The 144,179-nt window shown below is 38.6% G+C and overlaps 1 protein-coding gene across 4 annotated transcripts; it reads right to left on the minus strand.

The window, feature by feature from the left end:
- Positions 1–13,755: 13,755 nt before the first annotated feature.
- On the minus strand, positions 13,756–77,692 carry TAB3 (TGF-beta activated kinase 1 (MAP3K7) binding protein 3). Of its 4 annotated transcripts, XM_012756917.2 has the most exons (11): positions 77,551–77,692; positions 58,694–58,796; positions 54,392–54,476; positions 54,020–54,144; positions 45,157–45,348; positions 39,991–41,440; positions 38,918–39,078; positions 32,278–32,371; positions 29,100–29,183; positions 22,448–22,549; positions 13,756–18,574 (listed from the first exon to the last, which is right to left on the minus strand). In XM_012756917.2, the coding sequence occupies exons 5-11, from the start codon at positions 45,256–45,258 to the stop codon at positions 18,426–18,428; spliced, it is 2,142 nt and encodes a 713-aa protein (XP_012612371.1). In that variant the 5' UTR covers positions 45,259–45,348; positions 54,020–54,144; positions 54,392–54,476; positions 58,694–58,796; positions 77,551–77,692; the 3' UTR covers positions 13,756–18,425. The 4 variants fall into 4 exon arrangements, with proteins under 4 accessions (XP_012612371.1, XP_012612372.1, XP_012612373.1 ...); XM_012756918.2 differs by lacking the exon at positions 54,020–54,144; XM_012756919.2 differs by lacking the exons at positions 54,020–54,144; positions 54,392–54,476.
- Between the last annotated feature and the right edge of the window lie 66,487 nt (positions 77,693–144,179).

Raw genomic sequence — 144,179 nt, forward strand, 5'->3', positions numbered from 1 at the left:
AAGTGTTCGTATCATGAAAGGGTGTTGAATTTTGTCAAAAGCTTTTTCTGCATCTATTGAAAGAATCATGTGGTCTTTGTTTTTGCTTCTGTTTATGTGGTGAATTGCATTTATAGATTTACGTATGTTGAACCATCCCTGCATCCCTGGGATGAAGCCCACTTAGTCGTGGTGAATTATTTTTTTGATAAGTGTTTGGATTCGGTTAACTAAGATTTTGTTGAAAATTTTTGCATCTATATTCATTAGGGATATTGGTCTGTAGTTTTCTTTTTTTGTTGCATCCTTTCCTGGTTTCGGTATCAGAGTAATATTCGCTTCATAAAAGGTGTCGGGGAGGTTTCCGTTCTTCTCGATGTTGTGGAATAGTTTCTGCAAGATAGGTACTAGTTCTTCTTTGTAAGTATGGTAAAATTCAGGTGTGAAGCCATCTGGACCGGGACTTTTCTTTTTAGGGAGATTTTTAATTGCTGTTTCTATTTCAGCTGTTGAGATTGGTCTGTTCAGGGACTCTATTTCTTTCTGGTTGAGCCTAGGGAGGCTGTGTGTTTCTAGAAATTTGTCCATTTCCTCCACATTTTCTAGTTTGTGTGCATAAAGATTTTTGTAGTATTCATAAATTGTATCTTGTATCTCTTTGGGATCAGTTGTGATATCTCCTTTTTTATTCCTGATGGAGCTTATTAGAGATTTCTCTTTTCTGCTTTTCGTTAGCTTAGCCAATGGTGTGTCAACTTTATTTTTTCAAAGAACCAACTTTTTGTTTTATTAATCTCCTGAATAGCTTCCCTGTTTTCAATTTCATTTAGTTTTTATTTGATCTTGTTGATTTCACTTCTTCTGCTGGGTTTGGGGTTGGTCTGTTCTTCTTTTTCCAGCTCTTTGAGTCGTTTCATTAGCTTGTCTATTTGTGATCTTCTTGTCTTTTGGTTATAGGCATTTATGGAGATAAACTTTCCTCTCAGAACTGCTTTAGCTGTGTCCCAGAGGAGTTGATAACTTGTCTCTCCATTGTCGTTTTCTTCATAGAATTTGTTTATTTCCGTCTTGATTTCTTCATTTATGAAGTAATCATTTAGTAGGAGGTTGTTTAATTTCCACGTTTTTGTGTAGAAATGTGAGTTTCTGTTAGGGTTGATTTCTAGTTTTATTCCACTATGATCTGAGAAGGTGCATGGTATGATTTCTATTTTTTTAAATTTCGTGAGATTTTCTTTGTGTCCTAGGATATGGTCAATCTTAGAGAATGTCCCGTGAGCTGATGAGAAGAACCTATATTCAGTGGATTTTGGGTAGAATGTTCTGTAAATGTCAGTCAGACCCAATTGTTCTAGAGTTTTGTTTAAGTCCATTATTTCTTTATTAATTTTCTGTTTGGAGGATCTGTCTCGTGCCGTCAGTGGGGTGTTGAAATCTCTGGTGATTATGGAGTTGCTATTAATCCATTTGCTTAGCTCCAGTAAGGTTTGCTTTATGAATCTGGGTGCACCTAAGTTAGGTGCATATATATTTAAAATTGTTATCTCTTCTTGTTGGACTGTGCCCTTCACCATTATATAATGACCCTCTTTGTCTTTTACTACTTTTGTTGGTTTAAAAACTAAATCATCTGAAATTAGAACTGCCACACCAGCCTTCTTTTGGCTTCTATTTGCTTGGAATATTGATCTCCACCCTTTAATTTTTAGTCTATATGCTTCCTTGCAGGTTAGATGTGTTTCCTGAAGACAGCATATACTTGGCTTGTATTTTCTTATCCATTCAGCCAGCCTATGTCTCTTGAGTGGAGAGTTTAAGCCATTCACATTTGTTGAGAGAACTGATAGGTAAGGTAGATTACTGATCATTCTGTTGGGTTGGATGTTGTTGCTATGATTTCTGTCTTGAGCCATTGTAATATCTGGCCTTTAATATCTTTGGGTTTTGGTTGTTTTTATATTTGTGGGTTATTATTATGATGTTCTGTGCATAACGCTGTTTTAAGTACTTCTTGTAGGACTGGTCTTGTCTTGGTGAATTCTCTGAGTCTTTGCTTGTCTGAGAATGTTTTTATTTCTCCTTCATATACGAAGCTTAGTTTTGCAGGGAATAATATTCTAGGCTGGGCATTGTTTTGTTTCAAAAGAGTGAGAATGGGGCCCCAGTCTCTCCTTGCTTGTAAGGTCTCATTAGAGAAGTCTGATGTTATTCGAATTGGCTTTCCCTTGTATGTTACTTGCTTCTTTTGTCTTACAGCTCTTAGAAGGGCCTCTTTAGTTGATACTTTCGTCAGTCTGATGACTGCATGTCGTGACGTCTTCCTGTTTGCATTGAATCTCCCAGGGGTCCTCTGAGCTTCTTGAACTTGTATATCAAGATTTTGAGCAAGGCCTGGAAATTTTCCTCTATTATATCTTCAAACAGCTTGTCCAAGCCTTGAGTGTTGTCTTCTTCCCCTTCTGGTAACCCTATGACCCTCACATTAGGTTTCTTCACATAATCCCACAGCTCTTGTAGGCTTTGCTCTTTTCTCTTGTTTCTCTGCTCTATTTCTGTGACTGATTTATTTAATTGGAGGGTGTTATCTTCAAGCTCTGAGATTCTTTCTTCTGTTTGATCTACCCTGTTCTTGCGACTTTCCACTGTATTTTGTAGTTCCTTGAATTGATTCTTCATTTTCAGGAGTTCGGTTACACTTTTCTTCATTGTGTCTATTTCTTTTCCCATATCCTGGAGGCTTTTTGTGGTTTCTTTGTGTTGGTTATTGAGTTGTTGTTGCAGCTCGGTGAGTATTCTTATGATCCACATACGAAATTCCTCTTCTGTCATATTGGTTGCCTGATTTTGGTTGGTGTCTGTTTCTAGGGGGCTGGTTCTCCTCTTTGGGGGTGTGTTTTCTGTTTGGTTCTTCATATTTCCTGAGTTCTTTCACTGATTTCTTCCCATGTCGATCAGTTGTTGTTTCTTTCCTTAAGTTATTGTTTGGGTATTCACACGCCTTGTTTAGTTTCTGAGGCGTTAGGTGGTATCTGTGGGTGAAATTGGACCACTCCCTGTATATTGAGTCAGTGGGTGCCGTGGAAAGGCTGTGCAAGATGCCGTCCCTGTCAGTAGGTGGCGTTTGCTTGGAGGAACAGGCTATGCTGTTGTTTTTGTGTCCTGTTATCAGCTCTTATTCTGGGCGGAGCTGGGTTGGGTAAGCCTGCCCTCAGGCCGTTAGCAGGGGTCAAAGTTCTGTTCTCTGCTTCCAGGGAAAGCTGTCAGGGCGGGGCTGGAATGGTCCCGCTCAGCCAGAAAATCTGGGTGTGGGGGTGGGGCTGTCTGAGACCCGCAGTCTGGAGCGGGCCTCGCTTCTTTCCACCCTCCCCAAGTCTGCAGCTACTCCTGGGCCTCTGCCATCAGGCCAGACCACAAGCCACCAGGCCTCCCCGGACTGTGATGCTGGCGGGGAGGTTCCCTGCACAGGAACGCCACCTGGGTTGGGCGCACAGCCTCCTCCTGGGAGGAGGGTTGCCCTCTGGGACGCCGATCCGCCCCTGGAGGCACACACACCTCAGTAGGCTGTTCATGTATAACCCTTCTGTGCCCCGGGCAATGCTAGCCCTCGGTGCAAGGGATCTGGTCTGCAGGTCCGACCTCTGGGTCCCAGAGTTCAAACTGTATCCCCACCAGGGAGAGGAGTTCTGGTCCCAATTCACCCACAGGGAGCCCAAGCTGAGTCTATGTCTCTCAGCCTCTGAGTCGGCACCGTTCTCCTGGGAACACCGTGCCAGCAGCACCTGGGAGGGCGGGCGGGCAGGGAGGTCACAGTCTGAGTTCCCCTGAGTCAGCTGTAGGGTCCCAAACGGGAAGGTCCCGTTCCCTGGAGGTGCCTCTGGCTGGTGGCTGTATTGTCTCTCTGGGCAGCCGCGGGTAGGGTCGGCGGAGGGTAGGAGGAGGCAATATGGCTCCTGGCACGCGGCTCGGGTCTGTGCACACGGAGGTGCCCAGAGGAAGTTGGGAACCCGGTGCCACGTCTGCTACAGGCTTACCGCTGGCTGGCGGCGGCGGTCTCTGGGCTGGTGTCCGCAGGTCTCTCCACCCGCTGGGGAGCCCACCAGCAGTCCCAAATGCAGGGGAGGGGAAACAGCAAATGCACCTACCCTTGCCGCTGGTCTCCGGGCTGCTCCGGTGGTCTCAGCCTCCAGTTCTCCTCCGCAGCCTCCTCCCGTGGAGTCTCCCGGGGTCTCAGGTACCCCTCCTTCCGGCCCTTGTCTGCTGTATGCTCGTCTTCTTGCTTCTTTCCTCTAATTTCTGCTAGAATCTGTCTTTTCTGCAGACACACTCTGTCTGGCGGTGTTATTCGTCCGCCATCTTGCTCCACCTCCCGGGAGTCCCAACACTCATTTTAAATTAAAGACCTCAATTGAATGTTACTTAGCAATTACATAAATCTGCATTGCACAATATTTGACAATTTAGGTGTCTAATATAACTTCTAAATTCTTAGTTCTTTAAAAGCCTAAGTTTATATATTTATAAATATATAATATATACATGTATATTCCACTTTGCTTTTCCTATTGTCTCTCCTTCTGTCCCCTAGCAATAAGAACATGTCTATATGTATATAATAAATATATAAGTGTGTATTAATCTCAATTTATTTTTACAAGTTAATTTAATACATAATTTGAGTAATTTATGCCCTGGATTTTGTTTCCTGGTAGATTAAGCTCATCATGTTATTGATTTGAAGCAGACTTTACCACTGCATTTTACTTCTGTATTAATTTGCCAGGATTATCATAACAAAGTAGCACCAACTGAGTGGCTTAAAATAACAAAAATTTGTTGTCTCACAGTTCTGTAATCTAGAAGTCTAAAATCGAGATGCCAGCAGGGCTAGGTTCCTTTTGAGACTCCAGATAGAACCATTCTTTGCCCCTTCCTGTCCTCTGGCCGTGGCTAGCAATCTCTGGTGTTCCTTGTCTTCCAGCTGCATCACTCTGATCTTTCCCTCTGCTATCTTCTCTCCAATATCTTTATTTTTTAAAACCACTTTATTGAGGTATGATTGATGTATAAAAATCTTGATGAGTTAGGGGATAAACACCCGTGAAGGTCATCAACCAATCTATCACCTCCAAAAGTTTCCTCCTGTCTCCTCTTTTTTAGTGGTAAAAACACTAACATAAGATCTTCTCTAATAGTAAATTTAAAGTATATAATACAGTATTGTTAGTTACAGGCACTATTCTGTATAGTAGATCCCAAGACCTTATTTATCTTGCATAACTGAAATTTCGTACCCTTTAACCATTACGTCCACGTTTCCTTGTTCCCCTTGCCCCTGGCAACCAACATTCTATTCTCTGCTTATATGAATTTGGCTATTTTAGATTACACATATAAGTGAAATTGTACAGTATTTTTCTTTCTGTGTCTGGCTTATTCTACTTAACATAATACTCTCCAGGTCCAACATAGGTTATTTTGTTGCCAAAGGCAGGATTTCCTTCTTTTAAGGCTGAATAGTAGTCTGTTGTATGTATATACCACAATTTCTTTATCCATTAATCCATCGATGGGCACTTAGGTGTTCCCATATCTTGGCTATTGGGGAAAAATGCTGTAATGCACATGGAAGTGTAGGTATCTCTTTGAGATTGTGATTTATGTTCATTTAGATACATACCCAGAACTGGAATTGCTAGATCATATGATAGTTTTATTTTTAATATTTTGAGGAAGCTCCATATTGTTTTCCATGCTGGTTGTGCCAATTTGCATTCCCACTGACCACGTACAGGAGTACCCTTTTCTTCATGTTCTTACCAACACTTATCTTTTATTTATCATAACCATCCTAACAGACGTGAGGTGATAATCTCATTGTGGTTTTGACTTGCATTTCCCTGAAGATTAGTGATGTTGAGCATTTTTTCATATATCTGTTGGTCATTTGTATGTTTTCTTTGGAGAAATGTTTATGCAGGTCCTTTGCCCATTTTTTATTCAGGTTGTTTTTTATGTTGTTGAGTTGTTTGAGTTCCTTATATATTTTGCATATGAACCCTTTAACAGATGTACGGTTGAAATGCAACTCATTTTTGTATGTTGATTTTGTATCTTGAAACTTTACTGAATTTGTTTATTCTAATAGTTTTTTTGGTGGAATCTGTAGGATTTCCTATAGATAAAATCAGATCATATCTGCAAACCCAGACAATTTTACTTCTTTTCAATCTGAATGCCTATTTCTTTCTTATGCTCAATTGCTCTGACTAGGACTTCCAATACTATTATGTTGAATAGAAGTGGTGAGAGTGAGTATGCTTATCTTATTCTTGATCTTAGAGGGAAAGTGTTCAGCTTATCCCCATTAAGTATGATGTTAGCTATGGGCTTGTCTTACATGGCCTTTATTGTGTTGAGGTGCATTACTTCTACACCTAATTTGTTCAGAGTTTTTATCATGAAAGGATGTTGAACTTTGTCAAATGCTTTTTCTGCATCTGTTGAGATAATCATAAAATTTTTGTCCTTCATTCTGTCAATGTGGTGTATCACACTTATAGATTTGCATATATTAAAGCCACCCTTGTATACCAGAGATAAATTCTAATTGATCATGGTGAATAATCCTTTTAATGTGCTGGGGTTTTTTGTTTTTGGGTTTTTTTGTTTTTGAGACAGTCTCACTCTGCTGCCCAGGCTGGAGTGCAGTGGCGTAATCATAGCTCACTGTAGCCTCAAATTCCTAGGCTCAGGTCATCCTCTCTCCAGCCTCAGCCTCCCAAGTAGCTAGGACTACAGGCACACACCACCACACCTGGCTAATTTTTTAAAATTTTTGTAGAGATCGGGTCTCACTATGTTGCCCAGGCTGCTCTCGAATTACTGGCCTTAAGCATCTTCCTGCCTTGGCCTCCCAAATTGCTAGGATTACAGGCGTAAGCCCCTATTCCCTGCCTTAATGTGCTGCTAAACATGGTTTACCAGTATTTTGTTGAGGATTTTTATACTTATGTTTATAAGGGATGTTGGCCTGTAATTTTCTTTTCTTGTAATGTCCTTGTCTGGCTTTAGTATCAGGGCAATGTTGGCCTCATAAAATGACTTTGGAAGTGATTTTCCCTCCTTAATTTTTTGGAAGATTTTGAAAAGGGTTAGTGTTAATTCTTTAAATGTTTGGTAGAATATAGAGCAAAACCATCAGGTCCTGGGATTTTCTTTCATGGGAGACTTTTTATTACTGATGCAATCTCCTTACTTTTAATTGGACTATTCATATTTTCTGTTTTTACTTGATAGCTTTGTTTATGGGAATTTATTTCTTCTAGATTATACAATTTGTTGGCATACAGTTGTTTATAATCTCTTACAATCCTTTGTATTTCTGAGGTATCAGTTGTAATGTCTCCACTTTCATTTATAATTTTATTTGACTCTTCTCTTAGCCTAGCTAAAGGTTTGTCAAGTTTATCTTTTCAAAAGACCAACTCTTAGTTTCATTGGTCTTTTCTATTATTTTTATAGTCTCTATAAATTGTTTTATGATCTCTATATTCTCTGGCCATTCAGTCCTCCTAGGCCTCTGGGCCTGTGATGGCAGAGGCTGCCTGGAAGATGTCTGAAATGCCTTTGAGGCCTTTATCACATTGTCTCAACTATTAGCACCTGGATCTCTTTTGGTTATGCTAATTGTTCTAGTAAAAAGAACCTATCAGGAGGCATCACACTACCTGACTTCAAAATATACTATAAAACTATACTAATCAAAACAGCATAGTACTCACATAAAAATAAACACATAGACCAATGAAACAGAATACAGAGCCCAGAAATAAATCCTCACCTTTACAATCAATTGATTTTTTTTTTAACAAAGGTGCCAAGAGTGTACAATGAGAAAAGGATAGTCTCTTCAATAAATAGTGTCAGGAAAATTGGATATCTACATGCAAAAGAATGAAATTAGACGTGTATCTCACTTCATATACAAAAATAAATTCGAAAAATGGATTAAAGATATAAACATAACATCTGAAAATGTAAACTTGAAGAAAATATAGGAGAAAAGCTCTGTAACATTGGTCTGGGTAATGACTTTTTGAATATCATCTCCAAAACACAGGTAACAAAAGCAAAATAGAAAAATGGGATTATATCAAACTAAAAACTGTCTGCACAGCCAAGAAAATAATCAGAGTAAAAAGATAACCTATGGAATGGGAGAAAATATTTGCAAACCATACATCTGATAAGGGGTTAGTATTCAAATATGTAAGGAACTTAAGCAACTCAATAGCAAGAAAACAAATAACTCTATTAAAAATGTGCCAAGGACCTGAATAGGCACTTTCAAAAGAAGACATATGGCCAACAGATATTAAGAAATACTGTTCAACATCACTAATCATAGAATGCAGATTAAAACCACAACGAGATATTGCCTCACAACTGTTAGAATGGCTATTATCAAGCCAATGAAAGATGGTAAATGCTGGTGAGGATATGGAGAAAAGGGAACTCTTGCATACTGTTTGTGGGAATGCAAATTAATACAACCATTACAGAAAACAGTATAGAGTTTCCTCAAAAAATTAAAAATAGAACTACAAATCTTAAGTATATATGCACCTAACACAGAAGCTCCCAGATTCGTAAAAGAAATCTACTAAACCTAAGGAAAGAAAGAAAGAACAACATAATAGGTGGGGACTTCAACACTCCACTGACAGAACTAGACAGATCAAGGAGGAAGATCAACAAAGAAACCTTGGACTTAAATGAGACTCTAGAACAAATGGAACTAAAAGACATTTACAGAACTTTCTACTCAAAAACTGAAGAATATACATTCTTCTCATAAGCCCATGGGACATTTTCCAAGACAGATCATGTGTTAGGCCACAAAACCGAGTCTCAGCAAATTTAGAAAAATCAAAATCATACCATGTATCTTCTCAGAAAAAAGAGGAGTAAAACTAGAAATCATTCCAAGAAGAACTCTCAAAACTACACAAATACACAGAAATTAAATAGCCTGTTGAAAGATCCTTGGGTTAATGACAAACTCAAGATGGAAACCAAAATTATTCAAATTGAATAACAAAGTGACATAAGCTTCCAAAAATCTATGGGATACAGCAAAAACAGGGCTAAGAGGGAAGTTCGTAGCACTAAATGCTTACATCAAAAAGATCACAAATTAAGAACCTAATGTCACAACTCAAGGAACTAGAAAAAGAACAAACCAAGCCCAAAGCCAGCAAAAGAAAAGAAATAATTAAGATCAGAGCAGAACTAAATGAAATGGAAACAAACAAAAAATACACAGCATTAATGAAATGAAAAGTTGATTCTTTGACAAGATAAACAAAATTGATAGACCACTAGCTAGATTAACCAGAAACTGAAGAGGAAGAGTTCAAATAAGCTCAATCAGAAATGAAAAAAAAGATGACAGCTGATACCACAGAAATACAAAATATCTGAGACTACTATGAAAACTTCTATGCATATGAACTAGAAAATCTAGAGCAAATGGACAAATTTTTGGAAACACACACCTCCCAAACTTAAATCAGGAAGAAATAGAAATCCTGAACAGACCAATGATGAGTAGTGAGATTGAAACAGTAGTAATTAAAAAACTCCCAACAACAACAGCAGCAGCCCAGGACCAGACGGATTCACAGCCAAATTCTATCAGATCTATAAAGAAGAACTTGGCCGGGCACGGTAGTTCACGCCTGTAATTCTAGCACTCTGGGAGGCAGAGGTGGGAGGATTGCTCAAGGTCAGGAGTTCGAAACCAACCTAAGCAAGAGCGAGACCCTATCCCTACTAAAAACAGAAAGAAATTAATTGGCCAACTAAAAATACATAGAAAAAATTACCCGGGCATGGTGGTGCATGCCTGTAGTCCCAGCTACTTGGGAGGCTGAGGCAGAAGGATTGCTTGAGCCGAGGAGTTTGAGGTTGCTGTGAGCTAGGCTGACGCCACCGCAGTCTGGCCTGGGCAACAGAGTGAGACTCTGTTTCAAAAAAACCCCCAGAAAACCTGGCATCTATCTTACTGAAACTGTTCCACAAAATCGAGAAGGAAGGAATCCTCTCAAACTCTTCTATGAAGCCAGTATCACCTTGATACCAAAGCCAGGAAAGGACACAACAAAAAAAGAAAACTACAGACCAATACCCCTCATGAACATAGATGCAAAAATCCTCAACAAAATATTAGCAAACTGAATCCAACAGCATATCAAAAAGATAATTCACTGTGATCAAGTGGGTTTCATGCCAGGAATACAAAGATGGTTCAACATACACAAATATATAAATGTGATTCACCACATAGATAGAATTAAACAAAAACCATATGATCATATTAATAGATGCAGAAAAAGCATTTGCTAAAATCCAGCATCACTCCATGAAAATCTTTTTAGTTTGAGATAATGTCTTTGCTAAAACCTCTTATTGAGGATTTACCTGAACTAAATCTGACTTTATTTTCTATGCCATTTTTGAGTCAAGTTATTTAGAAGAGGTTTTTAAATTTTCAGGTGGCCTGATTTGTTTTAGTGATCTTTAGTTTTAATGCCTTATAGTCAGAAAAATGTGGTCTGTATAGTTGTTTTTAGAAATTGAGGTTGTCTTAATTTTTTTTGGGGGGGGTAAATGTTTGGTGGACATTTTAAGGAATCTTTAGTTCTTGTGAGGTATAGTTTTATTATATGGAGATTTAAGGTGATTAGAATATTCAGTTTATCTATTTTGCATCTCCAAATCAGTTGTGTTCAAATTTTACACAAAGATTCAGGAGAATTCTGATGTTGCCTTTATTGTTTACCTTTGTAGGTAATATTTTTTTCAATCCTCTTGCCCCTATTTTTCTTATATATTTATTTGTTGCTTCTCTCCTAGCTGCTGTATGCTTTTTTTTCCTGGTATTCCTTTTTGCATCTCCTAGGTCTAGAATTCCCATTTATTATGTGTTAGCCCTTCATCTCCTTCACTTTCCTCTGAATTCTAGAATCTCTATTGGCTCAGTTTTCTGAAGTTCACTACCTGTATTTCAAAATTTAGTAAAACTTAGTTTTCATTTGAAAGTAACCTTTCCTGATCTAATTGTGCTTTTTAAAGAGATACATCATTGTAAATTGTTTGAAATATTAGTTTTGAGGCTAATCTCAGTGGCTAACACCTGTAATCTCAGCACTTTGGGAGGCCGAGACAGGAGGATTGCTTGAGGCCAGAGTTCTAGACCAGCCTGGGCAAGAGTGAGACCCTGTTTCTACAAAAAAATAGAAAAATTAGCTGGGTGCGGTGGCACACACCTGTAGTCCCAGCTACTTGGGAGCCTGAGGCAGGAGGATCACTTGAGCCCCCAGGAGTTTGAGGCTGTAGTGAACTGTGATGATGCCACTATACTTTAGCCTGGGTGATAGAGTGAGACCTCGTCCCCAAAATAAGTAAATATTTATTTTCTGTTCTGATTCTGTGGAATGAAATTCTTTTTTTCAGAGTGCTATATCTTCCCATGTGTTTGATTTTCAAAGAATTTTTAAGAATACCACATGGGTCATATTGCTCAAATCTTTTAACTACTTACAAAAAGGAAAGCAAAAGATTTTCTACTTTTGTTCTGTAGTTTTATTTTTCTTGCTTGGAAAGTACTTGATTAAAAGTATTGGAAAGATTGGGAAGTTCAGTGCTTTGCTAAACATTTGTTTTCAGACACTCAGAAAGCAGGTTAACAGAGGTGGTGTTTTAGGTGTTTATTGTAGGGCTGAAAACTGCTTTCTGGAATCCTCAGTCAGGTCAAGCAAGTTTTTCCTCTATGTTCATTGTGGCAGCTTAAAGTTACTTGGTGCCTTATGCCCCTTAACTAGGTGGCCAAACCATTCTGTAAGTGATTTCCTTATTCAGTGAACTATGGTGCCAAGTGAGCCAGAAAGCAAATGCTGCAATCTACATGTTTCCTGTCCAGCACACAGATCCTTCTATTTGCTCACTGCTCAGAGTTTGAAGGTCTTCATCGGATCAGTTGGGGAACCCTGTCAACTTGCTTTGCAGTTAATTTTCACTGGCGGCTGGAATTGTGGGCTAACAACATGGGTTGTTACTACCCTCTGCAGCTAATCCCCATCACTTCCTGTCATTTCTGTTGCTGAGAGAAGACTTCTGTTCTCCAACCCTTAAAAATGTTTTTGTTTTATACGTCAGTGGAATTTAGAAAGAGAAACTCAAATTGTAATCTTGAAATCTGAGTCCCCCTGCCATGTGTGACCATTTGATGTCAAATAGAGTGTATAGGGAATACAAGCTATTTTAATATGCTAATCCTCCCAACCCCAAATACCTTTCAGATAAAGATCTTTCTTGAATCATGCACACCCAAATCAGAATATTCTTAGTGATTTAAAGGAAAGCAGAATTGGGGGATGGAATTTAGAAATGGCTCTAAATGGTAGCAGTCTTGACCAAGGGAATGGAATTACCTAAAAACTGTCTCGGTTCCCCAGAGCAAATGCACAAATAAATCAGAAGAAAGCAAAGTAATGTATATCATAGTAATTAGCATTTTTGTTCCTAAACCACAATGCAAAGCTCTAGGAAGCTAGACTGCATTACTTGACTTTTCCTGCACTATATATTTCTTATCACTGTCATGTCATGAAAGGGTGGTCAAAAGTATACCCACACCAGTGTTCATGAGGGTAGGACAAGTGAGATGCTTTGACTGCTCTGAGAATCTGCAAAGTTTGTGAAATCTCACCCACATATTATATATCCTATTAATATCTTTGAAATGTCCATCATAAAACATTACCGGGTCAATGTCCTAGAAAAGGGCCAACAGGACAAAGTAAGGAAGACTTTGGAGGAATGCAGGTGGGAGATAATGGGCATCCCACACACAACAGTCCCCCAGTCTTATGGAAAACTGAGCTGGTCAATACCTAAAGAGGCTGGGCGCGGTGGCTCACGCCTGTAATCCTAGCACTCTGGGAGGCTGAGGCGGGTGAATTGCTGGAGGTCAGGAGTTTGAAACCAGCCTGAGCAAGAGTGAGACCTCATCTCTACTCAAAATAGAAAGAAAATTAATTGGCCAACTAATTTATATAGAAAAAATTAGCTGGGCATGGTGGCACATGCCTGTAGTCCCAGCTACTTGGGAGGCTGAGGCAGAAGGATCACTTGAGCCCAGGAGTTTGAGGTTGCTGTGAGCTAGGCTGATGCCATGGCACTCACTCTAGCCTGGGCAACAAAGCGAGACTCTGTCTCAAAATAAATAAATAAATAATAAATAAAGAGAAATCATTACACTGATAACGGGATTACAGGTAAATAGTACTCACAGATGTATCTCTATGAAAATGAGCACCATAGTGAACCATTATTGTGGTAACCAAACAGATTTGAAGTAATTTTCTATTTCTAAATAAATCATTTAAAAGGGACAACCCAGGGTATTTTAATAGTTGGGTCTTTGACATTGTGTGTATTATTTAACTGTTAGATGTGGTGTGGAGGGCAACTAAACAGTACATGAGGGAGTTTCCTTATAAAAAATATTCCAGTTAATAAATGACTAGGTTTCTGACAGAATGAGAATGCATAGGTAGATAGATAAAAGATTTAAAAGACATAAATCAATTTCAAGTATTCTGTTTAAACCCTAATTTGGATAAACTCATAAAAAGAAATCCATGAAACTATAAAAGAAATTTAACAATGGATATTAGACATTAAAAACATTAATTTGCAAGATGTGATGAGTATACTGTGTTTAGGTTAAGTTTATTTACAAATGAAATGTCTGGGATTTGTTTCAAAATAATCCAAGGGGTTGGGGAGGTGATGAGAATACAGGTAACAGTGCTTATACCCAGATAATTTTGGAAGTAAATGGGGATCATGTAACTTTTCTGTACTTGTGTATGTTTGCAGTTTTTCTTGTATTAAAAAATGTAGTAGAAATGACTTTGAATTTAAATGTGCTTAATCACTATAAGTTAATCTACTATAATTCATTTGTGGTGATTTCTGTGAAAAAGTTGGAAAGGTTTACTACAGACCCTAGCAAGATGAGTGTCAGAACCTGATTATTTGTCTTTGAAATGACAAAAGATTTTAAAAAAGAAAATCACCCATTCTTTTGTAAATACTATATTGAAGTGGAATGAAAAGTGTAAGTTCCTAACATATTTCAACTTTTATATAAGACCTGCTTTATACACTTTTATCAAAGTTTCAAATCAGAGTAATGAGCACTTGATACCCCAAATCTAACATTACTACATGTTCTAATAAAGACAAATGTGATGAATGATTAGGCTTGCGAGACAGTACATTTCAGTTCAGAAATATGAGTGTTGGAACTAGGACTAGTTTGATACTGTACATTATTTCCAACTACACAGAAAAGATGCAGAATTTAGTGTTTGCTTTTAGTTTATTAATTTATTTTGCAGGAACCTTTGACTTTCCGAATATGTACTGTTTGGAGGTACGATGCATGCATAGCCTTTTAAAATGCCTTTGTACAATCTCATCTCAAAATAATTTCATTCACAGCATACATGGAAATTTAAAAGAGACATGGTATTTACAAGATTTAATAAGTTTTTGCTGCTTTAATGAAGAAACTGATCAATTCTTATACAGTAGGGAAAGAAACATGGACACTGAGTGTCATTATAAATAAGATTTCAGAATTGTTCAGTCTCAAAGCAACTTTTAGTGGCTTTAGAAATTAAAATTGAGTCATTCTATTAATCTCTGAATGCCCAAGCCATGCAAAATCTATTTGTATTAAATATTTGGGGATGCAAATAATACAGGAAAAAAATGTCTGGTGAATGTGAAAATGTCATCAGAATTAACTTTTACATAGGAAAATACTGTTAATTCTTTCAAAAAGATACAGTAGTGGTGCAACACAGACAGTGCCCAATTTATTCTGATTTTTAAAAGTAACATTTCAATTGTTATTTTTCTTTCTCTACAGATATACAGAAACACTGTAACATGGACTCATTCAAGGTCTAATGATGGTACGATATTAAAGTAATTCAATTTTTAACTCTAAAGGGACATCTTCACATTCCAGCATACATCATTGATACTTTTAAAGGACAATTCTTCTATGCCTTATATTCTTGCTTTTTGTTTATACTGTCAGACATTACAATTACCTTTTTAAAGACTATATAAAATTGAGTTGCCACAGAAAGTTGGATATGAATCCTAGATAACTGTGACAAAGCAATAATAAAATTTAAAGAAACATTGATTTCTTTTAATAATTAAAAAGTACTAAAATTGAGACCAGCTCCTTAAAAATTAAACTGCTTATCACACTTCCCATTTCTTCTAGGGAAATAAACACAAATTAGCAACACTTTCCCCACCATCATTAATCTGCTCTAAAACTACATTTTTACAATGCATCTTTTGTTTGCTTAAAACCCCCTGCTACTACTCTCTCCCAAACAAGGTCAATATCAATTCAAAACACTTTACATTGCTTAGAAAGTTTCTGGCTCCTCTATTACCGCTTTAAGCTTTTAAGAACTACTCCAATATTTAAGGGGGCAATGTACTTTAACAGAATGGCAAACGTGCTTCTAAAAACCCAGTTTACAAAACAGTGAAATAATGTAAAATGTATAGTCAGGTCTATATGTTACAGATACAACAAATTAGTCGTGTTTTAAGAAAGAAAACCACCTACAAGAAACAAGTGCACCAGCTGATCCAAAGAGCATAGCCACCTTAGCAGCCAGGCATCATCCAATTTATATCCTACTACTCATGTGCCAATTGTCTGTGCATACCAATCTGACGAGGACATCCTTTTGAAAAGGCACCTTGAAAGTTGGGTGCATTCTTGTTCAAATTGGTCATAGGCAATTCAGTCTACATGTGGGACACAGTTAAACATATCAAATTTATCAGTGTCGAATAAGTTTGCCTATTTTTAAAACTGAATACAGCTGGTGTTGGCATATGGAACTTAATTAAAAATTAAGGTGTACAAATTTCCTTCAATTCAATCTCTTGTGTCTCATACCCCACCCTCTACACCTATCAAATACTATTTTCTCTTTTTTTCCTGGCAGGTGAAAACAATGATTGACTAGATATATCACCAAAGGATTGAAACCATGCATCTACTGTATGATAACAGCTTATTAACCTTGATGTATTTTCATGCAATAGTTTTTAAAGTCATCTACATGGTTTTAATAAAGCATCAGACTTTTCAGACATGCTACTTTCATTCTCAACTGACAACTGCCAAGTTAATTGCTGCTGCTTCAGCATATCACTATGAATACTGGTAAACCTTTTAGCTAGAACACCAAGCAGTATATATATTATTCCCCTAAATTGTAACTTAAAACCAAGTGGGGTTGACCATCACTAAAGAGATATGAAACCATACAAAGGCAAAGGCATATCACAGAACAGTAGGACGGCTAGACTGTTATTGGAGACTAACAGAGATCAGAGTTACAAAAACCTTTAAAGAATGCTGTTTTCAGGACCATGCTTTTAAGCCCATCTGCTTTCTCACCATTATTTTCACAGTTTTGCCACAGTTGTTACATGAGAGATGTTTTATCAGTGTAATTACATAACCACGCTTACTTTGGGAGACAAGTGGATGTATTTTCGGGAATTTTTCACATAGGAAAAAATGTTTTCAAAGCTGTAGGCAGAGTGTGAAATTACAACTTTGATGGAAAACTATGATGAGTTATTACGCCTTTGGTTTCATTATGCTATTAAGAGCAGCTTGTTTTTCCAGGTCTGCCAGAGATTACCACTAAATTAGAATACAATGACAACATGATGGGTGTATGTATACAGTGGGGCACCTGATAGGGGAGAGTGGGTACTTCTAAGATTATAACCTCAAGTAAATCCTTTAGGATGGGAAAACCTACCAACTTTATTGCTGTTTATATTCACTAAAATTAAGGGAGATTCCAAAATCCAATTCTGAGCTAAGAAGGAAATTCAACAACGGCAGAGACCTTAATTAAATGTGCTATTACTAATTTTCCAGTGATGCACCCTAATGAGTCACATGATTTTATATCTCTTTAGTTACCCACACCCTGAAATTGTTTCATAGATAAAGAGTGCTTTATTATTACCTGAACTGCCTGCACAAACTCAATATGAACTCTGAATACAGTTATATTAAAAGTTCTTTGTTTCAAAGTCCTCTGTATTCATCTTTCTCTTAGTATTTCTTGACTATTCTTCTCTTGCTTCCCAAATTATGCAGTGTGCAACTTTAATGGCCAACTGTAATTTCCCTCACATTGGTTTAGTAACATATGTGCAAATCTTTATTGAACAGCTAATATTATTTTTCAGCTAAATTAGAATTATGGCACAAAGTATTATCTGTGCTGTAAACATCATGAATCTATCACAAAATTGGAAGGAGGAAAAAGAAAAGGCCCTATGGACTGCAAACATTTCTTAAGAACCACAGCTGAGTTCAAGATTTCCAAATGGATTTTGGAATGGACTTGCATTTGGCATACATTCACTGTGCTACTGGCAAAGTGCAATTTTATGCGAATGTCATTTATAAAATCAAACGTCGTAAGGACTTCTTTGTTATTTTTAAAACCGATGGCGTAATAAAAGCATGCAGTAACTTAAAAAAAAATATATCTCTTACGTGGCATAAGTAGGTCTTAGTTACCAGTGTTGATATAGCTTGATGAATCACTGTACAAGCAAAAGGGATCTTATCACCTCTGATTGTACTTTCAAACAAAGGGCATGATATGCCTAATTCCTGACTGCTACAAATCACATTTTAAAACATATTGTTTATGTATGTGTGTTGGAAATTACCCCTGAAAAAAGCAGCAATTACAAAAACCCTTATTATTTTGCCTCCCCCCCCCCCCAAAAAAAAAGTCATATTCTGGGTGCTTTTTCCTGTCCTCTTTAAGTAGGAAGCAACGGGAAGAAGCACGGGGAGCCTTGGTTTTCCAGAGAGCTCTGACCAGGTAAGTCTGCTCTGGGCATTCACAGTTTGTCTGCATAAACTGTAACATTTCATACCATGATTCAAAGTTCTAGTTTAAAAAATAAGGGCCACTCAGCAGTAACTTTAACAATTGGGATTCCACAGAAGAGCTCTTGACTTCTCTGTGTACATTCTTTCAGGAGTGAATCCTTTCCCAGTTTCAAGTATCCCTTTCTATCTCTCACTCTGCAATGAGTTAAGAAAGGAAAAAAAGAAACCTCCCCATTTTTCCTTTCGTGAGCACAGCGGTCACAGTGCCATTTCCTCCTCCCCACTGTGCAATCAGAAATGAAAAGGCTGGGCAGATAAATAGATTCCCGAGGTTTCCTTTTCTTCTGGTGGTGCTCAACATTTCACTCTCAACCTGGTGCAGACTGTTCTGAATTCAAGTGTACCGTGGCATCTCACACTGCTCACAGCGATTTAGTGCCGGATGGTTGAGAAAGGTGCAGCTGTCACAATTCCATGGAGCCCCTTCATAGTCCTCATCTCGAGGTTGTGTCCGAGGACTCTGTTTGGAGCCAGTTAGATGCTCTGAGGGAAGTTAGGATTAAAGGGGAGAGAGAGAGAGAGAGAGAGAGAGAGGAAAAAAAAAAGATCAAATTCTTTCCAAGTGTAATCCAAACTGACATGAAAAAACTACAAAAAGCAAGGGAAGTAATTTCTCATCTTATTTAATGCGTAGGCCAATTAGTAAACATACCTACTGGAAATACATAATTGAACAAAGTTTATGATATATAATCTACTTTGCTCTAAAAAATTTATTTCTGCTATAAGAAGATGGATAAAAGTCCAGAATAGGCCGGGCGCGGTGGCTCACGCCTGTAATCCTAGCACTCTGGGAGGCCGAGGCGAGCGGATTGCTTGAGGTCAGGAGTTCAAAACCAGCCTAAGCAAGAGTGAGACCCCGTCTCTACTATAAATAGCAAGAAATTAATTGGCCAACTAATATATATAGAAACATTAGCCGGGCATGGTGGCGCATGCCTGTAGTTCCAGCTACTCGGGAGGCCAAGGCAGGAGAATTGCTTGAGCCCAGGAGTTCGAGGTTGCTGTGAGCTAGGCTGATGCCACGGCACTTACTCTAGCCTGGGCAACAAAGAGAGACTCTGTCTCAAAAAAAAAAAAAAAAAAAAGTCCAGAATAGATTGCCTTCCTAGTGCACTACCCATAGATAGTGGATAGTTATGCTTTATTTCGGCCACATGAAAAAAATGAGAAGTGTTTCCTAGTGTGTTAATAGTCTTCTCCATAAGTTTTCCCTGACTTCAGCTCACCTTGACTTCTCCTCTCTAGAGTACTATCCATACTTTAATAAACATCTGACTAAATGTGTGCCTTCTTCCATGAGACCTTAAACTCTACAATATGCATGTATTTTATACTAATGGTTCATAAATGGTAATGATAGTTCATAACAAAGCTTTCTCCAGAATAGTGAAAAGAGAAAGATAAAGACTCTACAAGTTTTTCATAAATCTAAATTCATTCAATTTAAGAGACTATCTTTATTCTCAGACACCTTCCTATCTTTTATGCCATTAAAATGTATTAGTTTATATATTAGTTTCAAAAAATGTCTATACCTAGCAATATAAAATGCTGGCAATCTTACCTTGGTCCCTGGGATTTTATAAAAAACTCAAAACTTAACTTGCACTCCTCTTAGGTCCTAATTCTCTCTGGCCTTGTGCTCAAAAAGACTCTTTGCTTCTACAGTTAATTTGTAAATCCTGCCTTTTAAGAACAGCCCCTGTTGAGAGTGGGGTCAATGAATAGAAGGCTAAAGACCTCCAGATGGAATTCACCCTGGAATCTGGGGCAAGGTCAGGAGGCTGGAATAATGCACCTATAAAACATTGGAAATGAGATTAAGATTTAAGGTAAGTAACCTTTCTAATAAGTAATAAAAGAAACTGAGATCTGGGAAAGCTTGTCAGTTACTATTTTGGGTTAAGCATACCTTCCACCAGAAATTAATCAGTTGGTTTATCAATTTGCCTTTATCATGACAAACAGCTAGTGTGAACATGCTCCAAGAGTTTTAGACCCTGAATCTTACCCCCAGGATGTTAAGGCTCAGCCTCACTCAAGAAGGTGATCTTAGCCTTACAATGTAACAAAATTAGTGGGTTCTTTAGCCTCTTCCTATGACTATAAACAGGAGATGGGCTTGTTTCTTTTGCTTCAACTGCTGCTTTTAACTGCTATCATCACTCACACCCTGTGTCTTTGGCTCATGACTCCAAAACACATAGGTTTAATACAGTTTTCTTTTTTGTCTCATACAGAGGAATAAAAGGCACCCTGTTAAAGCCTTTGATTAGAGGAAAAATGTTTATTATGCCATTTCCGTAAAAGGTCCTCTTTGCCTTTACCTTTTAAAAGAACAATATGCCTGAAAATTTATCACTTAAAAAGAAATCATATCTTATTGCTATTGGTTTTTAATTGGCTCTAAGCACTCAATTTTATTCTTTTCTAGAATAGGCAACTTTACTTCATGAAGCATTTACAGTGAGAAAATTGAAGATATTAAATTCTTATGTTGTTATATTCTATTTTCCATGTTAATTTCAAATGTAGTATTCAATTTTAGATTGTAGCAGTGCAAATACTTAATATGAACAGGTTTTTCAAATGCCCTTTTCTTAACCACATAAAGAACTGAAAAATGGCTTTTAACCTAACTAATCCAGGATACCTCAGGACTCTTAATTGTTTAGTACCATGACAATTTAATTTGGAATAATAAATCATGCAAGTTATTTACCAAAATATATATTTAAAAAACATATAAGTCAGAATTATTTTGGCCTCCCAAAAAGACATTGTTCATTTCATCAGAGAGAAGTGTTAAAATAGAAGCATCTAAAACCCAAAAGGCATTTTAGATGTCTGTTCTCATTTGATTTAAAGGTGTGCAACCTTTTCTTTTTTATGGTATATTTAAAAAGCTAAAATATTTCTGGCCTTGTGGAAAATAAAAAGAAACTCAAAAGAATATGCATATTTATACACAACTGAGCTAACTTTCTCCTTTAATATTATTTTTAAATGGATTCGTCATAATAGGCTAAATTTCCATTAATGTCAGTTTAATCAATATTGCTTATAGTATATAGTAATTATAAAGGCAATTGCTCAAAATGATGCAACTAAAAGTTTTATAAATTCTAAATATTTTCTACACAAGTTTCAAAGATAAATGAAAAATTTGCAGACAAGTGATTTTTCTAAAAAAAAAAAAAAGAAAGAAATATGCTAACAGTAAAGAAGGGTTTTTTTGTTTGTTTTTTGACCCAGAGCCATACCCAAGAAGCCTTGAGCTAGTGGACTCACTGTGACTGTTTTTTTTTTTTTTTAAACTGTATGAAGTACTTTCATGCTGATTTGTTCTTAGAGTGAGATTTTTCCACCTAGTTATACAATATTCTTTGCACATTAAGGGAAATTTATGAAATATCAAGTAGAATACTTGCACAAACTCAAACATATACAATATTTTTAGAAACCTCATTTCAACTGAATGGCAGGATAAAGTTCAAGCAGCATTAGAAAGCTTCAGTGGGAAGTTACAAAATCCAGAGCTTTCAAGTTATTTAATGATTTATTTGGCCTTGTTTTCTATATACTATTACCTTAGATCTGATCTATTAATAATATGGTGGCCATTGGCCACATGTAGTTACTAAACATTTAAAATGTAGCCCGTCCAAATTGAGATCTGATATAAGAGTAAAACATAGGCCAGGCATGGTGGCTCACGTCTGTAATCCTAGCACTCTGGAAAGCCGAGGTGGGAGAATCGCTCCAGGTCAGGAGTTCAAGACCAGCCTGAGCAACAACAAGACTCCGTCTCTACTAAAAATAGAAAGAAATTAGCTGGACAACTAAAAATATGTAGAAAAAATTAGCTGGGCATGGCACTGTGGCGCACGCCTGTAGTCCCAGCTACTCAGGAGGCTAAGGCAGAAGAATTGCTCGAGCCCAGGAGTTTGAGGTTGCTGTGAGCTAGGCTGATGCCAACAGCAGTCTAGCCTAGGCAACAGAGTGAGACTCTGTCTCAAAAAAAAAAAAAAAAGAGTAAAATATACAGCAGATTTTGAAGATTTAGTAAAGAAAAAAAAATGTAAAACACCTCACTAATAATTTTATATTAATTTCACACTGAAATATTTTATATATACTAGATTAAGATATATTAAATTTCATGTTTTCTTTTTTAGTGTGGCTACTAGAAAATTTTAAATTATATATGTGGATCACATTACATTTCTCTTGGACAGGACAGCCTTAGAAACCAGTATAGAGTAATGTTTTAAAGCAAAAATAAAGGTCTGGTTTTACTTATGATGTGTCTTTGGACGTTATGCACAAACTCTCAACACATTAAGTACAAACCATCCACAGCTGCTGCCTGGGTGTCATGGACGTCTGCCTGTACTTTGGAGGTCACGCTAATTCTTCGGGCTTTTCTCTCAATTGTGCAGGGGTCTGAGGAGTCTACAAAAGAAGGAAAGCCAGTAAGAAGTGATCCAGTCATTTGTTAGCAAGAGTAAACAGGCTCACAAGGATGCCTCATGCAACCCACACAGATGAGTGCATTTACCCTTCCTATTACTTCATGTTACCTTTAGTTCTCCTGTGAAGGCAAGTGCCGTGATTAATGCTGCTTTTTTACAACCTATACAGAGCAATGGCTCTTATGATTTTCTCCCCCCTCTCCATTTACTTGGAACAAATGCCGTATTTTACCAGTTTCCTACTTTTTAGTGGATTAGAGGTATAAACTCAGTGATAGCAATTAAATGTCAACATGAAAGCAAAATTTAAGAGATTATACTTTTGCAACTCTCTGATTAAATAACAGTTATTCAAAAATTATGGGCTAAAAATATACTCTCCATATAAGGCTATTATAATAATGATGAAACAAAACCACAGAATTTAATTAAAAAACAAGAGTGGTACTTGAAAAATCTGAACCAACTCAAAATGATACTATGTGCTGACAAACGTGTTCCCAAATTATTTCATGAATTCCAATTACTTAAGTGTGCAGAAGCCCAGGAGACACTTTGCAACATGAATAAGAACTGTCTGATTTATTGCTAGAATATTGTTTCTGTCAATTTATAGGTTATTAGTAAACAAACCTTTATTAAGTAAAAATGGCAGATTTCATATTATTTTCCCTTAAGAACCAAAGATAGATCTTGCATTTTCTAATCAGTTCTGAGTCCTCGATGCAGTCTCCTAGTACACCCCATCTGTAGATATCACTGCTCCAGAATCCTAAGCATAGTGCTTAGGCACTTAAAACACTCCACTATCAGAGTAAATGAAAGCAGAGTAAACATCTCCTTAGGCTCCAAAGAATAAGGTACAGTTCTTTCTTAGATCTGTAAAGTACAAAAGCATTACGTATCTCATCTCATTAACTTTTACAATAACCCTGTAAAATACATAAGTAGGTGTTTGGCTGGATCACCTCTCTGTGGTGCACAAATTGGATCTGAATAAGGTGAGGGGGCCAAGATAACCAGGACCAGTGCACAGGTCATGGGATGCCAAGGTCTGCACTTGCCACTGTATGAGTTACCAATGAGGGGGTGGGGAGACTTTCTGAGTCACCTGAAGAGAACTCACACACACTGTATTGCTTAACTACAAAGCCCAATCCGAAAAGGTTTCTCTGTCTCTTTCTCTCCCTGTCTTCTGTTTCTCTCTTTCATATACATATACACACATTCTTTCTCTAATTATCACACTTACTCAGATAAACTTCTATATTCCACTTGGGCTTCCGGAGTATACCAAATCTAACAGTTATTTGCATTTTCCTGTTTTGTTGTTGTTAATTTGAGTGGTACTGCAAGCCAATTTGTACTAAACTATATGTACTTTTAGAAAAGGCCAATGTACATTAAAACAAAATGAGAATCTGCAAGTGTTTAACAGACAACAAATTTGAATCCATAGAGAAAACTGAGTAGCTTTTATAAATCTGTGATGGAAAGGCTTAACAAAAAATTACAGAACTTAATTAAGTTCTATTGTTGATAACAGTATTATTTTATACTTTCACCAATAATATAATATGATTAAAGCTCAATTAAATTTCTAAAACAGAAATTCATTAGTAGTTAGGATGTTGTTTTAAATGGCTTTATGGTCTACTTTTTATTAAAACTGTATACATGTAGAGTATAAACTGCTTGGGGTAGAAGTCATGTCTTCCCTTTGTAGCATCAAGTGTCTACCTACATAAACTATATGTTAATGCAAGTCTTGCACAATTCCCAGCTGAGGAGGATACCAAATACATGGTGTTGGTCCCAAAGACAGAAGGCAGAATGACATTAACAACATTAATATCACCACTGCCAGAAAACCACAACTCTGATTATATGGGCTCCTGGCAGCAGATCCATCACATTTTCTTTTTTAATAATCTTTCATATATATATATATATATATATTTTTTTTCCTTTGCGAAGTGTCTGCTCACATATTTTGCCCTTTTGTACTGAGTTCTTTGTCTTTTTATTACTGCGTTGTAGAAGTTCTTTATATATTCTGGATACTAGTCCTTTATCAGATACATATTTTACAAATATTTTCTCCCAGTCTGTGGTTTCCTTCTCATTTTCTTAATAGTATCTCTTGATGAGCCAGAAGTGTTGAATTTTAGCCTTCATTAGCCTGTTTTTCCTTTTATTGCTTCCTGTGTCCTGTCTAAAAACCTTTATCTACACAGTTGCAAAGATACTCTGTTTTGTTCTGGAAGCTTTAACTTTTACATTTAGGTTTATGACCTATCTCAAATTTTTGTGTATGATGTGAGGCAGAGATCAAAATTTGTTTTTTCCCATATGGATATCCAGTTCTTCCAGCCTCACTTGTTGAAAAAGCTTTCCTTTTTTCTTTGAATGCTTTGGTGCTTCTGTCAAAAAGCAACTGACAGTGTGAGTTGTCTACATATGGGCTCCCTATTCTGTTCTAATGATTTATTTCTTTATTCTTATGCCAGTACCACACTGTGATCACTGTAGCTTTATAGTAAGTACTAAAGTTGGTTAGGGTAAGGCTTCTGACTTTGCTCTTTTTCAAGACTGTTTTGAATGTGTAGGTCTTTCTGCCTTTCCATAGGAATTTCAGAATCAGTTTGTTAATTAAAGAAAAAAAAATCTAATGGGGTTATAATTGGTATTGTGCTATATCTACATGTCAATTGTGGAATAATAGGCATCTTAAATTTAACCAGTGATGTATATGTCGAAAACTACAAAACACTACCAAAAGAAATTAAAGACAACCTAAGTAAATGGAGCAATATACCATGTTCATGATTGAATCGATATTAAGATGGTATTATAAATGGAATTATCTTTACATGGTTTTTGATGGTATTGTAAATGGAATATCTCTTAAATTTCATTTTCCAATTGTTTACTTGATATATTTCTAGTAGTTTTTCAGTATCTTTAGGAGTTTTTTTTGGTAAATAATTATCTATAGTGTATATAGTTTTAATTCTTCCTTTCCAATCTTTATGCATTTTTTTTTTTTTTTTGAGACAGAGTCTCACTCTGTTGCCCGGGCTAGAGTGCCGTGGTGTCGGCCTTGCTCACAGCAACTTCAAACTCCTGGGCTCAAGCGATCCTCCTGCCTCAGCCTCCCGTGTAGCTGGGACTACAGGTATGCGCCACCATGCCCGGCTAATTTTTTCTATATATTTTTAGATGGCAAATTAATTTCTTTCTATTTTTAGTAGAGACAGGGTCTCGCTCTTGCTCAGGCTGGTTTCAAACTCCTGACCTTGAGTGATCCACCCACCTCAGACTCCCAGAGTGCTAGGGTTACAGGTATGAGCCACCGCGCAGGCAATTTTTTTTTTTCTTGACTCACTGCATGGGCTAGGACCTCCAGGTACAATGTTGAATAAAAGTTGTGAGAATAGACATCCTTGCCTTATTCCCGATCTTAATGCATTCAGGATTTCATTATGTAATGATTATAGTTGAAGGTTTTTCATAGATGCCCTTTATGAGACTGACGGAGTTCCCTTCTTAATTTCTTAAAGGTTTTTTTTTTTACAAAACTACTACAATTTGTCAAATGTTTTCCCTGCATCTAGTAAAATGATCATATGGTTTTTCTTATTTACTTTGGTAATATGGCAAATTACATTGGTTGGCTTTTTATTTATTTTTTTTTTTACTCAGGCCTGGAAAATGGATGGTTGGCTTTTTAAATGTTATACCAACACTGCATTCCTGAGCTACACTCAACTTGGTCATGATGGAATCTTTTTTATATATTGTGAATATTAAGGATTTTTTTTTTTTGCTTTTATGTTCTTGAGGGATACTGAACTGTAATTTTGTTTTCCTTTGTGCAGGGTGGGTACATAATGTCTGTATCAGGTTTTGGAATCTATGCTAGTTCTACAAAAAGATGGGGTACAACACCAAGAGTGAACTCTGACATAAACCATGGACTTTAGGTAATTATGAAGTGTCAATGTAGATTCATCAATTGTAACAAATGTACCACTCTGATGTGGGATGTTGGTAATGGGGAAAGCTATGCATATGTGAGGGCAGAAGGTATATGGGAAATTTCCTCCCAATTTTGCTTTGAACCTAAAACTGATCTAAAAAATTAAAGTCTTTAGGAAAAAAAAAAAAAAGAACTATTGTAAAAAAAAAAAAAAAGGGAGAGGGGAAGCATTCTTTCCTCTATTTTCTCAAGGAGTTTGTGTAAGATTGGTATTCTTTTTTATTATTATTTTTTGTAGAGATGAGGTCTTGCTATGTTATATATGCTGGTCACCAACTCTTGGCCTCAAGCAATCCTCCTGCCTTAGCCTCCTAAAGCACTGGTATTACAGCCACAAGCCACTGCACCCAGCCAGTGTTTTCTCTTTCTTAAATATTTGGTAGAATTCACCTACCAACGAAACCATCTAGATATAGAGTTTTCTTTGTGGGAAAAATTATGATAATGAATTCAGTTTCTTTAAAAGATATGCACAGCTATTAACATTTGCTATTTCATCTTGTTTTCAGTTTGGGTAGGTTATATTTTCAAGAAATCTGTCCATTTTAGCTAAGGTGTCGAGCTTATCATTTTAATGGATAACCTATCTTTTACTTCTGATTGTGGTAATTTGTGTTCTCTTTTTTTCTAGATTAGTCTACCTTAGAGTTTATTGATTTTTATCTTTTCAAAGATCAAACTTTTGGCTTTAACTTTCTCTGTTATTTCTGTTTCCTATCTCCTTTGACTTATCTTTCTTTTCTTCTTATTTTGCTCTTTATTCACTAATTCTTAAAGTAGAATTTTAGGTCACTGCCCAAGAGAGATCTGGCTTTGTCCCCAGCTCCTGGGAGATAACTTCTAAAACCTCGGAATTTCCTGAGTAATAGCCATTTCTTTGTTATTTACATTGGGCCCCTCAGACCACACCTGACAGTTTATGTTAATGAGGTGGCTCATTAAGGACATATTGTCCACCATTTCTCATTAACCTGATCCTCTGTTCCCAGGGTAACAACTTTCCAATGCACTCCCAAATTCCTCCATGATAGTCCTTGAATCAATTAACTGAAGATCACCTACTGGATTACCAGGCAGAAAGAAGTTTAAAGACTCACCCAAAAGACTAAAGTGATACAGAACCCAGTGACTTTCAGCATGAAACTGCATATAATGTTGCCACAGTGCCAAATTTGGTACTTGGCAGTCCACTAAGATTTGTCTTTGTACCATCTTTAGAAATCAGTACACTATTTTAAACGCAGACCAGGTGAAACATCCACGGTAAAAGTAAACAATAAAAAGAACAGATACTGCAACCTATAAACAAAATTGTACTGAGCTTAAGTAATTACATCAGGCAACAATATTTAGAAAGAATTTCTACATGCCCTAATTCTGAGATTTTAAAATAAGGCATTCTCCACTATTCATGATCAATTTATCTTGAGTTGCTTAAAGCAAAAAGGACTAAAATATTAATAGTAAATGCATACAGTCTTGAGAATTATAAAACAACATAGGCTGTTAAGAAGAATGGAGCAGAAAATATTAAATTTAAATGTTGAGTCATTGAATGTAGATTAATTGAAAATAATTTAAGATAATGAAATGTCAATTAAACATTTGGTACATAAAAATGAGGAGAACAGATTTTATTTATATATATATTTTTTGAGATAGAATCTCACTTTGTTGCCCAGGCTAAAGTGAGTGCCATGGCATCAGCCTAGCTCACAGTAACCTCAAACTCCTGAGCTCAAGCAATCCTGCTGCCTCAGCCTCCTGAGTAGCTGGGACTACAGGCATGCACCACCATGCCCAGCTAATTTTTTCTCTATATATTAGTTAGCCAATTAATTTCTTTCTATTTATAGTAGAGACGGGGTCTCGCTCTTGCTCAGGCTGGTCTCAAACTCCTGACCTCAAGCAATCCGCTGCCTCGGCCTCCCAGAGTGCTAGGATTACAGGCGTGAGCCACTGTGCCTGGCCCATATTTTTAATATTAAATCATTTCTAGGTAACAATTATCTAAAAGTGATTCCTCCCAGACTGAGGTTATGTAGGATCTACTTTGCCCTTGTGAGAAAACACCTAGTTCCTATCCAATTATTATGCTTACCTTTTAAATACACAGGATTCTTTTGTTGCCTTAAAAATTATCTACCACAAACTTCCTATTTTAACAATAAAACTTTAAAATCCTCATTGTAAGAATTATCTTTTAGGGTTATAGTTTTCACAGTGCTAAGTAAATTTATGTTAACTAATACAGTGTTTCAACTTTTTTAAAAAATAAATTTTATATGTCCCATTTAATTACCTCTAACAATTGTAAGTTATTAATTGTAGTACTAAAGTTTGGAGACATTTCATTATTGCCACAGTAACATCAATATGGTAACATTATTTGTTTATGCTGAACAAGTTAATATCTCTAATGGGAATTTCTTCAGATATATATTTGAACTCCCAAAGGATTGTGATATATCTATCATTGCCTACTCACCTTTTTTAGATGGCTTGGGTGGTACAACTGGGCCAGGTTCTATGTTGTCATAAAAATTATTCATGGCTTTTGGGTCAAAGTTTCCTATAAAGGAAATAAAATCACCAGGCATTTAGAATTCTTTCTCATATTTGATTTTTTTAAAAGAAAATATGTAAATAAAACACGTAAAAAGGGAAAATGTTTTCCAGGGTTTCAAAACTTATTATATAATCCTATCCTACTCCCACTGTAAGTCTGTTTTATCATTGTGAGAAAAGACCCAAGAAGACCACCACACTACTGTATGTCTCCAATGTATTACCTAAAGGGATATTTCTCTAACTGTAAGGCTAGTTTCTTTAGGCAGGATTAAGCGTGTGGGACATTTGAGGAGGTAAATGAAGAAGAGAAATGAAAGGATGGCTGAACTGTTTTCTCTTTCTGCTTATTTTGATTTTAGGGAATGAACTATGACAAAGAAGACTTAAATAGTGAAAGCTTGCTTTCAGGTATTTCATTATTTACCTTCAATTTATCCATTATAATTTCAACTATGGAAAGAAGCCAAATACATATATTTCTAAAGATTAATCAAGTTATATTTTGAGATGTCTAAGCAACCTTCATAAAGGTGAAATAGCATCAGCAGTTCATGGATTCCTATTTTCAAGAAAAGGAGAATTTTTAATGTTAAATTAAATGTTGCCTACAGATTTATCAGTGATAAAAGATGATATGATACCAACTTCAGAACAGACAGAACAATTCCTAGGAATTTTGTCTTACCACAAAATTTTCACCTCTTAAAATGTTCACTCCCTGATTTGGTGTCCATATTTCAGCCAAGCCACATCTCCTGCTGTGACTCCTCCAAGGTTACTTTTGATCCAGTGCCAGTTTGGAGTCTTACCTTCACTTCTGTGAACCTATCACTGTGCTCTGCTTGTTCTAAACAATTCCAGTTAAACTTTATAACTGTACCCATAGTTATTTACAGAAGATGGTGTATAGTACTGACAGTTTAAATATATTGAATCTCTTGATTTTCAGACTTTTTTCCCCAATGAGTTTTCCTTACCAAAATCAACAATAAAGTTGGTTTTCATCAAATCATGTGCTGATTTGCATCTAGTCTAAAAAAGGTTTAGATTCCTTCACTAGCTTAAAAGTTTAGATTGGAAACTCAATATAAAGTTTTCTAAAGTGTGGAAGAGTAGAATTTAGTATAAAATGGATGCATTTGTGTTTCTTATGAAGAGATTTAGAAATGCTTAAGCGCCAAAAAGAGCTCATTATAAGTAAGGTCATTGCCAAATGCTGACCAAAATCACAGCTCTTTGCTTGTAAAACCTTAATAGTGGTTTCCCTTGCAGGTCCTATTACAAATGCTTTATTCATTTGAATATGCTGTTTTAAGACAATTTTCTGAAAACAACTGCTATGATAGCTAATAAAAGCCACAATGCTATTTGATATACTAATTAGATCTTTTTATGCTTTAAGAAGTTATTATATTTCTTTAATGCTTAAGTTACCACTGATGATCTAATTTCTCAATTCCATAGGCTTACTATAAATATCCTAACCAAATGTTTGAGATAGGGTTCCTTGTTTTGCTTCAAAGACCACACAAGTAAAAAACATTGATGCAATCTTCTAAAATGTAGTAATAGTTTGTAGAATTCCCACATTATGTATAGTAATTCTTTCATTGCTTGAAGCTAGTCGGCTAGAAAGTAACTAGGCTTATGAAAATAACTTTAAGGGTACCTGACTAGATTGCTCAATTTTCACATTCAAATTTGCTTCTATTGTTCAGATAATGCCATTATCTTTTGGGTTTATCTGCCTCCACTATTTAATGTTGCCTAAAAATGGCAATGGGATATTTAATTATATATTCTTAAAATACTGTAGAAGCTCTCTTAGCTGCCATAGTTAAGAAAAGGATGGGAAATGGAAGGCAGGAAGGCTGATTAACACACAAAATTGTTATGAAAAATTACATGTGTCAACTTTAATGTAACAACATATTTGAATATAGCAATACTTTAAAGTTAGACACAAGCCTTTTCTTTATGTGTCTGATGACTAAAATTCCATATTGTCTTCCTTACCATACCTATGATGACCTAAAGTAAGGGTTGGCAAACTTTTTATTTTAGACTTTGTGGACCTGTAATACAGTCTCCATGGAAAGCACACAACTGTGTTGTTGAAGCACAAAAGCAGCCATAGACAATATGTAAACAAATGGGGGTGGCTACTGTTCCACTAAAAGTTTGCTTTATAAAAATAGGCAGCAGGCCCTCCTTTGCTGAACCCTGATCTATAATTTTCTGTTTTGGTTTCTTTAGAATGGAGCAAGAAAGATACCTAAGAACACTTATAAAGCAATTTTAGTACAGAATCCTTTTAGATTTTTATAATTTTCTCCATTATCCTTTTTCAGTTCTTTTCACCCATATCTAATTCACAGTCTCTGACTTTTTAGTGATTTGGGGACATAATTGACTCTTGGTAAACAGATACAGACAATTTAACCCATGAAGCAATAAATAGTACATGGGACTACCAGAATATATCATACTAGTCAAGAGTGAGCAGCAGCTGTGGACATCAGCCAGTATATTTTCCAGAGAAAAAGAAAGACCATCCAAATCTGGTGAGTTGAGCAAATGAAAGTCCGTTAAGAGAGCTTCTACTGTAATATATATCTGTAAAAATCCAAAAAACTAAAACTACAATTATAGTTGAATGTTTTCATGTAACAGATAACATAAAAAATGGCATATGGTATTTATTTTAAAACCAATAAATCTGATATTCTGATTTGGGATTCCCATTTTTTACAGGTATTTTAGGTGACTATCACATAATACAATCTCTAAGTTTTAGAATTAAAACGCATCAATTTATAAAATATTCACAATAAATGACAAAAAGAATAAATACAAGGTAACAACATAGAACAGTCTAAATGGTGAGAACTTAATGATGAAACTGCCAAAGTAAAACTATTTTTTGATCCCCCAATTTGATCCATGACCATGGGGTAGGGGAATATTTTTTATTAGGATTGTAATCTTATAATGGAAAAAAACTGTCTTAAATCTATAAAACCAAAATTATTTCTATTTAAGTAGCTTAAAATACCACTTATTACTTATGGTTTACCAAATAATCAAATCTATACCTCTAGATTGAAGAAGGTCAACTTCTTTCAGTGTACAGTCAACATTTATCTGGAGTTGTCTGTTCATGCTTCTCAATCTTGTCATTTCCTCAGGCTAGTAAGAAAGGACCCAAAATAGCAATTGTGGGAAAGTCATTATCAAGCCCAACATTTAAGAACTGCGATTCATGTTAATTGTTTTGATTGGGTATTACCAGGAATACGGCTTTAGTCCATAAGGGGCATGTTTAAGAAGTCCTACGTGAATGTTTTTAAAGGAATAGTCAGGTAAAATGGGGACATCAAAATGGCCAGGCATAAACAAAATCTGAATATAAAGTGGCAGGTTACAATATTGAACTGTGTTCTATCATACAAGATACTATCATTTTAATCACAGAGCACTGAGAGTATTTTATTTCTATGTTTTCATGGTAAAGGAAACTGTAAGAATTAACCTTTTAAACAAGCAATGTCCATGATCTTAGTCTTATCCAGCCTAGTAAAAATTACAACAGTATGAATTTTAATTAGTGCTTATTAAGGATCAGGCACTGTGTCTACCAGAATTCTCTCATTCCTTCCTCTAAATAATTAAGTTAGGTACTAATATCATGCCCAACTTATAAATGAGGAAACTGAGGCATAGAGAGGTTATATAACTTTCCCACCAAAGTTATAAAGCTCGTAATTGGTAGAGTCAGGATTTATATAAAAGGCTTATATAAATTCATATAGAAAACTTTTTGTCTTTTCTCTAGATCAAAGGAAACAATCAATCTAGTACATGAAAATTTCAGAAACAAATGGACTCCTTTCTTCCTCCAACTTCATTTTTTTCTGCCTCAACCTTTCTAGACCAGCCCACTCCTTAGGCCTTTCAGGGGGCACATATGAGGCATTGAAATGTAAAGAGTCCTAATCTTCAGTTAAATAAAGCTTTTTGGAAGCCTTTACTTCCCATGCTATTGTTAATTTCTTTACTATTTATGTACATGTACAATAAAAGATGAAGTCAAGGCTTAGAATTTAGAGGTTGAAGTATTGAGGCTTTCAGTACACCCTAGGTATTAATTCAATTACTAGGGTGATTTTTAACTACATAAAGTGAAAAATGAAATATCTGCTACAATAGGAACACAGAACAAAATCCTGTTAAAAACATGTATTTTGCTAAAAGCTACATATGTTAATATAGGAGTGAAGAAAAATGAGCAGAAAGGATATCTTAATTCACAAAAATGCAAGATCTTATGCTGTTAGGAAGTACTATCAGGATAATTGAGAATATTCAAACAGATTTAAGGCTGCAAATTTGTTAAATTTTATAATTGTGTCTCAAAGTGAAGCTCAAATACTTAAATAGCTATAACGTTCATGTTAGGAAAGGTGGTGTTTATTCCAGTTTGCATTTTTATTATGAAATAAAATCCTTTTCCAATGGAAAAAATAACTTTGCCCACTGAATAAGCAGGTATCAAAAATTTAAGTATTTTTAAAGTATTTTTTAAAATGAAGTCAAAAAGTTTAAGTGATATAAAAGGCAGAATATAGTAAGAGTTATGATTCCTTAGAATGCTAGAGGAACAAAAAACTCATTTAGAAACTTTATTAGGATTTGCTTTTATTTTCTAATTCCTATGGGCAAAAACTATGTAACATTAATGTGTAAAATGCTTACTCTTTACCTACCAGGCAATATTAAAACAGCTTAAAACACATATTTGAGCATTTACATTAAAGATAATGTACTTAATATGAAGGGCTCCAAAGAGTGATGCTATCTATGTGAAAGAACCCATTCTTTTCTTTGTAGGAAAGTGAAGTACCTGAAGAGATTGATCCTTCTCATGTACATTGTGTGGAGGGAGGGTGAGAGATGATTCAGCCATGGTGGCCTGAATAGTGAAGCTTTAAGTATGAAAATATTATATTTTATAGTTAAGAGGCTATTGTACATTTGCTTATAACAAAAATTAAAATATACTCTCATCAACAGGCTCATTTCCAAAGACAGCAGAACCACTAAACTAAGGTTTATCAGTAAAATTCGTATGTACTTTTTTATAGCTTCTGATTAAATTGAGGGAAAAAGCCGTTTCTGAAAAGTTACTGCCATTTGTCAAAAGTACACTGTTTTCATAGAGGAGGGATTTCAAGATTGGCTGTGTATAATGTAGAATTGTTTCTAAGATAACAGGATGTTTGTATCTAATACTTCAAAATGAAAAATTCTAAGCAAATCCCAATTAGTCAGAACAGGAGGAATAGGGGGGTGGGTGGGGGAATAACTTGAGGAAGGGAGCAACTGGCAGCTCTCTGCTTATTAAAATCTTATTTATCATTCAAGGTAAAACTTAAATTTCCCCCTCTTCCATGAAAGTGTCTCATCTGTGAACTCCATAAGCAAAAAGCTGACATTTCTATCTCAGAACTCTCAAAGTACTTAATACTGGTCAACACTTTCGCTTTACTGTCTTACACTATCTTTTCTCTTTCATACACAAATACACGTAAGAATCACAGACAGATACATATCTCTTTTCACATATACAGCTCTTTAAGAGATGACATTTCCTGTAGCATTTAATACAATGCTTTGCAAACCACACATTGAAGGAAATGATGCCATCATTCATCTTGCACTTCTGTTCTTAGAATAAGGTTATTTCCCTGCTACTCCAAGTTTCTGCAATTGCACATATAGCTGGTCAAAAATGTGCATTTCAGTATCACTAGGCAGGCACCCTTCTACAAGTTTTTATATATATATTGCTTAATAAGAAATTAGTTTGCTTGAAAACTTGAAGGTAGCAATATGTGCTTAGTAGCAAAAAAGTCAATTTCCTATTGGGTATTCCTACATACAAGTGGAACCACAGTAAGGATAGTTGTGTACTGAGCATCTACTCTACACCAGGCATATTACATACACTGTCAAAACCATGGGCAAAAATTATGTAACATTAATGCATAAAATGCTTACTCCTTGCCTACCAGGCAATATTAAATCAGCTTAAAACACATAGTTGAACATTTACATTAAAAATAATGTAATGTTGTCTTTCCCTTGACAACAAGATTATAATGTTACTGCTATAATTTTATTTTTTAGATAGGAAAAATCAAAGGTACAGAAGTTAGATATAGTAAATGAATGCCAGAGCTGTTCTGACTCCCAAGCATCTGTGGGCATTCTTTCCCCTATGTCATGGTTCCTTAAATGAGCCCTGATGAACAAAAAGGGAATTCTGACTAAATGATTTATTTCTTGATTAATTTCCTAAATAGGTATACCTTTAGGTCATGTATGTTCTTAAAGTTAAAAGGAAATCAAAGTTTTGCAAAATGCTTCAGATTTTTGTATATAGCAAATTTCTCACTATTTCACAACCAACGTTTATAAGAATACTTACTATTTGTTGGGCATTGTATAAACTGCTTCACATATATTATCTTATATAATCCTAATAAAAATCCTATAAGATGGATACTCTACCACACACATTTTAGAGATAAGAAAACAAGCATAGAGAAAGTTACTTATCCAAGGATTCATGAGTGACACAAGTAGCAGAAGCAGGATTCAAATCTGCACCTAACTTGATAGTCCACTCACTGTCTTAACCACCATGTATATCTGGTTCCTCTGCTATCCACTCCCAATTGTCCTCCCTTTTACTCTAGGCCTGGCAGCGGAAATACATGGGAATCACACTGAAATATCTGCTCTCTCAGGTATTATAACCTGCATGAACTACCAATTTCTGAAGCTGGGAGATGGCTACATGGGGGTTCATTATACTATTATCTGCCTATTTTATATATCTTTGAAATTCTCTATAATAAAAAGTAAAAAGTAAACTATAGCTCAGGGCAGCAGTTTCACCAACTTCCATCTTCTTTCTTTTCTAGAGAAGACTCATCATCAATAAAAGCTGTGATCTAAAATCTGGAGTTTTTAAAAACACTAGCCCATGCTATATCAGACAGTTCTCTACTTCCAATAATAACAACAAAAAATCAAGAAGGCTTTATTTAGCAGGGATTATCACAAGGTAAGTAGTTGCTAAATAAAACTTTAATGGTTATTTTAAAGAAAATGACTTCTATGCCAAGAAAATTTGTTTATACTCTACAGGTACCTAAAGGATTCCAAAGTGCACAATCACGATGGCTGGATTCCCATATGAGTTACACCCTTCAATATTTTCCCCAATCAGAGGATTCAATTAAGATTTCTTTTTTTTTTTTTTGAGACAGAGTCTCGCTTTGTTGCCCAGGCTAGAGTAAGTGCCGTGGCGTCAGCCTAGCTCACAGCAACCTCAAACTCCTGGGCTCAAGCCATCCTACTGCCTCAGCCTCCCAAATAGCTGGGACTACAGGCATGCGCCACCATGCCCGGCTAATTTTTTCTATATATATTAGTTGGCCAATTAATTTATTTCTATTTATAGTAGAGACAGGGTCTCGCTCTTGCTCAGACTGGTTTAGAACTCCTGACCTCCAGCAATTCACCTGCCTCGGGCTCCCAGAGTGCTAGGATTATAGGCGTGAGCCACCGCGCCCGGCCTCAATTAAGATTTCAAATGGAAAAAATGAGCCAGATATTTGATTTACATCACCTTTTAAAGATAGCTTTGTGGCCAAGTGCAGTGGCTCACGCCTGTAATCCTAATACTCTGGGAGGCCGAGGCGGGAGGATCGCTCAAGGTCAGGAGTTCGAGACCAGCCTGAGCAAGAGTGAGACCACATCTCTACTAAAAATATAGAAAGAAATTAACTAGCCAACGAAAAATATATAGAAAAAAAAATTAGCCGGGCATGGTGGCACATGCCTGTAGTCCCAGCTACTCGGGAGGCTGAGGCAGGAGGATTGTTTGAGCCCACGAGTTTGAGGTTGCTGTGAGCTAAGCTGACGCCACAGCACTCTAGCCCAGGCGACAGAGTAAGACTCTGTCTCAAAAAAAAAAAAAAGATAGCTTTGTGATCTTTAAGTGTTTTAAGTAATTAAAATTATTCCTTCTTTCTTCTAATGCTGACTAAACTGAGAAATATAGACAATATTAGAAAAATTTCATTAAGTTATTGATATACCTGTTTCTCAAGAATGTCTTTCTCAAAAACTTCCACTGGTTCCCTGGTAACAGTAGAATAAAGTTTGAACACCTTGACGTTGCGTTCAAGGTCTAAGCCCTACTCTACCTAAGCTCATTAACCTCTGTTAACTCATCAGAAATCTCATGCGTAAGACAGGGAACTGTATTTAACTGGCTCCTAAAAGTCAGTCTCTGTCTTGACTTCAAGCCTTTGTTACCCCAGGTTCTTTTCCCATCTAAAATATGCCTTCCCCTTTCCTCTCTGCCTATTGTTTAGGGGAGTAATTCCTCACTCTTTTCCCCCTCTAATAACCTTACGAAAATTGGATGAAAGCTACAGCCCTGCTTCCTATATAAACATACATATGAAACTCTGCATATAATTTCAGGAAATTCACAGATCCAGAAACCCCAAGTAAAAACTTCTCTAGGAGGAAGTAGCTGCAGATATGCTGGTTATAAGAGGTTTGACATACATGCCCACTTCTCTAAACCTGTAAACTCTGAGAGAGAGATAACCCTGAGTTTAGAGAGGGTAGGAAAATGTGGAAAGGCTCCAATGGAAAAAGTAGAGGTTAAGTTGAGCCTTGGAGAACAGACAGGATTTATACACGCAGAGCTTTCAGAAGGGCATTCCAGCAGAAGGATAATGCAAGAGTGGAGAAGCGTGTTGAATCTATACAGAAACTAGTTGATATATGAGTTCTCTCCTTACCCGTGAGCATACATAGCACCTACCACCCTGTATTATAATTATCTGTTGATGTATCTATTTTTCTTACTGGTAGGTATTCACTAAGCATCTACAGTGTCACATTCAAAAACTGTATGCAAAAAAAAAAACTGCTTGAATAAATAAATGTTGAAAGGATTATACAAAGCTCGTGAAGTCATAAGATTTTAGGAAATGTGTTTCAAAATTTTCAGAGTAGTTTCAGATCATTAGAACTCATGTACATTAACCAACATGTTAAAATTTTATTATACAACACTTCATTAGAGCAGTTCCCTTTAGGACTGCTATCAGTCAATACTGTTATTTCAGTTTCTACAATTACTTACACTTAACAAAACTGCTCTGCTTTAAGATATTCTAGAGTCAACACTTTCCCAAAATTCATACTGATCTTGTTCTAACTCATTTGAATTAATGTACTTATAAAAATAATTTTAAATGTTTAAAAAATGTATATCATATGCTTAAAATAATAAATGAATACAGAGAATAACAATCTATAAAACTTTTGGTCAGGGTGTACTTTTCATTTCTATTTTGACAGAAAGCAATTTAAAATAAATGAGATGCTATACCTTGATTATAGCTATTGGTATCTGAAATTACTGATGAGCCTATGGAATTTGCACACATGAATAAATAAATAAAGCATCAAATTATTCTGACCAGAACTACTGAAGGCAAAAGTCCTTCAGCCATTGTTAAAAAACAAAAAAACAAAAAAAACCCTGTGAATTCTGCCAGGAACAGAACCTAAAAGAAAAACAAATGGCCTGGACAGCCAATGTCCCCACCTCCTATCAACACATCCTAACAGGTCACTTACCGTCGGGATAGCAGTGGTGCAGCTAACTCTTCTGAGCCGTCTCTGCATCAGATCATGCTCCATACCGTTAACTTCAGCCTTCAACCGCTCTAGCTCCTCTTTCTCAAGTTTCAATTGCTTTGCTAACCTCTCCATCCTTGCTCGCTGATGTAACAGCAAGGCTATGGCATTACAGATAAAGTCATTGCAGAGACTCAATACAGATAAAGTCATTGCAGAGAATAACACTGAATAAGTGACTGGAAAATTTCTATATGCATTGCTAATATATAGGAGACTCATCGAACTTGTGGTTGGCATTTACTCTCACGCCTTTCTAATGCTATTCTGCCTCCATATCTGCTTTAATTTAGCTCTTTTAACTGCTACCAAAGTGACATCACCTGTATATCCCACTGTTCTGTCATCAGTAGTTTCCCTAAGATTCTCTTTATACTTGTGTATGTGTTTTAAACAGGCTCAATACCAGACATACTGAATTACAATTATAATTATGCCCCTTCTTATATATTAAAAGAATACAAAATTCTCAGGTATCTTAAAATAATCTGAATAGACTTTTTAAAAAACTCTATTCTCCTTTATGTTTAATTTAGATCTATTACTAGCTAATCCAACAATGTTCTTCATTACTAATTCCACTTCTTATATTACTTATAAATAATATAAGTTTTGGGCTATCCTCTTTAGAAAAGATTCAATTCTTTTATTTGATAGTCTACCCTCCATGAATCTTTTTCCTACTTTGTAGTCTGTATTTTTGACAACACCCACTTCCCTTGTATTTTTCTCCCAATGAATGTTTTTTTCTCAAAAAAGTCTTATTAGGTCACTATCATCATGTCTGTACTTTCATACTTTGCACTCGATCTTAGCCAAAAGGCTGAGAAGCAATTTTTAAAACAATATCTGTAGGTGATTCTGAAGCCTTATTCTTAATAGCAGTGCCACTGTTCAAATTTAATAAATACTAAAACATTTAATTAAAATTAAACAGCTGATATATTCTATTTTGAATAGGAGATTGCCACCTCGCCACACAGATTAAATTTCATAAAAGGGTTGAAATTTACCTTGTGTATAGGCATAGTCATCTGATCCAGAACTAGAACTCCTCTGATATTTATGGCTTCCCTTTTCTCCTCCAGAGCCTGGTATCACTGAAATGGGCTGAATAGGTTCTGGTGCTGCAGAGCGCTCTTCTTGGTCCACTAAATTTAAAAGATTTTCAGTCGTTGCTCGGCCTACGGTAATTTTAAAAACTGTAGCTGGGTTTGGTATCACCCGAGGAGATGGCGACGGAGCACACGAAGGTCCAGTTGGCTGTGTATATGTAATATACACAGGATTAACACTAAAGGGAGGTTTGGGTTGACTAGATATCCCTCTTGAAGGAGAACTTGAAGGTGGTGTGGTGGCTGTGTACAGTGAGTGCTGATTCCGTGGAGACGGTTGATTACTGATGGGTGAAGGACTCCTAGTAATTGCTGTCCCAGGTCTTTGAGAAGGTTCAACTGTAATTTCTATCTTCTTCATGGAACCTTTGGGTAAGCTTGATGCTGTGTATGGGAGATAAGCTACTGAATGGCTTCCCTGTTTCTGATAGCTAGGAGGTCCTTGTTGATATGGATGGGGTGGAGTAGTTGAAGGACTAGGTGGCATAAAGATGTGGCCCAGCTGGGAAGGTTGCACTTGATGCTGTGGAGAGCTGAAGGGTGAAGGACATTGAGAAGGAGGTGGTGAATGGTATGCAGATTGAGGGATCTGCTGCTGTTTGGGAGAATACTGAGAAGGTTGATAGTTCTGTTGGTGCGGATAAACAGGTAAAGGACGTTGGCTGTAATGAGGCACTGGGCCCTGTGGCGAGGACTGCCATGGCGTATTCTGAGGAGTCTGTCTTCCTGATGAACTCTGAGATGTCTGTCTAATATAAATAGAACCAGGAGACCCATAGAGATTGCTTGGAATTTGCGGAAGAATTTGTAAAGCTCTTGGTACAGTCTGTCCAGAAGGGAGGTTCTGGGATACTGTAACAGTAATTGGATTTGTACTATACCGAGGTATGTGCATGTATGAAGGAGGTGGCGGCGGTGGTGGTGAAGGCCCTTGCATAGCGGATGGATTCATTCCTGTTTGCATGGAAGATGGCTGTTGAGGTGGCTGTGAAGGAGGAGTAGCTGCACTTCTATTCTGTTCATTCATAAAAAATGGATTGTAGTTGGGAGTAGCAGCCACAACAGCTGGAGCTGAGTGTGGTTCCTGAACTAAACATATCAGCTGTTTACCTGCTGTATGCTGTGGATCAATATGTCCATCACTTGAGCTGTGGACCAGTGTTCGACCACCATTAAGTTGAGCTCCATCTCCTGGGTGGTAGCTACTAGGAGAATGGATACCCAGGTTAATATGCAAAAGGCGATTTCTGTTCATCCTATTGTCATCTGGACTATGGTATTCCATATACAAGTATTTGCTACTCTCCTGTGAAAGGGCTCGGCAACAGGCTTCAAGATTGTTGTTATTCTAGGGGAGAAAAATAGTAAAAGTAATATTGGCAAAATTAACAAATCCTAATAGTGGGAGTCAGGCTTTGAGAGTTACATAAATACCACTGTCACAGAATAAAGAGTGGTATTTTAACCACAAAAGGCTTCATAGTCATCTATCCTGAAAAAATCCCAAACGATTCATATCATTTCACAAACATTTAGCTTACATTACTAGTACTACCACTACTGCTACTGCTACAGAAATGTAAAGTACCTACTAATGAACATTGTGACTCAACCCCAAGTTCTCTGACTCCAAATCCAGGACTCATTTTATACTTGTTGCATCTCAACAAATTAAAATGTTGGGCAAATCTTGGATTCACCACAATTGCTGCAATATATAAGTAATATCCATTATTAATATTTAAACTGATAAACATAAAAATAACCATGCTTTAGTTTTCAAAAGGCACTGAAACCACAAAAGGAGAAAAAAAAATTACAATAAAATTCCTAAGGAGTTAAAACAATAAAAATTCCAAAGCAGCCTTCACTTTTCTTTTACCCAAATTTATCCCTATATAACTTCAACTGTCTGCACCATTATGAAAGATTTAAGCAAAATAAAGAAATCAGGAAAAAAAAAAACACAAGTCCATATTTTGAACTATGACTCCATGACTTTGCTAGAGTTATGATAACTTAACAAAAACAACAAAAAAAAACCTGGTCTAGTCTGCCATAATGGTATTCATTCACACACCCTGTCTCAAAAGCTTTTACTAGCTGAAAGGTGGCTTGGTATACTTTCAAAATCACTGAGGGACTTGAATTTTTTGAGTTATACAAACCCACAAAGACAGTAATAGCAAACTGAAACTTTAGAAATTACAATTGACAGTAATTGATCTAACAAAAGGTTCTCTCTTTTTAAAATTTTAAGATATTATAAAGGAGTTTTCCCTTAAAACACAGAATTTTGAACTATTTTATTAGTGTAAAACACATTATTCACTGCTTTTGAAACAATCCATAAAGTTTCTCAATTACTGTAACTTTCTCTGTAGTTCATAAATTACCTACAGATACGCACATACATACATATTACTATATATTTATTTTAGGGAAAAGTACATTTTATATAAGAATGAAAGGAAACACTTCACTTCTGCTAAGAATCAAACAGAGTTAAACCTAAAACAGGACATACAATGTTGTAATTTTAGGAGAGCTTTTATTAGAGTTCATCTACTCCAACTCAATTCACATTTACAGATGAGGAAAGAGATGCCTGGGAAGTTACATGGCTTGACAACAGGTACTTAACTAGTTAACTAGAGAGCCAGTTCTAGATTCTTTGTCTCCTAAGTCCCAGTGCTCTTTCCACACAGTAATTTCAAGAAAGAGGATGTTTGGCCAAAAACACATTACTAAACTGGAGCTTTAGGAAGTAAAAAAAAACATTCACTCAAGCAAACCTTTGCAAAATGAATTCTCAGAAATTTAAATAACTGGCTTCATCAAAACTCTATAGATATTTTTTTATCCTTTTCCTTATATAAAGTTTTTGATACTAAATTTCAAATACTTTAAAAAATACTTTGTATCATAAAAAGAAATATTAGTTGAAGCTTAAGAAGAAAATAATTAGAACTCAAAGATTTGAATTTTTCTTATCCTGCTTGAAAATCATGCTGAACAAGGAAGAGAAACTAGCTACTAAACGCAAATTTGGAGCCAAAGGATTCAGATTGATTGCCAACTAGAATGTATCACTGACAGGTATCTGAAGGAAAAAAAAAAAACGTGAAAAGTAAAAGTATGTCCTTCAAGTTTTTTATAAACCCATGGATCAGGGGAGAATAAAAACTAGAGAGTTTTATTTGGAAACTAGAACAGTCATGGACACTTTACCATTTGATATTTTTATTAATAATCCTGAAATTTCATGTTTTTTACATTGAATTAGGTAGCTTATTTAGTATCATAAAAAAGATCCAAATTCAAAATTATTTAAAGTTGGATTTGTCAGCATGTCTACAGTGATGAGTAAGTTTTCCCATGAAGAAAAATTTAAAAGCACAAATACACGATACTAAAGTATTATCTTTACACGAGTATTGTAAAAAGAATACCCCTAGAATAGATTCAAATGTCATATTTGTCCTGTTAAATGTCTTAAGAAAAAAAATTATCAAACAGTAAATATAAAGAATAAAGAAATTAAAACTTAGTTGGATAAAGAGATCAGAATTTTTAAGATGACACAGAATGAACACCCTTGAAAGGACTATGGCAAAAAGCATCATACTCCTAAAAAGTGATTCTAAATTGAGGGATGACAGCCCAGAGAGGCTTTAAGCCTTGTCCATTAAATGCAAATCACTGAGTCTCATATATTTTAATGTGATCAAAGAAACTTTCCAGAGCCAGTAGGTGGTAAGTCTCCATACCAATATACTCTATTAAATCCCAAAGGAAGAATAAAGTGAAAGACTTAAGACAATGTAAGTATCAACAAATGTTTATACTCCTTCAATTCAGTTAAGTGGCCATTAAAAAATGTAGGTAATAAAGGGCTAAATAAAACAAGGTCAGAGCTAGGTGGGGCCCTAGGATAGGTAAGGAAGGTGACTTGGGGCGTGCTTTAAACTAAAAGCCTCACTTCTTCTTGATTTCACTCTAGTGGGAAGCACCTTTCTCTACCAGAGACCAAAATGGGGCCAAAGGAAAGAGTTGAGATTCAGACTGGGAATGTACATTAAAGAAAACAAAGGCAAACTGTAACCTAGATACCATAAAGCCTAGTAACGAGCTTGCAGACAAAATCAGCACCTCTGCTACCACCCTTGTTCTGTCAGTCTCTATTTGTAATTAACTTCACCTGTATATAGGTGTAGGTTATACACTGAGCTGCTCACACTGCAGTAAGTAGAGTTTGAACATGAGTACTGACTGTGCGTGAGGAAGACCAATGGGCAGGGTAGAAATACCACTCCCAAAAGCCAACCAAGTAGAAAAGTGCCATAACTCAAAACACAACACGGGGAACAACAGGCCTGTTGCCTCTTGAGTAGGAAGACACATTCTATCTCAGAGATGAAAGATTTATTTCAATGTAAGACAAGAAGACAAAAAGAGAATGTGACTGAAGAAAGTGGGCTTACACTTAAAATTGGATATTAGTAAAAATTCACCAACTAGAAAAATAGAGAGGGAGTGGATTATCTACAGACTTGTAAACATAGGTTCAAAATGTATAGTCTAAGAAGTTAAAATGATAAATTTGAGATTCAAAATTCAACTATAAGGATTTAGGGACTGATGATACAACTCCAAAAAATTCAAAAAGTGAAATGTAAGGAGAATCTTTTTTTCTTTTTGCTATATGCCTTTACTCTTTTCTTAAAATCTGTGGTTCTCAATGGGGACAGATTTTTGCCTCCCATGGGACATTTGGCAATGTCTAGAGACATTTTTGGTTGTCACAACTGCAGGGATTCCATTGCTATCCAGTGGGTACAGGCCAGGGATGCTGCTGAACATCCTATAATGCACAAGGCAGACTCCCACACCTAAGAATTATCCAGTCCCAAATGTGGACAGTGCCTAGGTTGAGAAATTTTGCTCTAAATGTTTGCCCTTAACCCCCGCCCCCCAAAAATGTAACTGAGTTTTACTTACAACACAAAGCCAGCTCTAATAAAAACTATAACTTAATATCACTATCACTGGCAGGTAACTTACCTGTAACATGCATTGAGACACCACACCCTCTGGAATTTCAGGAAAACGTTGTCGGAGATCATGGAGAACCTGAATATCAAGCTGTGGATTGCTTTGCGCCATGCCAGAGCAAATGGCTGTCAAGTTTCTCTTAGGAAATGGATGTTAACCAGCCTTCCAAAAGTAACAATCTTCTAACATCACAGTCATTTTCTATTAAAAGAAATTAAAGTATGGTTAAGTCTAATTACATATTTTACTTTATTCCTAATGATCCTGTATGTGTCAGTATTGGTGGCATCTCTTCTAAGGAGATTCCCACTGACATCCTCCCACTTAGTCCTGCTGCCATGCCTCTCCTCTGCCTACACTAGCTAGCTGACCTTCCACTATGCTGCCACAGCAGGCTGTGCTTACCCTTCACAGGAACACTAAACACACTACACTGAAACCATCTGTTCACTGGAAGGTCCCTCATATAAAAAACTCTAGCTCCACCTGAAACGTGTCTTTATCAGAGTGTGGGGAAGTACTTTAGAAATGGTGGGAGCACGTCATAAGGACCTGGGAGTCAACTTAAAGAGGCTTCCACTGCCCGAATGTGTGACGATTTGAACACCAAAATAATAAACATCGGTAATGAATTATAAGCTGACAGAAAAGAGGAAATCATGTGCCCATACCAATGACAAATAACTAAATATAATACACACATATAAAACTGGGACAGAAGGGAAGGTCCCCTTCTTACAGTAGAATCCAACCGGTAAATGTGCAGGGAACACACTGGAGCTGGGAAAAATCATCATTTTGCAGCTATCACAGTACAGACTGCTTGAAGTAAATAACATCAATGGATGCTAAACCTAGGGGGAAATTGGGATGAAAAGTAGGATATATGCATGGTCTAACAAGTGTCTCCTCAAAGCTTATTAGTTGCAAGGGGAAAAATTTAACTATATAATCCAGTTTATAATGGATAAACTGATCATCTTTAGTGGGTGATCAAAATGAACATCACCCATGAAGGCCAGAGGGACTACATACGCCTCCAGACATGATTTCCTGAGAAGCACACATCACTTTACAGTATTACAGTCAGGAATGCATAAACTGAAACTAATCATGAGGAAATAAACAAACCCCAAATGAGAAATGTTCTATTAAAAAAGGGGAGGGAGGAGGGAATGTTATCTTTAAAAATGTCTATGTCATTAAAGACAAAGGCTAGAAAAATGTTCCAGGTCAAAGGAGATAGAGCCATGACAACTAAATCTTATACCTGGTCTTAGATTGGATCCTATACTAAGGGGAGAAAATGTTATAAAAGAAATTAATGGATTAACTGACAAAATTGAAATGTGGATGATAGAGGTATTCTATTCATATTAAATGTATTGAATCTACTAAGTTCACTGAATTGATAACTGTGCTGTGGTACATATAAGAATATTTCTGTTTTTAGGAATTAGATGATGAAGCATTTTGGGGTAAAGGGCATGCAACTTACTCTCAATTAGGTCAGGAAAAAAAATCTATATTATATATATGTTTGTGTACACACAAACATGCATGTACATGCATACATGTGTGTGTATAGGAGGAGCAAATTATAAAGCAAATAGGGAAAAATGTCAACAATAGGTGAATCTAAGTAAGGGGTATATAGTGTTCTTTGTCCTATTTTTATTCTTACAACTTCTGTAAGTTTGAAATTATTTCCAAACAAAAGTAAATATAAAACAAACAAAAACCAATAGCTCTATCCACAGTCTATGCCTCATTCACCACTGCATTGCTAGAGCCTAACCCAGTGTCTGATCAATTATCTGTTATATGATGAATCAATTTTACTGTGCTGAACCAATCTACCTAGTAAGATTGTTTTGGGTAAAACACTATTCATGTTCAAAGAAAAAGACATAGATAAAACCTTTTAGATGAATCTTGTCTTCCCTACCTACTACCACCAAGCCCCCACCCCCAGCAAATATTGGGGGAGCGGAGATCACCTATGTAAGGGCAATTTGTGAATACCTAGAAAAGGTTTAAACTACTAAATCAATGGGTACATTTTTCCAGTTTGTCCCTTTGAAAATATCCCAAATTTCAAATGCTAAGAGATTCTACCAGATTAACAATCTAGGCTTTAATTTATTGATAAAATGTAAATTATTCCAAAGCCCTTAGTGGTAACTTAACTTTTTCTTGAAACAGGATTTGAATTATACTTCTTTTTAAAAAATTATTTGTTTGTTTGTTTGTTTGAGACAGAGTCTCACTCTGTTGCCCCGGCTAGAGTGCCGTGGCGTCAGCCTAGCTCACAGCAACCTCAAATTCCTGGGCTTAAGTGATCCTTGTGCCTCAGCCTCCAGAATAGCTGGGACTACAGGCATGTGCCACCATGCCCGGCTAATTTTTTCTATTTTTGGTAGAAATGGGGTCTCCCTCTTGCTCGGGCTGGTCTCGAACTCCTGAGCTCAAATGATCCGCTCGCCTCGGCCTCCCGGAGTGCTAGGATTATAGGCATGAGTCACCACATCCTGAATTATCCATCTTCTTGATCAAAACAAACATTACCTGCCATTTTCACATAAAAGCAATCTATAATTTGCACTAGCCAAAGGAGCCCTAGCTAGATGAGTAATCTTACCAAGCTACTGAAGCTCTAAGGCAGCACTCACTGTCCAATAAAAATATAATACGAGTCATATGTGTAATTTTAAATGTTCTACTGGCCACATTAAAAAGTAAAATTAAACAGATGAAATTAATTTTAACATATTTTAACCCAATATATCAAAAATATTGTTTTAACATGTGATCAACATAAAAATCATCGATAAGATAGTTTACATTATTTTTTTAAATGAAATCCTTGAAATCCAGTGTGTATTTTATACTTACAGCACATCTCAATTCAGACTGGCCCCATCTCCAATGCTCAGTAGCCACCCATATTAGTAGCTACTTTAGTGGAGAATGCAGCTTTAAGGCCTTAGGATCTTTATTTAAATAACAGGCTAAGACCTATAATTCTTAGATTCCTTAATTCAGTATCTATCTCCTTTGAGGGTATACAATTGACTAGGCACAGGGCCTAGCACAGGATAGGTATTCAATAGATACTCATTAGGAGAAATGAGGGGAAAAAAAGAAATTCATTGAATTTAGTGGTAGAAATGACCTTAACCAATCAAATCTTGTATTTACAGAAATGATAGCAGCTTTCTTACCAGAAAATGGTCCTTCAATATTTGAGGTGCTAACCACATTCAGAGCACTTCGTGGCTATTTAATCAAATCTTCAATAAAAGGCTGGGCACAGTGGCTCAAGACTGTACTCCTAGCACTCTGGGAGGCCGAGGCAAGCGGATTGTTTGAGCTCAGGAGTTTGAGACGAGCCTGAGCAAAAGTGAGACTCCATTGTTACGAATAGAAATAAATTAGCTGGACAACTAAAAATATATAGAAAAATTAGCCGGGCATGGTAGCGCATGCCTGTAGTCCCAGCTACTTGAGAGGCTGAGGCAGGAGGATCGCTTGAGCCCAGGAATTTGAAGTTGCTATGAGCTAGGCTGATGCCACGGCACTCTAACCTGGGCAACAGAGTGAGACTCTCAAAAAAAAAAAAAAACCTTCAATAAAAAGCTTCTGAAGCACCCAAAAGCTTAATTCCAGCTTTCCTAGTGGCTTTAAAAAAATGGTTTTATTCATTTCCCAATCCTAATTACAAGTTTTTAAAATACAAGGCAACACAGTTATCTTTTTATGAGGCAGAATAAAAGGCAACAAGGGTCAACAAGAGCAGACAGGTTTCAGGTGTCAAGAGCATGGGCTCATATACTTGAGAGCTCTTTCGAGCTCCCAGCTCTTGGCTAGCTTTGTTAGTCTTCAGAGACCTCAGGTGCTATAGAGTCCAAAGCTACTATTAATTTTATCACTATTATTAGCTACCACTTACTGAATAACTATGCCCTCAAAAGTAGTTATGACTATCTCCATTTTACAAATAAGAAAATGAACTCAAAGAATGAGCATAGGGCAGAATCGTGACTCAAATCCAAGCCTGCTTTCTCCAAAGTATTATTTCCACTATGTCACTGGTAGGTATTGGAGACATTCCCAATGATGAGTGCCTTTGTCTGGCTAAGAAAAAAGACAGCAAACCCCTCATCGAGATTACCATCCAGATAGGGAGCTAAAGGTATGTGGGGAAGTGGAGGAATGAGGGAGGAAAGAATTCTTGTACAAATAAGTTAGCTGTTTTAGGACACGAGAAGCATAGCTACTAGAGGGAAGAAGAATTTTTTTTAATGGTTATAAATACTTGCCTTTGAAAAAACATATTAAATATCTTTCAAATAGAAGCCAACAGCTTACACAGCCACAAAATGGCTACCATCTGAAAAGATGATTAATAGTAGACCAACTTGGTACAACAAACAGGAATCTAAAGTGATAAAAACACAATTCTCCCTAAGGGATTATGGTATGTAATTTTAATGGTGGTTAGCACTCTGTACAAACATTCACTCATGCAAGCACTAATTGACATGGAAAATCATTTAGTATTTCACAGTAATAATGTTAAAATACTTCTTTTAAAAAAGCAATTTTCCCTTTTGCTCACTGGGAGGTTAAGCCAACAGACAGTTTATACACAGAAAATATTCCAGCCAATAAGTCAGTTTCTTTAAAAAATAGTTAACAGTTTTACAGTAAACTACTATACTGTATTTTCATATTTAATCCTACAGAAAACTAAAATGAAAACACTGTCATATAGTGTCTTACTATAGATGTGGCTATGATGCAGATCAAAACATACAATCTAGGCCAGGCGCGGTGGCTCACGCCTGTAATCCTAGCACTCTGGGAGGCCAAGGCAGGAGGATCGCTCAAGGTCAGAAGTTTGAAACCAGCCTGAGCGAGACCCTGTCTCTACTAAAAATAGAAAGAAATTAATTGACCAACTAAAAATATATATTAAAAAAAAATTAGCTGGGCATGGTGGCACATGTCTGTTGTCCCAGCTACTCGGGAGGCTGAGGCAGGAGGATCACCTGAGCCCAGGAGATTGAGGTTGCTGTGAGCTAGGCTGACACCATGGCACTCACTCTAGCCTGGGCAACAATGAGACTTTGTCTCAAAAAAAACCAAAAACCAAAAAACATACAATCTATTCTTATCTATGTATATCAACGTATTCAACTACTATTCAAAATATACATTGACTTTGTTTCTTGACAATTATCATACTATGCTGCTTTTTAAACACAATATTAAAATGCTGAATGATGATGATTTGACACTTTAAAACCAGAGGACTCAAGCAGTATCTAAGCTGTACAGGCTAGGCTCAGATGTGACCGAACTCCTGGAACACCCTTGAAACACCCCCACTAGAGCCCAGATGGCCACAGCTGTGGATTGTGGACCTGTGTAGGCAGTAACCCTAGATTAAGAAAGAATAAATACTGAAGGTATAAACCCTACGATCACATAGGCCAGGAGCCACATGAACCAGGAGATTCCATAGGGCCAAGCCTTTATTGCCTGTCAACTTTGTGAGGACTCCTCTTTTAAAGGTGATATATAGTGATTAAAGGGCCCAGATGCTATGCTTAGCAATGGAATCACTGAGGCTTCCTTCAGTGGTGCAGCTACCTCCCTAATTCAAGCGTGCTGGCACCTCAAGGCACAGTGGGTTCTGTTCCTGAAAAAGCAGCTGCTAGGATTTCTCCCAACAGAATTCTTCCTCCCAATCAGAGAGAAAGTTCCTCTAGAGCTCTGCTCTGATGCCACAATTCCCCACACTCTAGAAAATGACACTGACACCTCCTAGTGCTTTGTTTCCACAGTCTTTTCTGAGCTCAGCAAATTATACAGAGTGGTGCCTTTAAGGCCCAGAGTGTTTTACCTCTGCCAGAATTTTAGCTTACTTCCTAAAATAATTATATCAGAGGTTGCAAACCACTGGTCTGTGGGCCGAATTCAGCCCACGCATCTGCCTGGTTTGGCCTCAGCAGTGTGTTAAAATAAAAAAAAAAGCTGTGCTATATTTAAAATAGGAAGAATTCACATAAAATTTTAGATATCTACCTTTTCTGTGAAAATTCAGATGATCTAACAACTACAGGCAACAACTGGCAGAAGCTAAAGTACAATTTAGAAAGGACAGTTTGCCTAGTTCCTCTATATTCCCTAGGGGGTCCCAGACACTTAGACCTGGCCTAGCTTCACTCATTTAAATGCCTGCTGGGTTTGTGACACCTTAAAGGTATTCTATAGAGAGGTCTAAAGATACTATTGTAAGTATCAGTCTACTCTAGTGTGTCTCAGTGGCATACCATTGATTCAGTAATTTGAGGCACAATAATTCTTAGTCATGCAAAACTATTCCAGGCAAGAAAGGTACTTAGCATCCTGGCCCCTCCCATAAAATCCCAGTAGCACCCCCAGGCAGCCCCTAGAAAGGCAATATTATCTCAGACTGACAGCCACTGGCTAGCATGTTAAGACTGGAGAGGTGAGTATTTCCCAGGTTTGAAGAAAAGTAAGCCTTGTCTTAAGAAGACTTTTAAGGCAGGGCGTGGTGGCTCATGCCTGTAATCCTAGCACTCTGGGAGGCCAAGGCGGGCGGATTGCTTGAGGTCAGGAGTTCGAAACCAGCCTGAGCAAGAGCAAGACCCCGTCTCTACTATAAATAGAAAGAAATTAATTGGCCAACTAATATATATGGAAAAAATTAGTCGGGTATGGTGGCACATGCCTGTAGTCCCAGCTACTTGGGAGGCTGAGGCAGCAGGATCGCTTGAGCCCAGGAGTTTGAGGTTGCTGTGAGCTAGGCTGATGCCACGGCACTCTAGCCTGGACAACAAAGCAAGACTCTGTCTCAAAAAAAAAAAAAAAAAAAGAAGACTTTTAAGATTAAAACATAAAAGAACCACTTATTTTTCTGATTGGTCTGACCCAGTAATAACTGCTGAACAAAAAGTATGTATACCAGCATAAAGCTTTGGTACTTTCATCCATTTTCTTGCTGCTTTGGAGGTTTTGATTTTAAATCATATTTATTGAACCATATCTATGTCCCAGGCACCATATAAAGTGCTTTACCTCATTTAATTCCCAAAATAATCCATGAGAGGTAACATTATCACCCACATTTTACAAATGAGGAAACTAGAGGTTTAGTTTAGAGAGGGTAAATCATTTGCTTGCAGTCGCATAGTTAACAAGTAGCAAAGCTGGGATACAGACTTGAAATCTATGCTCTTAACCAGGCGTCCTCAAACTACGGCCCGAGGGCCACATGTGGGTGTTTTTGCCCGTTTGTTTTTTTTACTTCAAAATAAGATATGTGCACTCTGCATAGGAATTTATTCATAGTTTTTTTTAAACTATAGTCTGGCCCTCTAACGGTCTGAGGGACAGTGAACTGGTCCCCTGTTTAAAAAGTTTGAGGACCCCTGCTAACCATTACTCTCCTGTACTGCTGGCTACTGGGTAAGACTCTGATGATATCCTAATGCCTAACAGTTTAAAACAAACCGTGCTTTTAAAACAGAAAAGTTTTTGTACTAGCGTGTAAATTCTTCAAGTTAAACAGCAATAAGAAGTGGCTGATATTATTAATAGAACATAACACATGACCTTTTACTGGCAGAGGTAAGAGTCCCAGTTTCAGGAGTTTTCATGCATATATATAAAAGTGCTACTAAATAATTAAGGGAGAGATAGGAATATGATAGTTATTATTTTCCTAAATGAGCTTTCCAAATAATTTATAAAACAATCATTTTACAGGAATTTTATTAAAGTGGAAACCACTTTGAAATAGTCCATATTCACTCCATCTATCTCACATTCTATTATATTCTCAAAAGAGATATACTGAGACCAATATTCATATTCAAATATCATCAAAAACAGTTTCAAGTTAAGCAAAGCCCCTGGAAACAAATAGAAGTACATTCATATTTAATTTAAACTTAACACTCCCCCAAAAGAATTTGGTTGTCAGCTGCCACCTATACACAGAAATATTTATAGGTATGTATAAATATATAGGGACTCTATACACAGAATTTTAGCTGAGGGGGCACAGAATCAACAACATTCCAATAGTAATGAGCACATCTAGCATTCAGATCTTGATTTCTAATAGCACTCTCCCTTTAATAAAAGGAACTAGGGCCCTGTGAAGAAATAGCTGATTCTAGAACTGGGAAGGGAACATAATAGGATGAACCTGGAGCATCTTATGGTGCTAGAAAGTAAGGAAATACTCAAACAAAAAAATCCCATGATGCTGGGGGCACGTCAAAACAACGTATGTGAGCAGCCAACCGAAAGAGCTCCTAATGGCCAAGGCTGGAAAAATGTGAACACCAAAATAAATAAAATAGTACTGGATTATGACCTAAAATATAAAATAAATATCCATGAGCCCATGCTGATATAAAGAAATGACTGACTGAATGAATGAATAAGTAAGTGGGAGGGAGACAAATCTCCCATGCAGAAGAATTCCAAATAATCTATGTAGATAATTCACCCTCAAGGAGATGGAGCATAACCTCCTATTTCTTAAGTGTGGCCTGTACATAGTGACTTCTTTCCAAGCATCACAATACAGAAAGGGGTGTAAAAAAAGATTACAGTGAAGAAACCTGACAAACACCTTCTCAGCCAGGTGATCAAGCTCAACATCAACAGTGATAAGTCATGCTGACAGTATGTACTCTTGATATGATGTGATGAGAATGTGAAAATGGCACTTTATCTTTGCGGTCTTCCTCCCCAAAATCCGTAACCCCAGCCTAACCATGAGAAAAACATCTGACAAATCCCAACTGAGCAATAGTCTATAAAATACCTAATCAGCATTCCTCAAAACTGTCAAAGCCATCAACAAGAAGGAAAGTCTGAGAAACTGTCACCACCAACAGGAGCTTAAGGAGACATAACAACCAAATGTGATGTGGTTTCCTGGATGGAATCCTGAAACAAAAAACAATATGTTTGGTAAAAACTAAGGAAATATGAATAAACTGTGGACTTTAGTTAATCATGTTTCAATATTGGTTCATTAATTGTAACAAATGTATCATGCTAACATAAGCTCTTAATAATAGGGAAACTGGTGCAGGGTACACAGTGGCTCTCTGTAGTATCTTCTTCATTTTTCTATAAAACTAAACTGTTCTAAAAAATAAAGTCTATTTAAAATTAGAAAAAAAAAAAATACCTCAAGATGGTTTATGAGCCCTGGCACAGGAGTTTTATTCACATCTCCAGCTCTGAAAGCACCTTCTTTTCAGTAGTCTAGAAATCTGAGAAAATGAAAAGACGGTTATCTTTTTGCTAATTTTCCAACTCAATGGAAAATGACAAAAACTAGTAGACTTCTGGTGCCTTAAAGTAACAGCAGGTAGGATGTTAGACCACACTTTTAGGGCAGGTGGCTCTTTCCCAAGCTGAATCTTCTTTTCTTTTAGGTCAAAAATATCTTCTACAGTAATTAAATTCTACATTATCCCACAGAAGAGAGCAGCAGTTCAAAAACACAAAAAGATAGTCCACTGCTTATTTTCTTAAGGCTTTTGTAGTATACCTGGTTGTGATTTACCATGCTGAGCCCTCCATTCTATTTAGAGAGGAAAGGATTAAGCCCAGGCCTATGAAGCATGCATATAATTTCTAATTGCATAGCTGAAATAGTAAATAACTTTTTAAAAAAAAATGCTGACTATTATATAACCCATTTCTGTTCTGTGAAGAGCAATTTATACATAGAATAGTAACTTATTCACTTATTTGGAAGGATGAACGCTCTCTCCCCCCATCATTTAGAGATTATCTGCATTCTCAGTAAACCTAGTAATTCAATGTTAAGGTTATCATTTTAGGGCAAATATTGAATTATAACAGAGCTATCATACATGAAAGTTTCTAATTAATCTTCTGAGTAAACTTCATTTTACAACCACAGTAGAGCTAAAATAACATACCCTGTTTATATTACATATTTTTAGAACTTTACTATACTTATTTTTTAATTTCTCGATTACTTTATCTTGATTATCCATTAAGAATGAGCAAGAAGCACTGTGCACCTACATGAATGCAATTTCTACCGGGTGTAATAGCTTTTTCCACTCTCTAACAATGCAAATCTCACCCCACATTCATGTTAACTTTCTACCATCTACCATGAATTTCAATCATCATAGCTTTCTCCGCTTCCTAAATGCCTATGAAAGTCACTATGTGTTGATTACTACTTTCAGCACTTGAAATAACATATTTATTCACTTTTTATTCTCCTCTAGGTTTTGTCACCATAAATCTTGAGATTAAGAACCAAACATGCTCTTTTAGCTATAGTGCCTTATGTACACTTTTCAATATACATGACAAAATACAGGACTTTAAAATAACTGGAAATCTCATTGTTCTGATTAAGTTGTTTCAAAGTCTTTTGGGTCAATTCCTAAATGACATCATTTAAAAAGAAAGACAGGACAACCTATCAGTGACATATAACAGAGGCAGATCATCTCTACATTTTATTAGATTACTTAGAACAGAATTTTCAAATGGTGGGTTGTGACCTATAAGTGAATTATATTAAATATAATAAATTTATTGGGTGATGACCACTATTTATGGGAAAAAAAGAAACATAACAGAAAATATCAAAGTGATTCACACACAGTAATGGTAAATACTAATTCGAAAAACTTATTTCAGCAGGGGAAAGTGGCTCATGCCTGTAATCCTAGCTAGCACTCTAGGAGGCCAAAGTGGGAGGATCCCTTGAGGTCAGAAGTTTGAGACTAGCCTTAGCAAAAATGAGACTCCCGTCTCTACAAAAAATAGAAAAAATTAGCCAGGAGTGGTGGTATATACAGGTAGTCTCAGCTACTCAGGGGGCTGAAACAGGAGGATCACTTGAAGCCAGGAGTTTGAGGTTGCAGTGAGCTATGATGATGCCACTGCACTCTATCTACCTGGGGTGATAGAGTAAGACTCTGTCTCAAGAACAAACAAAAAAACCACAACACTTGTTTCAGGTATGCACATATGTATTAGATCATGATTAAAATGTATTTTTTACTGTGGGTTTCTTTGAGAAATACTAACTTGGAAAATGGTGAGGTATTTAGGTTATGTAAGAAGTATTTTCTACCTTTCCTTTTTACTTTTTTTCTGAACAGACGGAAGCTTTCTAATTGATTAATAAAATGGAGTTATTTGAGAAACCTTTGGATATGAAAGCTGAAATAGCTTTTTTTTTTTTTTTTTGAGACAGAGTCTCACCCCTCACTCTGTTGCCTGGGGCTAGAGTGCCATGGCACCAGCCTAGCTCACAGCACCCTCAAACTCCTGTGCTCAAGCAATCCTCCTGCCTCAGCCTCCCGAGTAGCTGGGACTTACAGGCACAAACCACCATGCCCGGCTAAATTTTCTGGTTTTAGTAGAGACGGGGTCTCGCTCTTGCTCTTGCTCAGGCTGGTCTCGAACTCCTGACCTCAAGTGATCCCCCCATCTCAGCCTCCCAGAGTGCTAGGATTATAGGCGTGAACCACCATGCTCAGCCTGAAATAGCTTCACATTAGGAATTTTTGTGTAACTTTATTTCTTTCCAGTGCAGTCTAGATGTGTTCATGTAGCTCCTTTCACATATATACAGGAGCCTCCTGCCTCCTACTACATCTAAAAGATTAAAAAAAGAAAAAAAATCAGTCTCATTAATCCAGAAATTCAAGATCACATTATGGGAATTTCCTAGTGGAAGAGTTTGAAAGATTAACAAAAATGCCATTTTGGTGGCTCACGCCTATAATCCTAGCACTCTGGGAGGCCGAGGCAGGTGGGTCGTTCAAGGTCAGGAGTTCAAAACCAGCCTAAGCAAGAGCAAGACTTCGTCTCTACTAAAAAATAGAAAGAAATTAATTGGCCAACTAAAAATACATAAGAAAAACTAGGTGGGCATGGTGGCACATGCCTGTAGTCTCCGCTACTCCGGAGGCTGAGGCAGCAGGATTGCTTTAGCCCAGGAGTTTGAGATTGCTGTAAGCTAGGCTGACGCCACAGCACTCACTCTAGCCTGGGCAACAGAGTGAGACTCTGTCTCAAAAAAAAAAAAAAAAAAGCCATTTATAATCATTTATTTAACAATTTCTAACCTGATAATATTCCTGAATCCATTGTTCATTTATTTAATAAAATCTGAACTTAGAGTCCCAGCTACTCAGGGAGCAGAGGCAGGAGGATCAGTTGAGCCCAGGAGTTTGAGGTTGCAGTAAGAGAAAAGTGAGAGAAACACACTGGTAGTTATAATACAGTGGAATTAATTTCTATAGTAAGAAGTAGTCAGAAAAAGAAACAATTAAGGTAGGACAAAGAGAAGGAGAGCTGGGGAAAGCTTCATGAAAGAGATGACCTTTAAGCTAGATTGCAAAAAGTAGGTTTTTGTTTAAAATAAAAACAATAGAATTAAAACTAGAAAGAACCCTACACATCATCTAACCCAGTGATTCCCAACCAGAAGCGATTTTGCCCTGCAAGGAACGTCTGGAGATGTCTGGACACCTTTTTGGTTGTCATACTAAGGAGAGGTGCTATTGACATCTTGTGGGCAGAGGCTAGAGATGCTGCTGAATATCCTACAGTGCACAAGACAGCCCTTGACAAAAAAGAATTATCCAGGGCAAGATGCCAATAGTACAGAAGCTGAGAAACCCTGAACTCAACCCCAATGCAAACCCTTGTTTTGTAAAAGAACTGAAGGCTAAAAGGGTTTAGAAACTTGCTAAAAAGGCAAGATTATTAAACAGGCCTTATAACATCTCGTCCAGTGTTTAATTCACAACACCACATTCACATATGTTATTATACTAAGAGACAGATGTTAAAAAAAAGTGGTAACATTTTCATAAGATGGAAAAATAAACTATCAGGAAATCAAAGCTGATACTGTTATATAGTTTTTTTTATACAGACCTACCAATGACTCAAAGCAAGAATTATGGCTATGATATCATTAAAAAAATGTACCATTATTGGTTCATAATACTAGGTTTACAAACTGTACAACTCAGTTATTGAATATGGATTTGAGAATAAGAAAAATCATAAAAACTAGGAAGTTGGAAGATTTGCATATCTACACATATTTAGTTACTCCTTGAGGCAGGTCTTTCAATCACCACCAGCTCTAACCCTAGGGATCTGGCACCTGGGTGGCTTTAGCCCCTTTTATTCAAATTTAACTGTTTAATCACCCTTCCATTCGCTGGTGAGGTTTCTAATAGCAAATGGATTGTCCAAAGAACTTGTAACTCCCAGTGCTAAACAGCTAATAGTAGCTCCTTAGGGTCCTGATTTAGGGCCTAAACCTAAACACATGAAATCACCTGGACATCTTTTATCTTTTCATCTTTGCTCTTAAATGCACAAAAGACATGGGATTATAAATGGGGGGAGGTGTAAAGATGTAAACAGCAATACAGATTCATTTTCAAGAAAGAAATACACTCCTTACCTCCAATTTTTCAACTGGTGAAACTTCAACTAAGATACCTTGTCCAGTTTGGCACACTACAATTCACGGTGCAACACTTGAAGAAAAGGCTAAAGACACTGTCCTAAAAAATGAAAGGCCAAAAAGGTAAGATTCAAACTGTGAAATATTTAAAGAAGACAGTATGAGCAAGTCACACAGCGTATGAATAAAAGGTCATGAAAAAGCATGCACCATTTTACTACATGAAATTTCAGTAAATGAAGTTTATGTTTAATTGACACTAAGAAAAAGTTCTCCTGACTGCCTGAGCCACCCTACTCTCCCCTCTCAGCCATCTCTACTGCCTAAGGCAGAGCTCACAACAGTAGAAGGGAGGAATAAAGCTTTCCTGAGATTTTGGCTTCAGAGAAAGCTAGCAAGAGGAGCTTTAGTTGCATCCCTGGCAAACCATCAGGTGTCCCTGCAGCTTCCCAAGATATACTAGTCATTAAAATTTAATGAATTTGATTACTAAACTGCGCTGAGGCCCTTTTAGGGCCATAGGTCTTTAAAATTTAAAGGACTCCATGGTGAGTCTGATTCAGTCTCTGGTAAAGGAGAGGAACTTTTAAAATTAACATACAAGGAGCAAGCGCCATACTCCTACTGCAATCCTATAGCAGTGAAGGGGTATGTATAGTCTTTTCTTCTGTTTTTTTCCTGCTACGTTACCTGTTCTCAATAGAATTAGACCTACTCACTCAGAACTGGGAGACCCTCCCCATGACCCAACCCATGAAATCACTAATCCACCTTTCAGGAATAACTTCAACTTCCTCAAAAAGGAAGAAAATCGCTTTATCATAAGCCTTAGTAAAATAACAAAAGAATTTTTGTTAAGGAAGAAAGTAGAGTTTTTGGTTCCCCAATTAGGGACTTTTTTTTTTTAAGAGACAGGGTCTTGCTCTGTCACCCAGGCTGGAGTACAGTGGCCCAAGCATAGCTCATTATAACCTTGAACTCCTGCCTCAGCCTCCCGAGTAGCTGGGATACAGGCACATACCACCATGGTCGGCTAATTAAAAATTTTTTTTTTCTAGAGACAGGGTCTCACTATTTTGCTCAAGCTGATCTCGAACTCCTGGCCTCAAGCAATCCTCCCGCCTCGGCCTCCCAAAGTGCTGGGATTACAGGTGTGAGCCCACCATGCTCACCTGGCTTCCAATTGGGGATTTTAACATCTCAAAAAGTGACTATAAATTTCAGATTGACCAAACAGCCCTAGTGAAGGAGGAAAAAGTTCTTCCACATAGAAAAATTTCAGGGAATAATGCCAGAAGTGACCAAATTAGAAAATTCATAATTTTGCAACCCTTAATTACATAACTAATTCACGAACTGGTAATCAATGGACGATAAAAGCATTAGGTGAAAAGTTGGGCTTCACGAAAGGATCAAGCTGTCACCATTTGAACCTCCTATCAACTGTCACAACACTTAAGCTGAAATGACCAGACATTATGTGCCTCCAGATGTGATGTAATATGAAGTGACAGCAAGTACTCTTGCCTACTCCTCCAAAAAATTCCATTCTGAATCTAATTAAGCATAAAGATCTAATTTCCAGACCATATGAAATACAGAGAATAAAGGAACAAGTTAGATAATACCCCATCAGAATGGGACATTCTGAGCATGAAAAAAAGCAGAGGGTACTGTTATAGATTACAAGAGAATTAAGATAGACTTAAGAGTAGATCCTGTTTCAAAGGAACTATCAAAAAAAAGAATTATTTTTAGACAACTAGGGAAACTTGAGCATGGACTAAGTACAGTTGACCCTTGAACAGTACAGGTTTGAACTGCACAGGTTCCAACACACAGATTTTTTTCAATAAAAGTCACACTGAGTATGCCTGTTTCTCCTGACCTCCATTCTACCCCCTCTGCCACCCCTGACACAGCAAGACCAACCCCTCCTCTTCTTCTTCCTCAACATACTCAATAGGTAAATGATAAGGATGAAGACCTTTATGATGATCCACTTCCACTTAATGAACAGTAAATATATTTTCTCTTATGATTTTAATGTTCTTTTCTCTAGCTTACTTTATTATAACACATATAACATACATAATATATGTTAATTGACTGTTCATGTTATCAGTAAGGCTTTTGGTCAACAGGCTATTAGTAGTTAAGTTTGGGGGGAGTCAAAAGTTATATGTGGATTTCAACTGCGTTGCAGGGGTGGGGGGGTCAGCACCCCTAACTCCCACATTGTTCAAGGGTTAACTGTATTGTACATGCTAATAAGGAATTATTATTAGGTATGTTGTATATGATAATGGAATTCCAGTTATGTAAGAAAATGTGTTTTAGAGACATATTAATTAGGGGTAAAATTATGTCTTATATATGCTTTCTCAACAAAAAAGAGGGGTAGGGAAAAGATGAAACAAATACAGCAAAACATTGATAACTATACCATCACATGTTCACTGAACTTTTCATTCATGTACATTTGGAAATGTTCACAAATAAAGTTAAAAATAATCAACTAGGAATCACTAAGAGGAGTCCTTTAAGGAGGAAATATATATATTCAAAATAATACTTGAAAGATGGAGATTTTAATTATTTTGTGCAGAGCATAGAAAAAAGCAGCCAGGGATATAAAATGACTAAGGGGGTTCTTAGGGCAGTCCAGAGGTAATACCTTTAAAAAGCCAAAACCATTATTTTTAAATATTTATTGAAAACTGCAATAAGTGATAAAGCATAAATGTGTGAAGCCCACTCTCTGTCCTAAAGCTTCCTCTTGAACCAGTAAGGAAAAAAACATACCCTGCATCCTGATAACAAAGAAGTTCAGAGAAAGGAGAGAAGGGTTGGGTAAAGCAATTTTACTGAAGAAAAATAATCAAGGTAGACGACAGAAAAGATGCTGGATTAAGAGAGAAGGAAGGGAAAAAATGTAAATGTCCTAAAGAAATTTTTAGAATTTTGGTTTTAAATCATGACAGATTTGTAAGAAGAACAGGGGAGAAACCTAATGAACTTTCAAGAAAAGAATCCTTAGAGATTAAAAAAATTAGCTCTGAAGAGGAAATGGAACAATACTAAATTTGAGAAGGCATGCTCATACCCTAAAACATGCGCTAATTGAACACCACCTAACTGAATATACTACAAATAAACAAGGGCATTTGACATTTACAGACCTAATGTAAGATAATTGTTCAAGGCTATCATTACAAACAAGTAGCAAGAATGTTATTGAATGTCGAAACAACGATGTTGAAAACAAGATATGAGGTACATTCAGAAGCAGAATCACCACCAGAAGTATAAGAGCACTGCCTCTATTGCTAGGAAAGAAGTACGAGGCAGATAAACTCTTTGCCTTCCATAAGATTCAGAAGGATGAAGCAAACAAGATTTTGGCTAGGATTTCATCAAGAGTGATTTGAGAAGCAAGAAAGGAAGGCTTACAGAAGATATCCAGTAAGGGAGTTAATAGGGAAGTTTGAGTTTAACCATCAGAGTGACAAGAAAGATGGCAAATGATTATTTAAAAAATAGGCATCTCAAAAAAAAAATAGGCATCTTTTTTAAAATTGAGGCATGTCTAAAGAAAGGGAAAAGGACTGTACACATAGGGATGAGAAAGGACTAGTGACAGAGCAAGCTTTCCAACAGGGCAGAGAGGCTGGCAAATTCCAGAGCTGGTGGGCCCATGCTCTAGAAATGGAGTGGGGTAGGGGGCAGTGAAGATGGGATATGAAGGCATAATCTCGCAATTGTCTCAATCTTCAGGACAGAAGTCACGAGGTCATGAAATTATATGACTTATGGGAAGTCAGTGAGCATCTATATAGGCAAGAGTTAACTGGCTACAACAGCTGAAACAAAATGTAATAGTAATAGACAAAGAACACACACCATTCATCATGTGTGAGACCACAGACAAGTTACTTAACCTCTCTTAGGCCCTGTTTCATAATCCTTTGCTTAATATCACACCTAACTATCACATAGTTACCTCACATGGCTGCTGTGGGAATTTATTTACGTACAAGGAAAAAATTTGTATTTGGTAAAGCAGTATGTTCATTTCATTAGGTTATATGATAGCTCTCATAAGACAGCAAACCTAGGAATCTTCGCAGAACTGCCTCCTTTTTTTCTATTTCACAATGGCAGATATATTAACATATCCACAGAATATATATTACATTATATATTATACCAACAGAAGTTGTGATGGTAAAAGTGTAACTAGAAAAGTATTCTTTTCCATGAAAGAGGGAAAAAAAATTAGTTGATATTATACATCCCAATTTCAATAGCAATTAAGGATTTCGTATTCTCAGAGTCATTCAAGACATGATTTTTATGATGAAGTGGAAATACAATCAACTTGTCCATTGTTAAGGTCAAGAAATTGCCCAAGGTTGAAGAGACTTATAATATTGCTGAGTATTCAAGAAGTAATTTACTTATATCTACACACACACACACACACACAGAAAATGTAACCTTTCAATTATAAAAAGTACATAATTATACAAGTGAGTACAGCTATATAAAACAGAGCTTAAATAGAACTAGGAGCTGAGTCTGAAGTCTTGGATAAAAATGAACAGTCACTGTCGTTTGTAAGTAAATTCTGCCCACAAAGAGCCAACAAGAGACCTTCCGATCTCAGTTATGGCACACATTAAGGTAACTTGAACCAACCCTCCCACTGAAGACAAGTAATAGAGTTGAACAAAATATAAGAAATGACTTTCTTAAAAGGGTCAAAGAGCTTACAGGATAATGCTTTCAGATCCATGAAAAGACTGGAATTCAGAGGAGTGAGCCCAGAAATTGAGAAGAGGAAGCTAGAGGTTAAACCATATTCAACAGCCTGATTAAGTCAGATTGCCAAAAGGGAAAATCCTCTTCCCCCACCTTCAGGTTAGGACCCTGAAGGGCTGCACCTTAAAAATAAGGGCGAATGAGAAATTAATCGTCTATACACTGAAAGCAATGTGGCCTTGAGTCATGGGGTTGGCCCAGGAAAATCTCCAAAACTGACATTTGATTAAGTAATACTGGATTCTCTCAAGCAGACGTGCGCGTGCACACACACACATACACACCCCCTTTGTGAAAGATATAATCCTTGGTCTCAAATGGTTTCTCAAATAAGTTTTCAAATACAATGCCCAGCATACAATTAAAGACAACCAGGCACATGAGAAGACAAGAGAAGATGACCAAAAGCCAAAGAAACAACAAACACCAAAAACAGACTAATAGGGACTCCAAGTATTGGCATTATTGACATAGATTTTAAATTACGCTTACTATGTTCAAAGATATGAAAGACAAACTTAAAAATCTTGGCAATGACCTAGAAACCATTAAAAGGGAAACAGCAGATTTTTTTTAAAGAAGCAGAGTAATTCTGTTACTGAAAAACGCAAAAACTGAAATTAAGAAATCAATGAACAGGTTTAAAAGCCAATAGACACAGCTGAGACAGTGAATCAAATGATAGGTCAGGAAGAAAAAAAAGCTCAGAATAAAGAGAGGGTAAGAAACATGGAGGATACAATGACAAGGTCCAATATTCAACAGTTAATTGGCATCCCAGAAGGAAGAAAGACAGAATAGGGCAGAGACAATATCTGCATAAATGTTCTAAATTTTTTGAAAATGTTCCAAAAATGATGAACGATGTCAAATCACAGATTTAAAAATATCAATGAATTCCTAGCTGCAAATCAACAAAAAAAGGAAAATTGAAAAGCATCCTGAGTGGGAAATGATTATTTCAAAGAAGCAACTGTTCGACTGGTAGCTTAATTCTCAATGACAAAAATGGAAGCTGAAAGACTGTATATCTCCAAAGAAGAGAAAAAAACTGCCAACTTGTGGAGAAAATATCCTTCAAGAATAAAACTGAAATACAGGCTCAGACAAATAAAAGAGCTCATATCATATCTTAGTGAGTAAACCCTCACTAAGAACACATAAAGCAAAAGAAAACTGGCCCAAGATGGAAGGTCACAGATGCAAAAAAGAATGAAGAATCATCAAAGCCTAAATAAGCATGTAAAAAATCTAAAGTAACATTGCCTGTATAAAATAATGTCTCGTGGGGGTTGCAATATATACAGAAAATTACATTACAGGACAACAATAGCATGTATGTCAGGAGGTAGATAAATGCAACTAAGATGTTTTAATGTTCTTGCTTCAACCAGGAAAGAAGAAGGTAAAAGTATCAATTAACATTAGACTTTGATAAGTGAAGGCCACATGCTGCAAACACTAGGTTAATTACAAAAAGAATAAAAATGAATATGTGATATCTGAACTAATAAAGAAAAAATTAATACAAAAATAATCAAAGAGATAAAGAGAATAGGAGAAAAAGAAATACAGAGCTGGTGGAACAAAAATGTGATGCTATACTTAATCCAAAAATATCAGTAGTTATATTAAATATAAATGAATTAAGTATTCCAAAAAGAAAACAATTATCAGAATGGGTTAACAAAAAAGAAATTCTACAAATATATGCTGCTTTCAAGAGACCCAACTAAAAAATAAAAATGCAGATAGGCTAAAAGTAAAAAGGTAGGCCAGGCACAGTGGCTCACCCCTGTAATCCTAGCACTTTGGGAGGTGAAGGCAGTAGGAATGCTTGAACCCAGGAGTTCGAAACCAGCCTGGGCAACATGAGACCCTGCTTCTTTTAAAAAAAAAAAGTAAAAGGATAGAAAAATATATATCATGCGAACATTGGCCAAAACAAAGATGGTATAGCTATATTAATTTCAGACAAAATAGACAAGGAAAAAGCACCACTAAAGAGTCACTTCATAATGATAAATGCTTAATTCACTGGAACAACGGAACATGCATTTGAAAACGTGGCCTCAAATTATACATAAAGCAAAAAAGCTAACAAAACTACTAGGAGGAATAGACACACATCAGTATTATGGTGGCAGATTTTATTAATAAGATTATCTTTCTCAGTAGTTGCAAGAATAAGCAGACAAAGAAAATCAGTAGGCACAGAGATACAATTAACACAGTTGATCTCAATGTGCATTTATAGAATGCTATATCCAACAGTTACAGAATGAATGTTTTACAAGTGCTTACATATTTACAAAAACTGACCACATGCTGAGCCATAAAGTCTCAGGACATTTTAAAATACTAAAATCACTCAAAGAAAGTTCTCTAAGGAAAATGTGATAAAGCCAGAAACTAATTTAAAAAAAAAATACATAGGCCAGATGCAGTGGCTCACCCCAGGAATCCCAGCACTCCGGGAGGCCGAGACCCTGAGCTCAGGAGTTTGAGAACAGCCTGACCAAGAGTGAAACCCTGTCTCTACTAAAAATAGAAAAATTAGCCAGGCCTTGTGGTGCATGCTTGTAGTACCAGCTACTCAGGAGGCTGAGGTAAGAGGATCACTTGAGCCCAGGAGGTTGAGGTTGCAGTGAGTTATGATGACATCACTGCACTCTATCCCGGTGACAGAGCAAGACTCTACCAAAAAAATAAAGAAAGAAAGAAAAGAAAAGAAAGAAAACAGGAAAGAAAAGAAGGAAAAGAAAAAGGAAAAGAAAGAAAAGAGAAAAGAAAGAAAATTCCCATGTCACTGGAAATTAAAAAATACACTTTAAAAAAAAACCATGGATCAAAGAAATTAGTGGAAATTAGAAAATGTTGCAAAATTAATAATGAAAATATTACATATCAAAAATTATGGGAGATACAGGTAAAGCAATACTTGAAAGTGAAATGTGCAGTTTTAAATGCATATGTTAGGAAGGAAATAAAGTATAAATTAATACCTAACTACCCATCTCAAGAAGTTAGAAAAAGAGCAAAATAATCCCTAAAGAAATTTTGAAAAATAATAAATATAAAAGCAGATATTAAATAGAAAAACCTGAAGAAAGCTATTATTTTAAAAACTTGATCTGTAACTAAGGCTAGGCCTAAGTGGCTTCACTGCTCAATTCTATCATGCATTTAAAGAAGAAATGAAACCAACCTTAACCTAAACTCTTCCAGAGAATTAAAAAAGCAGGTATATTCCTTAACTCATTTTATAAGGCTCCTAAAACCTGACAAGGACAGTACAAGAACACAAAATTAGAGGCCAATCTCACTCATGAACCAAGATTCCAAAATAAAATAAAAGCAAAATGTGCTACTGACCAAGCGGGGTTTATTCCTGAACTGCAAAGCTGATTTAGCCTGAGGAAATCAATCAATATAATTTGCTTCGAGGAATAAAATCATATGGTTATATTAACAGTAGGAAAAACATTTGATAAAATACAATATCCATTCATGATACAAGCTCCCAACAAACTAAGAACAGAATGAAATTTCCTTAATCTGATAATATCTAGAAAAAAATTAAGCAAACATATTGTAGAGAAATGTTGAAAGTTTTCCCTTTGAGAAAAGGAACAAAACAATGGTGCCCACTATTACCACTTCTATTCAATATTATAATCAAAGTACTAGTCAACAAAGAAGTGTAATATTTTGAAAGGAAGGAACAAAATTTTCTTTATTTGCAGATAAGATTGAATACATAGTAAAAGATTCTAAAGATGCATGACTGACAGTAATAAAAGTTTAATACAACTGCTAGATACAAGGTCAATATAAAAACAAAGTCTACAAACATTTACAGTATCAGAAAATATCAAATATCTAGGAATAAAATTCTCAAAAGCTGTGAACGACTTTCTGGAGAAAATCATAAAACATTATTGAGAGAATTAAAGAGGACCTAAATAAACGGAGTAGCATATGTTCATGAACTAGAAAACAACAAAGATGTCAATTCTCCTCAAATTGCTCTAGAGATTCCATGCAATTCCAATCAAAGTAAGTTTGTGTGTGGAAAATGACAAGATGATACTAAAATCAAATAAATGTGCAAAGAGCCAAGAATAGCCAAGATGCTTCCCAAGGACAACGAGGTAGAACAACTCGTTCTACTGAAAATCAAGATTTATGACAAAGCTATAATAAACAAGATAATGTGGTATCAGTACAAGGAGAGACAAACAGACCAATGGAACAGAACAGAGAGCACAGAAACAGAACCACAGACACATGGACATTTGATTCCTGAAAAGAGTAGGGAAAAGACAGTGTGCTGAAACAATTAGCTATCCATATGGAAAAAAAAATAATACTGTCCCCTATACCTCACATGATACAAAAAAATCAATTTCAGATAGATGCTAGATCTATAGGTGAAAGCTAAAACAATTAGGCTTCTAGAAGATGAAGGTGAATATCTTCAAAACCATGGGATAGGAAAAGATATTTTAAACTGAACTTGATGCCTAGTTTAAATATAAAGGAAGATACTGACTACAATAAAACCAAGAACTTTGACATATCAAAAGACACATTAAAAATGAAAAAGAAAAAGCATGCCATACAGTGGGAGATGACATTTGCAACCAGCAAGAGTTCATTTCCAGCATATAATAAAGAACTCCTACAAATCAACAACCAAAAAAGACAAGGAATACAACACATTTTTGAAGGAATTCCACCCAAAATACTTATGAAAGCATAAACCTCAGTTACTTGAAAGATTTAGTTACGAATACTGACACTCTTCCTGAGATTTACAAAGTAAAAGGTTTTAAGTACATATTAACATTTAAATGCTCATATTTCAATAAACCAGTTCTTCCATTCCTTCTTTAGTCTGAACTCTAAAAGAAATAACTATCATTGATAAGTCTTGTTTAAGATATTTGCCTACTTGAGGTCACAAAGACATTTTCTAAAAACTGAGATCTACCTACATAACTATCTACAATAGAATAATATATTGACATAATGGAATAGTATACAGTAATGAGAATGAATAGTCTACAACTACATACAATATAGATACATCTCACATTCACACAGTTGCATAAAAAAAGTCAGACACAAAAGTGTACAGTACGATTCCATTTACATAAAGCATAAAAGTCAGCAAAAACTAATCTGTAGTGTTAAAAGTTAGGAAAATGGTTGAGGGGTAGAGTGGTAAGAGATCACAAGGGAGTACAAAGGGGGACTTCTAAGTTGCTGGTGATGTTCAATTTCTTGATCTGGGTGCTGGTACACAAGTGTGCTCAGTTGGTGAAAATGCAGTTGTTCACTACCAATAATGTATACTTTCTGCATATTAAATTTCAGTAAAAGGTTTTTTGGTTTTTTCTAAGTGTGAAGGAGTCTAGTTTTCAAAATTGTTTAGGAAATATAAGAGCAAAAAAGTTTGAAGTTCATTGCTTCAAGTCAAAGCACAAAATCAAATAACAAAAACTTTAAAAGCAATATGCTAGTTACCGTAAATATTAATGGAGGTGGTGTCAAATCAACTAGCAACTCTCAAACTTATAGTAACATTGGTATGAAACTATTTGAATCCAACAGGATAAACTGACACGTCTAGATTTAGTGAGGAGTGTTGATTCTTAAAGATCTCAGACAAGCAACTTAATCTTGTAGGTTTTTGGTAAACACGGTTTTTAAATCTTAGGAATTAACTAACAAAGAGATTCACACATCTAGTTGAACCCCCAATTTTACAAATGAGGAAACCAAGATCCTTTGAAGTTGGGTGATTTGTCCAAGGTCATAAGAAGCTCTGAATAAGTATAAACAGTCCAAGTTATTTAATTAAGTTCACCCCCTCCCAATTTTCTGTAACTTCTAGGGGATTTCCACCTTCCAAGAGAGTTTGTTTACTGGCAGTGTCCCTCAATACACACTATATTCAACGGAAACATTTTCACCCAAACAACTCAAAATTAATTTCTTTGCCATCCATGACTAATAGCCAAAAGCTATTTCTGTGGCAGAAAAGATAAGACTTTTTAAAAGTAAAGTTCATGATGTGCAGCCTAACAGATAACTTTCTGTTTACACTAAATGACTTTTACACCAAACTTAAGAATGTGTGTGATAATTTAAAATAACAATGGCACCTATTTACATATGGTTTCCCTGAAAAAGACTTTAAAAAAATCAATTGTGACCAAAATTGAAACCAAAGATTTTCTAGAAGTGCATATAAACAAATGAATGTGCTAAATTACTGAAATTATACTAACTTAATATTAATTTCTTATTAAATCAATCATAACTGTGACAAGTACCAAAAAAATTAAATTCTCCAATTCATTCCAATTAGCTTCTATACCCAAGAATAAGTATGCTTAACATTTTTAAAAGGAAGAGTGAATGTCATTTTGAAGTCAAATCCATCAAAAGTGAACAGTACATAAAACAACCCTTTTAGTCCCATGAACACATAGTTTTAAATTACAGAAACGCTTTAGCTTCCACTCTATCACCATAGTGTTCTTTCCACTATCACAAGACTCTCTCCTTTTATTTCAAACTATAAAGTTCAGTGCCAAGATGCAGCCATGGACTTGCCATCCCTAGAGGAAACACCTGGCCTTTGAGGACCTGGAGAAAATTTAAAAGTAAATCAGAAAATGGTTTTATAGCCACGGAAACTTAATCACTAAAGAACTGGAGGTCTCAATGATATAAACACAGATAATTAAAAATGATTTAACAATTACATGCAACATGGTATCCTGGAACAAAAAAAGAATATTAGTGGAAAACCGGTAAAATGGAATAAAATCTGCAGTACAGCTAATAATAATGTACCAATGTTAATGTCTTAGTTTGGACAAATGTACCAGGGTTATGTATATCTTGGTGAAGGCTATAGGGGAATGCTGTACTATCTTTGCAATTTATTGTAAGTTGAAAGTTATTCCAAAATAAAAAGTTTAAAAAGAAATGACTTAGCAAAAATGTACAAAAGTTGAGAAATTTGTACCTCAATTCTGACCAATCAAATGCCCACAATCAATATGTATCTTCAAGTGATATGATATATCTCCATCCACATAAGGTAAATGAGGGATGGAATGGGTTCACAGAAGGGTCTCTTTAAATGCCACCTATTTCTCCAACATTACAAAATAAAATAAACTCCAAAAAAGTCTCAAAAAAATACTTTAGGCAGGAATGAAAATGAAAAGCCTGAAACAATTCCTCAAGTGGACAGGGAAGAGAAGAATCCTATTTAGTACAAAAGATGTGGGCAGTGAACAGCCAAGTAGAAAAGGGTATTCTAGAGGTCCTAAAACAGTGAAGCTTAATAATAAAAAATACATATCATTTCTTACGAACTCACCTAGGAGCCAGGTGCTGTTTTAAGTGCTTTAGCGGTACTAACACATTTAATCTTCCAAGTACCCTATAAAAGAGGCACTACTTGTATTTTTCATTTTACAGATGAGTTCTTTAAGTAACAGAACAGAGATTTGAAGGCAAGCACTCTGGGTGAATAGTCCATGCTCTTTACCACTATACCATACAGCCTTTTGAGGAGACAAGCCAGGAGAAAGTTCCTGCCTTCTAGAGACAAGTCTCCACTACTCACCCTCTCCTAAGCCTCCGCCGGTGAAGAAAGGCCTCTTCCCAAGGCTTGGGAGTCTCTGCTAAGACTATAAAGGAAGATAACCCTGCCGCCCTATCTGCAAGTTTGTGTTCATAATCTTCTGGTACCTGATGCACTCAGTGCAAGTTCCTGCTGACACTCTGTTATACATAGAAGTTAGTTTTTATAGCACTAAAAGTATTCAAATTCAGATATGCTGGCCCGGCCTGGGACTCTGAACACCGTACTTGACACTCTTTTGTGGAAAAATGGTGTTGATTAAAAAAAAAAGTCTTATAAATGGACTTTTTAGAAATAGAGGCTCCCTTTACAAAGACTCTAGCCTTACAGACGCCATAATTAAATTTTAATAAAGACATCGCAGTTACACAAACAATACAGTTGTGCTCATATATCTGTGAACTAAAATCTTATGCCCCCTCCCAGCTGACTAAATGGACCCCCTCTTAGCCAAGGGGACTCCAGAAATACCCTAAAACTGAGATGCTTGCCATGAGAAGCGAGGTCGGACATGTCTGGTCATGCCCCCCTTCCTTCTTGGAGATATCCTTTAGAACCCATTAACAAGCCTAAAGCTATACAATGCAAAGTTTATACCACACCTGCAGGTCATCAATATACTTAACAGATCACTTGAGTCTGAGCATACATCCAGTATATGTTCAGTGGCTTGTCTCTGATCAACAGACTTCTTACCTTATTTTAAAACATTCCAAGCCTTTAGACAAAGCTTCATTTCTTTAATTACAAATCAAAGAATCTTTAAACTCACCTATAACCTCAAAACGCCACTTTGAGATGTCCTGCCTTTTTGGGCAAAACCAATGATGTATACCTTCCAAGTATTGATTTATGATTTTACATGGAATTTCTGTCTCCCTGAAATGTATAAAACCAAACTGTAAGCCAATCACAGTGAGATTACTTGCTCAAGGCTTCTTGGGCATGGCTCTCAGGGCCAAGGTCGCATGTATTCAGCTCAGAATAAACTTCCTTAAATTATGTTACAGAGTTTGGATTCTTTTCCATTGACATATTAAAGTGGTATAGCTCTTTATACCTAACATGATAGGAATGGTGTTATTGAAAAAAAATTAGCTTAATATTCTATGGATTTCCTGCACTATGACCAATTGTGGATGTATCTAGCAGTTAATATACTGCTCTCCCTGGCTCCCTCAATAAGCTCTGCATTAAAAAATTACTACCAAGTAAACAAATATATCTTTTATGCCCCCACCCCTAGAACAGAAGGGGTAGCATCTCAGAAGATAGCTAAAGTAGTAACAGTAGAAGCAATGACGATGACAATGTAATAATAAGAACTCTTTTTGAGCATTTACCATTGCTAGGCAAGTTTTAAATCTGATACACAGCCTCTAGCTCACTTAATACTCACATGAGGTAGATACCACATTATCCCCATTTCAAAAATGAGGAAACAGGTCAGAGATTAAGCAATTTGTTTATCTGATACAAAGCTAGTGTCAGAAAATCTGAACATCTGAGCATTTTACCCCTAGAGATTATGTTTTTAACCACTGCTCACTGTAATGAAATAATCTGATAACTCTTAAAATGAACAGAGCATGCTTACCCAAATTCATTTTTCAAACAAAAGAGTGGTTTGGAGACCCAAAAAAAGGGATCTATCTTGACTTTTATTAGGAATATTTCCTTCAACCAAACTAAGGCTGAACACATTTATGGAGAACAAATTTAAAATGTATTTAGCTGTGCTTTTATCACTTTGAAATCCCTCACTTGTTTGAACACCACAAACAGTGGTAACAGGATGTAACATCAACAGACTAATAAATATTTTAAAATCTTCAGGTGGCTGGGTGTGGAGGCTCATGCCTGTAATCCCAGCACTATGGGAGGCTAAGGTGGGAGGACAGCTTGAGCCCAGGAGTTTGAGACCAACCTGGGCAACACAGCGAGACCCCGCCTTTAAAAAATAAAATCTTCAGGTAAAACAAACACACTGTCCATGTTTATCACTAAGTAAATGAGGGCAAAATAACTGAAAGAGGTTGAATACCTTTGAAAAGTTTCAAATCAGCAGCAAGAAATGGTAGAAACAAGATTTTCCCTTTATGACAAACCAAAACTCTGTTCTTTCAACACTCTAAGATCTGCTTTATAATGATGAACATTTAAAAAAGCCATCTGATTCACATAACAAATCTAATTTTGGATAGCTAAAGGTATACTACCTACCATCTCTGAGTAATTAACAAAAAGCAGGCAACCCCCAACAATTTCTGGAGCACAAGCTGATATTTTAAATCATCTATTTGAACCTCACGACTTGCATTTCCTGGTAACAATGATCAATGTGCTAGGTTTCCAAGCCAGCCCACAAAAGCCTATAGGTCCATAAGGTTACAGAAGTAAAACGAAACACAGAACCTGCGGGGCAATGTTTCTATGAGAAAAGCCATTGAGCATTCCAACTTAGGATAACAGCAACTACCCCTGCCCCATTCAAGTCTGGAAATAGAAAAAGGAAATCTTCCCTTCCCAACTGAGAACCTGAGCTTCCCTAGGACCATAGGCCTTGGCTTCTATATGATCAAGGCAGAGCAGGAGTAAAGGCAGGAACCAGAGCAAAAAGGCAGAGCTGGGTGGGAAGATCAGGGATGAAGCAGGCAAGATCTCCTTGGGTGAGAAGGATGGAGGGTGAGACGGCAGTTGAAAGCAAGGAAAAAGTGTGTGTGGCCGGGGCAGGAGGCTTGCTGAAGAAGATAAGAAAACAGTGCCTGTTCCTGCAGCACATAGGCTTTTACAAACTTCCCTCCTTGATGTCTAAGAAGAGGGAAGGAGAAGACAAAGAGAAACCTTAGAAGGGTCTCCACACTGCCTCCCTCACCCTGGCTATTCTCATTCTCCTTTTCCAAATAGAATGGAGTAGGTTAAAGGGTTTTCTTTGCAGCCCTCTTGACCTCCTAAAGCACAGGAATTCAGGAAAGCAGAGTGAACTGGAAGAGTTTTGGCACCCTCCTTGTGAGTGTCCACCCTGTCAAAGACTTCAGTGTCAACTGAGAACTAATGGAAGGCTCCAGATAATGGTAAAATAGCATCAGAGAGGACAGAAAGGAAGGAGAGAAATTTCAAGCAGGGTGGGAAGCAGGATATTGGAGAGTTGGACAAATAAATTAATAGAACTGTCAATGAATTCAACTATAATAAATGTTATTTTGCATTAATTCAGTTTAGCAGTTCCAAATATTTCATCAGGTCCATTTTACTTTTAGACAAATATCTGTGACCATGGTATTAATTTAAAGTTTATTATGCAGAAGGTATGAAAATAAACTTCTAAATACATGAGACATTCCTGGTGTTTTCATCTTTATATAGTGGAAATATAAATCATTTCAGAAAGGCTTTTTTTTAACTTGGTAAATACTGAGTTACATTATCATTTGTGAATTGTTTTCACCCTAGTAGCTCAAATACCATGAGTAATTATCTTCACAAGGAAGTGTATTTAAATCTCTCTTGGGAGTATTAATTATAATCAAAAATTTGTTCGTTCAGACCAAAGATTGCCCGTCAAGACTCCATGGTATTATTTAAAATACAGTCCCACAATCCACATCACACACACACATGCTGTTGTATACTGAGGAACACAAGACTTCTTTTTCCGTTTCCATGAAAATATGACTACTTAACTGAAGGCCCTGAAACAATTTACTTCTTAAAAGATGGAACAGCAAATCCCAAATTTCACAGTAACTTTTCTAGAACTTCCAGCCAGAGACAATTAATTAGACAGGTAAACCTGACCAAAAACACCTAATAGGGTATGAGTGCCAGACATTTAGCATCTTTTTCCCCCTGATTTCTGCAGCTGTTCTTCCAGCTGAACTCTATCCAGATGTAGAGCCTTTCTCTTAAGCAAGGATAAGGGCCAGGATGGCAGACTCAGCGGTGCATCAGAGATGCCACAGCAGAGACCAGTGGGAGACAAAAATGACCATGGCAAGATGTTCCTGCTGTTTACTAACATCTCAGATACTGCCTGGGAATCTGTGAAAGGCTAAATTTTAGTCTCTAGCCCCACAGGAGACTACACTGGATTCCATAATAGCTGCTGTATTTTCTGCAAACCACGAACAGGGTTCAAAACCTTCAAACCAAATTAAAAAGAAAACAGGGTCGGCTGTCAAATACTCCACTTGCTGGAGAAGTGTATGTATATACCACCTCCAAGCTCTGATAAAGCAAATTCAAACCCCTATAAACAGTTGCTATTTTATTTTAATAATGTAATTTGAAGTATTATTCAGGACCAGAATAAACAAAATATTTGATCTTTGAAGTATCTGGGCATGCTGAAACAGGAGGCAAAGTTACTGAAAACATCTGAATCTCAGACAGGTCACTATCAGCTATTAGGAATCTTTACAGATCAGCAGAGTTCTGCTCAATTGTTACCTCGGGCTAGAAAATGGACACATCCGAAAAGAAAAAAAAAAGAGATTATCTTGAGTCAAGGACACTGAAAGCTTTCAAGATAACCAACAGAACTGAAAGGTTTCTTTGTAACAAAAATGTTCATTTTCATAAAATGTTTATCAGTCAGCACATAAACTTATGCAGAGTACGGTAGAAAGAATACATGCTCTAGAATCAAACAAGCATGAGTCTGAGTTCTAGCTTTGCAATTTACCAGCTATATCACCTCCTCAGGGAAGTTACTGAAGAATACTGGAGGTTAGTGTTGTTATCTGTGCAACAGGAATAATGTTATCATTAGCACAGGGTAGCTATGAGGATTAAATGCAAATGTACATTGCCCACCAAGCCCATTGCCCACCAAGCCCAGTGCCCAAATATAATCAACATTAGCTCTGTTTGCTCCAACCCAAAGTGTACACAACATGGTTCTATAATTAAGGAGAAGACTGCATCAAATATGTTTATTTGACTGTTTATGTTACATATACGAAATATGTTTATGTTACATATACAAAATATGTTTATTTCGTATGTTTACGAAAGAAAGTTCAGGGTGACTGAACATAGATGTTCTGTAGATGTAAAGATGAAAATCACATATTTAATATTAACCTTCACTGAAGTCTAACTTTCTCGATTAAGCTAGTTGTAAGCAAATAGGGAGGAGGTCCCTAAAGTTGTAAAAATCCACATCACACAATGATTTAAAGTTATATATATGTATATGCTTGCATTCTTCCAGTGTTCATAAAAAGACACAATCACAAAACTTAACATGGTAATGGTACATTTACAATTTAACACTGCAAAATTAAACTCTCATCTCAAAAACCCTTTCTTGATCAAAATGTTTCTTTCTTCTTACAATATGTTCTCTGTACTATTGCAAATCATTCCTAAAGCAAAAAAGTAATTCCTCTTATCCTTCCAAAATGAAAAAGTGTGCAAAGGAAGCTCAGTTTGTCACATCGGTTTTTTTCCCCATTCATTCTTGTTCTCTTACAAACCAGAAGTAAATATATTATATTCCAAAATTACTGTCTGATTGACAAACGTCACTGAAGAACATATCAAACTGACAAGTCCTGTCTGGCCCAAAGGTGGCAAGTTTTCTTAAAGAATTTAAATAAGTTACGTTCAGTCAAGACAGAAATGCTTTATATTTTAACACACCAACAGTACGAACTTTTGATTTTATACGCAGCTTACTTTATACCGCACCTTGTCCCTACACCTCAAATCCTGTTTTTATGCATCTTATAAGCTGGCACACGGCAGTAAACTACAGAACTCCAACTGGGAATAACTCTAATTTGTTGCTGGACCTTAAAGGACTTATGTGATCTTCTTAAACGAACGCAGACAATGTTTTCTCCTCACTCAACACCTACCAACATCATTTGCAAACCTCTTCTACAACAATTCTTACTATATTACCACTAACCTTCTCCACATCTGTCAACACCCTCAATAGCCCCAACCTTGGTGCTGCTAGTCCTTATCCCCAAACACCTTGCTGGGGCTTAAAGCCCGTCCACAGAGGCTCACTCTTCGCAAAGCCCAGAGTCCGGCGAGGAAGGGCATCATCCCCTTCGTTGGAGGGGGGGCGAAGGCCAACCAAGACGCCACCCCACCCCGGCCACTCCCTCTCCCCTCGGCCTCCCAGGGCGTCCGGGGCGGGCGCGGACTCGCCAGGCCCTGCGCAGACCTCCAACAGCCCCGCAGTTCTCGGTGTCCGCCGCAGCCCCAGGCCGAGCCGAACCCCTGGAATACTCGCAGTCGCTCACACGCCCACAGTCCCAGGCGCAGCGTCACCGGGACGGTCCCGCGGGCACCCCCGACGCTCCGGCCCGGGCAGGTGCCGGTCCTCCTCGCGGACACTCACCCGGCGGCCACTGCTCTCCGTCCGCAGCCGCCACCTTGTCCTCACGCCAGTCGCCTGCTCCCGCGGGGGGTCTGGGCCGGCGCCGCTTCCCCGCCCGACCCCCCTCGGGTGCGCGCAGCGCAGGGCCGGGATCCGGTGTAAGGAGGAGCCACCGCCGCCGCCGCCGCCGCCGCCGCCGCCGCCCCCTTCCCTCCCTCCTCCCTCAGTGCGTCCCTCCCACCGAGCCCGCCTCGTATTTCCTGGATCCGGTCTCGGTGAGAGCTTGGCAAGCAAACTCCGGCTTCAGGGCTTCCGTCCGGCGCCGGCGCTCGCCAGGCACAAAGATGGCTCCGCCGGGGACTGACTAGGGCGATCTCGCGAGGTTTCCCCCACAGGAACAGGAGGGCGAGGGCTCACAGGAAAGGTGATAAAGTAGGGTAGCATGAACAAACACTCCCCATATCGGAAATGGGCAGTTCCAGTTCTGAGAAATGTAGCTGCGCCTGCGCGCGCAGGGGATAACGCATGCCCAGAACAGCTCCTCAAGTAGGACCCAGTTTTCCAAGTTTCACCTGTTTCCTCTAGAGAAGCCGGGCGGAGGAGTCGGGAGTGAAACCAGGTGAAGGGCTTGGCAGGACCTGGTGTCAAAGTGATAGGAGTCCCTTAAGGCTTGGTCATTCCGCAGGAATGACCAACACCAACACACTTTTGCGTCCCCGGGAGTCCTCCAACCCTTTGCTTGTCCCTATCTGCGCTGTCTCCAAGTTTTGTTTGCAAAGCCTCAGCTACCCCTTCTTAATCCTGTTGTGGGTTCACGTTATCGATCAAGAGCTTGCTGTATGTTTGCAGCTGGGCTCACAGCTGGCAGCCACAATCCTTGTTTCTCACATTACCATCTAACTTTCGCTTTCATTTTGGTGCTACATGAGCCTTCCAAATCTCGCACTAATAAATTCCCTTTCCTGTTTTATTTTTCTTTGCTCATTCACTTATTCATTCAAATGTGTGCAGTTCAATTTCCTATGTGCCAGATACTGAGGAAACAGATACGCTCGTAACTCAGGGACGCTTTTGGCCTGGAAAGGAGATGGATGAGAAAAAACAATGATGACAGTTTAGCACAGTAAGTTCTATCATAGAAATAAGTAAAGAGAGGAGTGGCAAATATGGAGAGAAGGATGTCATGAAATACTTCAAAGAAGAAATTCTTGAAAGGCGCCTCACAGACGTAGGATGTAGTCCAGTGTATCAGGATGATGTCTGGAAACAAACCACTCCCATTATTTCAACCAAGAGAATTAATATAAAGAATTGATTATTGGCCGGGTGTGGTGGCGCATGCCTATAATCGTAGCACTCTGGGAGGCCAAGGCAGGCTTATCGTTTGAGCTCAGGAGTTTGTGACCAGCCTGAGCAAGAGTGAGACCCCCCATCTCTACTAAAAAAATAGAAATAAATTAGCTGGACAACTAAAACTATATAGAAAAAACTAGCTGGGCATGGTGGTGCATGCCTATAGTCCCAGCTACTCGGGAGGCTGAGGCAGAGGAATTGCTTGAGCCCAGGAGCTTGAGGTTGCTGTGAGCTAGGCTGACGCCATGGCACTCTAGCCTGGACAACAGAGTGAGACTCTGTCTCAAAATAAAATAAAATAAAGAATTGATTATTAAACCATTGAAAAGGCCCGAAGAGAGCTCTTAATGTACCATAGAGGTAGTGACTGCAGAAAGCAGTTACTATACCTGAAGCTAAGAAGAGGAAGGGTAGAGATTGGGATTATTCAGACAAACAATTATTTAGATAAGCTATTTAGACATTTAGAGGGGGGTCTTTGTGGAAGTGAAACTCAGAACTCTGAGAAGGGAGTGGCATCCACTGATGCTGGTGTCTCTGAGAGGGGCTCAAAGTGCTTCATCTGCAAGTGTAGGGAAACTGCAAACTGTATCCCAACTGCTGCTATGGAAAGAAAGTGCCCCTGTCTCTGTGGGAGTTTCCAATCTCCCTCCAGCCTGGGGATAAGAATGAGACACATGTACTAGAGCTAAACTTGACCCACATCTTAAAGCTGAGCAGATACAGTGTCAAGAGCCACTCATTTTGGAAGCTGGATGTAGTCTGAAAGGGGGTCATTCACTCCTGTCATACACCCCACATAGTGGGTACCATTGTGCTAAAGCATTTGTAGAAAGCCTGCTTCAGGTTCAAGCTCTTGTACCAAGCAGAGCAGCTCCAGCCAACTTGCAAACCCATGAGTGGGAAATAAATGCATATTGTAGTATGGTACTGAGACTTTTGTTTATTATATAGCAAAAGTAGATTAATACAGGAGCTCTGCTCCACAAAGTGAGCCATGATTTGTTTCTCTCTGTCCTCTTGCTCCATCATCCCTAGAGTGTTGTCCTAGTCTACGTGGTCCAGAATGGCTCAGCACCACATCACATTCCAGTTATCAGGAAGGAGAAGGCTACCCATTTCCTTTAAGGCAATGACCCAGAAGTTGTTAGCATTACTTATGTTAACAATCCATCAGCCAGAACTTAATCACATGGTTACATCTACCTGCAAGTGAGACTGGGAAATGTGGCCTTATTCTAAGCAGTTCTATACCTAGCTAAAATTTCTCTGACATTGGGAAGTTTGGAAGGACAACCAGCAGCTCCATAAAATAATCAAAATTTAGAACTTGATTTGAAGTTATACCTTGTCTTCTCTCTCAGGTGGGTCCTGCCACCGGTGAGAAGCTTGAAGCCAAGGAAGCAGGTATAACCCTTCTCTATCTGTCCCTTAGGCTTCTACTTCTCCTACCCACCTTGCTAACCACAGCTGCTTCTCCTCCAGGGGTGTAGAGTGTAGGAGTGAAGGTGGGCAAGTTATTGCTTTACTGATCCTGTCATAAGACATTTTTGTCCTCTCTGGACATGGCAGATGCCTAAAATTGGCTCTTTGGCTCATGATTTCTTGTTGTGGGTTCTTTATGGAAGAGTCGATAGTACATCCCAGGACACAAATGATGCTCTTTCCTCTGTCTGTCCTCTATCTCATCAGCCCCTGGTCTTTCTTACTTTTCAATGCTGCTATAAGTCCTCTCTTGCTTGTCAATGCCTTGTATGTGACTGGCATCCAAATGGGGTGAGCATGATTCTTCAGGACACTCTTCTCTTCACAGTTCTTAGATATGAACTCAATCTTTTCTAACTTCTTCTTAGCCCCTGCCTCTTGTGGAATACCCACAGCTTCTTACTGCCAAGATCCCTTTACCCTCTTGGCAGGGTCTTTTATTTATTTATTTATTTTTTGACACAGAGTCTCACTTTGTTGCCCAGGCTAGAGTGAGTGCCATGGTGTCAGCCTGGGTCACAGCAACCTCAAACTCCTGGGCTCAAGCGATCCTTCTGCCTCAGCCTCCCGAGTAGCTGGGACTACAGGTGTGCGCCACCATGCCCGGCTAATTTTTTCTAAATATATTAGTTGGCCAATTAATTTCTTTCTATTTATAGTAGAGACGGGGTTTCTCTCTTGCTCAGGCTGGTTTCGAACTCCTGACCTCAAGCAATCCACCCACCTCGGCCTCCCAGAGAGCTAGGATTACAGGCGTGAGCCACTGCGCCCGGCCCTTGCAGGGTCTTTGACAGGGCACAAACAAATGGCTCAAGCTGTTTTGCTCTCTGTGACACTCACCTGATCCATGGGAAACTCACATATCCTTGCCATGCTGAACAACAGACATGCTGCCCTGTTGTTGCTACTCCAGCCAGCTTCCTGCCTTCAGAATTCTAATAAGAGGCAGGCAGCAGTGTCTATAGTAACACAGGCCTCCAAACTCCAAGAATACATAGCAGGCTCTCTCTAAAAGTCTCTCTCCAGGTCGAACATACAGATAAGTACAGTTCAGAAACCAAGCATCTGGAGGGTGATATATCTTGAAAACATCCCTAACTCAGCTCTCAGAGGCCCTCTCACTCAGCTTCCCCTTTCCCAACTGGAGAGAAAATCTGCAACATTCCCTCAAAGATGATAATGAATAAACATTTCCTGTGTAGTCTTCTTTTATTTAGGCTGGAGGAAGTGTTTGAGTGATAGCCATAGAACTGGTCTTGCCACCTTTTGGTAAGTACTGTAGGGAAGGGCCTAGAAGCTCTCTTTAGAATGTGATAGCACTTAATATGCATTCTCTTCACCTGTATCAGACACATCTTATGTACCATTTCAGATATTTTTGTCCTGTTGTATTGCCTGTCATATCAATATAACCTATTGCCATATAACAAACCATTCCAAAACATAATAGTCTAAAATAATAATCATTTTATGTGCTCATTATTCAGTGGGTCAGCAATTTGGGGTGGGCTCAGCTGAGCAGTTCTTCTTCTGATCTTGATCTCACATGGAGTCACTCATGGGGACAAGAATAGAGGCTATTCATGGGACCAACAACATCCAATGTCATCCCCAATTCCAAAGGGTATGGTCTAAAAGCTAAAAAGTTAGACCATTACATGAGCTTTTGGACCATTACATGAGGCTGCCTGCTTCTGAGTGAATATAGCAATGGTAGAGAGCATGTGTAGTGGGTACTGTGGTGCTCCACCAAGATCCCTGCTTCAGGGCAATGCCCCATCCCTAAGTTGTTGGGACTATTGGTTCCTGACAGCTTACATCTTTGTCCTTCACTGGGAATTGCCTTTCCTTGCAGAGAACTGCCTCACAAAGGTTATACACTTTCGCAGTGGGTAGCCCACAGCCAATGACTGGCTGATAGGGAGAAGCAAAGATTAGGCACACTTGCCTTAATATGGAACAACTGTGAAAGGCCAGTCTAGCTTGAGAGTGCCATGTGAGGTAAGCTAAAGCCTTGGCTACAACCACATTATGGGTCAGCCTCTCCCTCTGTCCAAGCCTATCTTCCTCATTTCCTTACAGGTGTATTTCCCAAGAGAATTTCTAAACCTTCCGCACTGAGTTATTCATCTCAAAATCTGTTTCCAGAGAACCCAACCTAAGACTTACATATAGTGGACCTATGAATAGTGAACTAAGTTGTTTTACTGTCTATCATCTACTAATCCTTTTGTTAGCAATTGTCCCAGACAGCCTTCTGTGGGGATTGGAGAAAACTCACTTTTTCCTGAGAAGATATAAGGTCTGGAGTTGCAGCAGCCATCTCATGACTACAGTGGGAACTCTGTCTAAAGAATGGTACCAAGCCAAAAGAAGTGAACTGAGAAATAAAGTGAGAGAAAAAGGAACTAGGTTTAGGGAACATCATCTGAACCCCTGCATCATGCAGTACCTAAAACCAGCCCTATCTCCTATGCTATTAAGTTATATGAACTAATACATGTTTCTTTTGCATAAGCTAGTTTGGGATACATTTTATGTCACTTGCAAACAAAAAATTCTAAACTTGATGTATCATGAATGAATGAGCTTAAGAAATGCACAGTTTGAGCACTCAAGACCACAATTAAGTATAGGGAAGGCAAAGTGACCAAAAATATTTATATTCTGTGTTAATAAAGTGAATCCAATTTTCACCTAGTGCTAGTGCTCAACATATAGTAAGTATTCACGTCATAAGTGTTCAATAACATCTGTTAAGGTAATTGTAATTCTGCAAAAGGAAACAAACCTGAAGAACCTAAGGTGACACAGTGAATTTGGACAGAAGCAGTATTTAAACCCTTTTCCACCAAAAGTAAGTGATGTATGTATCAATGTTACTTACAATACGTTGTGGCTGAGAGTGTGCTTTGCTCTTGAGAAGACTATAGACAGCCCCTCAATACACATTAAAAAATGGTTTGCTTTAGCAGCTTTCTTTTCCAGATGGTCTTGAGGCCTTTCTGAACCCCAGAGTTTCCTTTTCATAGTAAACAGGTAATAGCAAAAAGAGACATTTGACAGATGAAAATTGAGGAAAAGATAATTGCTCAAGGTAATAGGTAAATAGCTTAGCCAAGATGGAAATTCAGCCCTTCCCTTTGAAATGCAACAATGTCACTGCCAGGAACACCAGAAATAGTGAGTGTCATTTACTCATAGCCTTAGGAATTCGTTTATCGTTCAACATGCATTTCTTGAGGCACATTCTGAGGATGCAGAGATGACTAGGACAAAGTCCCTGGCTTCAAGATATTTCTAGTTTCTTGGAGAAAATGTCACATAAACAAATAAGCATAGTGGAATTAGCAAATGAAGCTATAGCACATGCCTTTGGCGTTCTAAAAGCTATGGGTCTGTAGAAAGTGTTTGGGAAATTAGGGATTGGGAAAGGAGATATGAAAAGGCAGAGTTGTCTGTGGAGGTTGTCTGGAAGGAGGTCATGTGTTAACTCGTAATAAAAATGAGTAAATATATGTCCAGTTGTTATAAATAAGATAATAAACATTAAAATGAAAGTTTATCATTATTTCAATTTTACCAGGGAGAGATTATGTAAAGAATTTTTTTCCCAAGAGACTAACTTAACTTGGCATATGTAAACAATCTTTTAAAATTTCTCCTTTCTGTACTTAAAAAGATCATTTCTTTACTCCTAAGTCTCATGCTCTCAGTCAGGGAGTAATGACATCACAAGAACTCTTTCTAAACTTCTCATTCTACAATCTTCTGACCCATTCTCATGAGCTCAGAGATGTGGGAGGGAACAGTGGAGAGATGGTAAATCATGGTGCATGGGAGTGAATCCTCTTTATGTTTCTTGAACAGGGATAGTCTTGGGGTTACTGATAAATTGCATGCATAGATCTTTCAACCTAGGATGCATAGAGCTTTCAAACTAGTTTGAAATCCATAATATGGTTCATATGTGTAATGTCCAAAAGATGGTCTGAGGAATAATAGTGGAAAATACTTCATTTAGCATATTGGTTAGAAAATTGTAAATAAAGCATATTCATTTATAGTCAAAAGTAGGTTGATAATTATTTACAATATTACATTAAATTGTCTGTCATTCTACCATTGTAACACTATTACTTTCCTTTTTATTTATTCATTGGCTCAACAAATATGTAGGGAGGCTCTGTGATGCTAGGCCTTACGCTAGAAGCTACAGTCACAGCAGTGAACAAAGAGCTGTGGTCATTGCTTCCCATTTAGAGGAGATGAATACACAAGCAAGTACACTAAAGTGTGACAAGGGAAGGTACAGGGAGCACCTAGTAGAGATATCTAATTTGGACTGGGGGGCTCAGGAAAGGCTTCACAGAGAAAATGGCATGTAAGTTGAAGGAAGTGACAGAATCATTCAGTTCTACAAATGCAGTAATACTTGTATCAGTTAGGGTAAGCTAATAAGATTCCAAAATTCAGTGACTTAAAGACATGTTTATTTCTCTCTACTATAACAGTCTAGGAGGCCGGGCGTGGTGGCTCACGCCTGTAATCCTAGCACTTTGGGAGGCCGAGGCGGGCGGATTGCTCAAGGTCAGGAGTTCAAAACCAGCCTGAGCGAGACCCCGTCTCTACCAAAAATAGAAAGAAATTAATTGACCAACTAAAAATATATATACAAAAAATTAGCCGGGCATAGTGGCGCATGCCTGTAGTCCCAGCTACTCGGGAGGCTGAGGCAGTAGGATCGCTGAGCCCCGGAGATTGAGGTTGCTGTGAGCCAGGCTGACGCCACGGCACTCACTCTAGCCTGGGCAACAAAGTGAGACTCTGTCTCAAAAAAAAAAAAAAAAAAAAAAAAAAAAAAAAAAATTAAAAAAAAAAAAACAGTCTAGGTCAGTTATTCTAGGTTGGCAAGTGGCTCTCCTCCACATGATAATCTAGGGACCTGAGTTCTTCCTGCTTTTTGCCTCTGTAACTTCTATGGCCTTGTTGCCTACAAGATCGAAGCTGTGTTACCACAACCAGATTTCAACTAGTAAAAGACAAAAAAATGTGGAGGAGGCATCGGACCAGGGAGTGTCACTCATCACTTCTACTCATATCTCATTGACTAGAATTTAATCATATGACTACATCTAATTTCATTTGCCTAGGAAGCAGGTTAGAATGGATTTTGGTGAACAGTTAGCAGAGTCCATCACTATAGTGTATGCAAAATCTTTTTGTGGGTTTCTACTTTACTTATCATTATATCAAGTATTTTCCATGTTTTTTATAGTCTTCATTAATGTGGTAGATTTTATTATTGTTCAACAAATTTACTGCCCCTCTACTTTGAGCCCTAAGTGGACCTCCCTGGAGGAGGAGTATCTGCCCCATTGATACCAGGCTTGGTCATGTGACTTGTTTTGACCAGTGGAATTTGAGCAGAAATGACATATCCCACATCCGAGAATAAGCTTTAAGAGCTATTATATTATTCTGTCCTTACTTTTATTCCACTGCCATGAGGCCAACATGAGGGTTTGTCCTTCCAACTGGGTCCTGGGATGACACAGAGCTATAGCTAACCTGCGAAGGATAGATAATGTGAATGAGAAATAAATCTGTGATAAATCAGTGAGATTTGGGGATATCTATTACTGCAGCATAATCTAGCAAAAGCTTACTGAAGCAAGAGTTGTAATGTCTGCATTGTTTAATTGTGTTATGCACTCTGATTTTTTAGTCCATTCTCTAATATTGGACATTTAGGTGGTTTCCAATTTTCTACTATTATATATAATGCTGAAAATGGACATTTTTATGCAAATATTTTTGTCCATTTGTTTCTTTTAATTTCCCTAGGATACATTTTTTTTTCAGGTTAGAAAACTGAGTCAACCTAGATGATCATCATTATTGCTCTAGTTCCTATAAGGGACATATTTTCTGTGTATTAAGTCAGGGTACAGCAATAAACACAGAAACCACTCTAATACTTTCAACAGAGGAAAAATAAAACAGGAAATTGACTTCATAAGTGTTGGAGAAACTGAGAAGTCAGTGGTGAAATAACCCTAAAAATGGCAACAGCAGAAATATGCTGCCACCCCTTAGGAACAATCTGAAGGGAAGTAGAACCCAGGTTGTGTCTGCCTGGTCAGAATTGTCCAGTAGTAGCTGACATCATAGAGGGAGTTTTGGTCTGACAAAAGCTAAATCCACACAAGAGATGCTATCAAAATCAGAAAAAGAGAGAGGAAAATACTGTGGACTCTTCCCTTTTGCTCTCCAATCTTCTGCCAATACCCTTGCTATAGTTTGGATGTTTGCATCCCCTCCAAAATTCATGTTGGAACTTAAACCCCAATGTGACAGTATTTAGAGATGTGGCCTTTAGAAGGTGATTAAGTCATGAGGACAGAGCCCTCATGAATGGGATTAGCAACTTTAGAGAAGGACTGGAGAGATCTAGCTAGCTTTTGCCCTTCCATATCTTCTGCCATGTGAAGACACAGTGTTGGTCCCTTTTGTCCTTCCACCACGTGAGGAGGCGGCAGGAAGGCCCTCATTAGATACAAAATGCCTACTCTCTGATCTTGGACTTTCCAGCCTCCAGCATTGTAAGAAATAAATTTCTGTTCTTTACAAATTACCCAGTCTAAGGCATCTTGTTATAGCAGCGCAAACGGATTAAGACAACTATTCATTGGCCAAACCTACCCAGAAGCCAGAGAACAAAGGAACCTGGGAAATGTAGTTCCCTATGAGACAGAACAAAATGGGAGAAAGGCAGCCAGGGGCTTGAGAGCAAACTGGGCAGTAAAGCATGAGTGTACTACTTTTCTCAGTCCTTCCAGCATTGTGTGATATCGTCATTATAAATGTTGCTCTTTTGGCGTGGGATGCAATATGGTTTAATAGTTAAGAGTACGGATTCTCAAGTGGGAACACTCCTGGGTTTGAAATCTTGCTCTAAGCACTTCCTAGTTATGAGACCTTGGATGAGTTGCTTAACCTCTTTTTTTTTTTTTTTTTTTTTTTGAGACAGAGTCTCGCTTGTTGACCAGGCTAGAGTGAGTGCCGTGGCGTCAGCGTAGCTCACAGCAACCTCAAACTCCTGGGCTCAAGCAATCCTTCTGCATCAGCCTCCCGAGTAGCTGGGACTACAGGCATGCGCCACTATGCCCGGCTAATTTTATATATATATTAGTTGGCCAATTAATTTCTTTCTATTTATAGTAGAGACGGGGTCTTGCTCTTGCTCAGGCTGGTTTCGAACTCCTGACCTCGAACAATCCTCCCGCCTCAGCCTCCCAGAGAGCTAGGATTACAGGCGTGAGCCACCGCGCCCGGCTTTGCTTAACCTCTTAGTCTCAGTTTCTCTATATAAAATTTTGGGAAGATTAAATGATAGCATAGGTCCTAATACAAAATAGGTTTCCAATAAACATTAGCTAATATAATTGCTAAGTGTAGCATGAAATCTCTAGTGTGAACTAAAATAAAATTTTAAGGCTCACCCACCCCCCCACCGGCTGGCTGAATGGACCCCCTGGTTGGCCAAAGGAATATACTAAAACTAAATTGTCTGCCAGGAGGAGGAAGGTCAGCCATGCCTCATCATGCCCCCCTCCCTTCTTGGAGACATCCTTAGTAAACCATTAACAGGCGCAAGGCTATGCAAGACCAACTTGCAGGTCCTCAGTTTACACAACAAATCTATGTCTGATGGCTTATCTCTGATAACAGCTCCTTATGTGGAAACATTCCAAGCCTTTAGACAAAGCTTCATGTCTTTAACCAATTACAAGCCAAAGATACTTTAAACCCACCTATAACCTGTAAGCCCCCACTTCAAGATGGCCCACCTTTTTGGGCCAATCCAATGTATGCCTCCCATGTATTGATTTACAGCTTTGCCTGTAACCCTTGTCACCCTGAAATGTATAAAACGCTGCCACATAGAGTCCACTTGCTCAAGGCTTCTTGGGAGTGGCTCTGGGTCATGGTCCTCAACTTTGGCTCAGAATAAATCTCTTTAAAACTATTTTACAGAGTTTGGCTTTTTTGCGTTGACACTAGTTTAATGTTCACTTCTTTGATGTCTACATGGAATAAATATTTTCCAAGTGATTTTCCTTTGCCATATGTATTTCCTCAAGAGTCAATTGTCTGTTCATTCCCTTAACTATGGGGTTTAGCTATCTTTCTTATAAATTTAAATGATTTGTTAATATGATATAGTTATTAATCCTTTGTCTATCACATCTTACATTTCCTGTTGCTCAAAGCTAAAGAAACTGTCATTCTCATACAAAGCTAAAAAATACCCCATTTTCTTCTGGGTTTCTAGAATTAGACTATGACATATAATTACTTATTTCATTTTATTTCATTTTTTTAGAGACAAAGTCTCACTCTCTTGCCCAAGCTGAAGTACAGTGGTGTGGTCATAGCTCACTGCAGCTTGAAACTCCTGGGCTCAAGTGATCCTCCCACCTCAGCCTCCTGAGTAGCTGGGACTACAGGTATGTGCCACCACACCCAGATAATTGTTTTTAACATTTTTTTGTAGAACTGGGAGTCTCACTATATTTCCCAGGCTGTTCTTGAACTCCTGGCCTCAAGTGATCCTCTCACCTTGCCCTCCCAGAGCACTGGGATTATAAGCATGAGTCACTGCACCTGGCCTGGATATATAATTACTTATTAATGAAGATATAAGTTTGACTGTATAGAACAGATAAATACAACCTCTCCTATAAAAGTCTAGGCTAGTATGATGTTCTATAGTGTCAGAAAACCAGGCTCCTTTTATCTTGTTCAGCCATCCATAGGATGTGGCCATGGTCTCCTCATCCAAGATGGCTCTCTACCACCCCCATTTTCCAGCTAGCAGCAAGGGAGAATGAGAAAGATGTGATTTCTTTCTCTCTCTTTTTTTTTAATTTAATTTTTTTTTGAGACAGAGTCTCACTCTGTTGCCCGGGCTAGAGTGCCGTGGCGTCAGCCTAGCTCACAGCAACCTCAACCTCCTAGGCTCAAGCAATCCTTCTGCCTCAGCCTCCTGAGTAGCTGGGACTACAGTCATGTGCCACCATGCCCGGCTAATATTTTTTTCTATATAGTTTTAGTTGTCCAGCTAATTTCTTTCTATTTTTAGTAGAGATGGGGTCTCACTCTTGCTCAGGCTGGTTTCGAACTCCTGCTCTTGAGTGATTCTCCTGCCTCAGCCTCCCAGAGTGCTAGGATTACAGGCGTGAGCCACCGCATCCGGCCTGTGATTTCCCTTTAAGTGCACACACAACCTGGCAGTTGTACACATCACACCCTGTCACATACCATTGGCCAGAATTTAGTCCCCCAGATCTAATTACAAAGGAGACTGGGAAATAAAGTTTTTATTTTTGGTGCCTATATACTTAGCTCAAAATTCTATTATTATAGAAGAAGTGGCAAACTGATATTGGGGGAGAGCTATTGGGCTCTGTCATTCTGCTATTCTGGCCACATGAGCATCTATGTGTGCCTTTCTTCCCATGTATAGAATATACTCACCAGTTACCAAGGGAGAGAACGCCAAAGTACAATCCTGTTACCAAATACAGCTCAAAGTCCAGGATCTCTGAATGATGTATGATTCACTATATCGGGTTGAGATGTGTCTCCTTGTGATCCTGTGATTTATAAAAAATAAGACAAATTATGTGCCCCATTTACAACATAATGGCAGAGTAGGAGCAAGGTAACAAGAACAGAAACACTGATACTGAAAAGGGAGAAGTGGAACTACTCAGCAGTCATCACTTCATGGTAATGACTAAGTCCTACTAGCTTGGAAATGCAAAAGTTCCTTGACCTAGCATTGGATTGAATTCCTTAGCTCATCTGATAGCCTTTAGCTTTACTCTCTTAAGAGAGCTCCTTGTCCATTGTCCTTTATGGCCCTCTTCTCTACTCCCTGAAAGGTTCATTTCCCTTGATTATTATGGCCACATCTGCAGTGGGCTTTTTTGGGGGTTGCTCAACTTTTACAGGCTGTTTCTTGATGAGCAGTTTGGGGGTCCTAACACTACTTGACGGATCTAATACTCATAGGCATTAGTAAGCCAGTCTTTTGGCTTCTTTGGCTTTTGTATTCTCTCTAACAATGGGCTTCTAGTCTATTTGCTACATGTCAATTACATGTAGAGGTAACCATAGTCTAAGATCTCTTCCAGGCAAATTCTTTAGTAGTGTCAATGTTTTCTGTACTGATTCATCTTCCTCTCATTCGATTTAATAGTTGCTTCCTTAAGCTCTTCTTGATAGGTTTGGGGTGGGGTGGGAACACTGGCTCATGCCTGTAGTCTCAGTGCTTTGGAGGCCAGGAGTTCAAGACCAGCCTGAGCAACTTAGCGAGACACCCCATCTCTACAAAAAAATTTAAAAAATAGCCAGGCGTGGTGGTGTGGGTCTATAGTGCCAGCTACTCTGGTGGCTGAGGTAGGAGGATCGTTTGAGCCCAGTAGTTTGAGGCAGCAATGTGCTATGATCACACCACTGCACTCCAGCCTAGGCAACAGAGTGAGATGCTATCTTAAAAAAAAAAAACAATCTGTTTGGATGGGAAGTTGATATTCTTAATATGATTTTTATGTCTTCTCTTTCTTTCATTTACTGGTCAAGAAGGAAGGTTGCTTGAAGAGCCATAGTATTATCTTTTGCCAAATCTTCCTTTTTTGCAGCCACTTTAAACTCCTTCACTGTGAAGTTGCAGAAAGCAGATGGCTTTTTCAATTATGTGGGGCTCTGAAATTGCCGACCACAGGCAAAGAAAGCATTCTTGATAGAGCTATGTTCTCTTCCATTTTTGATTGCTGTCTTGCTAGCTCTCACTGGGGTTCATCCTTCTACAGTGCATGGCTAAAAATGTTAAGATACAGCATACACTCCCTAACATTTTAAATCTTTCTTATTATTTATTCCAATGCTATTGCTTCCAATACCCGTGAGTTGTCTTCCAAGATCTTCTGAACTTTGTTAATGCTGTGCCTAGCTAAAATTTCTATTTCCTTGGAAGAAAGAGAAAATGGATATTGGGGAAGAACTAACACTCTCTGTCACAAATGACTATTGATTCAGACAGGTTCTTAATTCCAGTTTATAAAGTGAGTCAGCAATTTGTAGAAGGCATGTGGCCAGTGAAATAGAAAACAGGCACTCTCAGATTGCCATATAGTGGAGTATTAGAACTTACTAAGAAAAGAAAATGCAGGCTGGACGAGGTGGCTCATGCCTATAATCCTAGCAATGTGAGGGGCCGGGGTGGGAGTACTGTTTGAGGTCAGAAGTTTGAGACCAGCCTGAGCAAGAGAGACCCCGTCTCTACAAAAAATAGAAAAATTAGCCAGGCTTGGGGGCATGTGCCTGTAGTCCCAGCTACTCGGGAGGCTGAAGCAGGAGGATCCCTTGAGTCCAGGAGTTCAAGGTTGTGGTGAGTTATTATGACACCACTGATCACTCTACTCAGGGCAACAGAGCCAGACTGTAAAAAAAAAAAAAAAAAAAAACAACGTTGTAGCTAAACTTTTTGCTAGTTTGGATATGGTTGGTATAGATATCTAGAAATTATCTCATGACTAGCAATAAAGCTGACTGGGCCTTATCTAAAACTAAACGAAGAATAACTTAATTTTGAAATTCTACAAAACTATTTTTTTTTTTGAGACAGAGTCTCACTTTGTTGCCCAGGCTAGAGTGAGTGCCGTGGCGTCAGCCTAGCTCACAGCAACCTCAAACTCCTGGATTCAAGCAATCCTGCTGCCTCAGCCTCCCAAGTAGCTGGGACTACTGGCATGCGCCACTATGCCCGGCTAATTTTTTTTCTATATATATTAGTTGGCCAATTAATTTTCTTTCTATTTATAGTAGAGACGGGGTCTCACTCTTGCTCAGGCTGATTTCGAACTCCTGACCATGAGCAATCTGCCTGCCTCGGCCTCCCAGAGTGCTAGGATTACAGGCGTGAGCCACTGCGCCCGGCCTATCAGCTGATTTTAAAAGCTATAAGATGAGAAAACCTACGCACCATTATAGTTTTTCAATATGGCTGTCAGATTGCTGAAGTTACTTCTAAAATTCTTTTATTCTCAACCAGGCACAGTGGCTCACACCTGTAATCCTAGCACGCTGGGAGACCGAGGCAGGTAGGTCATTTGAGCTCAGGGGTTCGAGACCAGCCCGAGCAAGAGTGAGACCCTGTCTCTACCACAAATAGAAAAAATTAGCCGGGCATGGTGGCCCGTGCCTGTAGTCCCAGCTACTCTAGAGGCCGAGGCAGGATTGTTTGAGCCCAGGAGTTTGAGGTTGCTGCGAGCTAGGCTGATGCCACGGCACTCTAGCCCGGGGAACAGAGTGAGACTCTGTCTCAAAAATAAAAGAAAAATAAAATTCTTTTATTCTCTTTTACATTTATTTATTTATTTATTTATTTTTGAGACAGAGTCTCGTTCTGTCGCCCTGGGTAGAGTGCAGTGGCATCATCATAGCTCACAGCAACCTCAAACTCCTGAGCTCAAGTGATCCTCCTGCCTCAGCCTCCTGAGCAGCCGGGAGTACAGGCACACAACACGATGCCGGGCTAATATTTTTTTCTATTTTTAGTAGAGATGGGGGTCTTGCTCTTGCTCAGGCTGGTCTAAGTAATCCTCCCGCCTTGGCCTCCCAGGGTGCTAGAATTATAGGCATGAGCCACTGCACCTGGCCTTATTCTCTTTTAGATATATTAAATGTGGATTTGGACCTTGTAACGCATTCTAAATACCTCATGATGTTTCTTTCCTTCTTACATTATAAAATAATCCTTTAAAGGGAATGAAAAATTAATGATTGTCACAAAGAGATTTTCCTTCCTCTTCTCAGTATATTCATATTCATTATTATATCTCATTTTCTTGATGTTCATTTCATTTGATAAATGTACTCCAGATCCCTTCATCTCTGCCACCAGAGATATCTTCTTTAGTTTGCATTGTCAAAATGCAAATTAAATATCAATTTTATCTATGATTGTAAGCAATGACCATTCTTAGAAGTTCTGGAACAAAGCCAACAGACTTTGAGAAGTTTATATTATTATAATTATTTACATCACTATGAAATATAAGGGACTTTTATCTATTTTGTTCACTGCTATATACCTGGTGCCCAGAATAGTGCTTGGTGGACACTCAATAAATATTTATTGAGTTGATGAATTAATGAACTTTTCCTTTTAATAATCCTAAAATACATTGGAAAATATTTAATGAAAGCAGTCAAAAGAGAGTTGGGTCTTTTCAAGTCTAACAAGGAGCAGGATGGTGGGATTATATAATTCAGAGTATTAACATCCATGAAAGCAGTCCTACCAGGTGAGAAGGCATTTAACCTCAGTTTAATGTCTCTAATTATTCATACCAGGAGAGAGAAGGAGGGATACAAACCGTGAGAACACAATCACTTGATAGTGTCTCAGACACGTGCCTCTGGTAAGCGATGACAACAACATTAGTATTGAAATAAGAATTTTCAAGTGTTCCTATAGACAGTCTTCTGGTCTTACAAGAAATTCGAGATGTGGTTTCTATTATTATTTCCAATTTACAAATGTGGAAATTGAGCATCAGAGAGGTGGGTAACCTAACCAAAGTCACGTAGCTGATGATTGGTAGAGCCAAGACCTGAAGATCTTTTTCAGTAAAGGTCATGTTGGATAAAGAAGTCACGCTTTTGCCCCACTGGCATTCAGCTACTCTCTGGTTCTCTTTCTCCCCCCATCCTTTTCTGCAGCCTATCTCCCTTTCATCTTGAGGTCATTGATTTGAGACCTTTCTTTTTTTCTATTAATAATATAGGTATTCAGTGCTTTAGCATTTCTTCTGGGCACTGCTGTAGGTGCATCCTACAAATTTTAACTTGTCATATTTTCATTTTTATGCAGTTAAAAAAGTTTTCTAATTTCTCCTTTCATATCGTCTTTGATCCATGTATTAGAGTTATGCTATTTAGGGATTTTCTAGAGATCTGTTATTGTTTTCTAATTTAATTCTGTTGTGGTTATAGGATACACTTTGCAGAATCTGAATCCTTTTACATTTATTGAGACATGCTTTACGGCCCAGAATATGGTCTATATTGGTAAATATTCCATGTGTACTTGAGAAGAATGTGTATTCTGCTCCTGGTGGATAGAATGTTTATAAATGTTAATTAGGTCATGTTAGTTGATAGTGTTCAAGTTTTCTATATACTTGAGGATTTTCTGTTTACTTGTTCTATTGATTATTGAGAAAGAGATGTTTAAATCTCCATCTGCAATTGTGGAATTATCTATTTCATCTTTCAGTTCTCTCAGTTTTTGTTTCATGTATTTTGAAACTCTATTGTTAAGTTTATAAACATTTATGATTGTTATATACTCTTCATGAATTGACTCCTTTATCATTATGAAATGACCCTCTGTATACCTGACATTATTCTTTGCTCCGAAATCTACTTTGATATTGATATAGCCACTCTAGCTATATTTGGACTAGTGTTAGCATGTTATGTGTTTTTCTATGCTTTTATTTTTAATCTATTTGCACATTTAAATTCAAAGTGGGGGCCGGGCGCTGTGGCTCACGCCTGTAATCCTAGCTCTTGGGAGGCCGAGGCGGGCGGATTGCTCAAGGTCAGGAGTTCAAAACCAGCCTGAGCGAGACCCCGTCTCTACTATAAATAGAAAGAAATTAATTGGCCAACTGATATATATATAAAAAATTAGCCGGGCATGGTGGCGCATGCCTGTAGTCCCAGCTACTTGGGAGGCTGAGACAGAAGGATCGCTTGAGCCCAGGAGTTTGAGGTTGCTGTGAGCTAGGCTGACGCCACGGCACTCACTCTAGCCTGGGCAACAAAGCAAGACTCTGTCTCAAAAAAAAAAAAAAAAAAAAAAAAAAAACAAAAAAAAAACAAAGTGGGGCCAGATGTGGTGGCTCACATCTGTAATCCTAGCACTCTGGGAGGCCGAGGTGGGAAGATTGCTCAAGGTGAGGAGTTCAAGACCAGCCTGAGCAAGAGTGAGACCCCCTTCTCTACTAAAAATAAAAAAGAAATTAGCCAGACAACTAAAAATAGAAAAAATTAGCCGGGCATGGTGGCACACGCCTGTAGTCCCAGCTACTCCAGAGGCTAACGCAGGATGATTGCTTGAGCCAAGGAGTTTGAAGTTGCTGTGAGCTAGGCTGATGCCACGATACTCTAGCCCTAGCAACAGAGGGAGAATCTGTCTCAAAAAAAAAAAAAAATTTGATGATGATCTCAAAAATTATTACAAGTTATATCTAGTTTGTATTTCATACTTTTAAAAGTTCTTTTGTATGTGTATGTGTATATTGTATATGTGTAAGTATATGCACATATATTATAAATAAAGGTATGCATATATATTGAAGAGTATAATCAAAAATCTTCTCACTCATGGAGCAAACAATAAACAAAGCATGGAGACCACAGCTTTAGGGGGAATATGAACAAGTGACCAGTATTTATTTCAGGTGAACAAAAATAAGGAATGAAGGGTGAGACGGAGTCTAGATATCACACAACTCTAATTGATTGACATACCTGGGATCACATGTGTGAATGATGTTCCCTAAAATTGTGTTAAACTATGGCTTATGCTAAAGGATCCATTTGGAGGAAAGAATAACAGAGCCATGTGTGAAAGAGACAGTGAGAGTCTGTTCCCAAGAGAACACAAGGCCAAGCAAGCTGTCCCAACACACATCATTGTCCATGAGTCTAGAAAGATTGCCCACTGTAAGGAAATATGTATACTGGGCAAAGCACTGAAGGGGAGAGTACAAGATAGAAAAGATCCAGAAATGGCATAGAAGTCCCTTTCATTCTGTGGCTGAATAGTAAGCAATGCATGCTTGGAGTTTAAATACATAGTGTGTCCAAAAATTCTGAAGGCAAAAGATTAAAGTACCACTCTGGAAAGGAGATATTTTATTAAAACTAATGCTTGCCAAACATGCTATTCAAATAATTCACTTGGATAACAAGTACATTCTGCTGAAGAATATTGATAATGATCATTTTAAAGACTAAATGTGTATGTGAACTGTCTGAAGATTACCTCACTCAGCATCAAGCTTCTTGAATTTATTTTGTGAACTTCCGAAAGCAATCTAAAGCCTACTATTTTCCAAGTTGTGGATTGAAAGTATGAATTTCCCTCAGCTCTTGTAGGGAAGCACTTTTGAATTCATTTCCCTGACATGAGATTGCTTTTCCCAAAGCAATTTTGGAGGAACATTAAGTGCTATAGAACTAGAATTGGAGAAATGGGCCTCACAAAATGTTTTTAATCAGAGCTATGTGGGAGCCCATTTAATCACTGTGTAATAGAAGATTTTAAAGGAACACCACTTTGTTTAAGAGACTTATTGACTAAGAAGTTAATTTAAAGTGGGTCCTCTTTCTCCCTCTCTTTTTTGGCTTTCCATTTTGGAAATGTTTGTGGCCAAAATTGACCTCAATATTTCTATTTGGTGGCTATTCTGCAGCCCATGGCTGCCACCCACCCACAGCATCTTCATCCTTTGAACTATAAATTGAAATTCACATGTTTTGGTTTTTGTCCTTGCAAGTTATAGTTGTCTCTGACAATTCCCTTTTCATTTGAGAAAAGCCAGAGTGGTGCTATGTATTTTCAGTCATATTCTCTCTGGTATCAAATGTCACAGCTGGGTTGCATGAGGGTTTATTTGTATTATAATAGCATTTCCTTTAGATCTCAAGGGGCCTCTATCTCTAAAATCACTTGTCTACAGGAACTTCAGGGTGAATAACTTGACCTTTTTAAAAGTAAACTTTCCAACCGGGTATCTCCCTCTGGATCTAGGTTCAGATGGTTGTGTGTGCACTTGAGCAGTGTGTATGACTTGAGCTTTTAGGTTAATGCGGATTCTGATTTTTCAAAGTGTTATAGTGTGTCTTTGATTTCCCAAACAGAGAGAGCTTTTGTTAATTGTGATGATGAGTAAACTATAAGTATTATGGCAGGATAATGTATTGAGATCATAATGTATGTTCTTCCTTCCTGCTTTTTCCTCCTTCATTCCAGAAAGTTAGTAAATATTTTTTGTGCATCTTCTCAGAGGAGGGTTTATATTAATATTTTACTTGTAGTCAGAAATAGGGTAACCAACTATTCCAGTTTACCCAGTTTAGGGGTGGAGTGGGGGACAATTCCTGGCACATGAGGCTTTCAGTACTAAAACCGTGAAAGTCCCAGGCAAGCCAGGACAAGCTGGGCACCATAGGCAGAAGTCATGTATAAAATGCCTCTTATCTTGGACTTTTTCCTAAACCTTGAGTTCATTCAAGAGAGGTACCCCTAAGGGCAAAAGGAGAGAGGGATACTACGTTTATGTAAATGTTCAACTGAAATATAACATACATATAAAAATGCACAAATCCTAAGTGTGCAGCTCTACAAATTTTCACCAAGTAAACACACACATTTAAGTAGTATCCAGATCAAGAAAGAATATTTTTGGAATCCCCAAAGCTCCCTTGTGTATCCTCTCAGCTACTACCCCCTCAAATAACAATTATCCTTCTTAAAACACTTTTCATTACTTTTGCCTATTTTAAAATGTGTTTAAGTGGAACCATACAATTTGTACTCTAATGTCTAGTTTCTTTCATTCAACATTATTTTGGGAGATTCATCCATGTCACTGTATGTCATTACGTTTGTTCATTCTTATTGCCATATAATATCCCATTATGTGACTATATCACTGTCTTAGTCCTTTTCTGCTACTATAACAGAATACTTCAGACTGGATAATTTATAAAGAAAGTAAGTCCTTTATAAGTTCCAGTGGCTGGAAGTCTGAGATCAAGGGGCCACTTCTAGTGAAGCCCTTCTTGCTGGGTCATAATGTGACAGAAGGTCAAACAGGCATGCAAGATGGAGAGAGGAAATTGGGCTGAACTGAATTTTTTTTTTTTTTTTTTTTTTTGAGACAGAGTCTCACTTTGTTGCCCAGACTAGAGTGAGTGCCATGGCGTCAGCCTAGCTCACAGCAACCTTAAACTCCTGGGCTCAAACAATCCTCCTGCCTCAGCCTCCCGAGTAGCTGGGACTACAGGCATGCGCCAACATACCCAGCTAATTTTTTCTATATATATTAGTTGGCCAATTAATTTCTTTCTATTTTTTATAGTAGAGATGGGGTCTCACTCTTGCTCAAGCTGGTTTCGAACTCCTGACCTCGAGCAATCCACCCACCTCGGCCTCCCAGAGTGCTAGGATTACAGGCATGAGCCACCACGCTTGGCCTGAACTTGATTTTATAACAATCCCAATCTCCTGAAAACTAACCCACTCCCATGATAAAGGCATTAATTTATTCACGAGGGCTCTGCCCTCATGATCTAATCACCTCTCAATGGTCCCACCCCTATTATAATGGTGATTTAAATTCAATATGAGTTTTGGAGGGGACATTCAAACCATAGCAACCACAATTTACTTATCCAGTAAATTTTGATGAACATTTGGATTATTTCCATTGTGGGGCTATTATGAACAGTGCAACTAGGAATATATTTGACGGTAAAGAAAGAAAAGGGGTAGGTATTTGACAGAATCTTAGGGAGGCAACAACAATCAAAGATGGCCAATGTGAGGTAGACATAGGGAGGCTAGATCCCCACCATGAGGGTTCTCATCTCTGTGAATTCTGTGACCCAGGAAGAGCACCAAAGCAGAGAATGTCTGTACATCTGGCAAATTCAGTCTTTGACAAGAGACCAATAAGCTATGATAAATGGAATGTTAGAGGCTACACACAGTTAGCCAACCTGTGAGGCTAAGGGCACAGTTTTCCAGACTTCCAAGTCTGCCCAAAACTTCTAACACCAACTTCAGGGGTTTCCCAAAACCACCCTTGGGTTCAATAATTCATCAAAAGACTCACAGAACTCACTGAAACCTATTATACTCATTGTTACATTTGTTATAAGAAAGAGATACAGGCCAGGCGCGGTGGCTCACGCCTGTAATCCTAGAACTTTGGGAGGCCGAGGCGGGAGGACTGCTCAAGGTCAGGAGTTCAAAACCAGCCTGAGCAAGAGCGAGACCCTGTCTCTACTATAAACAGAAAGAAATTAATTGGCCAACTAATATATATAGAAAAAATTAGCTGGGGATGGTGGCGTATGCCTATAGTCCCAGCTACTCGGGAGGCTGAGGCAGCAGGATTGCTTGAGCCCAGGAGTTTGAGGTTGCTGTGAGCTAGGCTGACGCCATGGCACTCACTCTAGGCTGGGCAACAAAGCGAGACTCTGTCTCAAAAAAAAAAAAAAAAGAAAGAAAAAGATACATTAAAATCAGCCAAAGATGCACAAGGCAGAGTGTGGGAGAGCTCCAAAGGGTTCCAAATATGAAGCTCCCATTGTCCTCAGGACACAGTACAGGAAATCAATGCATAACAGTATGCATAGGGTATTGCCAACAATATTTTCTGTGAATTGTCAACCCAAGATACTAGCCCGAGCTTTGGTATCCAGGGTTTTTATTAGGGCTTCATTTTGTAGGCATGCTTGGATTGTAGTTGAATTTAATCTCCACTCCCACCCATCACATGGTTGGTCTTTCTGATGTGTCCAGCCCCCACCAAAAGACTACCTAGTGTGACTTGCCCCACCTTGAGTCATCTCCTTAGCATAAACTATGGGGTATGGTTGACCATGAATAACAAAGATACTCCCATTACTCCAGAAATTCCAAAAATTTAAAGGTTAGTTCCAGGACCCAGCACAAAAGCCAGACTACTCTTTGGGCAAGGCCAAATTCCTTACTAGATAGGGCCCTTTCCCTCTTTTCTATAAGACTCCTGGATTCTTATGTAACAATGAGAGGAGAGCTGTTCCAATGATTGAGATTATCTTTCCAATGAGAATGGAGACTCAAAACAGAATTTAAGGCAATTTATAGAAATCAAAGCAATGCCATATTTCTTATATATGTGATGTAGCAGAATAGTATTTTGTAATGTAAATCAATGTGTTTTTCATTATTGGTAATTACTTTTTGCCCCCACAGCCCTTCCCTTATTAAAATGAGCAGAAAGAGAGAAAAGAGAATCATTTACTTTTGTGCTACAATAGGCTTTTGAAGCCCTTTTCAGAGCTGGTATTTGTGAGAGAAAAGGGGTTTGGGTTGCAAGAGCCAAGGCCCTGAAGGCTTCAGTTAGACACAGAAAGATCTGGAAAAAGACCAGATCAATCACAGCTGCCTAAAGCTATATAAAGTTTTCTCAGGACTAGCAGAGAGGAGACTCAGAGGGGAAAAAGAAAACTATAGATGTGTTCCTGAGAAGGAGCTCTGTTTTGTGCACTCTCTCCACTCCCACCTAGGCAAGGAGAATGAAAGGGCAGTGATACAGCCAAAAGTTGCTTGTAGCAGACACTCTCAGTGCCCTATCCATGATGGCCCTTTGATCTTCATCATTTCAGTGTGTTCTCTGTGACTTCCACTGGCCAGTACTTGCATCTCTGCATCTAATGGCCTTCTTATTTCCCCTATGACTACCCTGCTTGGTGTAGCAGGCCAGAAGTGCCGGAGAATCAACTCTCCGAGAGCAGCCATCAACCAAAAACTCTTATTATAATTATCCCCTATTATAAATTATCTCATTATAAATACCCCAGACCCTTCACCCCTTGGGTGAGATAATTCTGAGATGTGTGTTTTACACTTTTCCTCTTGAGTTGTCCCATGGAGTTAAGCTCCATGTGCCCACCATAGTAGTTGGCTTAATAATACATCTTATCTGCCTGGTTTTCCCTGAGTGGCTCTCCCCATCCCCACTCCCACACACAGGTGATTTCTGCATCTTCTGAAGGAACTATTTGAACTTGAACACTTACCTCAGAGTCTGCTTCTGGAAGTGCTCAAACTAAGGTACAACTCTTCCCAATGCTTGCAAAGAGGCAAAGGTTCCATTTTAATAGGCTCAAGAAGAATAAGGGAAAAGGGAGAAGATGGTTCCCCCTATAATGATTAGATTTCTCTGTGGTTCCCTGCAATGGATTCTCTGAGTAATAACATCTGCTAACAGTCAAGGCATAGAATGTCCTCATGTGTTTTGTAAATTTTTGCTGTGAGCTTATCTTCAGTAGGAATTAACTTCAATGTGAATTCTCCATGTGCCTTGGACTGAGAATGTGTCGCAATTGGATGCCTTAACATTTGCCTCTGCTCTGGTCTTGCAAATTTCAGAGAGTCAAGATCAGTTTTTAGTAAGTTGCTCAGCACAGGATATTCATACCCCAAGTTGTTACAAACTTCTACCCTCCCCCAGGCAGAGATCATGCTCAAAATTCCAATTTTTGCAGGTAGCTCTATTTCCATCAATGGCCCAGAGTGGGCACCCTGATTGTGTGCATTCAACTTTTACTAGTTGACAAACGACAGGGAAGCCCCTTCCTAGTGTCTTCCTTTATTTAGAGAGCTTAGGTCCAGTTTCCTAATTTGACTTGTTCCTTTAACCTGAATCCCAGTGCTATTCTTGTGGCAATAGCTTAGCCCATGAGGTTCGTGTCCGGGCCCAATACTCCAAAAGCTGCCTGGACTCTCTTCCTTCTCACTGCTTTGGCCCCTGGGGATTTACTTTTCAGGCTATGATTTAAAGGTATTTTTTTCATATCTTACCTAGCATTTCTATGAGTTAGAGAGTAAAAGGGACTTCAGCATCTTGCCAGGCAACAATAATTACAATCAATTGAGGCAATGTAAACTCTCAGTATGTCACCCTGCCCACAATGAAGACAATTTTTTTGCATTATACAGAATCCATTCTGGAAGAGGATCTTGGCTTTACTTTTATGCATCCCAAAGGCTTTCCAAAGCAAAAGAGCCCTCAAAGAAGAATTCAAGCTTCTATTTGTAGCACTTAAGCTTTGATTCAAGATTTCAAAAATCCAAGGAACAATTCTTGAGGCAGATCTCGTGGTCAATCTACCTGAGCTGTTGCTTTAGCCAGAAATCTTTGTAAGAGAAAAGCTCTTCCCCAAAACATGGCCCAAGGTGTAGGCCTAACCTTGACATGAGGATAGATTATAATATTTATCTCCCAATTCCAGAGAAATTAGCCTCAGGGGTTCACAGGTCTTTTTTTGTTCCAATATATATTGGCATGCCCATCTTGAAAGGTAATCAACAGGGAAAGACCAAGGACTTTGAAGTTAAGCATTATAATGCCAAAGAGTGATTATTAAAAGTTAAAAGCATGACTCTCATACAAATATAGAATGGACACATGTCAAAGATTTTATTCAGTTCATAAATGAGGAATCAGCAAGGTGGTAAGCCTGGTTCAAAGAGCATTTTGAGTACTGGCATATTTTGTAGTTCACCAAAAAGGAACTTTGAAATAAGTTTAGTAAGTTAGAGCCAAAGCTGGTTAATGTCAAAGGGGCAGTGAAACTGTAACTTTGGGGTTATATTTTCTACTGGACATAAAAATTAACAAATAATTGCAGAGTCTGAGCCCTTAGTTAATAGTAAAATGGCAAAGTTGCCCACAGATACATCCCCCTAGATAACTAAATAATGTTGGGTGATCCTGTCAACATCCCAGGGTGACAATGGGATGTTGTCATTACAACCCAAATTTCCCCTTTATTTCTCAAGTTTAAAAATTTTTTTATTATTTTAATGGTAGCTAGAACACATAGATATATAATATACTAGCTTTTGGGAAATTTCCTAAATTCTCTGGGACTCAAGTTTCTTCATCTGTAAAATTAGAGCAATACTATCTACCCTGACTGGTTATTTTTTTTCTCTTGCTCCCCAACTAATGGAGTCTAAGTAGGGATAACCCCTGGGTAGACAGATGATGGGGTTGGGTAACTTTTATACTCATGTCTGGGAGTAGAAACCTGAGAGTACTAGGGCATGGGTCAGGAAAAGGACCAGAGCCTGGGACACCATGTCTGGGGGATGGGAAGCCTAGAAAGAAAACCATGTGAAAAAAAGAGCAAACCCAAAGAGGAGTGTTTAAAAGGAGAAGAAACCTAGAGATGAAGCCAGCAACATGTGTCAGCCAAAGTCACCGACAAGTTTGGAGATCAAAAATAAAGAAGTAGGGGCTGGGTGCAGTGGCTCAACGCCTGTAATCCCAGCACTCTGGGAGGCCGAGGCGGCCAGATGGCTCAAGGTCAGGAGTTCGAAACCAGCCTGAGCAAGAGCGAGACCACCGTCTCTACTAAAAATACAAACAAATTAATTGGCCAACTAAAAGTACACAGAAAAAAATTAGCCAGGCATGGTGGCACATGTCTGTAGTCCCAGCTACTCGGGAGGCTGAGGCAGTAAGATCACTTAAGCCCAGGAGTATGAAGTTGTTGTGAGCTAGGCTGACACCACGACACTCTAGCCAGAGCGACAGAGTGAGACTCAGTCTCAAAAATAATAATAATAATAATAAAATAAAAATAAAGCAGTAGGATAAAGGAAATGAGAATGAATCTGAACCTGAGTCATGGAAGGTGGTAGATTTTGTATTATTCAGTTTTGTCAATTGTGTGGGATGGCCTATCCTTGGAGATTAAGGTTACCCATGGACAATGAATACTGTAAAGGTTAAAGATAATTTACATCAGGCATAGTGTTTATTCTCTAAAAATAGCAGATGCTTCATAAAAGGTAGTGATTATATTTTTTATCTACTTGTCTCTCAGTGGAGGTTGTAGACAGGCAGTTTTCCTTAAAAAGGAACTATGAGGCCACGTGCAGTGGCTCATGCCTATAACCCCAACACTTTGGGAGGCCAAGGTGGGCAGATCGCTCAAGGCCAGGAGTTTGAGACCAGCCTGGGCAACATAGAGAGACCTCATTTCTACAAAACATAGAAAAAATTAGCCGGGTGTGGTGGTGCATGCTTGTAGTCCTACCTAGTAGAGAGGTTGAAGCAGGAGGATCACTTGAGCCAAAAGGTTCAAGGCTGCAGTGAGCTATGATTGTGCCATTGCACTCCAGTCTGGGTGACAGAATGAGACTCTGTCTCTTAAAAAAAGAAAAAAAGGAATTGTGAGAATAAAAATCTCTATGACTTACTTATATGTTTAGTATAGAAGGTATTCATATTACTGATGAAAATGAGGGGGACATGTGTTGTTATTGCCTGGTGTTGTTAGAGCGGGAAACTGCAGTACCACAGAACAAAGAGACAGAGTCACTGAGGCTGAAATCATCAAAAGGAGTTTTAATGACTAGCTAGCGAGCGAGAGTCCGAGTCTCAGAGCGCCAACGCAGTGGCCTCTATTCTGACAAGGACCCCCCCTTGGGTTACAAGTATTCCTTAAGTAGTTTTTCCCCTCCCGCAGTCTTTTTCAGCAGTTTATTTTATCTCTTTTCTGGTTGGCTCTGGTTGGTTCCTCTTACCAGCTGATTGGTTCTGGCGTTAGGGCTTTTCCTCTGCATTTTATTTCAGCATTTTACTGCAGAGTCATCCGGTGTTTGGCCCCCTCCCCCGACCCGGGGCTTTTCAACCTCTTATCAGGAAATGACCTGCAGCGGTTACCGCCTTTTGAGGCCCAGCACCCGCTGAAGCCTGTCATGGCTTCACTTAAGCTATATATTGTAAGCAAGCAAGCTGAGGTGACAGAAGCTAAATAAGCTGTTAGCTTTGAGCTTTTCTTATAATTTCCATTTCTTACACTGTGGCAAACAAGGAGAAGTGCCACTTGTGTTGGCCTTCAGGAAAGAACTTGTGCATCAGCTGCAAGGAGTGCAGTTAGCTGACAGCCTCTAACTGCAGAGTCCTTAGGATCTGCCTCAGCACATGATTGTGAGGCCCTGCTCTTCCGTGAACAAGCATAATGTGGCTATGATGATGGGACTGTTTCTGCTGAACATAGGTGGCAATTTTCGTTCAGAGCTCTCCCCTGGGTTGGCTGAGACCCTCAGATCTGCATTTCAGTCTGAGGCTCTCTGCCTGATTTTCCTTCCTCTCCCAGTTTTTTCATAGGCGTCAGATCTGCACCATCGTTTGAAGCTTTCTCTGTGCATTCTGCTTCCTCCTGTTACAGCAAGTATTACAGAGGGTGGTTCCAAGGACGAACCAAGTGACACACGGAGAGTCAGAGAATCAAAGTTTATTCGTCGCCTGTCTCAGATGGGTCTCACCACCAAATTCTGAGCCCTGTCTGCCTGTTTTTTTTTTCCACTTTTATTAAGTCGGGGTGGCTTAAGGGGTGGGGGTCTCAGATGGCTAATGTAATAGGTTAGTTGGTGCGCCAGGTAATAGCTTTAGTGTTATGCTAATGTGCCAGGTAACAGGTTAGTATTATGCTGATGTGGGTCTTCTTGAGGGGTGGGGGTCTCAGGTGGCTGCTGCACCAAGTAATAGATGGGGATTTTCCTTATCTCTACGTCTTCATTTTTCCCCCGAGTGCTAAACCCCTCAGTAAACTTTCTGCACTCCTCTCTTTGCACTGTCATCATTTGCTCCCAGAGACCTGAACAGACTCTGTGAAGTGGTCAAAGAAAGCAGGAGAAAAGATGCAGAATGGTGACTGAGTCACTCGCCACCTGACCAGCAACAAGGGCTCCACCCTGGGTAGTATGATAGTCCCTGGCCTAATGTTGCAGTCTAATTGCTAAAACTTCCACTGGTGGTGATTAGGGAGAAGGTTCTGATGGAGGGGAGTGCTCAGGGTGGTGCAAGGAATTGAAAAGTCCATGGTGGTGGGAGGTGGGGGTGGAGGTGTGAATCCCAATGCATATAAACAATGGAATTGCCTGGTTGCTATTAAGTTTCAATGACACCCTACAGAGAAATAATGAAACACTGAGGCCAATTAATATACAATTGAAAAACAGGCATGAAGGACAGGTGTTTGGTAGTTTGCAAAGAGGCCCTTTTCCCAGCAGTGGGACACCTGAAAAAGCTGAGAACAAAACTCAAGATTTAATAGTTGTATTCATTGACCTTCAAAGATGATTGTGGGCTCAGCCAAAGCAGTTTATTAAGCCAAAGTCATAGCCCTGTTTGGGGCAACCTCGGACTCTGATACAAAGGATGGGGACATGTGGGAGGATGCTCTTTAAGATTTTGCTCCCCAGCATCCTTTGAACCCTGAGAAGCTTCAGAGTTGGCCTTCCCTTCCCTATTACAAGCTAGCATGCCAGCATGCTCTGTCCCACCCTTTAGTGTAAAAAGATACTGCAGTCTTCTTCCTCCTAAGGCAGTAGGGGCTGCCTTCAGCATCTGTCTCCACTTTAACTGCTGGTTGCCAGGCCAATAACTAGGATTATGTGGCAGCATCACTCAGTTGGGTCTGATAAGGGAAGAAAGGGACCATACCCCAAAGGAGCTACAAGACCTGTTGAACATTCACTGACAAGAGCTGGGAGAGTACCAATGGACTCAATTTATTTTATTTATTTATTTATTTTTTGAGATAGAGTCTCACTCTGTTGCCCAGGTCAGAGTGCCGTGGCATCAGCCTAGCTCACAGCAACCTCAAACTGTTCCAGCAGGTGTGAACAGCTCTTGGCCGAAGAAAAACCCAAATGGCACATGGAGAGTTGGAGAGTCAGTTTTATTTTGCTGTTTCGCCTGCAGGCTCAGAGAGGCATATCTGCCACCAAACCTTTTTCGTTTTCTTTTAGTTTTATACCTTTTTTGGGGTTACAGTTAGCCAATGGCAAGATTTCACAAAAGTCACATCATTTACATAGTAGTCAGCCAATCAGAAGTATGTCCCAAAAGTTACTTCATTTACATAGTAGTCAGCCAATCAGAAGTATGTCCCAAAAGTTACTTCATTTACATAGTAGTCAGCCAATCAGAAATATGTTCCAAAAGTTACTTCATTTACATAGTAGTCAGCCAATCAGAAGTATGTCCCAAAAGTTACTTCATTTACATAGTAGTCAGCCAATCAGAAATATGTTCCAAAAGTTACTTCATTTACATAGTAGTCAGCCAATCAGAAGTATGTCCTAAAAGTTACTTCATTTACATGGTAGTCAGCCAATCAGAAGTATGTCCCCAAATCGCCTCATCAGGTGTGAGTATTAGTAGCTGCTCAATTTAGGAGCGGGATAAGCGAAACAGGTGGGTTTTTGTGGAATGCCCTGACAAAACTCCTGAGCTCAGGTCATCCTCCTGCCTCAGCCTCCCGAGTAGCTGGGACTACAGGTATGCACCACCATGCCCGGCTAATATTTTCTATTTTTAGTAGGGATGGGGTCTCACTTTTGCTCAGGCTGGTCTCGAACTCCTGAGCTCAAGCAATCCTCCTGCCTTGGCCTTCCAGAGTGCTAGGATTGCAGGCTTCCAGAGTGCTAGGACTACAGGCATGAGTCACTGCACCCCGCCTCAATGGACTCAATTTTAAGGGTATTTGACCAATGGGGCTGAAAACTATGACTGGATAAGGGAGAGTTTATTGACCTGATGACAGTCTTTTGGGAGATCCTGGCAAGGACTTCATGGGGTGGGGCAAACTCACTGCTGGGTGGCTCAAGAGAAAGGGGTAGTTGAAGCTGAGCAAAATTGAAATGCCTAAATTGCCACAACAAATGGTAGAGCAAGGAATACAGAGTCTGAGAAGTGGGCAGACAGGCATACAAGGATCTACCAGTAGATTATGCCCCACAGAAAAGCCTAGAGGACGCATTATTCACCAAGGCCATTAGAGGTAAGCTGGTGAGATGGTCATTAGCATCACTGAGACATCAAGTGGTGGCTTCCTCTGCATGCAGGTTGGGCTTGCCAGAAGTGTCTGTCCCCAAGCTTGGTTTGTTGCTAGCAATGGGGATCATGGGACTCAAAAGCAATAGAGGCCAGGTGGTGGTGGCCTCAATCATCAGATGCCATGGGGGTACATGGTTCAAGTGGCTGCCAAGGGGCCTTAACTAGCAGAGAACTATAAAGATATTTGTTAAAACCTAGAGCTCCCTAGGGGCAAAACTGATGGGCATATAATCAGGGTGCTCCTTAGTCCAAAGGAAGCAAAAATGCATAGAAGGCTTAGGGTGTTGCACTAATAAAAAGTCCTGACACATTGCCCATTTCCTGCGTCTGAGCCAGTTTTCAGAACCAGAACCCATTGGCTGAAGAGATGGCCAGAGAGCCAGATCTCCAAGTCCCTAGGAAGAAGGACCCTGCGGCACTATGGCAATTATAGAACATGACAATTCCCTTCGTACTTTCCTAAAGGGACTGACTGTCATTAACTCAGGCGACTGTTACATTGGGGAAAGAGAAATATGTAGACAATTTGAAGACTATTGGACAAAGGATCTCAGCCGACATTGAAGTCTAGAGATCCAAAACATTATCAGGGCCCCCTGCTAGCATAGAGGTATATGGGGCCCAAAGTCTAGTTTACAGTGTTTCTAATGGTTTTATGGACTCATCTCGTGGTTATTTTGCTAGTTCCTGAACGTATAATTGGGATTAATGTACTCGGCAATTGATTTAACCCCCACATTGGGTGCTTGGCCTGTATAAGGCCAAGAGCTATTATAGTGGGGAAGGCCAAGTAGATGAAACACATTTCTCCCTCTATCACTTACCCTCCAGTCCCAAGCAACCAAGGTAGTAATGTAAAAACAATACTGCATCTCAGGGATGGCAAGTATTAGTGCTACCATTAAGGATCTAAAAGGATGTCATTAATCTTTTTATTTGGTAATCTAGCCCCTGCAGAAACTGGATGGATCCTGGGGAATGATCACATATTGCTGCAAGTAATAAGCCCATCCACAACTGCAATGCTAGACATAGTAACTATGTTATAGTAGATTAGCATGGCTTCAGGTACACTGTATGCAGCCATTGATTTGGCAAATGTGTTCTTTTCTATACTAGTCAAGAAAGAGGATCAGAAACAGTTCTCATTTACTTGGAATGGACAAAAACATGTAATCATAGTTTTGCCACAAAACTGTGTTTTTGCCTGTCCATAGTTTTGCCTGTCTTCTCTCATAACATAGTCTGAAGAGATGTGGGTAGTGAATATCACATTCACTGTGGCCAGTGTGACCATGCCACCACTGTGGTGTGAATATCACATTCACAGATGTGGCCACAGAATATCACATTCATCCACTATCTTAATGACATTATACTGATTGGGAAGGATGAGAAAAAGGTGGTCAGCAGGAACCTTATACTTCAGTAAATTTTTTTTTTTGCGGGGGACATAGTCTCACTCTGTTGCCCGGGCTAGAGTGCCATGGCATCAGCCTAGCTCACAGAAACCTCAAACTCCTGGGCTCAAGCAATCCTCCTGCCTCAGCCTGCCAAGTAGCTGGGACTACAGGCACTTGCCACCGTGCCCGGCTAATTTTTTCTATATATTTTTAGTTGTCTGGCTAATTTCTTTCTATTTTTAGTAGAGAAGGGGTCTCTCTCTTGCTCAGGCTGGTCTCGAACTCCTGATCTAGAGCAATCCTCCAGCCTCCCAGAGTTCTAGGATTACAGACGTGAGCCACCGCACCTGGCTCTTCAGTAAAAATTTTAAGGGTCCAGTGGTTGGGGCATGCTGAGACATTCTCTGTCAAGTAAAACTAATTGTTGAATCTTTTAGCCCTCCTACAAAGAAGGAATTACAATACCTGGTGACCTCTTTGGGTTCTGGAGGCAATACCTTCCATACCTAGGAATAGCATTCTAGGCATGTACCGGGTGACACAAAAGGCTGCCAACTTTGCATGGGTCTAGAGTAGGAAAGGGCTCTGCAGCACCTCCAAGCTGCAGTGCAATCAAATCTAGTGATGCAGTAGACTGGATAGTGTTGGGGGTGTCAGTGGTGGAAAACGATGTATGTGGAGTTTATGCCAAGTCCCAGTAGGAGAATTATAACTGACCTCTTTCATTCTGGAGTAGACTACTAGGCATTGATAGAGTTGGAATGGTTGACCATGGGTCACCAAATAACCATGTGTCAAGAATTGACTATCATGAGCTAGATTCTGTCAGATCCAAAAGTTATAATATTGGGTGGGCTTGGCAGCCATCTACCATAATCTGGAAATGGCACATCCAAAATCAAGCCCAACCAGGCCCAAAGGGCATGAGTAAGCTCTCTGAACAAGTAAGTCAGACCCCATATTAGCCATCATGGTTGCACCAGCACCCCTTCCTCAGCTCCTACCTATGAGCATATGTGGGTCTATACAAATGACCACCTAAAGGAGGAGGAAAATGTCTGAGTATAGTTTACATATGGACCAGCTCAATATATACTTGCAAGCTGAAAATGAATGTTGTTGCTTCATAGCCCTACTCAGGGGTGGCATTTAAAGACAGTTTGTGAAGGGAAATTATCTCAATAGATGGAACTTCAAGCAGTGCACCTGCCCTGTACTTTATGTAGCAGAAAAGAGGCACAATGTGAGAATATATATGGAGTCATGGGCTGTGGAGAATAGACTGGCCAGCTGGTAAGGAACCCAGAAAGGAAAAAAATTGGAATATTTGGGGTAAGGAAATCTGGGATAGAGGATTGTGGATGGACCTATGGGAATGGGCATAGAGATTGAATATTTTTGTATCATAGGTTGATGTCCATCAAAGAACAGATACCATGGAAGAGGCACTGAACAACCAAGTAGATAAAATAGCTGAACACATAAAACTAGCCATTCTTGGGCTGTCCAATTATATGAGCTAATAGGAAAAAGCTTTTGTTGCTTGAGCTAATTTGAGTTGACTTTCTATTACTTAGAATCAAGAGTCTTGATTAGCTCATGAATTGATAGTTTCCCTTAAAAGAAAGGAGTTGGCATGAAAACACCATCATACATTCATTGAGTACAGTAGTTTTTCTTTTCTTTTCTTTTCCTTTTTTTTTTTTTTTTTTTGAGACAGAGTCTCACTCTGTTGCCTGGGCTAGAGTGCTGTGACATCAGCCTAGCTCACAGCAACCTCGAACTCCTGGGCTCAAGCAATCCTTCTGCCTCAGCCTCCCAAGTAGCTGGGACTACAGGCACGAGCCACCATGCCTGGCTAATTTTTTTCTATATATTTTTTAGCTGGCCAATGAATTTCTTTCTATTTTTAGTAGAGATGGGGGGGGGGTCTCGCTCTTGCTCAGGCTGGTTTTGAACTCTTGACCTTGAGCGATCCTCCCGCCTCGGTCTCCCAGAGTGCTAGGATTACAGGCATGAGCCACCGTGCCCGGCCCAGGAGTTTTTCATGTTGCTGATTAAAAGTAGACTCATATGCTTAACCACTAACCTAGTGGAGGGTTGATTTTGATATTTAATCTGTATAGTAACCCATCTTGGCATGGAAGAAGCCAAAAGAGAGCTAAGATTTTCCATAGACAACTGTTCTGGGCCCCCAAATGAATACATATTCTATTCCATAAAGCCCCCCTCAATGACTTCTTACCTCCAATAATTTTAAAGCAGAGTTTATTACTGACCTATGATATGACATAGAAATAATTATAATAATGCATCCATGAGATACTTTAAGTAATACAGCTTTCTAGTGAACTCACAGAGGGGGTTCTCTGAAAAATTAAATATGTAGAATCATTGGATATGCATATTTTGATTTCCTGACATATACAACTCTTAGATATGCATATGCAAATTTCAATTAATGATTGAGAGTTTGTGGCAGAGATTACTAATAGTGTTGCCACAATATTTGCTCTCCAATTGTTCCTTAGTAATATAACCCACTATTTTTATTAATATCTGGTTACAGAGCTTTTCAGATAAAGTCTACATTTCCCAGTCTCCCTTGTAACTAGCTTGGATAAGGTGACTAATAACCACCGTATTCGCTCTGGACTTCTACTTCAAATCATGTAGCCATAGAGTTTTAAGGACACGGAGGTGGATGACTTGTTTTTTTAGTTTTAAGTGCCTGGGCCATTAAGCAACATCTCCAGATATGATCCCCAGGACTGTGATGCAGATGCAATAAGCCCTTAGCACTTTGGGTGTCAAAAGGCAGTTTTCTCATTGTGCAAATGTCCTAGAGTACACTTACACAAACCTAGATGGTATAGCCTATGATTCCTAGGCTACAAACCCATACAGCATATTATTGTACTGAATACTCGAGGCCAGGCATCCTCAAACTATGGCCCATGGGCCACGTGTGGCCCGCCAAGGACATTTATCTGGCCCGCCAGGTGTTTTTGCCACCGCTGCCTGTCCTGCTTAGCAGCCTATGCGTCCTGGGCCCACAGTGCGCATGTGTGGAATGTGCGCGGAAGTCTCCAACAGCCCTCCAGCTGACTAAGGGAACTGCTCCCTACCCGCCAGCCCTCCCAGGTGCTGCTGGCACGGTGATCCCAGGAGAACAGTGCAGACCCTGAGGCTGAGAGACATAGACCCAGCTTGGGCTCCCTGTGGGTGAATTGGGACTGGCACTCCTCTCTCTGGTGGGGATATAGTTCAAACTCTGGGACCTAGAGATCAGACCTGCAGACCAGATCCCGTGCACCGAGGTCTCACATTGCCCAGGGCACAGAAGGGATACACCTGAACAGCCTACTGAGGTGTGTGTGCCTTCAGGGGCAGATCAGCGTCCTAGATGGCAACCCTCCTCCCAAAAGAAGGCCGTATGCCCAGCCCAGGTGGCGTTCCTGCTCAGGGAACCTCCCCGCTGGCATCACAGTCCGGGGAGGCCTGGTGGCGTGTGGTCTGGCCTGCTGGCAGGGTCTGAGGGACAGTGAACTGGCCCCCTGTTTAAAAAGTTTGAGGACCCCTGCTTTAGGAAATGGTAATACAACAGTAAGTATTCATGTATCTAAACATATCTAAACATAAAAAACGTACTGTAAAAATATGTTATAACAGATAAAAAATGATGCACTTGTATCGGGCACTTATAGTGAATGTAGCTTGCAGGACTGGAAGTTGCTTTCTTCAACAATAAATTAACCTTAGCTTACTATAACTTTATAAACTTTTTATTTTTTTAAACTTTTTGACTTTTTTGTAATAACACTTAGCTTAAAACAAAAACACATTGTACAGTTGTACAAAAATATTTTCTTTCTTTATGTCCTTATTCTATAAGCTTTTATTGATTTTTGATTTTTTTTTACTTTTTAAGCTTTTTTGTTAAAAAGTAAGACACAAGCACGCACATCAGCCTAGGCCTACACAGGGTCAGGATCATCAATATCACTGTCTTCCACCTCAACATCTTGTTTCACTGGAAGGTCTTCAGGAGCAATAACACACATGGAACTGTCATCTCCTATGACAACAATGCCTTCTTCTTGAATATCTTCTGAAGGACCTGCCTGACGCTGTTTTACAGTTAACTTTTTGTTACATGTAAGTATAAAGAACTGTAAAATAATGATAAAAGTATAGTAAATACAGAACCCAGTGACATAGTCATTTATTACCATTATTATACCGTGCATAATTGTATGTGCTATACTTTTATAAACTGGCAGTGCAATAGACTTGTTTACACTAGCATCACCACAAACACAAGACACGTGATGTGCTACAATGTTACTATGTGATTAGGTGATAGGAATTTTTTAGCTTCATTATAATCTTATGAGATCACCACAGTATCATTGATAGAAATATTGCATGTATATACATGGATATGTATTCTCTCCTTCTTCTTTATTAATAAAACCTACAAATTATACTGAGGCATATGGTTACCTGAAATAAAGACTGCATTTCTCAGCCTTATTTGCGATTAGGTGAACTTTTGACTAAATTCTGGTCAATGGACTACAAGTTTAAGTGTCACTACAAAGGGAAGAGTAAATACTTCCAATTCTTCTTCTGACCGGGAAGTGGATGACTGAAGACTGAAGCTCAAGCAGCCATCTTGAACCATGATGTGGTAGCCATGTTTTAAGGCTAGTCAAACAACAAGGTAGGCAGAGAGCGCTGGTCCCTGATAATAGCCTCCCTACCAGCTCAAAATTGTTTAGGACTCCACTTATATGAAAGAAAAATGAACTTCAATTGGATTTAAGCTATTAAAATATGTTATTTTGGGTTTCTGTCACTCATAGCCAATCCTAATCATGATACAGGATTATTAGCCTAAAATAATGGTGGCATTTGAAAGTACGTGATGATAATTAGATAATAGAACTGCCTATCAATATTGCTACCAGTTCATGTCAATAAAGAAACACTGTTTTTTTATTCTACAATAGGAGTTAAAGTGAGAGGGTATGATCCTGAGTTATCTAAAACAGGTTTGCAAATAGTCAAAATATAAGGGAAAGGGGTTAGAACAAAGCCCGATATTATACCACTTAAAATCATCAATGGGCTGATCACAGTCATGTGTGCCTGTAGTCCCAGCTACTTGGGAAGCTGGGACGGGAGGATCACTTGAGGCCAGAAGTTTGAGGACAGCCTGGGCACCACAGAGAGAGCCCATCTCTTAAATGAATGAATGAATGAATAAATAAATAAATAAATAAGTAAAATCAATGACTTATCTATCAGGAAGCCATTAGGACAGACCCTAATTCTCACAATAATGCTGAGGCTGGTGCCCCGTAAATATGAATAATGTGGGGTCCATATTGAAATCACAGAGTTGCTATTCATTTCTGACAGTGAATGGTTAAGGAGCAGTCAATTAAATTAAATCTGCAATTGCCTTGTGTTTCTTAGCAGATTATCACCAAAAGCTATAAAAGAGTATATTAACGGCTATTCATGCCCATGTAAAATATTGTCTAAACAATCTCATACATAAAGTTTGTCATGTAGAAACAGATACTGAATTTAAATTGAGTGATCAGCAGACCAATATAGATCTGTAGTTTGGGGTGGATTAGGGGATTGCCCATGAAAATAATTTGACACTACATTAAAGCCTTATCAGAAATGCAATTTAAGTCGGGGCACACTGGCTTATGTCTGTAATCCCAAAACTTTGGGAAGCTGTAGGCTAGAGGATTGCTTGAGGCCAGGAGTTCAAGACCAGTCTGAACAAGAGTAAGATCCCATCTCTATAAAAAATAGAAAAATTAGCCAGGTGTGGTGGTGTATGCTTCTATTCCTAGCTACTCAGGAGGCTGAGGCAAGAGAATCACTTGAGCCCAGTGGTTTGAGGTTGCAGTGAGCTATGATGATGCCACTGCACTCTAGCCCAGGTGACAGAGTGATACCTTGTCTCAAGAAAAAAAATAAAAGAAAAGAAATGCAAGTTAAGAGGGCTTAATAAAATTATAAGCAGTTTCCTTGGATAATAAAATCTGAATAAAGGAAGTTTCTTTGGTGTCAGGTGAATCTGAGCATGTTTCTTTAACCTCATTTACCAGATTCAAACTATGGATTTATAATGTCCTCTAAACCAGCGGTTCCCAACTTTTTTGACACCAGGGACTGGTTTCCTGAAAGACAGTTTTTCTATGGCCTGGGGCATTGCCCACTCGGCTCCACCTCAAATCACCAGGCGTTGGATTCTTACGTGGAGCGTGCAACCTGCATCCCTCACATTTGCAGTTTGCAGTGGTGCTCGAGCTCCTCTGAGGGTCTGATGTCACCGCTGATCTGACAGGGCGGGGGGTGCGGGGCTTGACAGTGATGCTAGTGACAGGGAGCAGCTGTAGGTGCAGGTGGGGCTTTGCTTCTTTGCACACTGTTCTGCTGCTGTGTGGCTTCAGGGTTGGGGACCACTGCTCTAAACTATATTCAATAGTGCTGACAGAGGCCTAACCTAGGGAAATCATGTAATATGACATGGATGTATTATACTTATGCATTTTTTTACTTAATGCATTTTTATCGTTATTATTATTACTTTAGTTAAGCATTTCTTACACGATAAGAAGTTTGTAATAAGGGCTAACTTTATTTATTTATTTGAGACAGAGTCTCACTCTTGCCCGGGCTAGAGTGCCATGGCATCAGCCTAGCTCACAGCAACCTCAAACTCCTGGGCTCAAGCGATCCTTCTGCCTCAGTCTCCCCAGTAGCTGGGACTACAGGCATGCGCCACCATGCCCGGCTAATTTTTTTCTATAAATGTCAGTTGGCCAATTAATTTCTTTCTATTTATAGTAGAGATGGGGGTCTCGCTCTTGCTCAGGCTGGTTTCGAACTCCTGACCTTGAGCCATCCACCCGCCTTGGCCTCCCAGAGTGCTAGGATTACAGGCCTGAGCCACGGTGCCCGGCCCAAGGGTTAACTTTAATAACCTCCTCCGAGGTGACCTCTTCTGTATGTCTTTTCACATGGCACCACATGAGCCTCATTAATGTTGTGTTTTGTTTTGTTGCATCCCAACCAGACTTGTCAAACCAGAAACTGGAAGGGCGAGGCCCACATTTACCCAAACCTGGAACATGATTTTAATTGTCAACGGTCTGTTAGAAATGAAAGGGGAAGCTCCTCTCTCCAGGCACCAGGGCAATTTCAACAACAGCAGGAAGTTGCCAGTGGAATTCACAAAAACATTTGCTCTGGATTATTTTTCTCAACTTTTTAATATCCCCATCCTATTAGAGTAATTAGACTTCAGGACAAGTTAAGTCACCAGTTGAAGTGAAGGAAAAGTGTGCCCTTTTCTGCAGAGTTTAAAATATCTATAATAAAATGTGTAGCAGTGGCCTTAAGGGTATAGATAATATTTTCCCAAGATTTGTCACATTTCCTACCAATCATTGATATGCAAATTATAATTGTTGGCAGTTTGAGAAATTTTGCATTTAAGCAAATACAGCTCTCTTAGGACAACTGCTTATGTAGAACCAGGCTTGGCTGGCTCCTGTCAATTGAGATGTTTAGGTTTTCAAACATTATTAAAACCGATAAAGACTGAAATAGAAAAAACCCACAATCTTGAAGACATTTAAAAGTGTAAAATGGAATATATTTTTGTGAAGGGCAACTTGATGGCATGTATCAAAGCTTTAAAAAGTACATTTCTTTTATTCAGGCATCTTCACTTTGTGGAATTTGTTGTACAAATACAATTACATAATTGAACAAAAACATCTATAAAATAATCTTTATTGTAGTTTTCATTATGATAATGAAATATTGGAAACAATGAAATATATGATAATATACAAATAGTTAAAACATATGGTATAAATTCATAATAAAATATTATTATTATTATTATTATTATTTGAGACAGAGTCTCACTCTGTTGCCCTGGTTAGAGTACCATGGTATCAGCCTAGCTCACAGGAACCTCAAACTCTTGGTCTCAAGCGATCCTCCTGCCTCAGCCTCCCGAGTAGCTGGGACAACAGGCATGCGCCAAATTATCTGGCTAATTTTTTATATATATTTTTAGTTGTCCAGCTAGTTTCTTTCTATTTTTAGTAGATATGGGGTCTCACTCTTACTCAGGCTGGTCTTGAACTCCTGACCTTGAGCGATCCTCCTGCCTCAACCTCCCAGAGTGCTAGGATTACAGACGTGAGCCACTGCACTCGGCCTATTATTATTATTTTTGAGACAGTCTTGCTCTGTCATTTGGGCTAGAGTACAGTGGCATGAGTGCAGTGTACTGTAGCTCACTGCAACCTCAAATTCCAGGGCTCAAGTGATCCTCTTGGCTCAGCCTCCTGAGTAGCTGGGGCTACAGGTAAGTGCCACCGTACACGGCTAATTTTTTTTTTTTTTTTAATTTTTTGTAGAGGCACAGTCTCACCATCTTGCCCAGGCTGGTCTTGAACTCCTGGCCTCAAGCAATCCTCCAGCCTTGGCCTCCCAAAGTGCTAGGATTACAGGCATTGGCCACCTATCCTGGACTCATAATAAAATATTATAAGCCATTGAAACATTTTAAATATATGGTCATTAATATAAGAGGTATTCATTATATCATTTATAAAAATATGATGTAACAGTTTGTTATGAATATTCTGAGCTCAAATGAGCAAATTTAAAACATAACCTTAAATATTTGCATAAACATATGCATAAAAATGTCTGGAAACTTATAGTAGGAAATATTAACTGATTATTGCTAGGTGCTAGAAATATTTTATTGTAAAATATTGCAAACATACAAAGTTATGAAAAATAAAATGACAAATACTTGTGTACCTAACACGTGACTTTATCAAATGTTAACATTTTGCCAGATGTGCTTTAGATATGTTTTAACTAATGAAACATTTTAGAGACAGACAAAGCCCTGTGTATCGACCCCTCTCCAACCTATTCCTTTCTTTCCCTCCTAAAATTCACCACTCTCCTGAACTTGCCAAAATGTTAGATTTGCTGAAATTATATATTTAACATATATAAAATAATATCACCCCATACATTTATGTACATAAATAATACATGTATGATATATAATATTTATATAATATTTGATATTTCTTTTTTATTTTTTGATGCTATTACTACTGTAATTATTTGATATTTCTTACATTTTTTAAACTGTATGGATATATTATTATAAAGTACAGGTCCTGCAACTTCCTTTTTTCTTCCTTTTTTCTATTAATATTGTGATTTTAAGATTTATATACATATATGTATATACATATGTATATAGCTTTGGGCCACTTAAGCAGTTAAATTGCATTCTATTTTTTTGATGTACCATAAATTATTTATTCATTCAACTATTGATGCCACTGTAATGTGAATGAGACTGATGTGTCACTTCTGATATGAGGTAGTTGAGAGCCGGGTTGTGTGTCTTATCCACACACTATATTTCCTCATCTCCTGGCCAGATGCAGTGGTTCCAATCGAAGACCACAAAGATCACTGAGAAACTAAAAAGAGGCTGGATCTTTGGAATGCCATATAGAAGGCTTTTCTTAAATACCCAACAGCTCTGTGACATGAACAAGAAATACACCTTTTATTTTGTTAAACCATTGAGATTTGAGAGTTATCTGGTACAGCATCTAGTTTAACTTACCTTGAGCAGGAGAGTAGGTAATTAAGATTTTCTTTCAATTTTTCATGTTTTGCAGTTTCACCACAATATATCTGATTGTGGATTTATCTTTATTGTGCTTGGTGTTCAGGGTGCATTTTTTTTTAAGGAAGACTCAATTCTTTAATATCAGAAAAATTTCAAATACTATTTCTTCAAGTATTGCTCATTTTGCTATTTCCTTTTTTTTCTTCTTCTGTAACCCTATCAGACATGTTATATAGTTTCTCAATGTGTTTTCCATGTCTCTTATCTTCTGATACCTTTTTTTATTACATAACGTAAAATTTACCCTTCTAACTACTTTTAAGTGTACAATTCAGTGGCAGTGAGTACATTCACAATGTTGTGCAGCTATCACCATTATCCATTTCCAGAACTTTTTCATCATCCCATGTAGAAAGCTCTATACCCATTAAACAATGACTCCTCATTCCCCTACCTTGCTTACTTAGGGTGGGAATAGCCTTTACTCTAGGGCTAAACTGTCTTATAAAAAGTGATCCTCTGAGTTTCTCACTGAAGGCCTGGATGTTCAGCATGAAATTTCTCCTCTGGTCACAAATCAAGCATCTCACAGTCCTGTGTGATCTCTGGGAATTGTTCAGAGTATAGCTCCAATTTCTCTTTTTGCCCAACATCAAGTATTTTCACCCTATGCATATGCAGCTTAGTATTCAACAAAAGACTGCAGGGGACCTCAATGGTTATTTTTGGAGCTATTTCTCTGCACGTCTACCTCCTCCCTGGTACTTTACTCTACAAATTCTGACCATCTAAGTCTTCCTGAACAGTGAGATCTCTCTCTTCAATTTAGCAGCAACTCCTTGCTTTGCTTGGGATTCCACATCATGCTCTGGAAATTGCCTCTAGGCAGAAAACTGGGGTGATTGCATAACTCATCTCATTTGTTTTCCTTATGTCCTTATGGTCCTGCCCTGCCCATTGTCCATTGTCCAAAAATTGTTGTCTCATATATTTTGACCAGTTTTGTAGTTATTTATGGTGGGAGGGTATGTTAAGCCCCAGTTACTCCACTATGGCTGAAAGTAGAAATCTCAGTTTTTGAGTTGTAAAGTCACTTTTCCTCCAGAAGAGCTTGGATATAAAGAAAAACATTTTTTCACTAATTCAGGTGTGGTGTCTACCTGGACAAAATCATGAGAGCGGGGTTTAACTGTGGCTCTCCTGAGTTATTGAGAAAGATAAGCTTGGAGAAATTAAATTTGGAAATGATAATAGCTTTCTTTGGAGACCCTGGAACAGTTCCAGGAGCCATTAGGGAAGAGAAAGTATCTAATATAATAGTTGCCATTGATATTCTGCCTCATATCATTTTGGCTTGCCTGAGTCATTTGAAGCTAGGGACACTCCCAGCAAGCTAGAAGCTTCTCACTGCAAAGTATCTGTGTATCTCTACTCTTGTGCCAAGGCCTTTCTCTGGCACTGCAAAAGCTTGCTCAGCTTCATATAGGCACAACCTGTGCAGGGCAGTTTTTGGCCCTGGGAGCAACGCTCAACCAAGGGAAGAGAGGATTTGCTAGATAAATTCCTCAGTGTCCTCGGCCTCTACTGGGACAATTTTGAGGGATGTTCCGTACATATCTCAGATGATTTTCAGCAGGATTGAGCCCTAATTGGCTACAATGAAAACTTTATTATGAACACATCCTTTGTAGGCTTTTTTTCCTTCTTTTTCTTACTTTCCCCAATTCCTCACATGTGCTTCCTGGGACCACCTTCCAAATAAACCACGTGCATCAAAACTCTGTCTTAGGGCCTGCTTTTAAGAAAACCCAAGCTAAGACATCTAATTTGCCTTGTTTATGGTTTATCTAATTAGGCTCCTACAATGTTGGACCCCCTCCAAAGACTATGCTTCTCGCCTATAATTACAAAAGTAAATGCCAGAAGTAAATTTATGGGTATAAAGACATGTTTTTTCTTACCCATTCAGTGGGTCTTTTCTTCTATCTAGATCGCAAATGCGTGGGCCATATCTATGGTTGATGGAATTAAACCTAAGCTCAGGTAGGATGGCAAGAAAGGGAAGACAAGGTTTGAGTTTGGTTGCATATTTCAGAAAACTATTCAAAATGGCTTAATCGGAAAGGAGCATTTATTGGTTCACAGAGTTCCAGGATACACTTGGGTCTCAGGAATATTCAAAACCAGGGATGTGATTGCCAATATTTATTTTTTTCTCCTTGAATCTCATTTTTGGTCTCTCATTGCAGATCAACATTCTTCTCTTCTTTTTTCTCATCTTAATGGCTAGCATTTATTAAGCTTCTTAGTATTTTATTTCTTGGTCCAGTAGCCTTATGAGTTAGGTGTTTTAGTTATCGCAATATTTCATCAGTGTGATTGATCATGAGCAAGCCACTTAAATTCTTTGGGCCTTGGTTTTCTCATTTATAAAATGGAAATAATTAGAGTACCTTCCTCATGGCATTGTTGTGGTGATTAAATCAGATAATATAAGTACAAGATCTATCACTGTGTCTTGCCCACTATAAGTAATCAATAATATTAGCTATTTTATTATTATTACAGGGTAATAACCAGAGTTAAACAGGCAACAAGCCCTTCTCCCTTCTATATACTCTCTTTATGGTAACACTTTTTCCTTTAAGACTGCGTCTAATTTTTAAAAAGCAGATTATATCAGGGTAAAATTGTTTAAAATAGAAGAAGGAAGCATAAAATATCATGTGTTGTGGTCCAACTGCCCTAGGGAGGGCTAGATGCATGATCAAGAGTGAAAAAGGATTATAAAAATGTCCCCTGACTCGTAGAATTCTCTGATACTTCTTGGGAACTTATTTCTGATTTCAAGTTGAATGTTGCATATTTTTCTCTTCATTTTAATTCTAGACCATTGACTGCTTGGGAAGACTATGACCTGAATATGTTAATGTGTGGTCAATGTTTTTTGAGGGAGTCATCTTATCATTAATTGCATGTGACACAAGGAGCAAGAAAAATGAAGCCTAAAACTAGTTTTGATGCCTAGAAGAAAAATCAACTGCTATTATAGCTAATGCAAATTTTTGCAAAAGGGAATCATGCCCTAGAGAGATAAGGTATTTTGGTAAAGAATATCATGTCCAAGAAACGTTATAAATTTAGATTTTAGGATCATCAATTGTGGACTGCTTTGTTTTTCCTTTTTTTCCCTGAAAGTCTGAAGAAATATTAAGTGTGAACTAAGCAGGTATTATCCATTATGAAGACATTAGTTGAAATGCCACCTTATATTTTTAAAGAACTTCAGAATTTTCAGAGAGCATTTTTTTTCACTTAACTCCCTTTACAAACTCCTATGTGAAGTAGAACATGAGATTTATACATAAATAACAAAGAATGTACAATGATGTAAAAGTCATTTCTGCCCCAGACTAGGTGATGACTCCATTAGGGTGAGGAAGGGTTCAGATTTGAAGAGGAAAATGAGAGAATTGGAGGTCAGTGAATGTCTTTCAGGGTACTGGGACCTGGCCCCCATTCTCTGGGATGGGTTTGGAGTGGGAAGGGATGATGCAAGCCTAAGATGGGTATTAGGGAACCTGAGAGTGGAAGGAATTGTGCCACACATCTCAAATGTAGCCAGGAGACTGCAAGCTGCTAAGAGAAGCCTCTCATTTAGCAAGGCACCAGAACAGAGAACACAGGGCAAAAGAGGTCCTCAAGCATGTGTATCTGATGTCAGTCTCGCAGGGGCCCATGTGCATTGGCCTGGTGTGGAGAAAGCAACAGCTGAATGTTCCTCAACCTTTTAAGAGTCTGAGAGAGAGTGAGCCAGTCAACCTGAGGGTGCCTCAGTGACGATGGAGAAGAATCAGAGGTGTGTCCTGGTGACCACAGGCCATGATGGCATGATGGGTTTTTGGACTTCAGCAACGAATACCCCCAGAACTCAATAACAAAGACCAGATAAGCAAGTTAAATTCCACTAAATTCTAGTAAAAGACAGGACTTTTGTATTTAGAAACCTTCTCCATACTGAAGCCCGATCTGTAGTAAGCCATCCAGAAAGAAACTAGCTCATTCCTGGGATAGAAGGGGTGGGGAATACTAAGTTAGTTAAAAGATTCTGAGTTTCAAGCTGGAAATGGCCGAATTACCTTGAATTAGAAAGATTAAGTTTGATACTGCTGATTACCTCGGGGGCTCAATAGCTAAATTAAATATAATTAAAGAAAAAAGAGGAAAGTTACACTTTGTAAAGTTATTTCAAAGTTTAATTATTTTAAGTAGAATATATTTAAAGCACATTACTTAAAAGATTTCTATGGTGATTACTCTAAACAATGAAAACTTTTCTCATAATTAATTTTCAAGTTTTCTAATTTCCAGTGAAGTCTTTGAATATCACGTTTGACGTTGCATTTTTACATACTCACATTTTGGGATTGTGAATTTAATACCTACTACCTTTGTGCAGATAAGTTGCACATTTCCCTATCTCATAGACAAAGTCTTTTGCTGTTGGAAGAATTTCAGGCAAGGTAAACTATGAGATAATAAGAGGGGGAGAGAGAGATGGGAGAGAGAGAAAGAGAGTTAGTTTCTGGGGTCTCTAAAATTAGCTCCATCCCTGGTAGTCTCAATATCTGAACCAATATATTTATTTATTTTTCTTTTAGCTCATTTGTTCTGGTTCCTGTCACCTGCCATTGAGATTACTGACTAATAAAAAAAACCTAACAAAACACACAAGTCTGATATGGTGAAAATCACAACATTTTACATTGTATTCTAGCAGAAGACCTGAATAATGGAGAGATATAACAAGTGGATATCCGGCCGGGCGCGGTGGCTCACGCCTGTAATCCTAGCTCTTGGGAGGCCGAGGCGGGCGGATTGCTCAAGGTCAGGAGTTCAAAAAAACCAGCCTGAGCAAGAGCGAGACCCCGTCTCTACTATAAATAGAAATTAATTGGCCAACTGATATATATATATAAAAAATTAGCCGGGCATGGTGGCGCATGCCTGTAGTCCCAGCTACCCGGGAGGCTGAGGCAGAAGGATCACTCGAGCCCAGGAGTTTGAGGTTGCTGTGAGCTAGGCTGACGCCACGGCACTCACTCTAGCCTGGGCAACAAAGCGAGACTCTGTCTCAAAAAAAAAAAAAAAAAAACAAGTGGATATCTAAGAAGACACTATCTATTTGAGAGGGATCCCTTATTTTGTGTAGCATTGGCAGAAGCATTGTGGAAAATAAAGAAAGGTGACTATAGTTAACAATATTGTGCATTTAAAAATAGCTAGAAGAGAGGATTTTGTATGTTTTCATGACAAAGAAATGATAAATGTTTCAGATGATGGATATGCTAAATACCCTGATATGACCATTACACAATGTACACATGTATCAAAACATCATGTTGTACTCCATAAATATGTATGATTATTACATGTCAATCATAAATAAAAAAATGCATTTACAAAAATAAAGAAAATAAAGGAGGGAAATCCTCCCCCTTCCTGCCATCAAAAAAGGGAATGAGCAAGCTAATGACAAGGGTTCAGCCAATGAGTGCTACACTTCTTGAATCTTGGATCGATGTCAAGATTTAAGGAAGTTTAGAAATTATTCATAGCTATGGTGGTCATAAGAATCCAGCACCAGTGGTGTACAGTGCCAGGGCCAGCATCTACATGCTAACTATGGTGGACACACTCTTGAATAATCTGTGACTTGCTCCTAACCAATAGAATACGGCAAATGTGATGAGATTCCTTTGATTATGTTACATCATATAAAACTCTGTCTCAGCAGACTGGAGAAACAGATTCTCCTGCTGCCTGGAAGAAGTAAGCTTCTTCTGCTATATCATGAGAGGGCCACATGGAAAAAAATTGTGGGCAACTTCTAGGAGGTGAGAGCAACCCCTGGCCAATAGCTAGCAAGAAAGAGGGGACCTCAGTTCTACAACCACAAGCCCCTGAGTTGTGTTAGCAACCATGTAAATTTGAACAAGGACCCAGAGATCCAGAGGAGACCACAACCCTGTCTGGCATCTTGATTGAAGTCTTGTGAGAACATGAGCAGAGGACCCAATTATGCCATGCCCAGTCTCCTGACCCACAGAAACCATGAAATAATAAATGTAGGTTGTTGTAAGCTGCTATACTTGGGATAATTCGTTACACAGCAATAGAAAACTAACATGCTAACCATACTCTGCCTGTACCAGATAATGTCCAGCTCTCTCAGCAGTTCTTGTTTTCTCTTGTGAATTGCTGGGGTTAAAACCCTGCAAATGACATTCCCCAAACTTCCTTACTATTTGTTTTTATTTGTTTTTTTTTTTTTTTGTTTTTTTTTTGAGACAGAGTCTCATTTTGTTGCCCAGGCTAGAGTGAGTGCCGTGGCGTTAGCCTAGCTCACAGCAACCTCAATCTCCTGGGCTCAAGCAGTCCTGCTGCCTCAGCCTCCCAAGTAGCTGGGACTACAGGCATGTGCCACCATGCCCGGCTAATTTTTTCTATATATATTAGTTGGCCAATTAATTTCTTTCTATTTATAGTAGAGACGGGGGTCTCGCTCTTGCTCAGGCTGGTTTCGAACTCCTGACCTTGAGCAATCCGCCCGCCTTCACCTCCCAGGGTGCTAGGATTAGAGGCGTGAGCCACCATGCCCGGCCCTCCCTTACTATAAATAGCTGGCTTTCTCCTAGGCTCCACTGATGAAAAGTGGTGACAAAAGACTTGAAGGCAGGGGAGAAGGTCCCCCTTTTCCCCCATTTTTGGAGGAGGTCTCTGGCAACAGCACCATCAGAGAAATTAACTGAAGGCAATTATAGAAAGCTTTGGGCTCTAGCATCATTAGTGAGAATGTGGGAATCAGGTTTCCTGCTCAGCAGAAGTGGTGCAGTAGTAGCAGTGGCAATAGAGCTGTCTCAATGGGCTTCAGCTCAGGGGAAGTGTATCATTCTGATCTCAGTCATTCCTCCTGCTTCCTTTCGCTCTGGCCCCCTTTCTCATTTTGCTCTTTCAGCACTTCTAACACCCATTTAACCAATTTCCTATATTGAATACTCTTTGCTTGAATACCTAGAGTAGTTTCTAATTTTTTTTTTTTGAGACAGAGTCTCACTCTGTCACCCTGGCTAGAATGCAGTCCCATCAGCCTAGCTGACAGCAACCTCAAACTCCTGGACCCAAGCGATTCTCTTGTCTCAGTCTCACGAATAGCCGGGACTACAGGCATGTGCCACCACACCCGGCTAATTTTTCTATTTTTAGTAGGGGAGGGGTCTCGTTCTTGCTCAGGCTGGTCTCAAACTCCTGAGCTACTCAAGCAATCCTCTGGCCTCCGGCCTCCCAGGGTGCTAGAATTACAGGCACTACCTGGCTGGTTTCTGATTTTTTGATTGATGCAAAAAACTCTTGTTATGCATCTTGCTGTCTGGCTTCCCTTGGTCCTTGCTTTACTTCCACATTCTAATTTCCAAAGTTTGGGGGCTTTATAAGATATCTGATATCACTGCAATAAGCTCCTTTTGTATTTGTTCACCACAGCGTATTTCTGTTGCTTGCAACCAAATATCCCAACCATTAAGAACATTTCGATATTGTAGAATGTATTATTTGATAGTTTCCTATTGCTGCTGTAAAAAAATTACTACAACTTTAGTAGCTTAAAACAACACAAATGTATTACCTTACATCTCTGCCAGCTAGAAATTCAACAGGGGTTTCATTGGGCTAAAACCAAGGTGCCAGCAGGGCTGCATTCCTTTCTGGAGGCTCCAGGGGAGACTCGATTTGCCTTTTCCAGCTTCTATAGGCCACCACATTTTTTTGGTTCATGGTCACTTTCCTCTATCTTCAAACTTAGCAATATTGCCTCATTTATTTTTATTTTTATTTTTTTGAGACAGAGTCTTGCTATGTTGCCCAGCCTAGAGTGAGTTTCGTGGCATCAGCCTAGCTCACAGCAACTTCAAACTCCTGGGCTCAAGCAATCCTGCTGCCTCAGCCTCCTGAGTAGCTGGGACTCCAGGCATGCGCCACCATGCCCGGCTAATTTTTTCTATATATATTAGTTGGCCAATTAATTTCTTTCTATTTATAGTAGAGACGGGGTCTCGCTCTTGCTCAGGCTGGTTTCGAACTCCTGACCTCGAGCGATCCGCCCACCTCAGCCTCCCAGAGTGCTAGGATTACAGGCGTGAGCCACCGCGCCCGGCCAATATTGCCTCTTTCTGACCCTTCTTCCATAGTCATATCTCACTGACTCTATACATCTGCTTCCTTCTTCTATTAATACTTTTAAGGACCCTTATGATTACATTGGGTCCACCCAGATAATCCAGAATAATCTACAGGTGTCCCAAAAGTCTCCATACAAAGGAAAAATTTTGTAATGAATATTTTGTAAATAAAGGTACATTTAGCTACAATTTCCCATTTTTCTTATATATAGTGACTTTTGGGATACTCTGTATTTTAAGGTTAGCTGATTAGCAACCTTAATTCCATATGCGACCTTAATTCCCTCTTGCCATGTAACATAACATAGTCACAGGTTCCAGGCATTAGGACATGGACTCCTTGTGGGGGGCATTAATCTGCTTGCCACATAAAGCTTTCATTTTTCTCCAGACTTAATCTATAAATTTAATGCAATGTTGATTAGACTGTTGATAAGGTGATGCTAAACTTAACGTAAAAGAGATAATGGATAAGAATAACAAGGAAGTTTTTGAAAAATAGGAATAATGATGGGGACTTTCTCTACCAGACATAAAACATGCTATAAAGCTAAAGTAATAAAAATACTTTGGCATTGGTGGGTGATAGAAGATGGTGTTATGAAAACTGGCAATTCATTGGGTTAAAAGCAGAGCCCTTCTGTATATCAAATGTAAATAAATTCCAGATGAATTAAATATCAAAATATTAAAAAAAAATCTTAGGAAGTACTAGAAGGACACACATACACATACAATCTCAGAGTGGAGAAAATTATTTTTAAAAACCTGGAAGCCATAAAAATATTGACATTTGAATACATGCAAATTTGACATTTTTGTATGTTAAAATATACCATAATCCAAAAAAAAAAGCTAAATGACAGAATGGGGGAATATTTTAAATAAATATATCAAAGTATTGATATCCATATTACATATATTATGTCCATTATTTTTGTATATATATAATATCTGGTATCAAAAGCAAAAGAAAACAATTCAATTAAAATGAACACAGGAAATAAATTAATAATTTATTGAAGAAGAAAATCAAATGTCCAATAAATATATGAACTAATGCTTGTTTGAAATCATAAAAATGTAAATTGAGCAATAATAATGTTTTTCTCTAATCAGATTAGAAAAAATAAAAAGAAATATATATAACATCTGATATTCACTAGTGTGGTAGAAATGGGCATTCATACCTTGTTTGCAATAGCTTTGCTGAAGGTAAATTTGGCAGTATTTTTAAACATTAAAACTATGTCCCTATCTATAAATAGAAATGCTCTTATGTTTACAATGCTATATGTATAATTACATTTGTTGCAGCATTTAAAAAAAGTTATGTGTATAATTGTGTTTTTTATAGTAATATATTGGAGACAAACTAAGTGGGCATGAATAAGAGAAGGGTTAAATAAAATATGGTACATGTACCTTTTGGATAGTTTTCCAAAATTTGGTAGATCTATATGTTGTGATGTAGAAAAATATTCAAGACATGTTGCTAAGTAAAAGAGAAATTTGCAGCAAATACATTTAAAATTATTCCATTTATATAAAACAAAAAATATATGATATCTTCATATAAGTATGACAATTTATTTTACTACAATACAATCTTTTATGTAATATATGTTTGGAAGGGTACACACCAAATTGACACTTTTTAAAAAATCTTACAAGCTTTTTGATTATTTAACTTTTTATAATAAACACATGTTCATATATTACAGGCATGATTTAAAACATAATAATTAAAATGGTTTTTTGCTTGATTAAGAAAATCCAGTGTAGAGAAAATAAATGGGAGAGAAACTACCAAAATTTAATAGTAGTTGCTTTGGGACAATAGGATCTTGGATGCATGAATAATGCCTTTATGCCAATTTTTCCCATAGGCATGTATTTCTATTATAAGAGAAAATATGAAAAAATAAAACATAAGAAAAACACTTAATGATAACTAATTGAAGTTTGACTCTGCAGGGTGGCATGTCAACAACTAAGATAGGAAAAAAATATCTTAGGCTTTGAAGTCCAAAGGTCTGGGTTCATATGCTAGTTATATCTTATTATGTTTGAATTTAGGCAAATTATTTACCAGCTCCAAGCCTTAGTTTCCTCACCTGTAAGATGGATTGATAATAATGACTAATTATAGGATTCTTTGCAGGGTTAAATCAGCTAATGTATATAAATAACCTGGAATATTGCTGGTGTTCAATAACCATTAGTTCCTTCTTCACCATTTCTCAGGCTGCCTTGGAGGTGGAACACCCCTCCATAGTCTTGTCCTGGTTTTAATTTATTTTCCTTAAACTAACTTGTACTCCCAATTTGTGTGTAATCACAATTACAGTTTAATTTTGTATAATACTTTAATGTTCACAAGAATTTTCACATACTATACTCTCTATACACCTTGAATCCTTACATATTAATTGTATGAATCCCATTTTAGCTTCCTACCACTTGGGTGCTCAGGAATAAACAGAGTGGTACATATATTACTAAGAATGTTTTGTACAATGAGAGAATTATAAATTAATTTTGCAAATTAAAACTATGTCCCCACCTATAAATAGAAATGCTTTTATGTTTACAATGCTACTTCAGTGCCCTCATTTTACAGAGCCTGGAATGGTTAAGTGTGCTGCTTAAGTGCTATTATGTCAGTTAGCTTTTGCTGTGTAACAAAACTCCCCAAAACGTAGTGGCTTCAAATAGCGATCATTTATTTAGCTCATCGTTCTGATGGCAGTCCTTATGGTCTGAACCAGGTTCAGCCAGTCCTGACTGGGCTCACTTCTATGTCTAGGGCCTTGACTAGGATGGCTGGGACAGCCAGAGCATCTTTGCTCATGGCCTCATAACATACAGCAGGCTAGTCCAAGTCTATTCACATGGAGGTGTCAGATCCCAAGAGTAGCAAGTGCAGAAGCTGCAAGGCCTTTTGCAGCCTAGGCTTGGAACTCACACATCATCTTCACTATATTCTAGTGGCCAAAGCAAATCACAAGAACAACTATTATTCTAAGGGTGGGAAAACAGACTCCATCTTTTGATGAAAGAAGCTATAACAGGGAAAGGTGAGGGACTGGGGACATTTTAGCACTCTATCCCAGATGCATAATTAATTAATGGGTGTCCTGTGATGAGAGGGCTACCCTAATGACTTATGTATGAGTCCAGACCAACTGCAATATATTTTTGTAATTAAAAAAATACTCTGAAATCTGAATACATTCTTAATTTGATCTTGTTCTCTTAATGTCCTTAGAAATGCATGACATTCTGTCAAAAGACTAAATGGGAGATTTTTTCATAAGATCCTCATCATGGAGTTAGCTATGTCAGAAAGGTAGAATGACTTCTTAGTGACATTCTTAAAGAGTGACAGTAAAACCTGTCTTCTATAAGCTGAATCTAGGACAAAATTGTTGAAAAAGATGAGGGGGTGATGACAATATACATAAGGACTTTAATGTCCCCGAATCAGTCAAGAATGGAAAGTTAAAAAAAAAAAAAAAAGTACCCATGACACTTTAAAAAGTCTGCCTCAGGCAATCTCAAAACGTTTGACATTTCATTTATTGGAAAAATGTAGCTTTTTGTAATTAAAAAAGTTTTGACAACTGAAAGTGACTTTAAGACCTGTTAAAATCAGGTCAGTGAAGCTGCTGATCATCTCAAAGTTTTTATCTTAACACTGAGAGACTGGCGGCTGTGGATTTTTAGGCATACATATAATAGATACTGCAGAGGAAAAATGCATCCCAATGTAACATTTTTAGATTGCCATGATGCATAGGCTTGCAGAAGTTTAGGGAATTCAAAATAAGTTTTATTCATGTCCTACTTTTATATGTAACTATAAAAGAAATGAGCCCTATTAAGGTAGCATTCTGTTGGAAGTAACCTTTGTTTGATTTATCAACTCTGTCAACAATATCTTTGCTACGATGGTCAATAGTGGATCGACATAGCTACCTATAGCAGCATATAAAGGCAATAAAAGGATTCGTTATGCCAGCAGGGTTCTCACTTCACCTCTTGCATGATCTGGGTTTAGTGCATCCCTTACTGTTCGTGTCCACACCAGTGGATGCTGGGATAGTTGAATCATTGCTCATAGTTCACTCTAGATACATAGTCTATGCAACAGTAATTGGTAAGGAAAAATTATCTACTTCCCAAGCTGCTCCTGACTTGATTATTGGACTGCAGCTTCATTTTTTAATTTTTATTTATTTATTTATTTTTGAGACAGAGTCTGGCTTTGTTGACCAGGCTAGAGTGAGTGCCGTGGCATCAGCCTAACTCACAGCAACCTCAAACTCCTGGGCTCAAGCAATCCTGCTGCCTCAGCTTCCCGAGTAGCTGGGACTACAGGCATGCACCACCATGCCCGGCTAAATTTTTCTATATATATTAGTTGGCCAATTAATTTCTTTCTATTTATAGTAGAGACGGGGTCTCGCTCTTGCTCAGGCTGCTTTCAAACTCCTGACCTCGAGCAATCCGCCCGCCTTGGTTTCCCAGAGAGCTAGGATTACAGGCGGGAGCCACCGCACCTGGCCTGTAGCTTCATTTTATTTGCATGGTCCTGCAGTGTTCAGCCTCCTTCACTATTCTCTAATCAGCTTCCTGTGCCTTCTGTAGGCCTATGAGGTGAATGTTCCAGCTTTTTTTCATGTGATGGGGAAGGGTACTGTCCATTTGTGTTCTCTGCAAATAAGAAGTCTCTTGAAAGTTCAGTTTTTTTTGTTTGTAAGGGAAATAACATTCTTTTGTAAACTTACATGAAAAAGAGCTTCATTGGAAGGGTATGTGGTTGCCCACCAAATCAGAGACAAAGCTGAACAAGCAGGCCTTAGAAAAGATAGGAACCAGGGACACTCCACGTACTGGAGAGCAGGAATTAAGGAGAAGTAATTCAAATTACAGAGGTGAGAAGGGGCGGGGACTGTATGGGTCTGGCTTGTGTTGCATTGGCCATGGGAAGGGCGGGACATCTTGATTGACAGTCCCGTGGAGAGTCTGTGCAATGTGGGAGGGGGTTGCTCAAGGGAAACTTGAGATGCTACTACCGTATTTCCCTGAAAATAAGACCTACCCATAAAATAAGCCCTAGCAAGATTTCTAAGCATTTGCACAATATAAGCCCTACCCTGAAAATAAGACCTAGTGATGGGCGTGACTACAGCGTATGTGCACAACCCATGCATTTCCTCGCAGAGCCGTAAAGAAGATGAGCAGCCCTTCTCATCTGCCCCATCGTGACAGCTACTATCCCAGAGGTGACCAGAAAGGTGTGGGCAGCCCCACCAACAAGGTCGGCTCCCCCTGTCAGGTCCTGGCCATCCTGTGAGTGCTGCAAGCTGAGGCTTTGAGGGGAAAATAACACATCCCCTGAAAATAAGCCCTAGGGTGTCTTCTTGAGGAAAAATAAATATAAGACCCTGTCTTATTTTCGGGGAACCACCGTATCAAAATGCGGTGGCAGGCATGTTGGCTGGGCAAAAACAGCTGACGTCCTTGCACTTGGAAACACAGATGCCACGGTACTTATGGCCAAGTATCCTCTTTGGTTGTAGATGTACAGAGTTTTGCTTTTTAAATATTCCACACCTGAACTTCATAGAACTGCTCTGGGTGGCATTTATTTCGATTCTGGAGCCAGAATGCCTACATTTGAAGCACAGTGCTGCCATTTCCTAGCCATGTGCGAGCTTGAAATTGTTTCCCCATCAGCAAAATGGGGGTAAAAGTATTTTCATCATATTGTTGTTGTGATGACGAAATAAATTAATACATTTAAAACCCTTTGTGTAGTGTTTGACACCTAAGAGTTATATACTTTTTAGCTATTATTAGGCCAAAATGGTGCATTTCTGTGTTTTTTGAGATCTTTAACTATGATTTAAAATATTAATTATGCTTATAAAAACTAAGAAATGGCTTCTCTTTCCTGGCTTCACTGGTCACCATATTCCTGTTGGGTTTTCACCATTGAGAGATGCTGTCCTCCTCGTAGATGGCCACTGTATTAGTTTTGTATTGCTGCTGTAACAAATTACCACAAATTCAGTGGCTTTAATATACAAATTTATTATCTTCCAGTTCTGGTGGTCAGAATCTCGTTGGGCTATAATTAAGGCTTCATCAGGGCTGTGTTCTGCCAGGAGAGAATCTGTTCCTTGCCTTTTCCACCTTCTAGAGGTTGCCTGCACTCCTTGGCTCACGGCCCCTTCCTATCTTCAACGCCAGCAATTGCATCTCTCCAGCCTCTGGGTCTGTCATCTCATCTGCTTCTCTGAGTCTGACCCTCTGCCACCTTCTTTCCCTTATAAGGGCCCTTGTGATTACATTGGGCCCACCTAGAAAATCCAGGCTAATCTTGCCATCTCCTTAATTTAATTACATCTGTAAAGGCTTTTTTTTTTTCTTTTGCCTTATAGGCTCTGGAGATTAGGACATGGATGTTCTAGCTGGGGACGGGGGCAGTATTCTGCCTACCACAGACACTTAAGAATTAGTTGCTGCATTTAACATTTCTAATTATTTCTTGTCAAGAATGGTTATGATTGCTCACTGAAGTCAACATAGCTCTTTTGTCATCCTAGGTTAGTATTTGTTAGAAGCCAAACAAATACTTGGAGGGTCTGTTTTTTTTACTTCCAGTGTTGAAATATCTTTTTTGTTGTTGTTTTTTCAGTGAAAGAATATGTTAATTATTGAAAGATAGACTTCCTCTGTTAGTGTTAGGTATCTCTTGGCTAGATTTTGAAATACTATTAAAAAAAAAAAGAGGGCCAGGCGCGGTGGCTCACGCCTGCAATCCTAGCACTCTGGGAGGCCAAGGTGGGCGGATCGCTCAAGGTCAGGAGTTCGAGACCAGCCTGAGCAAGAGCGAGACCCCTTTTCTACTAAAAATAGAAAGAAATTAATTGGCCAACTAAAAAAAAAACATATAAAGAAAAAATTAGCCAGGCATGGTGGCGCGTGCCTGTAGTCCCAGCTACTAGGGAGGCTGAGGCAGAAGGATGGCTTGAGCCCAGGAGTTTGAGGTTGCTATGAGCTAGGCTGACACCAGGGCACTCTAGCCTAGGCAACAGAGTGAGACTCTGTCCCCCGCCCCCCCCAAAAAAATGAGAATTTGCTCCTAAATATAATCTTGGCAAGTTTGACACTTTTGAACTAAGAAAGACAAATCCTTGGGGTTTGGATTAGGGGAAAGGTCTGTGTGTTCTGTCTCATGCTGTAATTTACAGACTCCATCTTACCTGTGAATGATTTTGTGTCTCCCTTTAGTCCAGTGGTTCTCAACTCCCCCATCCAGGGGACATTTAGGTTGTTGATGACTGGAGCTCTGTGGATGCTACTGGTATCTAGTGGGTAGAGGCCAAGGATACGGCTAAACATTCTCCAACACATGGGACAGCCCTGTCTTTCCCTATCCTGGAAAGAATTATCTCACCCAGGAATATCAATAGTGTTGAGGCTAGAAAATTCTGCTCTAGTGAGTATCCCAATTTTTTCTCTCCTGATTATTATTTGACTCATTTTAAGGTAATATCTTACATATTATAGAAAAGTTTTTCTAGACAATTAAATTTAGATTTTACCAAACCATGTTTTCCTATCACTAAGCAAAAATAACTTGGTCTGTTAAAAAAAAAATAACCAAGCCAGGCGCGGTGGCTCATGCCTATAATCCTAGCACTTTGGGAGGCTGAGGCAGGCGGATTGCTCGAGGTCAGGAGTTTGAAACCAGCCTGAGCAAGAGCAAGACCCCCGTCTCTACTATAAAATAGAAAGAAATTAATTGGCTAACTAATATATATATGGAAAAATTAGCCAGGCATGGTGGCACATGCCTGTAGTCCCAGCTACTCGGGAGGCTGAGGCAGGAGGATTGCTTGAGCCCAGGAGTTTGAGGTTGCTGTGAGCTAGGCTGATGCCACGGCACTCACTATAGCCTGGGCAACAAGTGAGACTCTGTCTCAAAAAAATAAATAAATAAATAACCAAAAGTTTATGATGATTTTTTTAGAAAGATAATGATATAAGACTGAAGAAAATTCAGGAAATGAGACAAATTTAAGACTGGGTGTTTCAGGTGTCTCTTTATTTTTACACAAAACTGACTTAAATAAAACATTTATTTTCCTTTCTGTGGGAATGTAGCATAACTATAATTACAAGTGTTTTTCTTAATGGAGGGTTTGTGAATCTTTTAAGATGTGAACTTTCCAATTTTCCAAATGAATCCCTCACGAAACTCCCTGGTTTTACAAAGGCAGTTTATATTTTAGGAGTTTTCTTGTGAGGCTATAAATTCCAAAATTATTTGATGTACATGAGAAGACGGTATAAAATGGTCTTCTGGTCTCTGCCTGACTGGAAGACATGGGATCTGTAACGCCTCTCTCAGATACCTGGAAAAGAAAAGGATAGAATGAGTTATCTTTTGGTTCATTGATGAAGATGGTTTTAATTCAGAGTTGTGACTTTCTCCCAGCAGCTGGAGGCCAGAAGCTGGGTGAAAATCAACCAGTCCCTTGGAGATGGCAGTAGCAGGAAGGGGTGGAGATGTTTTCCAACCAGCCACAGCCAGAACTGCCGGCTCTGGATCCTGGTCTGTCCAGAGAGGCAGCCATGCTGGCTCCTTGTGGCTGCAGGGAGCTGCTTTTGCTGGTGGCTTGTTACAGGGAAATTCCACCTTCTCCTTTTCTGAAGTTTAGTTCTCAAGTGCTGCCTTAAGTCTTTTCTGAACAAGGTCTTGCGTAAGTGAACAAATATGTAGATAATGTTCCCAGTGCCAGTTAAGCCCTATCACGTCTACTTTAAGGTGAAGCCCTACCACGTATGAGAACCTACTGAATTGCAGGTACAATCTGCACAGGCACTGAGGTACAAAAGGTGATATGAGCACTGTCCTTGGGCTGAAGAGGTTTAAAAATACACAAATCAATAATTCAATATAATGTCGTATGACTGAACAACCTAGTTGTATGAAAGCCAATGGGTAAACTGAACCCAGCCAGAGGGATGATGAGATGGCACCTGAGCTGAATTGAAAAGCATGAAGAAGAGTTAGTCAGGTGAAGAACGATCAAAGAGTGTTCTGGGCAGGAGTCACTGCATGAATAAAGATCTGGGGGTGGAAAAGAGCATGACAATTACTGGATTACTGGTTCGCAAAGTACACAGAGGACCTTGTCCTTGGTCCTCACTCCCACTCCACTTCCCTTCTGGCACTCTCTGTACTTATGTATCTTTATTTTTTTTAAATAGTGTATTTATAAATATGCATTTTAAATTTACACAAATAGCATCTTGCTCTAAATTATATTTCTTGCCATTTTGGTCCAACTCTTTGTTTTTAAGATCTTAGCACATTGCTCTATGCTACATCTAGAGACATCTTTTGTGTCTCTACCTATTCTGCTTATCCAGTGGATTACGGTTGATATATAGCTTTTTTTCCTTCTGAATCCTTGTTGTGGTATACAGCTCTTTGAGGAGCATTCTCATTCACAACCCCTTATGGACCAGATGAAAATTTTTCTACCCCTAAACTCTCTAATTCAATAGGTCTCAATCAAGGCCCAGATGATTGAGATATAATTAGGATGCTATTGCAGTGATGTGATTTACTGAGAAGAAAGGGGATGATGGTTCTCAAACTCTAGCATGCATCAGAATGCCCAGGAGGAATTATAAGACACAGACTGCTGGATTCAGGGATGCCACACTCTCCGGTACCCACTTTGCACTTGCGCTACCCTGAGAGTGGGTGCCTCCTTAAATTTTGTGCCCTAGGTACCTCACTTGCCTAACTTTAGTCCTGGCTCTGGCTGGACTGGACCCCACATCCAGACTTGCTGATTCAGTAAGTAAGTAGGTTTGGGGCAGAGCCTGAGAAGTTACATACTTAACAAGTTCCCAGGGGATGCTGACACTTCCATCTGGGGTTCACACTTGGAGAACCACTGCAACCACCGCTTTAGGACCTTGTTGCTTAAGTTTGGCCTGCAGACCAGCAACATCCATATCACCTAGAAGCTTGTTAGAGATGCAGAATGTTGGGCTCCACTCCAGATCTACTGAACCAGAATCTGCATTGGAGCAAGATATCCAGGTGATTGGCAAGCACACTAAAGTTTGAGAAGCCCTGCTTTAAGATAGATATAGGGAGGGTACATATTTCTATCAGGGGAACTAACTACAAGTAAGCTCCACTGTTTTCCTGAAAGCAACCAGGGGTTATTTTTTAGGGAAGCTAAGGTTAAGTTTGTCACTTTAGAGCAACGAAGTGAGATTGTATTCTACCTAGGGTACCTCATCTGTAGGCATGCCATGTCTATTTGCCCTTTACTAGTAGTGTTAATTTTTTTTTTAATTTCAAAATATTGAAATTAAAAATTTAACCACACATGTTTGGGTTACATGAATCATTTTTGTAATGCTTAAGTCCTGACTATAGATGCGACCATCACCCAAATAGTGTTCACTAGTACACATTAGGTTGGTTTATTCTTCTCCCTTTCGCCCCCCTCTCGAGTGTTAATTTTGATTACTCAGCCAGAGAAGTCTGATTTTTCGACTATGAAAATACGTGTTTAGAATTTATTGTTCACTTCCTGTTTGGTGCAGTTACTGGAGAGAGGCTGCCCCTTGATGAAGCATGAAGGTCAGTTTGACTGTTCGTTTGGCCCTTCATTTCTGCCTCAGGACAAGCAATAAAATGATCAGAACGTCTCTTCCCTTCAAAAGAGTACACCAGTGGACTTACAGGGCTTGGCTGTGGAATGCAGTTGGTCACTCCATTCCTGAGAGCAGATGAGGTAAAGCAGCTTCCAAGCCAGGACAGCTCAGAGGTGGGAAGGTAACGACCATCTTTGGCAGAAGTCTGGAAACCGTGCAGATAATAAGATAATACACTAATTGGCATTGCTTACAATTGTCTTGAGCAGGGAATAAAAGTTAAAATCATGCACACAAATAAACAAACCTGGCTCCTGGTATTCAGAAACTTCTGTCTTGTTGATTTTTAAAGGATCGAAGCGATGCCTCGCCCAGAGAGAAGGAGTCATGTCTAATTTTTGTAGGGATCTAAAATGCCACGCTGTTTCTTCCCTCCCATGAGGCAGCATGCACAAACGCACCTGGCTGCTAGAATAGGGAGGAATAAAGGAGGAAGCATGGGGAGAAAAAAATATTAGTTAACATGTCAGAAATATTACCTATCCACGCGTCTGACAATATATTAATAGACTCTGTGAATGAAATTCCTGAAAACACAATGACATCTACTTGTAAAAGGTAATATGTGTATAATGCACGGTTATGTAAACTCCCCTTGTGTGAATTAAGTGGAAACACTCAGGCGCAGTGACTGAAGGTTATGCCATCTCATGTTGGGGACAGGTAGTGTTCTGTGTCCCAGGTGCTGGGAAGTGATGAGCAACCAACCAGCAATCACCCCACATAGTTCCCAAGAGGAAAACATCAGCACTCCCAGCAGGGGAAAGTGGGAGGTGCAGTGAATAAACTAGGCTAATCACCATTTCTTAGATACACCATGTACTTTTATGACTCTGCCCTCGTTCACATTTCCCTACAGCTGGGAATATGTCTTCCCTCTTCCCTCTTCTTCCCAATATCCAGCTTGACATTCTCCAAGACCCAGCTGAAGAAATTCCCTCTCCTACTATATGAAGCTTACTTGGTTCCTCTCATTCCCATCTACCACTGGCATCTTTATCTGGCTCTTGGCGGATTATTTGTTTCTCTGTTAGAGATCCCATGTCTCTCATATAAATTTTTTTTTTGCTGTAGTAAAATGTAAGTAGCATAGAAGTTACAATTTTAACCATTTTTAGGTGTACAGTGGCATTAAGTACATTCACAACTTTATCCAACTATCAGTGCTATTCATTTCCTGAAGTTTTTCATCATCCCATACAGAAACTGTACCTATTAAATGATAACTCCTCATTACTTCTTCCGCATAGCCCCTGGTAGTTTCTATTGGTTTACCTATCCTAGGTATCTCATAAGTGGAATCATACAGTATTTGTCCTTTTGTGTTTGGCTTATTTCGCTTAGCATTATGTTTTCAAGGTTCATCTAGGTTGAAGCATGTGTCAGAAATTTATTCCTTTTTAAGGCTAATATTTCATTGGATGTATATGTCACATTTTGTTCATCCTTTAATCAGTTAATGGACATTTGGGTTGGTTGTTGTGAATAATGATGCTAAGAACATTGGTGTGTTGAATCTTGTGATGGCTGTAAAAAAAAAAAAAAAAAAAAAAAAGAACATTGGTGTGCAAGTATCTGTTTGAATCTGTGCTTTCAATTATTTTGGATATATACCCAGAAATGGAATTGCTAGACCATATGGTACTTCTATGTTTAACTTTTTGAGAAAGTGTCCCTCATTTTAAGTCTACGTTAAACAAAGGGGAACAAAAAAACAAGAGCCCAACTAATAATGCATGAGATATCTTTTAGAGCTCCAGCCAAACTCACAGATTATGTTTATCTCCCAAGGATTCAATCCAGTCAACACAATCCAACTTTCTATTGCTCTGAGCAATGCACCAACATCAAGCTCAGGGTCTTCAAAGTGTAGTGGCCATTTTATCAGGTCTTTGACAGAGTTATTCTGAACCCACACCTCTGTTATTTTTTTTCTTCTTTGGCTGTTGGATAACCTAGCATTTGTTGCATAGGGTTGCTCTTCTTGTTACAACTGCTGTTGATTTGCTTGCTTATTCCCAATAAAAAGCACAGCACTTTCTACTCAAAGAGGAGAATGTCACTTCTTATCCCCCTACCCCTTCTTTATGGCATCTCTTTCAGCTACCTTTGAGTAATTGTACAATGAGCACTTAGAGTTCTCAAATTGCTCAATAAGTAGCCTTGTTGTGGTAAAGACTATTGGTGATTACTAATCTGGCTCTTCTCTTTGCTGGGCACACAGCTAAACTAAATTTCTCAGCCATCCTTGTAAATAAGCGGGATCATGTAACTGAGTTCTGGACATTGGAATGTGGGCAAAATTGATAATATGACACTTACAGGCCTAACCCATAAGATGTTCCACATAATCTTCTATGTGTTTGTTTATTAGCTAGATGACACCAGAGCTACTTGAAGTCACAAAATGAAGGCACCTAGATCCCAGTCACCACTTGTAAGACAATGGCCCAGGAGAGCTGCCCAAATAAGAATGTCACGTAGCACTTTGAGGGAGAAAGAAATAAATTTTTATTGTATGAAGCTGTTGAGATGACCTACTCTAATATATTTGCCCTTTCAGCTTTACAACTCCCTTTAATGACAGACCTAGCCCAAGACCATGTAAAGATGTACTGGATAGCCCTGCTCTTGACAATTCCAACTACCTTCCATCATTCCCACCCCTGTGTCTCAAACTAGGAGTTCATCCTTTGACTCACCATCATCTTAGGATTGTTCCCTGCTTTCCTGGACATTTTTTCCAGGAGAAGGAAAGCAACCCTGTCCTAACTTTTTGGTGGAAGAGTATTAATCTCAGTGTTTACTAATCCATTCTTGGGTTGCAAAATCCTCCTCAAAATTCTCCCCAGAGGGCTTAGGAACCATATATAAATAAGATGTCCAATAGCTTGTTGTGACATTGTCAGGTATTAAGTAAGTAAGCATTAAGTATGCTACTCACTTATTCTTTATTTTACAGTAATTAGTTGAGTGCATACATAGCCATTTATTTTTTATCACTATTAGGCCAAAAATAATTAGTAACTTGAGAGTGAGAATTCTGAATTATTCATCTTTATATCTCTAATAATGCCCAACACATTATATTGCAGATTGAAGCATTCAGTGATTGTTAAATTTAATGAGACAGATAGCAGGAGTTTCATCAACAGACCTGTGACCTCACTGATTTGACCCACCTCCTCTAGCCTACTAATATGTGAATTTATAGAGAGGCTAATACAGGATGCATCGTTGTACTCTGGGAAATAAATATTTTCTAAACCCTTGGCTAGACACTGGTATGAATCTTTCAGTCAACTTTATTTAGATATAATTTACACACAGTAAACTGCATAGTTATTAAGTGTATAGTCTGATGAGTTTTGACAAATATATATAGGCTTGGAATCATGATATAAAATATTTTCATCACACCCAGAATGCTCCTTATTCTCCTTTAAGTCAATATCCCTTCACCATTGCCATTCCTGTTGCCCCAAGGAATTACTGATTTTATTTCTATCACCATAGGTTAGTTTTATCTATTCCAAAACTTGATAGGAATAAAAAATTTATAGTATGTAATGTTTCATGTCTACCTTCCTTCAATCAACTTAAAGTTGGTGAGATTCATCCAGGTCAGTGCATGTATCAGCAGTTCATTCCTTTATATTGCTGAGTAGTATTCCATTATATGACCATATCACCATTTGTGCATGGATTCACTTGCTGATAAACATTTGGGTTGTTTCTAGTTTGGGGATATTCTGAATAAAGCTGCTGTGACATCTTGTACAAGTCTTTTTGTGGACATATGTTTCTATTTCTCTTGGGTAAATACCCAGGAGCAGGGTACATGAGTATTTTAACTTTACAAGAAATTGCCAAACTTTTACTCAAAGTGGTTGTTCTGTTTTACACTTCTACCAGCAACGTATGAGAGGTCTAGTTCCTCCCCATCCCTGCCAACACTTGGTGTTGTCAGCCCTAGAATAAATGTACTTATAGCAAATATTTTGTTTCAGAAGGAGAGAGAGAGAGAAGAGGAGAAAAGTGAGGAAGGAGAGGAGAGGAGGGGCAGGGGAGGGAAGGAGAAAGCAGAGGAGAGGAAGAGAGAGAAGAGGAAAGGGGGAGTGGAAGGAAGGGAAGGGGAGGGGAGAGGAGGAAAGAAGAAAAAAAACACAGTCTCTAAGAAGTAGAGTCATAAAAACAGCCAGTGTTTTTTGGTATTGACTCTGATCTCTTATCAACTAGACTGCATTGCCTTTCAAGGGAGAAATATGAAGCAGTATTCTTCCTGTTATTGTGGAGGTGGTATGAGCTGGACATTGCATAGAGTTTATTCTAGGGAGCTGGTAGTTTTTCAAGCATAATTTGGAATGGAAAAAACTGAAATTCTGGAAGAATTATCTGTATGTCAGGAACGGGCAATAATTTTGAAGTTCCTGTTGTGAAACCTGGCTGTTTTGTACTCGCAGGAGGAGACATCTTTTTCTTTTTTCTTTTGTTAAAACATAAAAATGAAGGCTTTATTCATTGTGGGCACATTCACACTAATGATCAGCAAAGAAGCAAAAGCTAGTGGCTATGACAAATAACATGGAAAGGGAAAGAAGGGCAGGACATATACATTCTTAAACTTCACTTCTACCTAAACAAGCTCAAAAACTGATCTTGCTCAGCAGGAAAGTATAATGAGCATTATTATGAGGTATGATTCAAAGAACTAGTCTTTCTAGGGTAGAAGTATGGTCCTTCTGGGAATGATGAACTTGAATATGGAAAGCAAAAGAAGGATTCTAAGTGGTGAGGTCAAAATGTGGATTTAAACAAATCCATTAGAAATGACTACCATTATGAATATTTGTTTAGTTTCCCCATTATTCTCCTCGCTGAGACATAATTTAATGCCACCGTCTTGCGACATACTCCAATCCCTGATACAACATTCTGAATTGTTGGAGAAGTGCCCACCAGCTTTAAACCTAGAAGAGACTGAATGAGCAGAAGGTGCCTAGCTCTCTCGTCTTGGGGTCCTCACTGTGGAGCCAGTGGGCAGCGGGACAATTATTGGAGAGATAGAGGCAGCTCCTCGAGTTTGTATTTAACAAGACATCGGGGCCGGGCGCGGTGGCTCACCCCTGTAATCCTAGCACTCTGGGAGGCCGAGGCAGGAGGATTGCTCGAGGTCAGGAGTTCGAAACCAACCTGAGCAAGAGCGAGACCCCCGTCTCTACTATAAATAGAAAGAAATTAATTGGCTAACTAGTATATATATAAAAAAAAATTAGCCAGGCATAGTGGCGCATGCCTGTAGTCCCAGCTACTCAGGAGGCTGAGGCAGGAGGATTGCTTGAGCCCAGGAGATTGAGGTTGCTGTGAGCCAGGCTGACGCCACGGCACTCACTCTAGCCTGGGCAACAAAGGCAGACTCTGTCTCAAAAAAAAAAAAAAAAAAAAAGAAGACATGGGGCCGGGCGCGGTGGCTCACCCCTGTAATCCTAGCACTCTGGGAGGCCGAGGCAGGAGGATTGCTCGAGGTCAGGAGTTCGAAACCAACCTGAGCAAGAGCAAGACCCCTGTCTCTACTATAAATAGAAAGAAATTAATTGGCCAACTAATATATATAGAAAAAATTAGCTGGGCATGGTGGCACATGCCTGTAGTCCCAGCTACTCGGGAGGCTGAGGCAGGAGGATCGCTTGAGCCCGGGAGTTTGAGGTTGCTGTGAGCTAGGCTGACACCACGGCACTCACTCTAGCCTGGGAAATAAAGCAAGACTCTGTCTCAAAAAAAAAAAAAAAGAAAAAAAGACATCAGGTTCACTTATCACTAAGAAACTGTTATGCAGCACCCTCACAACCACTGGTAAGACAAAGAGGATGGGCTGTCACTATCACTTTTCAGCTATGCCCCT

The sequence above is a fragment of the Microcebus murinus genome, chromosome X (genome assembly GCF_040939455.1).
Source record: "Microcebus murinus isolate Inina chromosome X, M.murinus_Inina_mat1.0, whole genome shotgun sequence".
In the NCBI taxonomy this organism is placed as follows: domain Eukaryota; kingdom Metazoa; phylum Chordata; class Mammalia; order Primates; family Cheirogaleidae; genus Microcebus; species Microcebus murinus.

Coding starts and splice junctions, on each gene's coding strand:
- TAB3 (XM_075999433.1), bottom strand. CDS start 45,258: ATGGCGCAAAGCAATCCACAGCTTGATATTCAGGTTCTCCATGATCTC. Junction 41,441..45,156: donor TGTCTCAATGCATGTTACAG/GTAAGTTACCTG, acceptor TTTCTCCCCTAG/AATAACAACAATCTTGAAGC. Junction 22,550..29,099: donor ACCCAAGCCATCTAAAAAAG/GTGAGTAGGCAA, acceptor CTTCTTTTGTAG/ACTCCTCAGACCCCTGCACA.